This window comes from Chaetodon auriga, chromosome 1 (genome assembly GCF_051107435.1).
Source record: "Chaetodon auriga isolate fChaAug3 chromosome 1, fChaAug3.hap1, whole genome shotgun sequence".
In the NCBI taxonomy this organism is placed as follows: Eukaryota; Metazoa; Chordata; class Actinopteri; order Chaetodontiformes; family Chaetodontidae; genus Chaetodon; species Chaetodon auriga.
Genome location: NC_135074.1, coordinates 11,619,599 through 11,732,404, shown reverse-complemented (window position 1 = coordinate 11,732,404; position 112,806 = coordinate 11,619,599). Strand labels below are relative to the sequence as shown.

Below are 112,806 nucleotides of genomic sequence, written 5' to 3'. Positions count from 1 at the left end.
TGAAATTACAATTCACTGGAAGAACTGATGCTTTGAACCTCTTCTCTTCCACTGCTCCATCAAGGTAAGACCTGGCTTAAAAAAAAAAAAAAAAAAAAAACCATCTAAAGACTATATTTATTCTACTAAATAATAGGAGTGAAGACAATGTTGTCATGGCAGCATGTCCAACACAAGACAGAAAGAGAAGTGAGTCTTAAGGCTTTATTTTTCATGGGGGCTATATTGTACCTGCTGCTGGGACACGCCATCACAAGTGAACCGCCAACACCTGCCAATATCTCAGAGGGAGCAGAAATTAGAGAAAGAGCCGTTATTCTGAGTGTGTGTGTCCATTCTACCGCTCGAATCAATATGGCTGCTGTTGACTTGGCTTTGCCAGAGCTATCCCAGGGTGCCCACACTGCACTTCAGCCCATGCTCAAAGAGGCTTTGAACAGCTGTGTTATTCTTCTACAGACTTTCTTTGTGTTCTTTTAATTTTCAACCGTACCCACGATGGCACGTGTGGTGGATGCACATCTGTGAAAAAGCACTTCTGAGCAGGAACAGGAAATGGCTTTAACAACTGGAAAGATGCCTCCCTAATGAATCAAGCCTGGAGCTTTGAAGCTGGCACAAATCTGCCCAATTACTCCCACTGTGACCTGGGATTCAGGTAATGAGCAAGGTTTTGCACCATGTCATTATAGGCAATATGTTAAGCCAATAGACATCATCAAAGCCAGACCCTTTTGAAATGGTGTAAAAGCCTTCTCTAATCAAGCCTTCACAGACAAGCAGAACAATACCAACACTATTCTCTCAAGATGAAATCCTCCGACGTGCCAGAGGAGGAGGGCAGGATGGAGTCGGTATAATGTCCTCCATCCGCTTTTGTCTTTCTGAAACGAGGCAACCCACGTGTTATTAACATAAGGTCTGTTACCTGAGATTGCTTTCTGCCTGGCGTGACTGAGCGGAATATGAAATGAGGTTCTGACGGACACAAGGCCATTTTATACCCTTGTGGCCCATTCACTGCTTTCAAGCCATGCTTTTATTCTTCCCCTCTTCTTTTTCCAGCACTCTTTTTGTCCACAAAAGCTTCTTTGAAGCATTTCATCCCAGGTGCTTTAACCCTTGATGGAGCTTCTCTGGAGGAGAACAGAGCTGCAGCAGAGGGAGAGGCAAAGATCGTGCATAAACCACCGAGAGGAAACTTAAAAAAAAAAGCAACTTCACTCCTTTGTTTTGTTTGAAGTCGGGGATTTGATTGAGTCAAGTGAAATAAATAAAGAAATAAATTTCTAAATCTGAAGTGGCAGTTGAAATTGAAATTTTCAGAAGTCATTCAGTGCATAAGCATGTGTAGCCCAAGCTGTTATTGAACAGAATCAGAAATTCACATGGTCCCCTCCAAAGAAAAGTGTCCAAAAAAACAAACAAAATGGCACAATAATGTGCATCGCTTCATTCACGGTCATATCATGAAAATGTTCTCCATCACACACAGACAAATGCAGCACTAACAGCATCACTGTCAGAGCCACGCAGGCACCGTCTGCCTGTCACTCACTGTTCAAGCAAACTTGAGGTGTGTGCATCACAGATTCTGCCGACTATCAAAGGACTGGAGAGGCTGTGAATGTTCAGTGCTTCTTTTAATCAACCCCCTGCCCGTGCTCATCCTGAATGTCTGCCATTTTGTGGCCAAAATGTTGCTGTGTGGAAACTGTATTTGCTGTCACAATGCAACAGTTATAAAAGAGATTTTAGGGTAAGGGATTAGGGATTTCAACAGTACTGTGAACGCAGTTTCATTTACAAGTATGAGCAGTAAGAGCACATGGAGTGTGACAGCATGTAAGTATTGCAGTGATGTGACTGGTCGGAAAGAATCCACAATCACAGAATATAGTACAGTGCAAAGAGTTCATTTTGTGCAGCTTGTACAGATGCATATCACCTGAAAATGGCTAAAAAATACTGGAGAAACATAAAACATGAAAGATTCATCAATTAATTCAGAATAATTGTAGCATAACCTGGACAGTCTTTTTGTCGGTGCTCAGTGGGTCATCTGAACATGCAAAAATATAAAACTTACAGGCAAGAGTTCAATTCAACAAATATGGAGAAATCAGTTTTCAATTAAGTTAATATTCAGTTTGCTTTAAATTAGGCTTTTTCAAAAAGGAGTTTACATTTTTCCCATACTTGGTGTCCAAGTACAGGGCTCATCCATGCAACTTAGTCAAAAATTAGAGGGAAACATTTTACAGACCCATAAAAAAGCGTTACTACTGGAAATCAGCTGCTGCTCGTCTGCATCCCTTTACTTGGCTCAGACCCGTCCTGTAAATCTGTTGCTTGAGTCAAAGACTTCACTCAAATGCCAAGATTCATATATTTACACTTGATAAAATTTACAGCCTACATTCATGAAATCCAGCTTTAACAGTCGTTATTATCAAAAGGCCAGAGGTGTGATAACTGGAAGCAGGGACCCTAACTGTAGGAAACATGGCCGAGCGAGCTTCAGACAGATGCACACGAAGCAAACGCTGCTGGGATGAACAATAGAGTGAAAAAAAGAATAACAGGACTGTGCTTCAAAGTGGATCAATAGAGAACAAGTGCTGGAGTACTGGCTTGATAATAGCTCCAGCATTCTGTCCTTGACTCAGACAATGGCCGCTCTTCACTGTTTATCGAAGGGCTTCACCATGGTAACCAGCGGCGGTGAAGATACAGGAAGGAGCTTCTCTCTGGCTAAATAATTAGTTTTAGTGCGGCGTGTCTGTATAAAACAACAGAAAGAAACATTAAGGCACACCTTCACTCATAAACCCAATTTTATTTATTTTGAACCTTGATGCCTCTATGTCCCCATACAATACATTCAGTATATACATTTGGCCATGAAGGACTGTACAGAGATATGTTATAGTAGTGCATACATACGTGGCACAAAAATGTACACAAAGGGAACTCATACATGCCACTTTACCACAGTAAAGTGATACGCAAGATACACACGGGGCAAGTCAATGGCTGATGGTTGCTCACACCGGTACACACACACACACACACACACGCACGCGCGCACACACACACACAACACTGTTTCATGCATGCACACATGTGTGTACATACACGCGCACTTTAAGACACTTCTGAGGGAGGAGAAGGGCTCTTTCAGGTTCTCATAATAGAAATAAACCAATGTGGCCTGTGTTTGCTGATTGCAGCAAATCCCTCACCCCCGTCAGAACACCCTCCCCTCTGTCTCCCCCTTATTCTCCTTTTCCCTTTCTCCAAAACTAAGGCCTCTCTCAAGGCAGTGCGGCCATCACACGCAGGCTCTTTCCTGTAGTAGAGGAATACTCATCAGCAGCAGTAACTAAATAAAGAGCCTCCACTGTCAACAGGTGATCTCTTCAACAGGGAACATTCGGAACATAAAGGATACATCACACATATATAGTTTATTTCATTTGCATTTCTTCTAAGGATATCTTCTCTCAAGGAAAAACATAGGTCCACTTCGACAACATACTGTTCCTTAATGAAGCTGCAGAGGTTGCCTTATCACATCTACAAAGACCCTCATGTGACATACTTCTCTGACGACAGCGACATCTGTCTACTCACTTACTGCACCAACAACATACACATCTGTATACATCCCACTTTCTGCAAACTGTTCAATTTACTAATCAGGTCATTCTGCTGCTTCCATCTCTTCCTGGTGGACATTTGTACCATGACATTTGTCATAAACATTTGGTGGAGGCACACAATCATTTCCCCCTCAATGACTGCAGTTCATAGTTGCATAGCACACAGCAGAGATATAGTCAAAGGCAAAATAAGTGTTTGACTTTGTATATACGGTGGTCATGCTTGCTCATGTCAGTTCCTAATTCCTAGTGTCAGTCATTTTTCAGCTTGGACCAAAGCCCCCTCCCTCAAAATTTCCATTTGTAGTCAGATTTGCTCATTAAACCACTGAATCGTGCAACTCATAAGAGTGACAAAGTTTCCTCTGAGGAAAAGAGGCAGTTTGATCATACGAGCACTGGCAGTCTCATTAGTGCTCGTGTGTGGATACTGCAGGCAAATCATCTTCTTCTTGCCGTAATTGGTCAGCAATATTATGTGCTGTGGGCTGAAATATTATTGGGTCTATTACAATAGATTGCAGAGAGCATTTGGCCATGAGACTGACATGTCATTCCTATGAGTTGCTAAAATGTGGTTAGATGAGTGAATATAAGAAAATATTTTGAGTCACAGGGCTGAATTGTAGTTTTTGAATTCAGGGGAGAGAAAAATAAAGGTGCTGACAACCAAAGAGGTTCGATCAGGGGCTGTCAAGTTTGTACCAACAGAGTAAAAAAACTCAGAAAGTCTGTGCACACACTCTCATACACATACTGTTCACATGGGCGTGCTGGACACATGCGTACTCACTCACATTCACACATGTATGCACATCTGGAAGTAAAAGGTAGATGACAGAGAGACTGAATGCAGAGTGGAAGCATGACAGGTTGAAGGTAGGTGTTTGAACAGGCTGCGCCGTGATTGGTCCAGAGGGAATATGCGATCGTCTCTAACGCGAGGCTTGACAATCCCGTTGGTCAGGAGACGTCTAGAGTGTCCCAGAGTCAGGCCACCGAGGCAAACGTGCATTTAGCAGAACTTGAAACGACAAAAATGCAAAGCACCACAGTAAAAGAGGCTGGAGTAGTCCCAAAAACACGATCACATCGGCACGGAACAATGAGGGTGATGAGGGCCGAGGGGCCATCACAAAGGAGTAACACATCGGTAATAATTACCCCAGAATAAATTACAGTCACAGAACAATCGTTAAAAGCGGAATTGGAAATCAGCTGATCTAGCGGACTGATTTGACCCATGCATTATAAGGCATTAACCAAACATTTGTTACTGACATCACATAGTATCATATTAGTATACATACAATTGCTGATCTGGAAAAATCTGCTTGTGTTTTCATCAAAAAAAAAAAAAAAAATCTTGGATTAACTGTATTCAAAAAGCATATTCCTAAAAGCAATGATACAATTTTAAGGGAATTGGGAATGTCAAAGGGAGGACAGATCGATGTCTGCAATCCCATTGTACCTATTGATCTGCAGATGGGTGAATGAAATTGATTTTCTGAGGTAGACAATGCAGGCATATTTCATTCTCCTGATGCAAAGCCATTCTAAGCAGGGGTAGCGGAGCTAATTTGGTCCATTTGGACAGGCTCTGGTCTCCAGCCTCAGCCAATTGTACTGTGTTGGACGGGTTGACCCATCCATCATGCTTTCCTGCCTGTCTCACCACTATGGTACTTACACTGTCATTGGTGTGATACACCCACTCAGTGATGGATAGCAGACAGCATGCACTATGACAAGATAGAGAGATCAGTCTGCAGTGTTCACAGGCCTGTTATTTCTGTGCAGCTGGGGACCCACCATTCATACAAGGCCAGTTTATTCAATACCCTGGCCACTGTATGGGACCCATGTGGACAATATTCCTCAACATGCCTCATAAATGTCGCTTCCCTTACACGCCTCTCACAATCTTAAAGTCCCCTCACAAACAATTACGGCATCAACAGAGCCTAACCAAATCAGCAAAACTTGCTCTTACACAATTTTCATGATGTGCACTCTTAGGACAAGGTACAAGTTTTTATGAGAAAAGGTACACCCCAGCAACAAATGTTACACTGCTGTACCTTGTTTTTTCCTTGAGTGTTAAGTGCTAAGGGAAAATTAGCTCAAGAATCAATGAAATGATGTTTATCAGATAGTCAGTCTGCGGTGTAATGGACTGGTTGTCTGTCATAAATAAAATATAATAAAATAAAATAAGAAAGACTTCTGCAACATTGAGTCTGTATGTGTAAGATAGTATGCAGTAGGCCTTCCAAACAGGTCTGGTATCTGTCGGTCAGTGAGGTGAGTCAGGATCAGCAGTTTTGGGATGCCACTGTTCATCCTCCTGTGAGCCTACTGGGCTCTGGCCAGAGGGACAGAGAGCGTGGAGCCACAGGGAGTCCCAGTGAGTATTGAAGGGGCCGACGCCTGCAGGTGACCCACAGCACTATAGTGTCCTGATGGCTACAGGGTAGAGCAGGGACATGTGTTCAGCACCCTTGATGGGCAGCTTGCGGCTGGAGTAGAAATGGATGATCTCAGGCACGCTGTCAAAAGGGCAGCTGTTCTGGCCCAGGATGTACTTGTTCTCCTTTGTCCGCGACAGCTTCATGTGCATAAAGCCCTGGCTGCTCCTGGACACAGCAGAGGACAAAAGAGGGGGACAGAAAACATGTTGTTAGTTGCATTAAAACTGGAGTTTTGCAGAGTCTGCCTTATAAATCATATTTTCTGAAGTGACAATTTCCATCTTTTTCAGCACGAAAATAAACTGTTTGTGTTAAACCAGGTGAAACAAAGACCGAGAGGCTGCAGCCACACTAACGGCTCTGGGATAAATGTTGATGTCAGCATCATGGATGCATAAAGAGAGCCGGATACAGAGATGCCACTCAGCCTTGCAGCCACTTCGCTCCAGTATCCACTCCTGGAACCACGATGAAAAAATCCCCTGTGATTATATTCTTAAAGCTTTCTAAGAGCCTAGAAAAGCTACTTCTATGTCTGTGTGATGGCACACTGATGTAAAGTCTACGTGCAAAGCAGGAGCACATGGATCGGGACAGTGGAAGACACACTGATGGACATGTGCAGTGGACCATGCAACGCTGAAGCAAAGCTGGAAGGTGGAAAGCTCAGTGGCTTCTTTTCCCTGGGAATTTAAATTAAAATGAACGGGTGTCATTTTGGAGTATCCTGTTATAATACCTCCATTGTCTGCGTGCTAGCATGCTCACAATGACAATGCATACATGCTGATGTTTAGCATATATGTCACCATCTGACTTTGGTTTGCTGGCATGCTAATATTTGCTAATTAGTACTGAACACAAAGTGGAACGGAGGCGGACTGGAATGCTAAAAATTTTGCAGGTTTTCATCAATCAAAGCACTGGAAAAAAATGTCTTTCAATAATTGTTGCGATATCTCAGTCTAGACCAAAGTGGTAGACCAACCGGCTGTCACTGCTGTGCTGAGAGCCATGTCCTTAGCATGGCTGAAAACTAATTTAAAGACAAAAGTATGTCAGGAGCCTGAATATACGGGAAGCTGGACAGATCACCCCTCTGTGAAGGCCCCTTTCTCATTTACTGCCGCAGTAGTTGCTCCCTACAGTACGTGACAATGTTCTGAAAGCTGGATTACCTCTGATAACTTTGGAGCCGTCTGGGGAAGAGACTAAAAGGCAGGTTGCTTAAGGTGCTGGGTTTCACATGAAGAGCATAAGGATGAGGCTAATGAACCCCCAGGATGAATCACTTAAGCTACAGCAATAAATGCACAGCAAATTAAAAGCTCCCAGCGTGTTCTTGGGAGCCTTTGATCAATACATTTTACAGCCTGCCAGTAATCTTGTGCTTTAAAATAGAAAATGACTTATTTTGGAGTTAAGTGATGCAACAGTAAGCTTTAGAAAGGAGCTGATACAAAACTAATGGTCCTTATATCTTGCTGTAAATATACTGGTTTTATAATTTGTCTTTATGAAAATAAATTAGCATTGTAGCTTTTTATAATCAGCAGCTAATGCTTTGAGCAAGTTATGGTTGCTGTCGGCTCAAATAGTATGCACTCACTTCCTGCAAATGGGCTTTATGGCCTCTCATCAACATAATGTGCACCAGTTGTTTCCAGCTCACTAAACTCCCACCTATTCTACTCTGTATCATATGTTATTACAGTTCCATAACCTAAAATGTAACGCCTGCTGAAACGGACAAAAAAAGGTAAGAATGAGGATAATAGAATACGTTTTCCATTAAACTGGTAAAAAAAAAAAAAAAAGAGAGGAGAAGAAAACCTCAAGGATTAGCATTTCTCACAAACCCTTTCTGTGACAAGCAGCCAAACACATCAGGTACGTATGTGAGCTGCAGACCCACCGACTCACGGGGCTGGTTAGTGTTATCTGCACCACGCACTCTGTTTGTGTCCAGGATGCCGTGCAATAGGATTCTCGAGAGGACTGTGCACACGCAGGATAAGCATTTGCGAGGTGTTAAGTAGAAGAAATATTGTTTATTAATTAGCCAAACAGAGACACACATATAAGCACACATTTCTGTTTGGATAAGATGCAGTGAGAACAGGCTGGACAAGAGTGTTGATGAGGTTTACAACCTTTATCACACGCCAGGCTCCTCTTCTCCATGTATATTTGTGTCTGTTTCTGATTATTTTATGGATTCATGAATACTCAGGCACATAAATGAAGCAACTAAAATGAAAAAAAAAAATCTACATTCTAGAGGTCACTGAATGTATTTCCACTGTAAATTTATGCACATATTTGCGGATATGGCCATTATCTGTGATGAACAGGAGCAAGAACTGGGCTTTAGGCACCTTAAATGTAAGGCAAGTCCATTCTTCACTTATCTGGTAATTGCATGTGTAAAGCCTGTGGATGTGTTCTCTCCTTGATGCACAGAGTTTCTCCCGGCACAGAGATAACGCTGAAGTGGAAAAAAAAGCTAAGAATGTACAGGGTTCAATTCAGGGACATCCATCAGGGATAAGAATAGATTCATACGGATAAACAGTGATTTCCTCCTGTGAGATTAGACACTGTGCCAACAGATCAGACCAGTCCTTTTTTTTATTAGTGCGATTATTATTGCCACTTAAGTCAGATAAAGCAATCTAGTTCTGAAAACGTACAGTAAACGGCAGATGATGCTTAAATAACTTTGAAAGGTGAGAAGAGGTAAAAAGCTGCAGGCTTGCTGAGCTATAACACTGAAGTCAACACAACTATCACACTTTCCCATTACGACGCCTCTGGCCTTGATACCTCAGCATGTCATTAACAGGTTCATCATGATTTTAGGACAGATCTCCCTCGCCACAGGTCTCTGCACTTCTACCATTCTGCAAGTGGTGCCAGGAGAGTTCATTTAAAAAAAAAAAAAATCCTCCCTGCAAAGTGCATTTGATGAATCTTCATGCAGAGCGCTGGGAGACAGGTGTTTACACTTAAAAAGGCAAACACATCAATAGCATCATTTTTAGATTCCCAACTGATTTTCCAGTCAGTGTTCGGGGCTGCTTATCACGTTACAGTCCTGCAAAGACAGAAAACAGGACAACAGAGCAACACGACGGGGCTGTTGATAACAATGAATATGGGGATATTTTTGAGAAGACAGGCCTTTGTGGTGTTATCCTATCCCTGTGCTTGTGGGCTTCTATTGTCTAATCGGGATTAATCTCACTAGGGAGGTCTCCTGTCCTGTTTATTGAGGTTTATGACTTTGATTTGAACCCCGCAGTTCTCAGAGCAGGAACAGCCTGACAGCAATCACCGCTTATCTCTACCTTCAACATATTGGATTGCTCCATGAATGATGCTCTCAGTGTTATGAATCTATGGCACCAGAAAAGGCAAAGTCATCGGCCAAAAAGATAATGATCCCTGGCAGAAACGATGACCTTTTTAAGCATTAGTGGGCATCAGATATCCCGTTCATGCCCATTATTTCATATGAGCACTAACTGAATGAGTCCACCTGGGATGAGCCCCATCATTCTGTTCTGAACAATTGGTGAAAAATGGATGCAGTTAGTGGTGTGAAGCAGGCTAAGAAGTCTAAGAAACAAAATCTTTCATCTATATTCAATGTGGTTGATGGAACATAGAATATTGAAAAGATAAATAAGACAAAAAAAAAGTCTTATTCAACATTGCTTTTGTGTTCTAGACAGTCATTTGTCCCATCTGCGCCACTTTAAGGTAATCTGATCTTTCCTGTCTACTAAACACAATCAAAAAGACGCCATAAAAGCATGATGTGTCTTTGGAGTCTTTGACGTTTTCATTGTTCTGTGAATTGGCTATTTAGTTTCCCCTCGTTTACGTTCTGGCATCAAACCGATTGTGTTTGGACTGAGGTTCTTCTTTCACGAACACTTTGTCGACTCATCCAGAGGAGATGTGCTGTGCAAGGCTCTCTCGTGAGGTGAGAAGCAGGATGACACCGCGCTCTGAGAGGCTTGTGAAGGGTTTAATATTTTTCAAACACCCAAAAGGGTTTTGCTCCACAGAGAGGAAAAAAGAGAGAGAAAAGGAGTCGCAGGGGGTGAAGGGCAAGTTGACTGAAAAAAGGGGTTAGGAGGGCAAAACAGGCTGAAAACACTTGCTGTCAGGCCAGAGGACTCTTGAGGCTGGAGGTCTCGCAACGTCTGTCTTTATCAATAATGCAATACACATACGTGCCACCTCATGGCCTTATACATTTTTCAGCAACCTCAGACATGGAGGATCTTCACCTTGGGTTTCCACTCATTTTCAGTGGCAGCCGGCTGAACTCAGAGTTAACCCTGCCTGCTGTGTGGTGACACCCGTCACTTGGGCTGTTTTCTAGGCTTGATCTGATTGACGGCAGTTCTCTGAGCTGATTCACATGAGTATACATGCAGCTGTCTGCACACACAGAAGCAAGAAACATGATGCCAGCTATTCAGCTAGCAATTGTTCATATGATAAAGTACAGTGTACCACTACAAGAAAAACACAGGAAAAGAATTGAACCATCTTAAATTGGTGTCCATCAGCCTTGATGGTGACATTTAAGGAAGTAAGCTGGGCCTGAAACCTTCATTTGTATGACACGTGAGTCATTTTGAAATTAAAAATTACATTTAGCTCGCTGACTGTATTGAAATGCAGTTCCTACTGTGTCACAATCACCAGATGGGAATATCAGTCACAGGACATTCTCTGCACCAGGGCTGTCCGGTTGAGCGATGTGATGAGGACCGTGGTGACAACTAATAATCTCATACGATCAAGAGCGCTGAACCACCGGGACGTGCAGTACGGGAAAGTAATCTCCCACTCAAATGTGCGCTTAGTTATGGGACGCTTCTGGAGCCTTCCCATCCCCTGAGATCTGAAACGGGCTGTTTTTGAAAGAAAAGGGCCACAGCCTTGTTGAACTGAGCAACCTGAGTGACTGGCAGAGCTCCCCTTTTTAGTTAATCTCAACAGCCATCTGAACGCATTCTACGAAAAGCTTGCAAGGAAAAGACGGGCTTGCATTGCAAATGTATGTAGACATGAAATCATTTGTTGTGAAGCTTTGACGTATTGAGAGGCAAATCAGTGACGGCAGCTCTGCTGGAAATCGTCTGCAGTTTCCCAAACATTTCTGTGAAAATGGGGAAATATGTGACTGTGCTCATATGGCTGATCACGGAGTTTAACCACAGCAGAAGGACAAGAACCTGTAAAGGTGATAAAATTCTTTTAACTACATGCGTTCTTTCTCTGTGCTGCTCTTGCCCATGACATATTTGAACACCTTTGCCTTTGTTGGTCCTCTCTCTATTAACTTTACTTTTGCCCTCATCCATGCCAACCCTGTCACCTGTCAGGCTCGCCCAAGGCAGAAGCAAACTGAGCATCTGCTCAGAGCGACCGGGCCATCTCTGAATCCTGTGCTGCTTAGGGTCCCAACTAGCTTGAGGCCGGCCCTGGGGTCATCCAGGAGCGAGGAATACCTCTACTGATCCAGGCCACACTCATAGAGGTCAAACAACTTTGCCACACTGATAGTAACACAATCTTATCAGCAGTATTTCTCTCTGGGTGCCATCTGATGACTTACTTCTGGTTTTGAAAACAGTAGCCTTTACATCAGAGTTGCAGGCATGTATTAAATAATATGGGCAATAAACTCATTCACTCAAATCAGTAAAGCTACCTTCTATCTTACCCGCTGAGCTGCCCATTAGTAAAACATTTCACCATCTGCACTCCACTATCCTCAGCTCTTTGTGCAGCTCATTACTGAGGGTCAGCTGGACAGCTGTGAGATGTGAATCGGCGAAACTACATGAATGTTAGCGAGGCCACTACTGAAGCAGAAGGTTAAAACATTTTCCCACCACAGAAATCAAATCAAACTTTCACTGATGACAAAATATGCTGCTCTTATTATTGCTTGGTTGAGTTAAATCTGTTAAAAAAACAAAACAAAACATGAAATCATTGAGTTTTAGCATGTTCCAGTGACTCCTGGTCTTCCTCCTCAAAAACTTTATTCATTCAATTGATCTAGCAATCATTTTCTTCACCTGGGGAGGTAATCTCCTCTTCACCATAATAGAGAGATGGATGGATTAATCCTCTCTAGCTTCACAAAAAATATCATTGTAGGTTCTTGCTCCAAAATTGAAGTGGTGCTTATTAGAGGTGCATTCATCAAATTCCCTCCCTGCATTATCACTCCATATATCAACACACCCTGCAGTAAAAACCTTGTGTTGTGTCTGTATTGGAGATATGGGTCGCGTCCACCTAGGTCTTACAGCTATTGATCATCATTCCTCTTTTATGAGTACTAAATAATGTATTCCTTCCTTCTCAATGCTATTCAAAGTCATATTATTACATTTACATCTCTTTTAGCTCCCCGGGAAATTCCTTTGGCCTGAAAATCTTTCTCAGCGACTTTACATTCCGGATAATTAAAAGACAATGTCTTCAGCTAGTTTGAAAAACTCTAAATTACAGTGTTTAGTTCTCAACCAGTCATACAGGCGTTTAGTCCTTTTGGTTTGGAGTCGGTCAGAATGCCAGTGCAGCAGGTCGGCGACTCAGCAGTTACTAAGTCAGGCTTCTGTCAATCAGGAAGGCAGAAAAAGAGGCAGTCACAGAAGCATAAGCAGATGATCAGTCACTGAGACGGGAAGTTAGACAGGCAGTCAGCCACAGCAGCATGAAGAGAACCGGAGCTGTGGAAAGCATTACATTTCCCTGCCAAGATATATAAGCCTGCAGCAAGATGAGCTCGGCCATGATAACAGGAGGCTAATCAATGTCTCTTAGCAAAATATAGTTTCATCTCATGTGAAGGTTGTCATGGAGTTGTAGAGATTCCTAAATGTCACATGGTTGAGCCTGTCTTGAAACGTAAAAAGAGCTGCATATAAAGGAAATGTGAAAAGACCATTTGTCAACAAAGATAATAAGATTTTAAATCTGACGGCTCAGGATAATTTGACTGTGGCAAAGTGTCAGAGGCCTGAACATATCCAGTTATGACTGACACTGCTGCTATGGCACCTGGTCCTGAAAAAGAAATGTGACCAAAACCACCAAAGGTGCACGTTCCTGTCAAAGGAATGGGATGTGATTGTACTGTGGGCCTCGAGCCAAAGAAACCTCTGCACAAAATGTCAGACTGGACTAAACCAATCACAGTGGCTCCTTTGATCCCTCTGCAGGACACGGCAGGGATCAGGGGTCACTGATGAAGGGCACCCTTAACTGAGTTGTGGGCACATCAGCAAATCAAACGTGTCACAGGGGTTACCAGAGAGGGGTGGAGGACAAGGGAGGGGCAGGATGTAGGTGGGAGATAGAGGTCTGACAGGTGAGAAATATTACCATATTGAAAGGCAGAATCAGCAGACAATTGGGGCACAGGTGCACAAGGAACTTAATGAGCAATATATTAGATTCATTCATGATGTGTACTCCACCAGCAAGAATACATAGCTGCTGCACTTTGTCTTTACATGTCTGTGTGCACCGACAGCAGGGATGCCCGTCGCAAACAATCCACGACCCTTGTTCTGTGCACAAATCACAGAAAAATATACTTGCCAACTCATGATTTTCTTACGTCTCTGACACTTTAGCATGTTAAATCAGACGGAGCTCTTTCACTCAGCTGTCCCAGCATCTGTGTGCAGTATCTGAAAATACTGTTTGTGTGATTTAGGAAGAGAGAGTGTAGTCCTTACTTAAGGGAGAGGGAGTAGTCGTTCTTGCTGGTCTCGCTGTTTCTCACCAGATAGCTGGCCTCCTTGCACAGCCTGAGCAGAGACTCTGCGTCTGTCCGGCTGATCGCTCCATGGTACCAGCTGCAGCAGACAGACAAGGAACAAAGGAAAAGAGAAGAGAGGAAATGAAACAAGGGTCAAACCTGCTCATGAACACAAAATGAACAAAAGGGTGAAAGTGGTGCAGTGAAATAAAATGCTGTAACTATAAAGTAAAACTAAGATCCAACTCACAACTGGCTTTCCAGGGGCATGGTGGGGTCAATACGCTCCCCAAGAGAGGAGCTGCAGTGGTCCAGTGACGTCATTTTGGTGTTGACCAGACAGCCACTGGAGTGTCGCTGCAGCGGGCGGGTTTTCCCCTCCTTAGTAGGTGACATTCGAGACTTCTCCACACCATCAAACTGGACTGTAATAAAGGAAAATGCAAGAGCTGAAATATTTCATTCTACACTATGATGGATATTTTAAAAACAGTGAGACCAGTAACATCTGTGATGATATGACAACACAGGCCTCTATGGTGTTCATACTTCAGCGAGTAAAGCTACTGTGCTTTATGGGAGGCAGACATTTGAGAAAGTCATGGCGTAAATTGCGGCTAAATGTGTCTACTTAACTAGAATGGAGCAATGAGGTGAGTGTGAGAACAGAAATACAGGTTGTGCTTATACACACACACACTCACATACACAGCATCACTTTGTGTAACTCGTCCAACTGAAGGACATGTACACACAGCGAAGGAGGCATAAATCAGTCCATTCACACTGTGTACACACTACAGTGAGAAAATACACACACAAACTTAAACACGTGTAAAAGTCACAGCATGAAAATGCGCACACACACACACAAACACACAAAAGCAGTACACAAGCACACCATGTTGAACAGTTAAACATTAAACAGGCTCTCTCAAACTCTCACGGTCAACTGTGGACATGGTAAGCTGTCCTGGCAGCCTCACAGGGAAGTGTTTGATAGTGTGTGTGTCGGGGGAGGGGGGCTATAGGTGACCTCTGCTCACGACATGTCTGGCGGAGGTCACTGGGTGAATTCACAGCCAATCAGCACACAGAAAAACATTTACCATTGTTTACAAAAGCTAACATGAGAAGAGCAGATAATGTCTGCAAGGACAGATAAAAGTGAATTCTCACTTCTGTCAGAGGGTGAATGAAACGTTGGACACTGGAGCAGCAGTGAGGTCATCTGTGTGTGCACATGTGCGTTTTAGCCATTTCTCTATAACTGATGTCACAGCACACTTGGCTTTGGAAACAGAGCCACTGACATGTTTCTCAAGCAATAACAGCAACATCTATATGACAAGCTTTAGCTAAAGATTGTTGACTGCTTAAAGGTTTAAGATCAACACATCAAAGCTAAGCCTTTGATGGAAGGAGTTAATGTAGTATGACGCTCACATCCTCTGGATTTACTAATGGCCAGTCCTCATGTCTAGTGTTTAATTACCCGGGCTGAACATGACAGGCTCCGTACAGACAGACAGGCACTGTGATCTTCACAACATGTCAGTGGAGATGGCTCTACATCTGTCTAGACTCTGCATTTCCGTCAGAGGGTTGCATTACACTTTACAGTTTGTGAACTTGCAAAGTGTTCCTGCACCAGACTGAGTGGATGGGCTGACAGTATCAATCAATCAATTTAGGCAATACGAGACAGCACCATGTCAACAGATTTCACTGAGCTCGTGGACACCCTAAGTGGGGCTAAGTGGGAAATCAGAGGATCTTCTGTAGACACTGTAACATGGATTTTTTAACAGAATCGTCGACATTACCGCTCACAAACATTCTACATGGTAAAAATCAGAAGTAAGCACATAAAAAATGTAAGACATTAATATAAGTTTGTGTCATACAACTGTTTTTTCTTCTTTTCCACCCCATTAATCATCTGAGGGCCTCTCAGATTTATCTTGTGACAGGAGCTATGCTGGGAACCCTCAGGCTTAAACTGCTGAACTATACATGAAGTTGTTAAAACTATGTCCACGTCAATCAGCTACAACAGTAATGTGCTGCCTGCACATTGGTGGAAGAGCATTTATGATGTCATATATAACAATACATAAGCCAAATGGGCCACATTCTTTTTTTTTGCAAATCGCGTACTTTTGATATTTCAAGAACAGTTTGCTGATAATACAACTGTAAGTACATTTTGGATTCAAGCGGGGATGCTTGTAATGGAGTATTTTTAAACTGTTGCAGTAGTATGTTTGATAAAACTAAAGGATCTGAGCACCTCTTCCACCACTGCCTGAGACAGAGCATGTTCTGACGGCACATAAGGACAGAGACACTGATGCTATTTCAGGTCTGACCACCAGGGGCTCCCCTTCACCTCCACTCAAATCCAGGTTGAACTCGCTGGCCTTGAGCTTAGTGATGCATTTCCCTAAACATAAACTCATGGAAATGATTATTCCCAATGACAGCTACCGTTGTTATCTTGGCCTCTGCACTTTTGTTCGTTACGGGGCTGAGTCTTAAAATGACAGACAAATTGTACTGTTGCATGACAGCTGGGTAAATTGTGGCTCAAGCCTCAGACCCATGGAAGACTACGAGCTGTAGCTTCACTTCTTCAGGGTCTGATGCTTATGCTCGACTAAAGGCAGTCAAATGACGCCCCTGTGTTGCATGTCCACATGAAAGACATTATTAGAACACTACTTTTTCATACAGTCCATTTGAACCACATGCCCACTGCTGGGAATACAGTGCAAGTAGAATGAACGTACAGTATATGTGTAAGGGTGAGAAATAGCGTTTCCATGGAAATTGACCAAGGGGACAAGGGAGATGCATGTTTGCTCCGCTCATCCCTGTCAACGCTGACAGATCACAACATGAAGACGCAGCCAATTGCTCTCCCTCCCTCCTTCCCTTTCAATTTCTCTCTTCCTCTTTGCATACGTCTGGACCTTCCTCCTTTTCTCTCCCCCTGACCTTTTCTTTTCATCTTTCCGTCTTGCACACTCCAGTCCTGCTCCTCTAAGTCTCCATGTCTTTCTTTCGGCGTATCTGTTCGTCAAGGACAGAAAAAGATAGTGGAAAATGGACTGTGGAGGAATGTCTGCTGATCCAGTGGTAGAAATCAAAAGGAAAGACACAGCACCAACAGCTTTGATCTGTTATCTCCACTGTTTCTGATGGTCCTAATGCAGCTCTATCAGTCACTGATTATGTCTGATCCTGCAACAAAAAGCTTTACCCATACATATTATATGTCCACATACAAGTTGGGTTAAAAAATGCACTTGGAACATTATATGAGTTTACCATTTACCAGCGATCTAAACACGAGGCAGATAAAGGTATCTGCTCGAGTGCCATAAGGATGAATGCTGCTATCTTGGTTTTTCCACACAGTCCATCTCTCAGTGTATCTGCAGCCCACTCAGCCATCCGCCTGACCTCAGCTCTTAACATTTTCTCCATTCTCTCAGCGCCCACACTAATTCCTGCTCTTCCTCAGATTCAACACAATCAGTGCTTTATTTGACCTTGATTAAACCTTTTATTCCTCCACCTCCTAGAAATGGTTGAGCGGCTATTCTCAGTGGAGCTCACCCCATCAACCTTTCCTGTCAGCGCTGAGACTTTTCCGCAGGCGGAGTGCACAGTTCTACAAGAAGAGTATTGCCCTGAAGAGAGAGCCTCTAAACTAAACAAAAGCTATCATTTTATTTGCTCAACAGTGAATGGACCCATGTCTGCTTTGATTGCCTGCCATCTCGCACAACACTAGCTTCAAACTGTTGCAGAATTATGTTTTAAGGCTGAATATCAATGGGAGTGAGCCAAACTCATTCCCCTTTAATTCTCCGGAGCACGCAGTCTGAGACATGGCCGACAGCAGATTGACGGGAGGATTGGCCCGGTGGAGAACAAAAGCTGTGAGAGGCAGCTTAAGAGAGACGAGAGGGTGAGCACACACACACGCACGTCAACACATACACACAAGCGCATGAACCTAAATGTGCATGGGCATCTGTGTGCGTTATCAGTATTGTTGCTTGTAAGGCACAGCAAATGGAATCTGTGTATCAGATTGAACTGTCAGTCAGATGGTGACTGATGGCTGAAAGGCCTGCCCCCTTCAGACACACATACAGCTCCCTTTAGAGAGCACAGAGGAGGATGAAGGGGGAGAGTGTGCGAGAGAGGGAGCTGATTGGCTAGGACACATAAACACAGAGGCTAAGATGGCATTTCCATGATTATACTGGGAACGATCCACAACCTAAAGTGATGAGCTACACAAGGCTAAATGACGACATCAGAACGGGGGGAGAGAGACTTGAAGTGGCCAAAAAGAAGCATCCTAAATTAAGAAAATCAGATGGTACATTTTTCCACGGCGTCAGGGCCACAATATTAAAAACACACAGCAAAGAAAACATGAAAACTATAATTACAATAAAGTGTATCATTGAGGCTTCTGAACAACCTGACTTCTCCTCTTCCCCCACTGCACACACTCGTGAGCAAATTTCTCTAATTAAGCTGGTTAATTAATTCTCATTTACTAATGCTACTCCTATCAAAAAGGATGACTACTCTGAGGAGCGAAGTGTGCCATCGACCGCCGTACTGTGAGGTGAAAATTAAGTTTTCCAGCTAAGACGTGTGAAATGATTAACAGGTCTGCATCTCATTAGAATGCACTGCACACTGAAAATAGAGCTCAGCATGTTATGATACCCCGGGAACTGGCTGCTTTAAAAATCACTCACTTTTATGTTGATATTAATTATGTGCATCGAGAATTCAAATAATGATTTGTTAGACGGCTTTTAATAACACGTTTTTAGAGATTTCACCTTCTAGGAATATGCTTTCTTCCTTTAAATAAATCCCAAAATGAAACTCTAATTAGGTTTTCCAGACAAAGGAATGACCCTTCATGTGTCAGCTAGTGAATCTTTTTAAAATTAAATCTGGCTAATTTTTAATTAGTTTTTATTTTAGGTATACTTAGAGGAAGGAGAAGGTAGGAGCAATGCTTCACAGTGTGGATAATTAATTCATGTCGAAAAACAAAGGTAGAAGGCTCTTCATTATACTCAGACAAAAGTGCTCTCCATTTATATGTAGATGTAATATCTACCCTGTCAAGCTGCATTTAAATTTTGATAATGAGGTTTGACGAATAGGGCAGATTTCCCTGAATTGTAATGGATATTGTTTTTTTTCTTGCTCTATACCAGAGATAACCACATAAGCCTTTGCAAACAGGCACAGCAGAGACTGAGCTCTTTGCCCTGGCTGAGCCAATCTGGAGTATGTAAGCAATCCTGTGCATGTACGGATGACTAATGTCTTGGTGTGCAGCTGGGGGTCTGCCTGTACGCTGAGGTCAAGAGAGTGCATTGTAACTGTATTCACAGGGGTCGTGGAGGCCATCACCCCCCATGTCTGCCGCAGTGACCTTTGACCCTAAAGATGTAGAGTGGGACCATACTGGCTCAGACAGAGAGAGGATCATTTTACAGCTGGACGCCAATCTTAAACCCATTCACATCACAGAGGGAACCAGAACCTTTCCCATGGATTTATGGACATAAATCAACTCCTTGCCCTGTCCTCGCCAACAGCACGCAGCGGTGTCCTCTTACATGGTCTCACTTTAAGTCTTCCCACTCTGCCAGGGGAAATCCCATTCCTGGCATTAGTTCTGCTACACGTCCCTCTTTTCCCTGGGTAATTACAGCAGTCAGAGTGCGAGTCTGTGGAAGGGCTTCAAAAATCAACTAATGGCTCTATTGGTTGAAAACAGACGAATTCATGGTAAATATGGCTAAACTTGAGGTGAAGAGTCAGGAACTCAAGTTGAGAACTGAAATCGCCTCAAATTAGTTTGATTTTTCAATTCATGTAAGCCACTTGTAGAGAACAGCGGGCTAGAGGGACATCTGGGATGGTTATGAGTATGTTGACAAGAGGAAATGGGGGTCACAGCAAATGGCAATTACGCATGCAGAAGGCAGTTCAGCACAATTAAAACTAATGAGCCTTCAGCCCTAAAACCTGCACACGAATTAGTGATTTTCTGCCACATGTAATCCAGATGGAAAAGTGCAGTCATTACTGAGCTAATACCTAAAGTCATTTCATACAGTGCTTCTAAAAAAAGTCATCACTGACTAGTTAAGTGTAAGTAGAAACTTACATTTTAATCAGGAAGATTATTGGCTAAATTTGGGGCAAGCCAAATATAACGTATTTTGTAGCCATTTATGTATATTTAGTTAGAACTGCCACAAAAATGGGAATGTAGAAGCACAGATACGTATGAACACACATCAAACTTACAGGAAATGCTGATTTACTGAGCACATACACATTCTTTCCTCATGCTGTTCCTTAACAAAGTCAGACAGACAGACAGACATATAACCACACCGACAGAAGTGGACGACAAATGTATGGATGATGGACTAATGGACTGATGGATTGGGGCGGTGGGGGTGGGGGGTTGATGGGAATGATAATGGACAAAGTGAACACCAACACCCACCATGGTGGTGCTGGTCACAGCTTGTCTGTCCTGGCGAGGGCTGAGCTGTCTGGGAGGGAGACTCTAGCTCCTCCACCACGGGAGGGCTGGTGTTGAGCTGCCCAACAGGAGGGGGCCATGGTAGGTCCTTGATCACTTTAATCTCTACTGCAAGTGTCGCCCAAGTCACCAGAGGAGAGATAGAGGGAAGGAGAGGACAGCAACGAGAGGCATAAATGGACAACAACAAAGGGAGTGAGGAAGGGGAAGTAATGACAGTAAACAGAGAGGAAAAAAGAGAAAAGGAAGAAGGGATAAGTGGAAAATAGATAAGAGCAGAAGGTGCCAGCATTGTGGTAAAGAGCTGGTTTATTTTATGATCCAAGAATCAGCAGTGGCTGTGGATGAGAAAAGGAAAGGAATGCAACAGGACTGGAAAAGAAGAATAGTTAGTTTATCTGAAAGTAGGGTTGGGTTCTGATAGCAGATAGCAAACATGGATTTGGTTCCAGGTGGATTAAAATACCTGGATTTCTAAATGAAATAAGGTCTATGAGTCAGAGACTACTTACAAATTGAGTTCAACTTCAATAAAGGATTTGGAAGCATTCAGACTAAATAAGTACATCACATACTGGATTTGGATTCCAGAAAATGCTGCTGAACCCCAACCCTACCTGAGAAGTTGAGCCCTCTGGCCTCTAAATCCAGAATGAACCCAGGTTGACTAACTTAAGTCATGGTTCTAAATCCCTACTTTTATTAGAGATAATGCATGCTGTGCTGTACAACAGACTTTACTAAAGAGGCAGGCCCAAATAATACAATGCAAGTACAGACTATAAAATACAAAGCTGCCTTGAGCTTAGCTACATATAGTCATTGAACCAGTACAGCAGCACTCTCTCTGCTGTTATTCTTAGTGCTGAGTTTGAGAAAAGGACCTTAGGCCTCTATATTAAGATAAACAACAATGTAGACAGTATCCTTCACTGGATGAATGTACCTTAGAGCAATTTATCCTGCCAGTGGACACTCCCTGGGCTTTGCCCCTTAAATAATGTATGCCTCAAGTCCAGGCGGGGTATTACTATGGTAAGTTGAGCACCCACCCAAAGCATATCTGTCACTGAGCAAGGGCCACTTGTGACATAGCTAAGGCTACTTAATAAATGGGATGGTGAGGGGAAGGTTTTTCATCTAAGAGAAAGCTGGTGTTAGAAACAAAGACCAATAAAGAAACAAAGTCCAGGAATGGTATTTTTGGAAAGCCATTGTATGTTCCTCTGGAGGTTAAGGGTGTTAAATGATGTTTTTACAACTCTTCAAACACGGATCATCCAGAGCTATTAAGAACAGTTTGATGTCACTGTCCATGGTGCTGGAGATGTTACTATTGCAAATGAAAAAAATACAAAAACAAGAATAAAACAGGAAAAGATATTAAGTAATCAATAATAAAGATATTTCAAGATTTAACTTTAGAACAAGAAAAGTCCAAAAGGTCACCTTCTTTATTAAATGAAATTGAACGGTGATGAATAAGACTGAAATGAACTGACACTGGCAAAAAAGCCTTCAATGGTAACCTTCACTTCTATCTATCAAAGCGCTTTGAAATCATCAGCTATAATGCACATCATCAGTCACATCAGTTGCGTACGGGTGATGACAGCCTGATTTCACTCAGGAGTTCGTGGGCAAATAGGAGGAGAATAGTAACAGATTGGCAGATGTGAATCAGCCTGCAAATACCGAATCCTGGGTGACTTAGATATGTCAGCACGTTTCTGAAGACATCCTTTAAAAGACGTTCTTCTCTCCACAACCTGGTTTTATTTTTGCAGCTTTGGTCATTATTGCATTGGTTACAGTATCATTTACCGAACAATAATTACCTCCAGTAGAACATGTTTTTAACCTGTATTGAAGGGCCCAAGATTATTACCAAGTCCAAGTCAGACTTCTCTCTAAAGAGAGCTGACTAAATGCTACTTCAGCTGCCAGAGAGAAGAATGAGAAGAATGCAGCTGTTTTCATGAATCATTGGTGTGTCACTGTCTTGCACTGGCTGGTAAGCAGGCTGATTTTCAGTGGGAGGATGAGCACAATGTTGTCAACTTGACCAAGGAGTTGCAGCAGTGGTGGTGCAGGACATTGAGAAGCAATATCTGCAAGATGGATGAAGGGAGAAACTGGAGAATATTCAATCCGACAGGCAATTAAATGGCTGGGCCCATGGTGTCAGAGGGCTAATCTAGAGAAAGGTGGCTGGAAGGAGGAGTTGCTTGCTGTCTATCCAAATGGGAGAGGAGTGGGGAGCTGAACCGGTGGGGCTGGAGGGTGGAGAATGGAGACAGAAGGTCAGAAACTCTCGGAGATAACATAACTTCCACTACTTTGGGGTGAAGTAGGGGACTCTCTTCCTATGAGATTAAAAACCTAATACTCATTTCACATCGCAGATTAGCGTGTAATTGTTTGGGGAGCAGAAGGCTGCCTGCACTCTGCAGCCTCGCTGTGGGGACGAGGAGACGATTTGGGGCGAGTGTGGCTCAGATTTGCTTGGTTGCACAGCTGAATAATAGCATTTAGCAATGTGAAAATTGAGGTAAACTGATTCAATAGCCAGGTGTTTTGTTTTTTCTTTTTTTTTTTAAGTCTGGGTAAGTGAAATCTCTCTCACCTTCTCATGTATTCAAAATGCTGCCAGTCCCAATGCCCTATAATCAAATAGCCATTGATGCCATGTTGCTACAGGGAGGAGTGCATCTTTACACCTCGTAGTATTCTTTAATGACAAATTCAAACTCAGGACTAAGGTGAAAACAGCAGTTGCCTTCACACGCTAGAGTTGATTCCTACATTAAGCCTGAAGGCTCATCACATTGCCACAGACACTTCAGATATCTGGCCCAATCACGCTGCCCTCTGTAGACACACACACACACACACACACACACACACACACACACACACACACACACACACACACACACACAGAGCTGAACAAACCTGTTTACAACTACGCTGGTTGATGCAGATTTCGACTGATTACCAGCTCTGTGAATGGCACTGTGACTGAACAACAGGCTAAGAGTTTCAGAGACTGGAGATGAATATCATGTAGAAAATGTAAATTGCACTCACTATGATGTCTAAATAATGCCATTTTGTTGTTGCTAATTGGGTCCTGTTTCAGTTAGTAATTCTGCTCATTGTAAAGCACTTCAGGCAAAACAACAAAAAGCTGCAGGCCAAATAAATTTGGAAGTTTTGAATTTTGTAAGTCTTGGCAGGGAGGACACAGAAATCATGCAGAGCCAAATGAACGAAGGCTATTCCTGAAGGAATATGTACATATAACCAAAGATTACTGCATCTTTGGATCAATATGCCATCACTCATCTGCATAATCCTCAATCCAATCCATATACACTCACTGTTGACAAAGGAATTCAGGCTATTAATGATCTTACATCGACAAAGCACCTGCTACTCAAGTCAACTACACAAAAATGTAATTTGAAAACAGCATCATGTTTCCAATGCATGGCAGATGTCATGTGGTCTCAGGGTGGGCAGTCAGTAAGCTTGAGTGTTGTAAACACTGCAGCTGATTAATTATTTGTATCACGGCCATGTTGACAGTGCAGTGCATCACGAAAAAGAGAATCCCTGAACAATGGACGAGGGTTCCTTTTGTATCGGTGTTTACCTTTCCTTTGTTCTTCCAGGAGCAGATCTATTTTTAAAGCCAGGTATTTGTTTACCCAGGCTTTTCATTAGCCCAGGGCATTTCATCACTGTAAACAGTGCAGCACCATAAATCACCAGCTATGCTTGTTCCAACCAGCGCCATTTAATTCAGTTCTGCTTAATTTGGTTGACTAATTGCATGCATATTCAAAACAAGCTGGAAGATTGCAATGTTTATGCCACACATTATGAGCAGAAGAGCTTGAAACACAAAACCAGCGTCTTCTGAAGACCTGTTTGTTCCATCGGCACCCAAATCATTACAGATAACAACTGTGTAATGCTCTGGGGGAGCTGAAATGCCACCCCATAACTCTCTGCACACTGTATCCGGCACATTTTTCGGTCCGGCTGTCTTTCAAAGCACAGATCAGTTCATAAAAGACTGTGTGTTTGCATTAAAAGTGAAAGCGGCACAAAAAATAGGTGATGGAGATGAGAGGACAGCAAGGCCTTTTCCCTGCTCTTCTATCAGGAGAGAGGAGGAGGAGATGCGTTAGTGACGGCCGGCCAGCAGGAGTTTCCAGGGAGGCTTGCTGGAGGAGAACTGCCTCTATACTTTGTGAGGGAGGTTTACAGTGCTGTTGTGTGTGGCCAATGTGTGTGAGTGAAGATAAGACCTGTGGCAGCGCTCAGTGAAAGACGGCCCTCATGAAAGACGCCTGTCAGGAAGGTTATCAGCAGGGTGTTGCAGCAGAGACCAGGAGGACGAGACAGAGCTGAGAAATGACAGACAGCACTGGGGAAACCGGATCAGCCAAGCAGAGAGAGAGAGACAGGACCATGGCAGCCACAAAACAGCTGGCTTTAACCCCGGTGCAAATAACCAGCGCAGGACTGTAACTGAATCAATTATTTATTTTAGGACATTAGACTTGAGCCTCAGATTTCTGGGTCGTTAAGCCCATGAAGATTCATTAAAAAACCATAAAGCTCCTCAAGACCTGAGGGAGCAGGCGACAGCGTCTTCTATTATCTCCCGTGTTAAATGCATGGTACCCCGCTGGCCGGGAGCCAGGCGAAAAGAGTTTAGTAGCAGGTAACAGAGGGCAAGGAGATTAAGTAACAATGGCTCTCGATCCCATTCCCACCGCGATGAGGCTCAGATTTCCGATGGCGGCGTATACATGTCTGGGTGTGAGTGAGCGTGCCGTATGCAGAGTCAGAGCATACGGGCTTACACTGATGGACATGCGAGCACACTTTCTCTGGCCCTCATCGGCTTCTTCATATGGTCAAATTCTAATGTTTCTTCCTCACTCTCCACCTCCAGGCTCATCCATCACCTACTCAGCAGCCAGGAGGGAGGTAGGACAGAGGCTGTGGCGAGCGTAGAGGGTGTGAGTTGAGGTGGAGGGGGGACAGCGAGGATGAGTGATTAACCAAACCACAAGTACACAGCCTCCCAACACCCTAACAAGGCAGGGAATTTACATTCCATTGCATACCTGTCAGGAGATAGACCAACAGTGAATAATAACACCAGAGCAAGAAGAACAGGCGAGCATGCAGGCAGTGATAGGGACAGCTGAGGAAACAGGGCTGCAGCAGGGAGCATCAGTCTGCTCTCCTTCCCCTATCATTAATGAAGACAAATAGTGCTTTATGCAGACTGCATTGTCATGTTATACCGTGGTGGGATGGCGTAGGCTGCACTAGTACTTATTTAATCACCCCGCCTCTCCGTTTTTTCCACTCACTCCACAGTTTAGTGAGGTTGTACATCTTTTTTCTTTATCCGTTAATACTTTGTTTGTAGACACTTTAATTTCCCACATAATTGTTGCAATATAAACTGTGAAGGTTTTGAAGAGCACAGAAAAGTGCCTCCGAAATCCAAACAGTGAACAGTATCATTAGTCACTGTGATTTCACAGGCGGCCACGGCGCTTCAGCAGCTACATAAACGGAACTGAGGAAACCTAATACATGGAGCTCTAGTTAGGCCGACTTTAAAAGAGGCCGTCTGCCCACAGAGGTGCTTGAATCAGACCTGAAATAGTGACCTGAAAACATTTTTTACATACTAACTTAATTGCTGACATCTGGGGACAACATCACTATAATGGAGCCCAGTAGGGTAAACAACAAGAGTGCCAGCTGTTAAAGAATCTCTTGCTCAACCACGTTATCTACAATACGCAATTAACTGAAATTAAGGGTCCATAAAATGTTATAAAACAATACAATAATGTGTTATCAGCCACTGCAGTAGTCCAGTGTTAAGTCATGCAGTAGCTCTGTGAAACGTAATGGTAATTTACAGTGGGCAGTTGAGGGAATATGTGCCTTTGGGTTTACTTCCACATATTTGGTTTATGTATGTTTACATGTTCTTTGATCATCCGACTATGAAAATGAGACCCAGGATGAGAAAAACATGGAATTTTCCTTTAAATACATTTTTGTTCTTAATACATTTACATATTCAAACACTGTTTTGATATGTTTTCAATTTGCACCCTGGGTGCGTAGCCTCATTATAAATTCACATCAAGCATTTTTCCACTTATGAAAACAACTAAAAAGAGATCAGGAAATGTACCTCTGCTGATAATGTTGTTACCACCAAACCCACATGGCCCAGGTTTGAGAGGCCAAAAATATCCAGTTACAGATTCAACCAGAGAATGTAAAATATAAAATGAGTCTCTTAACCAGCCATGAAATCCAATCCCAACCCGGATTCCCAACTACTGGAGCAAACATGTCCAGACATGCTCTAATTTACAGTTAAGCCCATGACCTTATGACTCCAGTCTAAAATTTCATAAACCCCAAGTAACCCTGCTGTAGAATAGATGCAAGACAATTCCATACTGCCACTGTGAGAAATGTGATGCCGAAGATTTTCACGTTTTATGGCATTGGAAAGTTGATTGGATCAAACTTCATTGACAACGGCATTGAAACAGCTGTTCAGCTCGGTTCAAATAGATGTGGGGATCTCCAGGACGAGATCAGGGTAAACTGGCAACGTCCGACAACAGGCTCCAAGCTGGCTCTTCAAATAGTGCCAGGACGGATGAGAAGGGATAGCTGGTAAAGTGGGAATGCCGACAGTCCTAAAGAATTGGCTCACAAGTGGACTTAAATAGTTAAATGGTGTATAATTTCTTGGCATTGTAGGTAAGCTGGTTGCAAAGATCAGAGCTTTCAGGGCAGGCACGTAAGCTCAAGCCATGAAAGGTGGGAAACTTTCTCTAAGCCCCTTGATGTCTGGATCCAAGGCCGGTCTACACCGACACCTGCAAGAGAAACAAGCCTGTGTTGACAAGGCTTGTCCCAGAGACGTCTTTCTCATCACTCTTCCTTTTTCTGACTTCCAAACAGTGGGGAATTATTTCTGCCTGAATTAAACATAACACAGAACGAAGACGTGTAATAAATCAAAGCACTTTTTGGAGCTGCAGCTTTCTTCTTTGAAAGACAACTTAAAGACTTATCAATGCAAGACCCAGCCAACACTTTGACATCCAGTAGAAATTAAATTAATCATCATCAAAAGAGGGACGGTGTCTGTAAGGGGGTGGGGTGGGGTGGGGGGCATTGAAAGAGGGATGTGTTGGTAAATAGCATCCTAAACAAACTCTTCTGAGTGCTGCTTGACAGAAAAATAATGAGGGAGAGAAGGAAAGTGATTAAGAATGCAGCATCCCTTATTTAACTAATGACTGGCAGAGGCAGCACAGCGTGACTCCTGTGACGACCTCGGTGCCGAGAAGACACAGAAGTAAACAGGAAACAGAAATGAAGTGACAATAAATGCAGAAACACAAAAAGATGATTAATGACCAGACAGACGTATGATCTGTGCGTACACACCGTACATGGGCTTTGAGGCTGTTGTGCCACAATGTGAAATAAACCATCAAAGCATTTTAATTACTGAGTTTTAAAGTCTTCAAAACAATCCACTCGTCCATTTCAAGTAGTGATAGTATCTTTAAGTTTGGATGTACAGTAGCTGATACAGAGTGGTACACTCATTACCTGCAACTATGCACTAAATACTCCCTTGAGCCTCTTTTTCTTCTTCCACAAATGAGATTCATGAGCTTGCTACCATGTAATGCCTCATAAGAGACTTAACACGCACTTAAATGTTACATACTAGAGCAGGGGTGGGCAGCCTCCGGCCTCCATATACGACCCACGAGACCACTTGATCCGGCCTGCGAGGCAATTCATAAATACAAAAAAAACAAAAAAACAACAACAACTCAGAAATGAAAAAAAAAATATAAAAAAAAAAATATATATATATATATATATATATATATATATGCAGCAAATCTGAAAAATAGTAGTACTAAAATAGTAAGCTATTACGTCCTACTGAGTGGTACCTGAACGCAACATGCACATAGCAGTTGATATCATGTCAATGCATCATGGCACTGCTAGGAAAACAAAGTCGATTTCAAGGGAAATGGATGAAGGATTACTTTTTGTGTTGAAGTGAAAGGCCAGCCGGTGTGTCTTAGCTTGTGGAGACGCGCTCACGGTGATGATTTGACTGTGCAGCTCATCCAGTTTAGCTGGATAAAACTGATGCTCTTCAGCAAAGTTTGGATGCCCAACAAGCTGTTTTCAGAAGACCACATTCAGACAGAGACAGTGTTCTGTGACAGTATGTTTGGGAAATGTACTTCTTCGTCAGAAATACAAAACAAAAACTGCAAAAACAATCCAACAAAAGCTCATATGTTTGGATATTTATACATTCTTTGTAGGTGACAATATGAAAACATCTGATGGTTCTAAAATATACAAACAACACATCTAATACACGGCTCCATGTAAATGAAACTGGGTGGCTAAATCAAGCTATTGGAATGACCTTACCTAAAAATATGTGGACTGCTCTGAAAAGACAAGTCCATGCAAGAAAACCAGCAAATTTGGATGAACTCTTTTCAAAAAGACAGTCTCCATCCTGAAATCTGCCTCGTTGATTGCTTCCAAACTCAGCTGACTGAGGTGAAAGGGATGAGCGACCAAACACTCTGCTGTATTTCTATTTTTAACCCAGCAAATGTCACATTTTCAGGAGAGCATAATAAAAATTGTTTTTGACAAAGACGTAAATTCCCAATAATCTGCCACAGAAATAACAATTGTAGAAATCAGTAAAATTACCAAATGTCTTCTTTTTTTGTACTTCTGTATACTACTGTGTGTGAATTGTGCTTCAGAATGTTCTTTCCTTTTACCAGGCAAAATCCTGGGATCTGCATCCACATCTCTAACAAAGTCCTGAGTGAGTCCATCTTTAGCAGACCACCATCAGGGATGATCTCTCTCTCATCCTCTCGATTTCTTATCAGTTTTGCTTTATTGAAATGTTATGGAGATGCAATGCAGTGTTTCTAAAGAAAACTGGAGGGAAATTAAAAGATAAATGCAACAGAGGAATATATGGAAATAAAAATTCAATTATACGTAAAAAAAACAGAATATGATCAAATCATAATGAAGAAAATGTCCATTATTCTCATATTGCTCTACGTTCATCTTCTCTGGAAGATTACATTTACACTTGAATGAAGTTCAATTACTCTGACTGCAAAAACAAACAAACAAACTTGGTAACTTCTTTTCCCAGCTGTGTACCACAACAAGCCTTCAGGCCATGCATATCTGTAATGGCTTCTTTCATTCAGCTGTAATTACAAGAGGAAAGGCTCATTCACTGAAGATTTACTCATTTTACTCATCGTGATGTTATCATGTGGACTACACCTTCACACTCAAGGTTTCTGAATCAAACCAAACAAAGCTCTGCTAAAACTATTTACAGTTCAGATATTAAAGGTGACTTAATACTTAGAACTTAAAATACTTTCATACAACCCAGATTCCAAAAACTTTGGTACGCTGTGTAAAAACATGAATAACATGGGATGTGAGGATCAGCTCATCCTTCTCTTTCTTTATGTTCTACACAGTGTCCCAACTTTTAAGGTACCTGTGTTGAAGGAAAAGCACACCTAAGCTAAAATGTAATGAAATGTGGTTATTCAAACGTCTGTGAAAGCACCTCAGTAAGAGCCGGGCTCTGTGCCTTCACTGGTTGGTTGGTCTGTTTCTTTGTGTGTTTTTAAGGATAGGGGGAACTCAGTCTGAGCTTCTGCAGCTCTGAGTCAGCTCTAGGTTTGTGTGCAGAACATCCTCAGAGAAGGAAATACAGCGTGACTCCAGTGTTAATTATTCTCTGTCCCCAGCACCCTTACACGTAAAGGAATCAGCATAGACTCAATCACTCCAACCCGAACACCTATCAGCCTTATCTTCGGAGCACCAAGAAGTGTCCCTGCTCTTATTGCACTTACAGTCCACTTCAAGCACTGGGCAATCAGACTAGCATCATCCTAATAATGTCATTTGACTCAAGAAACATTTCAAAGCCAGGTGATTAGCATTTTACTGTAGGTGGGTGACCTTTGTTCAACATACTGGTAAATTTGATTTTGAGAATCTAGGGCTCACATGTTTCACAGTGTTAAGCAATTCTTGTAAACACTAATAACTGGCAGAACATGCTTCTAATGTCAGTTTTTAATAACATCTTTAACTTGTGTGCTGAGGATTTAAGCAAGAAATAAATCCCAAACCAAAAGACTCAGTGCAACCCATTCGGTTCAGGCATCAAAGTCTAAGTCTAAGATGAATATACAGAAAGACAAGAGACACTCCCCAGCCCCGGCTCCAATGGTACCTGTGAGAGATTTAGAGGTGCAGTCCTTTCCTCCGTGGGGACCTGATCCAGTGTCACTTACAGAGCCCTCGTAGCTAATGCAGTCATAACAAAGCAGAGCTGTTCAAGGATAAAAAAAAGAAAGAATATAAAGACAAAAGGGGCGATGAAAAATAGAGTCGAGGGTTGCTGATTTTCTTTTCGTATGTCAGTTAAAAGACTTTTTTCTTTCTTTGAATTTGGGTTGCCTTTTTATATTCCAAAGCCGTTTTCTTTCCAGGAACAGCCCTGTTTGATGTTATGGCTGTGTTAGCCATGCTGAAGCTCTTAAACCACAGTGACTACCTGCACCTACATGCAACTGCACAACCAATCATGCCCCCCTGAGCAGCATAGGTATCATCTTAGTTTAAACAGACAGCAGATGGATCAAAACAGCAAACAGCAGACTGGACACCTGCAAGTGAACTTAGTAGGTGCTTTGAGGGTGGAGAAAGAAAGAGGTGTTAACAGAGTTTAAAGAAGCAGCAGCAGCAGCAGCAGCAGCAGCAGAATCCTCACAACCTGACAGAAGCCAAAGTCTAATTTGTTAGAGCTGGAGAGACAGACACCTGGGTTAGTTAAGCAAAAGAGACAGTTGCAGATTTTATTGAGTTAAAAGCTTGAAATTTAAATAAGGCAACCCTTACAGACATACAGTTGTGCCTAAACTGGATTAGTTTCCATGGTTAGATTCGCTGTCTGAGCTTTTGACATCAGCACTAATCAGACTAAAAAGTCTTTTGATTTAGATTAGAAAGCTGTTTTTCTGTGTGTACTTCTACAATGCGGAGAGGTTGTGTATTTTTTCATTAAAAAACTGATATGCTTTAGCTACCTCTCACTGTGTCATATATTAAGTTGATGGCATAATAAAGTTCAGTCACATGTGTCTGTACACTGGGTGTTATACCTGCAAAGGCTTTGGAAATCCTCTCTTTCTTCCACTCCCAGGGCTGGTCATACTCCTCAGGGGGTCGCTCATCATCCTGGGGGAGTCGGCTCTCTCTGGGGCAGCGCAGGCGCTCGGGGTCCGAGTCCCCGCCGTTCTCAGCTGGCTCATAAGGCGTGTCATAGAGGGGCAGCTGCCTCGCCGTTCCTTCCTTAGGTCCTCGTCCACCAGATCGTATTTCTACAAACAGGGAGGAAGGCTGGCCGTTAATGCCGGGATTCTGATATAAAACTTTATAGATGAAAATGGCTCCGTGGGGCAGAACACTGTCAGCGTATGAGAATGAGGATTTATGTCTGTAGACGCACTTAGAAAACACTAAAGCAACAAATTCTGTAAAGCCTGAGTTGCACATTTCTCATACAGCATATGATGAATGTGTGGTGATATTTCAACTGATTTGACTGGGAGACAAAATAGCCTCATTCACAGTTTCAGCTACTTGCATTCTTGTTATTATGTGGCTGAAATCACAGCCAATGACATCAGTTTGCAGGCTTAAGGGCACTAATAACATTGCCTATCAGGCCAAAGAGTTGAATTGACTTTGAACTAGTTTAAAATGAGAAAGCAGCCATACGTGCAGCAGCAATGTCAATTTTTATGGCTGCTAATGAACAATTTCTGGTCATTTTAGAATAACTGTGTGATAGGGGCAAAGAGAAGACACATGGTCAAAAAAAACAGTGTTGTGCTGTCTTAAATGAAAAAGTGCAAAAGGCATAGCCAGACTTAATGATGACATTAGATAGCAACAGATGCAATAGATACTGCGCCCACAGGTTCACTCTCAGCAACATAAATGCATGCTGGTCACTCTATCTCTTACCCTCACTTTATATCTCAAGTGTAATTCCCTCACCGGTGATAGTCAGCGAGAAAGATTCAACATGCTGATAGGAGGTGTGAGTGGTATACAAGGGGCCTCTTACATGTAGTGAATGATGGTGACAGTTGTCGCTGAACTGATGACAGAAGTGGGATGCAGAAGAGAGAGTTGAAATGAGGGGAGAATGTGGGTGGGAAGGGAGGATGAGCACCCGCAAAAACACACAGTGTAACCTCCCCGAGTACAGCAAAATCACACAACAGTTCTGAACAGCTTCGCCCGGGGCTGCACGTGCCTGCTCTGTCAGAACGTAGGAGAAGAGAAAGCACCCACTTCCTTTCTCTCCTTGTTCCCTCCATGTTTGCCCTACAAAACTAGGAACGCTGTACTCAACATTTTATGTCTCTTTCAAACTAATAGCGGGTAAATGAATAAAACTCAAACTTAAAAAAATTATACAATATTCATGACAACCACAGACAAACACACACACACAAACACACACACACACACACACACAATCACACACACGTATATATCTTCCCAAAAACTTGAAGTACAACAGCTTGAAGCAGGTACTTTGTAGTATGTGCCAATCATCCAACGATAGAGAGAGGACTTACGGTGGCAGAAAAGGAGTTGTTGGCTCAAAAACCTACTTGTCTCTCAGTGTGGTGGGGATTTTATCACAGCGATTGGGCAAGAAATGAGGGCATAACGGCAGTCCACCTTGTGCAATCTTCACACAATGCAGATAGGGACCCACATGATTTGAACTTTGGTATGGCTCCTCAGTTCACGCACCAGTAAATATATCTAGGAACATTTCCAGATCTCTGGTGTTGAGTTACAAAGTCTTTGTGCTTTCTACTGTATATATTTAATCATGAATAACAACATGGCCGCTGTATGAGATATTTAATCTCATACGGTGGCTTGGTTTACCTCAAACATTAAAAATCACATTTCTGAGAAATATAGAGCAAAACATTACAGTTTTTTAACCCATTGTAACATTTCAAAGTGCCGCCTGAATAGAACTTTCTCCATATAAATATTGTACATCAGGTTCAGAATCGTGAATCCAGTGCATATATTCATGTTTTTGTTTTCTATTCATGTTGTAACTCTGTCTAACATCACCTGACCTAGACAAAGACGCATGCATACCCTTTTATTCTGCATGTAAGGAGTCAAAACAGACCTGACTCCTAATGAAGCATCATGCCCTTGAGAGCTCTCTTCTCCCTCTTCCTTAGCCTCCTCCTCTCCTCTCCAATCCCCCTCTACTCATATGAAGTTGTTAGCAGCCTGCACCCTTCCTCCTGGGCCACATGAAGCTGTTAGTGGCCAGCACCACCTTAGAGTAATGCAATGTGAAGAGAATGAAATATTATGCCACACTACTGCATAATTGCCTCTTAGCCCAAGGGAGCTCTTGCGGAAAAATGAGCAATGCGTTGAGCCTAATGGAGCTACCCTGCCGGTGGTGGTGGAAGCGGAGGGGTGGAGTGAGGTGAGGCTGCCAGGTCCCGTATCTCAGCGTAATCCCGCATTAGGCAAACTAGCACTCTTTGATCTCGCAGTTAAAAGACTTGGTATTACGAGATCCCGGCATGATTAGGTCCTACCTCCCCTGCAGAAGAACAAACGGCTCTAGAAGATGGTGAAAGAGGCAAATAGAGGCTTCCAGAGGGGGTTAAATGAGAGTGGGAGGGTAGGAAGGTATTACTGATGGGGTGGTGAGTAAATCTTATGGGAAGAACCTTTTAATTGAAGGCACGCTGCCTTCCATAAACCGCTGCAGTGGATTGAGACTCCATGCTAGCTCCCAAGAATGAGGCCTTGTGTGTGGAGGTAGGAGACCTGTTGACCTTCCTACCTTCCTCTCACTGTCACCTTTAATTCCTTCCAGCCACCCTTCCTTCCTTGTTTCCTTCCATCCTTCCCTTTTTTCATTCTCTCTGTCAGCTCCTGTTAAGGCATGCTTGGTAAAGTGGGTGGGGACATGGCTGTCTAGGCAAATTACAGTGCTTGGCATGACAGTAGGGTTGCATGTTGCAACACAGCTGCTGTCTATCTTCTGTCTTTGACCTCTACCCTCCCTTTAGGGTCTGAGGTCAGGCCCCACACCCTTCCTTGATGTATGCACCTCGTACCTCCCCCTTCCCGGATGTCAGAGTTCCTGTCCAGATGCTGCACTTCCACTCTTTTACTTTTTGGCCCTCATGACATTCATACCCTGAAAAGCTTGCAAGATTTGATTTATCTTCCCTTTCTTACTGATGGTGGTAAGGAAAAGGAGAAATTTCAAGACTTACAAAGAATGTGCTGTTGCTGCATAGTTTTGAGTCTTCAAGTGCTACAATTATTTTAAGAAACAATTAAACTTGTAGAAAGTGTGCCGCACTCAACAGGGTTTCAGCAGTCATGTAGCGGCGGCAGCAGCAGTGACCACAACCATCTGTTTAGTGCCTCTAAAAAAGATGTGTGGGGGGGCAGCAGGGTATACTGCTGAGAACCAAACAGCTGCATTCAGCTACCAAAAAAAAAAAAGTTCCTTAATGAGAAAAGGCATGGATACTGCTATAAGAGCTCAACTGAAAAGCACCACTCAGTTGCATGTAGGGCTCCACATAATCTTGTTATTTTACCAGAATTTTAAACTTCAGTACAATACTAGTATAAAAAACATTGGTTGATACCAGAGCCCAAAAAAAAAAAAATCTCCTGTCCACAGTCCTGATATAGAAACAGGGACTGATCACATACCAACACATGCAAAATAATGTGAATAGTAATGGTTGAGAACCAGCTGATTTTCTTCCACGCTGTTCCATTTGTGCAGCCGTGGGTTGAAAATCTGATCGTAGATCAGCTTCAGTACTTTCAATATATAGTATATATGTATATATAGTATCAATGCTTCTGGCGACCTCAGTTCCACATGCAAGTAAAACATCCAAAGCTGGAGGAGAAGCGCTGAGTTCTGAAACAAGTGACAGATCTAGGCTTTGTTTTCCTCTTCCTCTCTGGTTCATGAACTTGAGAGATTAATCCTATGGGAAAGAGAGGAATATATTCCTTGCAATAAAGGCAGGGAGGCTCCTGTTCCACTTACTACATGAGGAGCCCTCTGGGTATATTATCATGGCGGTGCATGGGATGACGGAGAGCTCTGGATTAAATCAAAAAACATTAAGTGTAACCAACTCGGCAGCCGCATCCTGCTGTACATAAAGGACTGACCAAGCCATCTAGCCCTCATCATCCAGACCACCCCTGACTGATCTGCCCTCCTTCTCCATTATTGCCAACCAGTAAAAGTGATTGCATTTGCAAGAAACCAGCAAACAACTGCATAAGCGTGCTTTCATTGCAAGGCTAAAGCTTCAAATATGTAAAGGAAAAACACATTTATCTGCCTCTCTGTTTGACTGTCACCCACCCACTCCTATTGAGCCAGAGAGAATTCGCTGCTGCAGAGCGCTTGCAGGAGCACAGTGAATATCTGGATTTGATTGAGGGGATCTCTTGAGCACTGGTGAAGGATTAAATACGATTGACTTTACACCCCAGGAAAACAATGGCCAGAAAAGACTCTGGCTTCAAGGATTTGCTCTGCCTACTCTACCAGCTAAATCACTCTTGAAGAAATCCTGAACCCACATATCTGTTATCATTTCAGAGAGCTGGGTTATTAACAAGGTGGATCCTGCAGGAATACATCTGAAGAGTACCACAAAATATCAATGGGATATGAAATGGGTGACATTTGAGCACAACACTCAGCATCATTCAATGTTTTACAAAGAGACTAATGAGGTAGCAGATGCTTTCTGATTCACAGGCATCAATTACTAAACTCATGCCTTAGTGCTAATACTACATTTATATCTATATTTCAGTAAAGTTAGACCTCTGTGACACCGGTCCAGCCAAGCTTGTTCCATGACCGGATATAAGAGGGCTCGCGGGTTGGTTAACAAAGCGGCTGCAGCAGGGCTCATACATAGCAGTTTTCTGTACCTTTGATTTCATTCCTTTTGATTGCTCGGCTCTGTGAGGGGGAAACAGGGTCGATCTTGCGGCGGCAGTCAGGGATTTGAGCTATATCGGTCGCCACCCACAGGTATTGTGTGTCAGTCAGAGAGCTGGCTGCCAATTGAAGGTGTTTGCTCCTTGACCCGTGGCGGCCTGCTGTTGAGTGTCATTCTGCTTAGTGAGTGGAGCTGAGAGGAGGCTCTCGCCGCCAACTGTTCCCCACAGACTTCTGGGAGAATGGTTATGATAAGCAAAGACAAAACAACCGTCACCTTTGCGTACCTGTCAACATTAGGATTTGATCCTATAATCACCACTAGGCAACCGCTTGCTTTAAAATATCAGAGCAACAAGGTTTCCTACATGTCAGGTGTTCAGAATCAGATACCTGGTTGAAAGTGAAAAGCTGCGAACGTCCCCGCATTATGTAAATGAAAACACAAAAGGGCTTAGAAATTCAGCACTTAGCTCATGTTTTACTTGAAGAATATGGACACATCACTCACAGATTATGCTTCACTTTTGCAAGAGAGATACAGTAAGCTCCATTGTGCTTACATACAGCCTTAAAGTAGGTTGTTTAGAGTGGCTTTCCTACTGCTGTGAAGACAGGAAGGCAGAGACATGAGCATCAGTGATTACATCAAGAGCCATTTTACATCCTTCTGATGTAATGCAACTTCACTGCACACAGAAGCAGCGGTCTGTTTATACTGAACATCATACGTCACCTAACAGTTATTTTCATCAGTAGTGAGCTTTCAAGTGATTTGTGTTCATTAGCTGCTGGATATGGAGAGCCCTTCACTGATGTGCATGTTTATTATTCTTTCCACTCGCTCCTCATGTCTGTGTCTTCCACTCTGTCTTTCTATCACTCTCCTCGACTTCCTGTCGCAGTCTCTTTGTTTATTTCTCCCTCTGTGACAAACTTGCATCACCTGCCTGTCTCTAATTTTCCATTTTCTCCTCCCTCTCTATTCACTTGCTGTCGCTCTTTGTCTCTTTCTTTTTTCATACATCCCCACTGTCTCCCTCTGACACTCCCCTCTCTTCCTCTCTCCCTCTGTTACTTTGTCTGCCTTACTTCCATCGTCACCCGCCTCCTCCTTGTTTTCTGCTTTGTGTATGTTGTCTCTTTAGGCATACTCTTCTGCTCCAGTAAGGGAATGAATCCATATACATGTCAGCATGTTGTGGAAGACACTCTTCAGCTTCTATTCCCTCAGGCCATCTGGGGGAACAGCAAATTTACACATACACGAGTGCAAACACCCACACAGGCATGCTTTCACTGGGATGTTACATGTGACTGGCTGCACAATTCTAAACTCTTTTCTAATGTCCTTGAGTTTCTGTTTTGATCCTGTGCATGTACAAATGAATGCACTTGTCTGGCTTGTCTGAAATACCGTTTAGATTTCCTAACATTAGTTTACAAAGGCGACCCAGCTCTGTGGGTCTCCCTACAAGCGCCTTTCGCTATGTGTCATGTGTCTATCAAAGAGTATGGCTCCCAGCTGAGAGAGAAAGAAACACAAACCAAAAATAGTGCAGCAAAACCCAAAGTACCCTCCTCTCATGGTCAAGCATGAATAGACTGTCTTAGCCTTGGCCTCAAGGCTTACGTATATATATATATATACACACACACACACACATCTGAGAGGCAGGCAGAGGTCTCAGAGTGTACCTACAACAAGCCTGGCACAGTGTGAGCCAGGAAGAAGACAGAGAGAACAAACGGCATGGCTACTTCTGTTCTGTCTGCAGGAGGCTGATGGAGATACAGCAGCACAGACACACGACCTCCTTGTCATGTTCACAGAAAGGCAGGAGCATGACTGTAAAAATCAAGGCTTATTGATTGCAGACGCTTTACAATTTTTTTCTAAATATCAAATCAAGTAAGGAAGCATGCTAATTTATTCCTTTTGTCTTTTTGCCACTTTTGTTCTTTTTAAACTCTATGAGACATGAAAATGAAATCAAAATTGGGGCAAGATGTGAGCACAAAGCCAGACATATCCACCCTCCCATTTTACCCTTCTCTCCCGTTGTGCTCCCATTTAATTATTTTTCCCTAAATCTACCACATTTTTAACCTTTCTAATAAAAATATAGAAAAGTTGGTTCTAATGTTGACAGGAAGCATAACCGCCTATTTAATGTGTCTGTTACAGTCCCCTCTGATAATGCAGGTGGCAATAGGAGGAGGCGTAGAAACATGCTCCACTAATGACTACATTTAAGGTAAATGCTCAAATCAGCATGAGAAAAATAACACTGGCATGTTGATGCTTAGCAGGTAGAATGTTTACCATCTTAGTTTAGTATCATATGATGCTAACTATTTAGGAATAAAACCAAAATAGTGGAGAAACAGAAAAAGTGATGTGAAGACGGTGTGAGATGAAAGGTCAGAGGACATGAATGTCTACAGGATGAACTGGTACCAATCAAACAGAAGTAGGGATATTTCACAGGAGAAGTGAAGACTTTTACCTGCTGGTGGCGCTGGATGACAATCCTATTGAGTACCTGAATGTCCCCTAGCCACGACAATCCATCTCATGGTTGTCAAGATATTTTATAAATGTCAAGACTCACAGTGGAACTAATGGAGAAGTCAGGGTGCATATGAAGACTGTCCTGCAGACGATCCATTCAATAAAAAAAGAGAATACTGCAATGCTGTGTTATATCAGATTCACTGATATTTGTTAAATTTTTTAATATTTTCATCATCATCTTTTTTTATATTATCTGATTTTTTATCACATTTTTCCTGTCAGATGATTAGAGTTCTGATGACAGAGTGTGCTTGAATTGTAAAACACAGAATTCAGAAAAAGTGAAAAAGATGAAAGCCTCGTTGATAAACAAAGTCTGGCATCCAGTATGAGTATGAGTGATTAACTGGGTCTGCTGTTGAACACAGGATGACTGTTTCTTCTTCGTACCTACGTAAACGCCTTTTCATTCTCCTTTTCTGTCGGGCCACTGCATAGATGATGCCATTGCATCTATGCGGGGCTCAATTGCAATTACAGCTCATTAGGACTGAGGTGAAAGCTCATTAATAGAAGATGAATGGGAACAGCGGCTTGGAAAGGTGCCCGTCTACCTACATGAATCACCGAGTAGCCCTCCCGGCTAACTCACGCAGCTCCGCAGTGAACAAACAAAAAGACGAGCAGTAGTTCAGCACACTGACAGGTGACACCAAGTACAGACGCAATTAGTCATTTCCAGTGCCGTCGATTACACGGCAGTAATAGAAATTCCATTTGGACGACAGTCAAACACACAGAAGCTGGAATCTTTTCTCGACATGCAGTGAGGAGGATTTAATGTGAGGCAGTGACAGGCTGCTTGGCTGACGCTGTTGGATGCAGAGGGTCCCACAGTCTGGTGGGAGCGGAGCTATTTTTCTGCAGGCTGTGGTTCTGAGCTGTGCTGCTCTGTGGCTATTGTTCCTGAGCTGAGATAAGACTGCCAGTGGATTAGAAGAGAGTGCACCCAGAGTTCAGGTTGTGTATGGCTGCTGGAAGGAGAAGGCAGCATGGGAATGGGATTGGTTCTGGGAAGGGAACTGGGAAGAAGAGAGGAGATAAACAGGAGAGGAGAGAGGAAAGGAGAGAGGAGTCAGCCGTGCCACTGAGTGCCTCTTGTCATGATGCCTGATCTGCCTGTGTGGTCGCAGAGGAGAAAGGCGAATCTCATGACACGTGGACATGCTATGATGAATAGTCACTTCATGCCCCCACCCCATAGGGGGTAATAGCCCATTAATGGTGATAGGCCTCCAGCAAAGAACCACTCGCACCCCCACCACCTCACTCCTTCAACCTTCAACCGGCTCACATTCCCCCAGGGGATGTCAGGGCTGCTCATCTACTCTTCTCTGTTGGAAAGAGAACAGAATTGAGAAAGAGATGACATGGGAGAGAAAAATCCTATTTGTGGCGCAAGGGGAGCACTGTCGCAAAAGCCATGATAATAATACAGACATGGGTCAGACAGAGGTCATGTTAGAACAAACTCACAGGACCAGGACGTTTACATTTTAGCTTTTAGAATACTGGTGCAAGAAAGATGTGGGACGAGTGTGCCCAAGGATGCCTTTTAACTTGATTGGGCAATGCAGGGGGGGCTGGAGGGAATCTCCGATCCTTCAGCATAAGCATAACGTTGTTCTGGTGCTTGGATCTTCAACTACTCTTCTCAAGAGCCATCTGTGCAGCTCAGACTCGAACAAAGCCAACTCACAGCTGCACACTTAAATAGACGCCTTACTGCGAGAAGGAAGAATCTCCTATTTTCAAATCTATCCACTTTTTTTTTTTCCCAACATTTTTCCTTATTGTGTGATAATCCGATAATCTCTCCCTGCAGCACAACAATGCAGACAGAAGCCGCAGCCGAGAAATCTGTGGGAAATTAAGTTCTATCACCTCCACGCTGAGTGGAGCTGACAGTCACTGTACTCTCCTTGGGCTGTCTCTCATTAGCGGAGATGGATGCATGCTGAAACGCTGACATATTTTACTCACAAACTGGGTTACAAACAGAGAACAGCAGCAAATCGTTTCTTGTGGCAACATTACAAAACCTGAACTGTGTGTGACCTCAGTTTTACAATTCGCAATACGCCAGTAAGTCTAAACTGTAGAGGCCCTTATGAATACAACCCATGAGCACTTAAAAAAATAAAGCATAATGCCATACTTTTCCTGAACTTCAAAGTCAATGCTCATTATGAGGAATATCAAGCATATAATGAAGATGAAACTGCAGCAAATTAGAAAAAAAATTGCGTAACTAGTTCAACAGAGGAGCATGAATATTTATCATGTCAAAAAAAAAAAGAAAAGAAAAGGCAGTTGCATCTTCGGGCAAAAAGAGAAGCAGATAGGGAGACGCTGGACCGCTTGGTATTGATTTGTTCCCTTTATCCGAGATGGCTACTTCTGCTGGAGCAGCACTGTGACCTGTTTACCAATCCTTCCAGTCCAAAGGACGTGCATGTCCTCTGGGAGACGTGCATTAGCTCTCTGGCAATGCAAATAGTTACACAGCAGTGACCTCGTCTCTCTCTACCTGTGTGCTGTTGTGACCTTCAGTTGAGTGCTGCCTCTTGGTCGGTGCTCCCCACATGACTATATGTGGAGAGGGTAAATACAGGAAGGGTGGATTACCACGGTAAGCTGCTAACAATGTTTACATGATCGTGTGCGATGTGATCCCCGTCACCCGGTGTCTGAGCGAATGAAACACAACATGACCGCAAACAGATTAAACAATGAGAAACACCAACGGTCTTTCATAGGACGGCAGAGGTTAAGCCTCGACAGGATGTTTTACAGCAGGGTTGAACACTGAGAGATTTCTATGACTCAAACACATCTGAGTTAAAACACAAGGCCAGCCAATCATCATTTCATGAAAGCCTACTTTTACAAAATATGGTATTCAACCTTTAAAATGGTACAATGGCTCACAAAATGATTCAATTTCTACAACGCGCACTCTGTTGGGAATCTAAATGTAGCGAATGAAGTGTATTTTGCCAAAATGAATGTAAAGCGTTTTGAAAATGAATTTATCATTTGAGGGCAGCACCAATTTATAGCTTAATCAGTCAGGCGTTTCTCTGGTGCTTAATGAATTTGTTTTTGCCGGCCATAACACCGCTTAATGCAAAATTTTATTCAGCTTGCACCTCCATAAAAAGTAGAGAACATGCAGCCAGACAAGTGGCTCCAACTCATTGTGTGACTGGATAATGTTCATTTGTTTTTCACGGTTTATGTTCCTCACAGAATGCACACATGCACGCAAGACAATACTACATGGCTCATGGCCTGACATGCACTGCATTCAGTCCAACTATCAGATAGGAGACACTGCAATTAGCTAGAGTCTAATTAAAACCCACTATACAAGTGTCCAGCTACACCTTCAGGCTGTACGGTTGTTTACTGCAGCTCAGCTTCCTGTTCACATAGAGAAAAACAAAAACAACATGAAAGCCTTACTTATGCATAATGATGAATATGATACCCTTCACCCCTACTGCTATGTCTAAACAAAGCCTGCCCACTCTGGTCCTTGTCTCTGTGCATCTCTGCACAGGGCGAAAAGTCTGCAGTGATGTTTTATGTGTGCCAGTGTTTCTGCTGCCTGTCCTCTTCAGCATTCCATTAGTTCAGACACCAGAGAGCCTGCAGAGAAGCTTCTGGAGTCCCATCAGCTCCGTCCAACATGATTCACTCTGACAGGGCAGACGGACCAGTGCAGGGAAGGCACATGAAACACGATTAAGATGTAATGCCACAACCTCATAAACAAACAAAAAGTAAGCAGACATATTGTGAAAGTCATTGCACACCAGTAGGTGCAAGAAAACATATATATATATATATGCCTCGAGTTATCGATCAAAGATTTTCAGTACCGGTAATGTTACCGATACCTCCACGTCATTGCTGATTCTTGAATCATGCTTTTTTTTTTTACACCAATTTTATAAACTCCATTTTAACATTACACATTACGGTACAATTACCCACTTCAGTGGAGGAAGCTATTCAAAGACCTGGCAGCTGCTGGAGACACATGAATAACAAACAGCAGAGGACAGCAATACTACATTGTATCATCTAGTCTGCCTAATCTAATGTGACATTTGTGGTATTGGGAAATACGGGCAGGGTGAGACTTCTTACTTTCTCTGTGCTAAAGAGCAGCTAGCCTGACAATCATCCACTGTGTCAACTTCAGGACATTTCCCTCCTTTTACCTGTTAGTCTGTAAGCAACACCATGTTGGCTGTCAGAAACGCTCTCGGCCTTGGCGCCAGGTTATCAGTCTCTACGGTGGGGAGCAGAGGATGCGTCTGTGGACGATGCTGCGCTGGCTAACCAAAAAGCAGCCCAAAGTTTACTTTGTTATCTATGCACATAATCAGCTTTTGGTGAAAAAAAAACAAAAAAAAAACAGTGAGATCCACCCCTGGGTGTAAAGTAGTTCGCATGCCTCAATGATAACAGCATTATCAGATCTTGGTGGAAACTTGATGCTCTTTGGCTCACTGACACCAGATGACAAGGTATTTTTTGACTCTGGATCTTCGTAGTTTGGTACCCAGCCCTACGTATCTCCTTTCGTCTTTGCAATCAAGACACATCCATCTTAACAAAAAACTAATTTTCATTTGTTTCACCCACATGCCAACCGGTTGGCATAAATATGCTAACCAAGCTCCACGCAGGTGCTGTTGAGTGCAGACCTGTCCACATGCAGTACACACTGGAAGAAGGAACACAGAGTAGCAGATGGTCATTTGCATTATTTTCTTCTGCACCGTCGTGGCTCTGCAAACATGGGAGATATGCAGAGTAGGGCTTTCTGGCACAACTTTACCCACACACAAGATGCAAAAAGAGAGGAAATAGTCTGAAGAGGTCTGATGACCCACGAGCCAAAACGCATTGGTCCCACAATAAATCAAGGCAGTTATGAGGAACCTTCATGTTCTGGAAAAGCAGGAATTTTGAATCTGTCAGAGGCTTGTTTTATATTACTTTCTGTTGAACAAAATAAAAAATAAAGAAAGAAAGAAATAAATGCGTAGTTTCGGCATATTGTTTTCATCTTTAGGAAATCCTGTCCATGCTAATTATTATCTCTCATTTGTTCACTAGCTATAAACCTGTCATAACAATTGTAGTATCCTGTGAAAGGCATGTATTAAATTTTCCTTTTATTAAACCCTTTCTGTTGTCATTCACGTTATTTTACTACACTGTCTTACCCCTGACACTTCATGGCTCTCATAAGCTATTTGATTGATTTGCTATACAGTATCAAAACTGCAGGTCCCTTGTTGGCATTTAAGCCAATATTTGACGGCACTGCATGGGATGATGCATAATTTTTACATCAGCATTTCACGTGGCTCACTGTTAATCAAATGGTTTTAAAATTCAGTGGGAGAGCTTACACATCAATACCGCTGAGCACCTGTCCCCAAGGAGTCAACAAGACAAAACACAACAGCAAGCAAGAAGAAGGGATGTCATTTCGATTGAACAGACAGGAACACATTTATACGCTGTTGTGAATTTATGTTGTTTGGCTAGCTGAGGCTGGAACTACTCAACAGTGATGTGTACTTATGGTGACATAAAACAAAGACAGTAAAATACAACACAAAACACGCCAGCAAGTGCTCCGTGTGCATCATGACAGCATGTAACAAAACTCTGACATCAGCTCAGTCTCACTCCAAATGAACTTCTTTGTTCAAATGGCGAGCTCATTTTCCTTAATGAGTCAAACACACAACAAAAACTCCAGAAGACTGAACAATGAATGCAAATTGACCCCGAGGGTGCGCTGTAGAAAATGAGCTCTTGTAAACAAAACTGATTACCCACAAAAAAACAAGCTGCAATGTAAACCTTGACTAAGCTAGTTCTGTTACTGGCTAATGAGCAAATCCTTTAAACACCTGCTGCTGTACTGCCATTCGTATACATTTCATACAGTAGTTTATAGGCTGCAGGATTTAGACTGGTTTCGAGGCATTTGATTGATGGTGTGTGGGAATTAGTGTTAAAGATTTTTGGCTCATTCCTCACTGACCTCAGGTGAAAGTACTGCTATGCCAATATAAGCTCGTAATGGAAAAGTCATTTGCATTAGCATATTTAATTTTGAAGGCCGGATTTCTGCGATTGCTTCTGGGAATATGATATATCTGCAGCACGAGTCTGATATCTGTCTCCTCTTTCCTCCAGTACTGCTAATTCACACTACTGTTGCCTTTAGATAAGATTACATTGTAATGTAATATAGACTTTTTTTTTGTCACCTGTGTTTATCAGATGCGAAAATGTTAACACCAGCAATACTCATTTAGGTCTTTCTGATTGTGTTAGGCAAAGAGGGCTAATACTTATACTACTACTATTACTACTATTACCACAGTGATAATAAGCATCACATAAACTCATCAAATAATAACAGTCTGAATTGCACATAATCTTACAGAAATGTTGAACGCGCTCTGAAAAAAATTCCCAAAAAAGGACTTTAATCAGATGAGATCATATACAGACAAACACAGCTGCCTTCATTAGCACTCATAGCTGAGCAAGGATTGCACAGTAATAATACTATGTCAGTATCTGCTGTGCAAGGCTGCATACCTGAGTTTATGACGCCCTTCTGTTGGCCGGGCCTCAGACATGTGGCTGCAGCATGCCACGTGGGCTTCTCCACCAACCTCGCCAGCAGCAGCAGAAGCACCACTAGTCGCTCAGGAACCTCTGCCAAACATCAGTCAGCATGCCAGTGACTTTTATAGCCCAAGTCCCAAAAAAACACCACTAATGAAACTACGGCTTGGAGAGGGATCTCTGCCAGAGCAGTGTTTTGGAAAAGGCAGTGTCACTATTGCAGAATAGTTATTAACATCTGACTGGAATCAGGCTTGGGAGTCGCATGGCAATGTCCCATAGAGTATCTTTGTACCCTGCAGTTAAAAGTCAATGGCTATCCCGTAAAAACACTCACGCCAATAAAAATGGATGATGCTGAATGACTAATCTTTGCCTCATCTCCCTTCCAGGATCCAATAATGCGCTACCGCTATTGTGGAAAAAACTACAGCAGAAGGTTGATAAGAGTGCCAAGCTATGGATCTCACCACATACACAGCGGCAGGAGTTGATGTGACAAGTTAAGAAAATGGCTGGTTGCAAAGCTAGGAAAACACGGAAATCTGTGTTTTGATTACTTTAAAGACAAATCTAGAAAAACTGAGTAAGGTAATCGAAACACAGGCAATTCTAACAAACACACAATGAATCTTCTTTTATTTTAGTTGAAAGTAGGTGAGGCTGGTCGCACAGGCGGTAAACATGCAGTACTGATGTGCCCAACTAGGTTTCATTCTCCCACTGCATCCGCTGTTTCCCTCAGGAGTGTAATCATCCTCCATGCGGTTTGGCCGCCTCTTCCAACCCCAGCAGGAATGCCTTTCTTCATTGCCAAAATCCCTTTCACAAAATGTGGATGCAAGCAAAACACAGAGAGTCCAACCGTTGTGCAGGGTGAAGCTCATTCTGTCACTAGGGCAGGGAGTGTGTTATCACAGGGTTATGAGCAGCTGCCGAGCATGTTTCGTAAAGGAATGCCAATGTTGATTTAAGCCATCTCCCTCTATACGTCATGCTATTCAGAAGGAATACCACACTGCCCATTTTCTACCATAATTATTCGCACACTCAAACATACGCACACACACATGCTAAAAACTCCACCTTGTATGGTCAAACCATCCATTACTGTGGTCTAAAATACCACGCCAGGGCCTCAAAAGGCTGCATATCTGCTGTTAACCTCGCATTCAGCCGGTGAGAGAACCAGCAAATGGAAGACTTCTGGATTTCTCTCCTCCTGCAGCTGTGTGGGCGACTACACTCATACAAACTATGCTGAAGAAAGGTCAGTTGGCTCACGCACAAATACGAGGCCTGTAGTTACATGAACGCATTTGGGGGCACAGATGACTGGCACAAATGCACGTACAATACACAAGGCGCATACCAGGGGCTGACAGCCATGCACACACCCACAGACATACGTCACGGCGTCACAATAATACACCCTCACCCTCCTCCCTACAGTGAGCCAAGGGTGGGCTGACATGACCCATCCCGCTCAGAGCTGCTAACACATTCTTGCACCTGCTGCCTCCCACCCGACTGCTGCTCATCCGCTCTCTTCAGGGAGCACACACACTGGATTCCACACTGGTGAGGTGGCTGAATGTCGAACAGTCATAATCTCTCTGCTCCGCGCAGTTGTGCTGTTAACCTCTGACAAGTGTAATTCTAACTTCTCTGTTTTCTCCAATGAATAAAACATATTTCTGCTGAGAAGGACTCTCTAAGGAAATGACATGAAATTAGGCAAAAGAAGAAATGTTAGCGGGGGGTGGGGGTGGGGAGGCAATCTCTGCCAACTCCAGTAGAGTGTAAGAGACTTTTGATTTATGCCGAGTGGGAGTTTGGAGTCTACACTGTGTCTGTTCAGCTATACATGTCTGTGTGTGTGTGTTTGTGTGTGAAATGTGAGACTGACACAGGCAGAGAGACAAACTGACAAACATGAAGGCAGTGCATTCCAGCAGTGTACAAGACGGCCTACTAAACATATGGAGGAGACAGAGGCTGCAGTCCTGTGGGCGTGGAGATGAAAGGCTGAGAAGTCTGACTTCTTGCACTTCCTGCTGAGACATAGGAAGCAACCAGGATCCTGTCAGGAACAGGAGGGGCCAATTTCTTCTAGCTCAGATCTCCAGAACTTGTCAGTCTTTCCTTCACTCCCTATAGCCAAAGAAAGTGTGAGGTGGCATTATTGCCTGTTCCTGTGGGTACACAGTGTGATCATTCCAGGAGAAAACAGCACAATTCATCACTTGCTACGCTAGTTTGCTGAGAGGTTGTTCTCTGCTAATTCCTCTAAATCACAGCGCGGTAGACAAGAATAATGTCGGAGGCGCCTTATCGCCATGCTCTCTATGTACTGACATTTTCTGCTGCTGTTCTGTAAATTCTTGTGGACATGCTGTGGAGGATGTGGCACCAGCAAACTCATTCTCCGCTGGCTAAATGATGGCTGACCTTTCCACTGGCAGTCTGTGAAACAGGGATCCCAGCACACGAGCGAGTCCTGAAAGGACACAAGGAGTGGAGTGGCAGATGCGGCTGAAAAATATTGACGACTCCAAGAACTCATGAATAAAAACATGAATGGATGACATAGATGATGCAGTTGTTGTGGATGGGGGGATTATTCCATCATAAGGGGTTTGTTCCTTTGATACTGTTACATTTGAATGGTTGTCTGCTTGCATTAGCGGCCTTCATTAATAACATTCATTAGCCATTCGGGGTCTATTTGAACAGAACAGCGAGAAGCCTCCCCAGCTCCACTCCTGATACACTTACAGGGACCGTGTAATGCCCACAGGACAATTCAATTAGGAAAGAGGCATTTGATCACTATTAAGACTTTAGACTCCCGTCTTAAAAGCATAATTTATCACCATCAGGGTCTATTGTATGACAACGGTAGATTAGGTGTCCTGAACATTTTCTGGAAGGTGACACATGGCTTCCAAGAACTGTTACAAGTAAACAAGATTAGCCTTGTATGTGTCTCCCCTAAAAATGGAGCATAGCAGAACTAATCACACTGACAAGCTTGTTGCTATTGTTTTTCCAACATAGATTCTGGTTGAACATGGGCCATTTGTTGGCCTTCTCGTCATAATTGCGCCGCTTCCTGAAGGGAGATGAAATCAATCAAAATAAGCCCATCTGCACTTTAAATCATCCTGGAATCAAGGCCAGGAATAATCTCCACCTAAAACAAAGAAGAATTGTGTTGAAACAAAAGTCCTCCAAGATCTGTTTGCGGTGATTGAGACTTTGCCAAGTGGGAGAAGAATGAGTAAGAGCTGACAGTGAAAAATGGGATAGAACGGAAACGGTGGGACGATGAAGACGCCAGGAAATGAGACAGGGCTAGTGTGTGTGCAGCACTTGGTGCCAGCTGACCCACTGTTGGCAGGTCTGGTTGCTGGGCCCTCTGCTGCTCTCCACGGTGCCCAGGCACAGAGGGGGAATCCTAGGTAATTTGTCCGCTTGTTTGGATAATCCACCATCTGCCACACTGCGAAAGGCCCCAGGCCCATCCACAAGCCTTCATGTTGGACCCAAATGCTAAACATATGGGGGCAAGCAAAAATGGAGTCCAAGTTCCTCTGAGGGCACAACAATTGCAAAACAAGGCTCAATCAGGAAGCTATAGTTAGAAGGATTATGAATCTCCAGAAATAACTTTACTGTACAAACAGAAGAGGCACCAGGGTGTGTGGTTTGGGTTATTTCTGCCACATTTTAGGTGTTATAGATGGTGATCTTTGGTTTAAAATTAAGGGTAGACAATATAGGGGGCCTTTTAGCCCTATCAGTATATTTTCTAAAGACTGAAAGGAGCAGTTTTTCTCATTGTTATACTTAAACAAAACCTGTTTTTGCATAAGGAAGCAGTGTGATCGTCAGCGTTTTACAGGGATGCTGTGAAGGATCCACCTGCTAAACTGAGACAAATGTTAGTGTTTTGACTTACAAATGTAATAAAGAAGTGCAGTGAACTGCAATAAGCCGAGCACTAAGCACACTTTATAAGACATCTCCATCTGTACCAAACATCACAGCTGAAGTTTAATAGGTAAACTCCACTGGTGGAAAACGGATAACTGTGACTGTGAAAAAATATCAACACGGTGCATCGTGGAAGGAAAAATTAACTGTGAGATCCGCTGGTGGTGTCTTGTGCACAATTTCAACCTGAACTGCAGTTTTTCCAACAGTGGACAATCAACAGACAGGCTGCCTCTTCCCTGCACAGATCAAAGACTATCCCCATTCACTGATGTTGTAAAACAGCCCCATGCTTTGCTTTCTCTGATGAGAAATAGAGCACACTCGACAGTGAATGAATCATATTCAAATACAGATTGTAAAACTGCACCACCAACATGAGCACAACAGAAATTATATTTGCGGGGTGAAAGAAGCGTAGAAGGACAGCAGACGATACTCAAATGTCACAGAAAACCCATCTCAGGCAGGTTTGCCAACCTGTCAAGAATTATTACTATCAATTTCCTGGTTGTTTATAAGGACAGGAAACACAGACACATGTGAAACTTTATCTTTTACATCACTGGGTTCTCAAATGAACTTTGACGAATGGGAAAATTACTTCCCTGATCATTTCAGGGTGAGAGCAGGATCAGGGTGAATACTGCATAGTCTGGATGATGATATTCCAAGCAATTGTTGGATGCCAGAGCTGGCAACACATATATGACAAGAAAGAAAAACATAAAGAAATTAAAATAAAAATAAATATGCCCATCTTCCTTTGTGGCTGAGTCTGTACGTGCTATGAGTGAATGCCTTGGGTGGTCTTTTCATTTGACCCAAGAAATGTCATTAAAATATGATCTGGCAAAAACAGAAATTTAAGAAAGAAATTGAACATCACCTGTTGAAAAGGACTTATAATTTCACTGTTTTACTACCTTCATCCTGATACATTTCAGTTTTTGTACCTCAGAGCAGCAAATGAAAATGAACGGGTGGAATGACAGGAGAAGAATGGAGCAATGAGTGAGACCTGGCAGAGAGAAATTCAGAGAATAACTGGCTTTGTTGTAGGCCTGCGATTGCACTTTATGCTATTCTCCTGTTGTATTCCCTTTGACAACAGTGTGCTGTTTGAAGTGCCGTGAAATGACACCAAGAGTACTTTCATAAGAGGATGTATTGAGTCACCGGCCAATGGTGTCACTGGGCCTGGAGATGACTACTGAGGCTGTGACTGGCTGCATGGCTGGGCACTACAAAGGTCTGCCAAAATTCGAATCTAAGCGACTGTGATTTATGGTCAAACGAATGACTATGATGACAATAAAAGATGGGGTTTTCCCTTGAGTCATCAACACCTGTTGATCTTAAACTAACTTTACTAACTTTACTGCACTAATTATTCCCCAGAGGACGCATCACTGTGTCTCTGTTTAACCATTTGCTAATTTACAATGGTTCCCTCCCACTAACCACTAGTTTAAAAAAAAAACAAACAAGTACACTGCAAATTACTGCACATTGTGCTCAGGAAATAGCCATCAGGTCAAATGTTTTTGTTAGACGAACAGAGGCGTGTTGTGTGCTCTGCAACAACTCCATGATATTTTTCTGAAAAGAAAGTCAAATGCTCTACTGGCCACTTTTCCACAGAAATATTATATTTTCACAGAATCTGAAAATAGTAAAAGGTATCAGGCCTCCATGCAAGATGCTGGTCGAACAGTTCAAGCACCAGTGTAGTTGAGGGAATTCACAGGTCATTTTGGTTATGAATGAGACCGGATTGAGAGAAACACTATGAGCAACACATACAGTGTGTATGTACAGACCAAGCAAGTGGACCCCTGAGTCTTGGATTATGCTCTGCAGGTACCTTTTCTGGACACTGTTTTGTTGTTGTTATAACTGATCTCACTTCAATGTTAATGGGCCAGAAATGGCTACTTTGTTAGGGATTTTGTCATATCTGTGAAGGCAAGTAAGTGCAATTTTTTTTTGTCTGGCATCCCAGACTACAGGGACCTTAAATACACAGGGCCGGCTTTACTGAGAAAATGATGTCACAAAAATGTGCAGTTTTCACTGAGTTTGCTACCACAATCGGTGTATTTTCAGCATCTGATTTCCTAAGACAGCAGCTCATTATGCAGTCAGTTCCTGGACTGTGCCTGATAATGCCCTCTGCCAGTAAAGACTCACTCAGAAAAGCAATCATTTCATAGAGATTTTGATTACAAAATATTGGGGCGCAGACGGAAGTGGAAGTGGAGTTGATGTGGATGCAATTGCTGAGGTAAACGCAGCTAAACCAACACTAAATAATCTTAAGACAACAAAGAAAAGTTTTGTTGGAAGACAGGTGCAAAAGTCTATCTGAAGCATTCCTTTAATGTTATGGGCTGGCATGTTGTTTTGATGGGTAAGGGGACAGGGAAGCAATCTTGCCTGAAGGCAGGCTCTCCATAGACAGTGCTCACAGAGATGCCCTGCTTATCAGGAACACTTTTGAACCCCATGTACTTCAAAGGCGTGGCTGTGAGAATATGAGATTTCAAATGCTGAGAAATGCTATTTTTCCCTGCGGCCGTTCGCACATGTTCTGTCTCTGTATCCCTCTTGTGACATACAGTAGTTAGCATCATCAATGTTTGTTTCAGTGCTTTTGTCTCAGCTGCGCCTTGACGTGTGTGTATGTCTGAGTGTGTGTCTGAGCTTCTGATCCGCACTGGTTTCCTAAATATGTAATTTGACAAACACATTTCATGCATTTCTCAGTGTCATCTGAATGACTGTTCTTTCTTGAGGAGTGGGACTAGTTCATTTTGTCAATGCTTACTGGTGCAACTTGAGCATCTGCACGCTCTCCCAGAATGCTGAATGAGTGCAAATTGCCGTAATGAAGCTATTTCATTATGGGGATGAGCAGTGCTGAATAAACAGGAACAACAAGGCAGAGTGCTTCATTGAGCCATCTGTGGAAGCACTTTGGCGAGGAGTGCTGCTATGTTTACAACTCTGATGGCTGGCAGGAGGACAGAGATGACTTCTAGCTAAGTGGAACAACAGTCATCTCCAACTTCCAGTGATCTACAAACAAAACTAATGAACAGCAGGGGAGTCTGATGAAAGCTGGAAAGAGGGACTCGAAACCATTTAGATCCATTTAGATTCAGCTAAAGAGGTCTTGGTCTCATCTTGACTGCAAGTTCCCCATTGATTCTGGTGTCAAAATGAATATGTACTTAATCTATTTAATAAGGAGATCAACTTAAAGATTTACAAAATTAGCTTCCCATCATTGCTAATTCCACCAATGACTCAACTGATGGAATTGTGAATTATTGCAAACACACAGAGAGTGAGTGCAGACGTTCAATAGATAAAGAAAAGAACAGAGGCAGAAACTACTTTCCAGCTGATGTCCTTTGATAATAAAACCTTAAGAAAATATATTTTCTTCAGTCCTCGCATACTGAGAAGTTTGGGATGACAAGATACGAGGTAAAGCTAAAGAACACAGTGAAAAAGCCCACTTCTGCTGACTTCAGGGAGTATACAGGAAGCAAAAAATAGGCCAGGGGCAATTTCAGCATGTTTTACAGACAGCCAGGAGAAGTAGACTGAATGAAAGAATGAGCGAAGGAGGTAGAGAGGGAGGGAGAGAGGGAGGTAAAGACAGGAAGTATTAGAACAGTTCTGATCCATTGGTTGTGAATGCAGTGTCCCAAATATGCTTTGCATTTGTATTAAAAGTTGCAGCAATGTGAGAGGCCGTTCTTTGCATTCAAAAGACTTGATGTGCTCTTGGACATCTGAAGAAAAATGGTGAAGAAATTCTGTTCTCAGATTGAGCGCATGGAGGAGAAAGACACAGAGCCTTCAAACTAGAAATTCACAGTGCAGGTATTGGAGAACTACTCACATGAAACAGAGAAAAACTCCAAAAGTAAAATCAATATTGTTTTTTGAAATGAAAAATACAGCATCTGCAGTTTGACTGTGCAGGATCTGCTTTATGCTGAGTGCACTGCATGCTACACATGAACACTGAGCTCATTCAATTTGTTTACATACATATGAAAATGCTGACGCAATTATATAAAGACATTTTCTGAAGCTTTTACTGTTGCCACACAGCAAAAGCGTTCATGTTTGCAGAGGTCAGACCTGTGACCTTCTCCTTAAAACGTGGCCTCTCTAAATTAACCGTCTTACTCTGCCCTAACAAAGCTGTAACCATACAAATCAGCTCATTTCCATTCACAAGTCATGCTCCACAGATGGCTACATGCTAAAGACGACTTTATCCCCATCACATAAATTCTCACTAATGCGTCAGTGTGGATCAGCTCATTTTCATGCCAGAGTCACATTCTCCAGACATGTCATAATTACTTGTCTCCTGACATTCATTAAGTAACATGCTGATTTCCCTCCCTCCCTCAATTGGGCTTAATTGACCACTTTTAAAAGCCTTGCCAGTTCTTCCATTAGAACAAAGGCAAGACAGCTAAATGCGTGTGTGTGCGTGCGTGCGTGCGTGCGTGCGTGCGTGCGTGCGTGCGTGCGTGCGTGCGTGCGTGCGCATTTGCAGCACTCTTGATTGCAGTAATGGGCTGGGGCAGCTGGTCTCAGTTTTGCTGTCATCCTTGTCACTGTGATGTAGGCTTGATAGTCAGCCAAACAGCAGCGTGTTGCTCGCCACTCAGCCCTGCATCTTATCCTCCTGTTGCACTGTTAATGAACATGATCGCTAAATGAGCTGTGCATCACTGCAGTTCACAGACAATCCAGAATTAATCGGGAATAGGAGGCTGCATTAAAATCTTTAAACCATTCAACGAAGCTGCACACGACACTCCAGCAATTAGTAAACGATATGAGAATGACTCTCATCACATTGACGTAGCCACTGCATTAGCATTTGAATGCATGCAGCAACGCATCTGAACTAATGGTTGCAAATATCCTCGGGGTGCAGAGGAAAGCAGAGCACCTGCAGGGTATGCTGTTTCTACCAGTTTGTTACTCTACTTTGCAACTGTAATGAGCTGTTTCTCAAGCCATGACAAGCGCAACAAAACAAACATTAAATATTCCTCTTAATAGCCGTCTTAATGGAAGGAACCAGATGGGTATAATCCACATCGCATCCATCTCAGGTCTGAACGGGTATCAGATTAACACAGTCAGCAGTAACCAAGCTTGTCCGTTCTCTCGTTTTCCTGTCATTTAAGCGCACCTCACTGTTAGATAGCGGACTGTGCGCCATGTCTCAGTGATACCTGTTCTCACCCAGATGATGTTAATGCTCTTAATTCTTCATAATGCCATTCGATGTCACGGCCCATCATCACATCACACATGAATTCAAGTTCAAGAAAGCAGAACAATCTCATTACAGCTTCTTCCATTTGTTTCACATTCTGTTGTCCGTACTGCCAGCACATTTAAATATCTTTGCACAGGTGTAAAATTGTGGACATTTTAATTAAATGCGTCTTGACTGAAAAGGTGTGTGCTGTTAGTATCTGGAGTGACATACAGGGCTTCAGGGTCTGTCAGTTGGCATAATTGCAGTACAACTGTACCGTAGATTGTGCCAGCAGGAGGTGGACAAAGGAGGTGGAGAGAACGGCCGGTAATTGAAAGGTGGCTGGTTGGATTCTGAGCAGCAATAGGAGGGTGTGTTCCAACTGTGAGCTGGTAAGTGAGACTGCCACTACACCTCAAACTGCACCTGGGTGCAGCAATGGATGTGGGTCTGAAGATATGCATGTAGGAAAAGAAGTGAGCGCAATTAGGAGAGATACTGCATGTGGGAGAACCAACTGACAGCTTGATAAAGCCCTTCCCTGAACAGCGATCATCACAATCACAGCTAGGCAACGACAACTAGGCACTGCAGGCTCTTCAAACTTTGGATTTGTTATAATAATGTCGCACTGCTCCTCATTGGATTGGGGGATGCTGACACTCCTGTAACTATAGCGAAACTCATTACCCAACATAATATTACAAAAGTGAAAATACACAGAATGAACAGTCCAACTTCTGTCGTCTGTCCAAGTTATGTTTTTCTTCTGTATGGATCATCATTTGGTGAGGACTCCTTGTACATTAGTGTTAGTAGATGGCAAACTACAGCTACAGCTTTCATACCAGACAACAAAATCAACAGTGATTGGTTAAAAACTAGAAACTTGCTTTTCTCAACCTCTGAAATCAAGAACTTTGTTAAACAATAGCTGCAAATTCTGATTCTGATTGGCCACTGACGTTGATGTGAACTGTATTAGGCGCTGTGCAAGAACATAAAGGTCGGCATAGGCAGAGCAGTAATACCAGTAATGAGGATCTTACATTTGAACAAAAAGTGGGATCCCGGTGGGATCCTTTTAATCATGTTTTCTTGTTTCTTTCTTTTTAATTACGTTGGTCTTGGTTTTTAATTATGTTGTCTGACACTCAGAATAACAATTTGAGCCTAGCAGCGGCAAAAACAAACACCTTTTTTGGATGTGCACTGACAGTGTGAAATGAACTAAAACTAACATCTCTAGTCAGCGCAGGTGTGCAGGCTGATGTTCACCCCAACTTGAGTTCAGGACTGGTTCCTTATCACATCAGCCAGGCAGGCAGAATGATTATGGATAAAGTCTGTTTATTTTACAAGCACTTGAGCAATGCAGAAGTATTACAGACAGACTTGTTGGGCATGTTAGGAACTGAGGCGTTCTCATTCCTGTATTTCCACAGAAGACTGATAAAGATGTCTCCTGTGGTGTCAGCTGAGACAGAGGAACAGTCTTTTCACAGGTTCTCAAATCCAGAACTTCTGCCAGCGCAGTCAGATGTCAAATCCTACAAGATTTCTCATGACTCCTAAATGTCAAGTCTGACTCATAAGATCTTTCACTCAGGAAATCACAGGTTTCACTCAGTCATTAGTGATATAAAAGTGGCTATGCACCAGCAGGGTTGCCTAGTTTGCCCTGACCGAGATGTCATAGACCTCATCCTTACAACTGATGTATTTCCATTAACACGTCTTGTCTGTGTCCTACAGCAAAACACTCAACTGCAGCTGATAACAGTGTTAGGAGCAAAAGTAAACACTGCAATTACATTATCTCAGTCCGCCCTCACTGGGGTGGTTGCACTACATTGTTTCATTGAAATGAATAAGAAAATTACATTCTTGCAAGTTTAGGGGGATAATTACTTTGAGGAAACACACCGCTGTGCTGTATGTAGAACATCTGGAGTACTTCTTCCTTATTGATATGATTGTTACATCAGTGTCCATGTGGGAGCACTGCCCTAACCGCGTTTATCAAGCACACTGATCAGCAGGCTGCTTCCCTACAACAGAGACAATCTGATGTTGAAATGTAAGGTCAGGTCAGTGCCGTGCAGGACAAACTCTATGAATATAAATCAGCTATGAAGGAGAGCTGCCAATCCAGAGGCTGAGCTTTGGCTGCTACACACTAAGCCAGATGGGAGACGGATACACCAACTCAACGTGTCAGAAGAGTCTAATAATAGCATAACAGCACCACTCCCTGCACTTTTGACCTCTGCTTTAAGGTCATCAGGGAAGGTCTGAAATCAAAACTGAAGAGCCATTTTCACAATACTTCAAACTGTCCCCCATTTTAGAAATCAGATATGGCACATTTCACTGAAAAATAACTAATCTCTGTTGGATTGGATCCTCTACAATGTGTTGTATTCTGGCCAGTGGTATCCACAATATGTTTTCACCATTTGCTTGCCCGTGTCCCTGTTGTTGACAATATTGCTCATTAAAACTGCTCATTAAAATTGTCCCTATATCATCCACTCCAGTTACATTTACCAAATTGGATAACAAGAGCAAAACACAAGGCAATACCACCAATGTGCTGGAACAATGCTTGGCAGTAAATTACAGGAACTCTGTATTTTTGTCAGTTTATAGAAGAGTGCTACATCACCTCAGCCTCATCCCAGTACCTCCATTATCTCAGGCACAAATTTAAGCCTCAACTGCAAGCCATTGTTCTGCCTCTGGACATAAAAATACACATTGAAAAGTCTGTGATGTCTGCCATGATATGACACGATGCTTCAAGAGGACACAGTCATCATTATAAATTAAAGTAGCATTTTTACATATTAAAACATGGATATTTGTATGTGAATTAGCTTGAAACAATCCACTTAAATTTTGTAAGCATTTGAAAAATGTGTATTTCTCCATGCTGCCCCACAGTTTGCAACAAATCCACTAATATTTACAGAAAATTCATTTTCTCTGGGTGACAGGACCACAACAGAAAAGTGCTGTTGTTGATATAATTACTCAAAGAATGACATACAGCATACATACATACATACAGGACCTGAACTGATTTCAATGGTAAAGTACATGTACATGTACATCCACAGGGTGACTGATATCTTGCTATATATCATCCTCTTTGTGTTTTGCTTCAACTAAATGAAAAGCAGATTGAGTGGCCGAAGAACAGCAGGTTTGTTGTTGTGTCCCACATCATTGTGGCTGTGTCTGCCAATTAAAAAACATCCAACTGTCGACTATGTATGGTATCATCATATGAAGCTTGTGTACCTACATCACAAAGACAACATTGGCTTTATTTAGAAAACCATGAGCCGTTTTATTTGCTGTCTTATGCCAGTTGCATTGCTTGAGCAATAAACAGTTTTTAATTGTCATTCAGTTAGAGCTCCAGTTTGCAATTCTGGCTGCAGACCTGCAATAACAGCTAAAACAACAGCTCAACAAGATAATATAGTTTTATATATGAAAACAACAGGTCTCTTGCAGCCAAGTAGATGTGTATGATGCGGAGTCAGGTGCAGGTGAGTTCACCTTTTTCTTTAAAACAAACATGAATCTTCAAGTTCACAGCATACTTTGCACACGAGGCAAAATTACATTCATACGAATCATGCAAACTTTGGCTGAGATACAGGCCACCATTTCTGCCATGTGATCCATTGAACAGTATGGTTTTTAATCAATGGTTTTAAATGCAGAAACCTTCTATAGTGACAGAGCTCTTCTCATGTTACCACCTCTATGAATGCTGTACTGTAATCCAATTTGACTCCAAAAAGAAGTGTGAAGGAAACGATTTAAGGAACTCTTCAATTCCCAGTTGCCTATTAACACATTTTATCTGGCCTATCACAGCAGAGGTGGGAGGCATATTTGCACAGCTCTCATTCAAAGTGACTTTTGCCAAATGGACTCTTTGCCCCACATCCGAAGGGCCATTGTGAACTTTATTACATGCCTGAAGCCTGTTCTGAAGTGAGGATAAATTAGTCTTAAGACCAACATATTCAGGAAGTGAACACATAACAGTAACACCAGCAGCTCCAGATTTGTGGCTTAAAGACAGATCATCTATTGTTTGTGAAATAGGAAGTACAATTCTTAGATAAAAACACAGATCATTTTAGAGAATAAAAGCCTCCAGATATCTGCCTGTTTCACACCATACATTCCTGCTCTTTGCAGCCCCATGGCTATGACTCTATGAACACTTTCTAAGGTCCACCTTAGCTCACTTTGGCTATTTTAATTATGCATCAACTACTGATCAGAGGCAATTAATAGGCACAGCAGCCTTTTGACTCCGTGGCTCTTAACCTTGTAAGGCCTTCAGTTCTGTTTAATAAATTATCAGCTAAAGGGATTTTGTGTTTGCACAGCGTCATTTGTAGATTGAAAGGTCTGCTGTGTGGACAGCAGTGCACATTTATTGTTTCAGACTCACTCAGGTCTCCTGGGTACATCTCCAAGATTTAGTACGTCTGCAGTTTTTGCAATACCTCACTTCATAGAAAACACTGATAAGCATCAGCTGATCAGGTTCCACCTTTGTCAGTGGATAACCAATCCCATCAGCAAACATCATTATTATGCTGACAGAGGTATGAGGATCAGGGCATCGGGGATAAACAATAGGGAGAAAAATTTAGGCACAAGAAGGACAGACAAACAGGTTGGTGTTCTCAGAGGGCAGACAGCTGGAGAAAAAGACGCTTTGTTTATATGTGTAAGAAAGCATACATGCCCTTTGTCAGCATGACCTTGCTTCACATTCACATGCACATCTGTCCCTCCTGGTACAGCCAGTATTTAACTGCTGAATAAAGAACAGCTCCCCTGAGGCAAGTCCACTGTTGGCTACTCAACAGTAGTTGCAATGTCACTCAGGTATTAAAATCAAATAAAACTATTAAAAAGGGAGTTTCACGAAAGCTTATAAGGTAACAATTAGTGTAGTTTAAAACATACAACAGTAACATCTGTCATCTCCAATTCTAAATTGTGTGGGGACAAACAGCCACAATATAAAACTCACATTCACCAGCAGATACCCATCTATCACTGTAAAACATAAACGGCGTACACAAACACAAAAATCACAGCCTACGTCCCAGAAGGATTCCTTCAATATTATTTTATTAGAAAAAAATAATGATTCAGTACCTCTTTTATATTATTCTGTACACAAGAGAGCAGCTGTTTTGTTATACTTTATTGCAGCTGCTGCCCTCGTTTTCTCTGGACAGAAAAGTATGCTGAACGTGATCACTTTGTTAGACTCAACTAGGAAGAAAAAAATAACCCAGGATCATTATAGGCAGTGCAGAGACAGGCGGGATGTCATACTTCCTCTCTTTCATTTTGTTTTAAGAACATGACCTATTTCTTTCACTGACTCCCCTGTACATTTCGTCTTCTTTCCCCTGCTACATTTCCGTGCTTTCACAGAACAGAGGCCTGAAAAGGAACGGGAGATTTCATTCCGGATCTCCTTTTCAATTAAAATCCTTCACTTGCCAGGAGGAAAAGCAGTCCAGCTCTTATGCAATCCTCCTCCAAACACTGAGGCTAAGTGGCAGAGGGAAGAGAGAGTCAGAGAGTGAAAAGGAGTGCAGGAGGGGCGATCCTCACAAGAGTCTGGCACCATCTGACCCAGTGAGTGGCTTTCCTTTGTCAGGATATGGAGAGTGTGGGCGGGAGGGAAGCAGGGTGCTTCCGTCTCCATTCACACGCTTACTTCAGAGACATGGCCACTCTGTCGCCACACGCCTCCACACAGCTCTCCTAATCATGCCAGGCAGCAGGTATACACACAATCATCCCACCTGATGTCACGGGGCCCTGCCTCTCACCAGGTCCCCAACAGATCCATTACAGAAGTTGACGATTCCAGCAAAGGGGCTGCAGAGCAGGAGGAGATGGGAAAGAAAGAGACGGCCTGGCTGGAACTGCAGAGAAACTTTGATAAATATAGCGGGTGATAATAAAACTCCCCAGGGAGCAGGAGAGAGGGTAGAGTGAGAAATGCAGAACAAAGGCAAGCCGCAAGGTTTCCGAAAAGTAAAACTGCTGTGGTGGCTGTGAATAAACCCCCTCCTCTCCTTCCAAACCCCCAAGCAGCCCCTGTCTGCTACCTCAGAGTGCACAGCCACTGCTGGAAATACTAGTCCAGACTCGTCTGTCGAAGGCTGTGGGATGCTCATGCTGGGATTTTCTGCATGGCACTTCACTGCTCCAAGGAAGAGTCCAATTACTCAAGATGAAACTGCAAATGAAATATCAGATTTATAGGAAAAAGGGTGCGTTCTGAAGTGGCATCCCAGATTAAATTTGTGTGATAAAATAAAAGTTCCAGCATTCCTGTGATGTTTTATCTATGCAAAAGCGGACATCACAGGACTTTTGTCTGATGTAACACAACAGGACCAACCATTTTTTTTGAATCAGTCTATTACAGATGTAGATATGCCACTGTTCATATGGAACTCTGGCAGTCTAACCACTCTGTTCACACATTTACAAAATAGCATACGGGCAATGATTATGCAAGCCACTGTTTGCCTGCAGTAGCTTGCATAATCACTACCTGCATTCATAAATACAATATTCACAGCAAACAATCCCCATGGACCTCCAGTTAGAGATGAGGAGAGACCTAAAGGAGGAGAAGTCTCTATACGTGCAATGCATCTTTCAAGTAATGATGAAAAAGCCTCCCACATTTTGCCTTGGGATGTATGTGAATGGGGCAAGGCAGCTCTGCTGCAAGGAAATGAGGAACCAAAGTCACAACATACGCCTTCTACTTTCAGGCATACACAACTGCAGCATGAGAAACTTTGGAGCATTGGAGCAACTTAAATAAAAGAGGGACGGTATTTAAAATGTCTGGCATGCATCCATTTATCCTTCCATCAGTCCATTTCCTGCCACTCACCCAGGTCTAGGATTAGGTAGTAGCAGGCTAAGCAAAGTAACTGCAGGCACTGCTCTCCCAGCTCCTGCTGTGGGGTCTGCCCTGTGGTAACTTTCCACTTTCATGGAGTACCTTGCAGCATTCAGGGGGGCTTCCCAATCAGATGCCCAAACCACAGGATTCTTTCAAATGTGCTGCCTCCTTCCAGGAAGGGTGGCTTGTATCTGTTACTTCATTTATTTACAACAAAAGTCAGGTACAAGGGCTGCTTTACTGCTTAGGCTGCACCAAGTTGCTTGTCAATCTCACAGTCCAGGTTATCACATATGAAACAAGACCCAGATATGCCTGGAATCCTCTTGGGGCTGTAACTTCTTGCCTGCCCCATAGAGTTCTACATGTGAATACCTTGGCCTAATACTTGGAGAATGCTTATTCTCATCCTGACCACTTAACTCTGATGGCTGCAAAATGCCCCAGAGTGTGTCAAAGACCAGCGCTTGATGCCGCCATTTTTGAGAGTAATTTAGAAGCAGCTTAGTTTTTGAGTCTTTGGCTCCTACAGTCCATCCTCTCCACTTAGCCTCCACATTATCATCTCACCATTTTCTTAAGAGCAGTCAAAATCACAGAGATCAAATCTCTGTTGGTGTTACTCCCCTTAACACCACTGACCAGCACCATCACATTTACTTGATGCTCTACAGAATGGCTTTGGTATTGTAACCACTTGAAGTATGCCCTGGGATACATACAATAGAGGATGAGAGGAGGCCATTGTTATTGTGATGGTCCTGCAGACTCCACACTGCACTCTCTGGTCAGGAAATGACCCACCTGGTGCAATCCAAGTATAGAGGCTTTACTGCTGAAGTGTTTTGTTGTGCTGAATACTGCCTCTTGACACATAAGGAGCACTGGCTGCTAAGCAGAGGCTGAAGAGGGTAAGGGTCCATTCAGATAACCCCTGAGGAGCCATGGTATGTTTCCTCTCAGAGGAATTCATCAGAGCATTATACATCAATGCACTGGCGCAGCTGTGAGAGCAGATGAGGGTACTCAGGTACAGTGGAAGCCCAGCAGAGAATGAAAAAGAAAAGAAAATGAGAGCAACACACACAAGCAAATACACCACACACATTATATGCATGCGGATTCCAAAACACTTGCATGAGAACAAACACAACCTGAGGGAAAGCAGTATTGGCCCGAAGTCAGACTTCCTTGGCCAAATGCTTTAATTGTATTTCCAAGAACCACATGAGAAGGAGTTTGCTGTCAGTCTCTCTTCTCATTTGATCAGTGTAATCACATTAGCCCACTTCATTCCTTCACACTTTGAGAGGAGAATCCGAGCTAACACACTGCCTGACTAATTAACAACAACACATTAAAGAAGCATTGTCCACAACTTCATCCTCTCATTCAGCGATTTTCAGAAGCTCTCTGATCAGTCTCTAGACCATGTTCAAAATCTCACATAGAAAATGTTAGCTGGTACTTGCACTTTAATTTAAATTACTATACACCACACAGTTTTTTGTGTTGGAAACTGCGGAGAATCATTTTGACTGAAGTCGGCTTTATCTGTCTCGTTTATTCTATTTACTAAATCCAAACAGAAAAGCCAGCCAGGGGACACAAAGGCAGCAAAAAAGAGGGGAGAGAGAAGAGGAAGACACCAAGCCAAGTCTCCTCTGTGTGTTTGTGGGTGCTAGTGAGCTAGGCTGGGAGGATATGGAGAGGGTTTCCTGCGGGGCAGCAGTCTGCTCTGAATGGGCCAGCTGTTCTCTGCTCATTCTGGTGTCCCAGAGCCTGCTGAGCAGCCAGGCTCTGCCAAAGAGAAGGACAGACACAGCCTCACTATACTGCACACGGTGACAAAGCCTGCTTTTACGAGGGGTTCCATTCAGAGGTGACCAACAGGCTGCAGGATAACTGGGGAGACCATATGCTGTAATCAGGGCAGAGCTTCTGCTCCTTCGTCAATCTTCATCCTCGGGACATAGTCCACCTCAATTCAACCCCATGGCTGGCCCGGCCTGACCCGGCACGGCTAGCTTGCGGGTGGCCTCGGGGCCCCCAGGGAGGTGTTGATGGGCTTGGTGTCCCAGCGTCGATGCCCTGCAAGCGGCCTGCTGACAGTGACATGTGGGCTTGCTGACGGAGCACAGAGGGGGAGCTGAGAGGAGCATGGTGGAGCAATGTAGCCAGACATCTATGGACTTGCGTGGGGCAGCAGAGGGTCAAGCCCAAGGCGGAGCAGTGGAGAGTAATGGATGCCTCTACTTTGTTTGTCAGTGAGTGCAAAGACAGGTGCATACGGACAGAGCATAAGGACATAATGGAGCAATTGAGTGCAGTCAGTTAATCATTCACTTCGGCAACTGACTCTTCAATTTCTGAGAGTGGCGGACCTTGAATGTTTTCACTCTGCTGGGAATGAATTCACTCTGGCAGAATACAAAAAGCCAGGAGTTTCAAATTGAAGCATCACCTTTAGAGGCTCAGAAGGAAAGCTTAATGGCTTTCAAATTAACCTTGGTTGCTTATCTCACTGAAATTACAGTGTGATAAAAAACATATATGCTTTGATCACTGAGAAACTCTGGTATCATCGTGATAATAACATGGTCCCAATCACCCCACACAATTAGTTCAAGAAGCAAAACGGGCATTAAAATTGTCCTGAGTAAATAAAGTGATTGATTAGATTCACAAGGCAATAATCATTGGATGTCATGATGTAATTACTCTCTAATCTCACTTCCAAATGAACTCATGGCAGAATCCATTTTTCATCAGAAACAAATTAGACGCTGCTTATGCTAACTTGAGCAGTTTCACTAAACATTTTCATATGCACAGAAATACTGTGTCCAGACTACATATGAGACAGAGTACTACATATATTATCACAGTCATGTCATTTTGGCATTGATGGCACACTAATACCAGATATGCTCAAGCACCCTTATTGAACTGAAACTATAAATATTTTGTCTTATGTTACGATTAACTGTCCATTAAGCTCCTGCTCAAATTCAGTTTCTCCTGTTGAATCGCTTAAATAAAAACCAAACACTATCATGTGCAAATGAACTGTGTTTATGTTCCAAACAGGTGTTTTTGGAGCATTCCACAACTTTCCCAGTCTTTTGTTGCTCCTGTCCCAACTTGTTTTGAAACACGTTGCTGCATCAAATTCAGAATAAGTGCATATTTACAAAAATCAATGAAGCTGATGAGGTCAAACATGAAATGGATCGGCTTTGTACAGTTTTCAATTGAGAGTATGTCAAAAAGGATTAGCAAGTTATCGCAGTCTGTTCTATTTATGTTTTGCACAGCATCCCAGCTTTTTTTTGGAGTCAGACCTGTAAAAGGGAAGAATTGAATCTCTGAGTTCAATACCTGAAACAAGTGTTTGAAAGAGCTGCCCTGAGTGTGTTAAAAACAGACACTGAAAACATCAGAAAGCAGTTACTACAAAGGACATTCAAACCTTAGTTTTCAAAACCTATTTTCAACTTTCTGACCCTTGCTTTAACTTTAAAAACTTACTTTAACCTTTTACATCAAATTTGAATTGTGGCCTTTGAGGTGTGAATGAGCACAAGTGTAATCAACACTTGCTGCAGCAAGATACTGGTTTGTGTGTGGGTTAGCTGTGTGCACACATATAGGCAAAAAAACATACAAACAGACAATACACACACACACACTCACAAAGACGGAGGGCAGAAACAGGGCATTGATACTACACTGACCGCCACAGACAAACATCACCACCACAGACACAATACACAGCAATGCCTCTGAAGACTTTAGAGAAAGGCAAGGAGGACCTCACCACAGTCCGGCAAACCGGTAAAAAATACAAAGCAACACTATCATCACCAACACTACAACCCAAAGCCCTGCCTCTGTAATTCACCTGCTGCCTTGTGTAAGCCACACATCTCTTTGTCTGCCACATCTGCTTGGGCTTAATGAGCTCTGAGGCCTGATAATGATATTACAGACTGCAGAGCACAGCACTGAGCAGAGGTTTACTTCCACTGTGCGCATAGGGGACAAACCAAAAGCAGACGTTCGTATGCTGTCAGTAGTCATTACCGCCACTGCAATGCTGATGCGGCCGCATATGTGAAAAGAAGACAATATGTATATGGACATGTAGACATGTTGTCAGCCATCTTGTCTGCAGTCATTACCCAAAATACTTTGACATGTGTACAATGCAAATTGATGCTCTTGTACTGGGTGGTGTTTTTACCGCACATGTTGATGCACTTGATGCATCTCATGTTCTAACTGACCAGTTAGGTCTACAACAGAGACCAGTCCACAGTAAGCCGCTCTTAACAGGATGGAGGAGTTCCTGTGACCGTTAGCGAGGCCTGAAAAGCAGAAATGTCACCAGATGAAATTTTACGATAAATACTGCCAATCTCCTCACTTGTACTCCTTCACCCCAAAGCTTTACATGCTTGTCAGGACCGGTGTCTGAACCACGCACTAGTCCAAATATAATGCAGGCTGACAGCGCTCAATACAAGTATGCTTTCACGTTAATGCAGCACACGATGTAGCGTTCCATGCTTGATATTTTATGTCTGTGGGCGTGTTATATTATTAATTTTCTTTTGGCAAACCAGAAAGGTTCATTTCAAATAATTTAGACATTTAGTAGTCAGTGCTGCATAACTACATCTACATTAGCGTGCAAATTAGAGGGAATTCAGATAATAAACTTCTCTCCAGCTTTCCATTTTGTGGCTGTTTACAAAGCAGAAAGCCCACAATAATATCTGTGTGGGTGGACAGCACATTAACGTTCAAAGAACTGCCATCACCAAAAGCTATTTTCAGGCAATAAGATGCTACAGGGTCAGTTAAGGCCAAAACACTGAGCTCACATGCTTTCAGGTAGACGTTACAGATCTCAACCCCTCAGACTGATTTACCCGAGCCCAGTTTTGTACAGTGACAGTCAATCTTCACAATCTCCAGAAGTCATCCAGTGTGTGTGTGTGTGTGTGTGTGTGTGTGTGTGTGTGTGTGTGTGTGTGATTACTCAGCAGGTAGTGTCAGTAATTCACAGCTATTGGCGGCAAGAAGGTTAAAGAAATGTTAGGAATTATTTGAGCCTGTGCAAACGTACGTGTGTGTGTGTGTGTGTGTGTGTGTGTGTGTGTGTGTGTGTGTGTGTGTTCAGCCTTGCTTGCTCAGCAGCTAACATACAGTTAAGTGACAGGGTGCCATGTTTTCTCAGAAGATGAGTCAGACCACAGATGACATGTCTGGCTGGTTAAACAAGGACACATACTTGTCGAATGTCACTGATGTCATTTACTTACATCCAAACCACCAATTACACAAACTCACAGTGGAAGGCAGTTTGGCTGTTGAATCTTGAGCGTGTTTCAGACCCAAGCATGTGATACATGTGGCACTAATTCAAATACCAGGACCGGAATTAATAATCTGGGCAAGGAAAATAAATGAGCCAAGACTCACTCTAAAAGTTTTGGCTGAAGTATGCAGGGTTTCTAAGTCTAAATGGCCTGGTGGAGCTTGGTACTGAGGACTGTGTGGTTGTAGTGAACTAATTCCCAGAGCTTTGTGACGTGGACTGAAATATATGTATAAATGTCAAGTAAGGTTTCTTGTCTTCTTTTATATTTGTCACTACTAAGTGTCACAGATTGCTCAGACTGACAAACATGAGCACATTTTGTGAAGTTTGCTGAAGCCTTGGATCAGAGCTTCTGGATGCAGACGAAAAGTGACATTTCCAACAGTTTCTCTGCCAGTTAGAGTCACTGAAGTTGCCAAGTGCAGTTTCAGTTCTTATTCGAAGTCGTGTTTTTCTTCTGGAAGGTTCAGGGTCTTCATGTGGCAGCTGAGCTTTTCAAAATCATGTGCAGTATCGGTTTCACTGCATCACAGTCAATTAAAAGCTTAAACTCAACCTTGAGTTGAAACTGTTTAATCAAACTACTACGTCCAAGGTCAAGAAGGAACTCTGATGTTTATCTCTTAAGCCAACACAGGTGAGAAGTCTGAAAAGTACTACGAATGAAATCATTAAAGCTGCTGAGCTCACAGGTCAACAAATCCATCTCCCACTGAGGAAACTCCATTTGTCAATGGAGACAGTGCACTGTGAGTAAAAGCTCTAGAAAAACCTAGTAAGTGGACTGTGACATAGAATTGTCTACTAAGGTCAAGAGTGAACTTTGATAGTATACACACTTGGCGCTGCAGGCAGTAGGCAGCTTTTCAAGGAAAAGCCAACATTTCCATACTTCAAATAGTTTAAAAATACTTCTGCAGGCCTTGTATATATTTCTTATCTTACAGTGGCACAAATCATGTTGAAAATATGTAAATCACAAAAATGTAAGCAGTCACATGTAGTCAACATTACTCTGAAAATCTCTCTCTTTTAATCTTTTTTTTAATTTTTTTAAATTTTTTTTGTACGAAATGTTCAAAGTGATTTGCCAACCACTGATGTCTCAGTGTGTCATGTCACAAACAGTATTTGGGAAACTCCTGGTTGGTGTACACCAACCTGCACACCGCTGTCCTTCTAGCTTGTCTGTTCGATGTAAAAATCAATACCGGTTCTGTATTCAGAGGGGATGAACTAGTGCAATCATGCAGCCTAACTGTCCACCACAGAGGATCCAGGCCCGGGTCAAGCAGTCTGTGCTTCATCCCCTGTGGTGATCGCCTGAAGTCCCACATGAACAGAGGTCAGCTTCATGGTGGATGTCTCTTAGGTAACTTCATACTCTCTTTCCCTTACTTTCCCTCACTGACTTTCTTTTCCGGATTTTATTTTGTCCTATTTTTCTGTCTCTCACCATCTCCCTCTGTGCTTTCAGTTCAGACCATCCACCATGTCATTCCAGTCATGCCTCATCTCTGATACACAAGGTCTGACAGTAGGGAGATGGATAGAGAAAGAGAGATACAGAGAGAGAGCGTATGTCTCCATTTAAATGAAGTTTCAGGCAACAAAGGTCAACAAAACAAAACATGAATCATTGCATTTCCATACAGCAGGTGCTATATAAAGAGGTGTCGTGGTGGTCTATTGCTGTTTCACACCTAAGCTGGTACTTGTTCACACAACATAATTTACTTTTAAAAAAGCTGTTTCCATCTGTGTTTTTTTCACATCTTCTCTTTATTAGTACACCACCATTTGAGCAAGTGAGCCAAGTGTGCTACATGCAAATCCAAACTGTGAACCAAACATGAAGGACGAGCATGCTCTTAGACATGAAGTGTTAATGTGAAATACAATGTTAGCAGTTTGCTGTTCATTGCTTGTTGGATATCCACTGGGAATAGGAATAAAACTTTAAATTGGCCAATAAAAAGGGGGTCTTGTGACTTGGCAGACGGAAATTAATCCAGCTGCAAAAAAGTTTGTGGGCAGCAATTTACCAGCCTACCCAAACTGAAGAGATATGTTTTCTGTTGAACTCAGCAAGTTGTTTTTGAAGCCTGAGTTCCCTGTAAAAGCCACATAGTGACAGGAAGTGTGAGAAAGACAGAGAAAGACAGCAAAAGGAAGCAACAGAGAAGCAGAAGAAACACCAGTCCAGGCAGCCCTTCAGCAGCTCTCAGCATCCACTGTTCCACATCAATACGGTGATCAGTGTTTTCTAGATCACTAAGCTGGGGGTTAACCACTGCTCTGTGTTCACGACAAAGGTTACCCAGGATAGGCTTGATGTGAGGTCCAGCGACCCACCCCAAGGAGCCAGATTCTGGGCTCCAGTCTGGCCCGGGCTCCCTTAATCACCACGACCAGAAAGTCGATAGTGTGCGCGAGTCAATTACCCAGTGAGGAGAACTCATGGCGCCATGTGATCCAGGGGTTTCCCTTATCCAGCCCACCAATCTCTCTGACAGCCAAATCATAGGCAACTTATTGGGTTTGGCAGAGAAGGAGATCTTTACATTAATAATTCACTCTGTCCACGCCTGCATCTCATCTCCCTCAGTGCTACCAAGAGTGAGACCACACTGATGCACACAGCAGGTGTGAAAATGCAACGCTCGCATGGAAATGAACCTCTCTCCCTGATCTCATTCTCTTCTCTTCTTATTTGTTTCTTCATTTTTTTCCCTCTCTTCCCTCTCTCTTCTTATCCACTGTATTAGACTGGCGATAGCATTTCTGTGCTTTCTTTCACTGTTTCACTGTCACAAATTCTCCATCTCCACACACTCACTTGCTTTCTTGTAACGGCCTTGACTGTACTTTATGGTTTTCATATCTTGAAAAAAGCAATCTAAATGGTATGTAAACTATCATATATACGTGTGTGTGTGTGTGTGTGTGTGTGTGTGTGTGTGTGTGAAATGCTTAAAGTCTACATTATCTCCTCCACATATTTCGACTGTTCCTGGGGCTCTCTCCCTCTCTGTCCTCATTCCCTTCTCCACTGACCCATGCTGACAGAACGGTTGTCTTTTCTCCTTCACTTTCATCCTTTCTCTGAATTATCTCCTCCCTTCCTCCATCACTTTCCTCTCTCCTTGCTTCCATCCCATTTTGCTCTTGCCAGTGGTATCCCGGTGGTGATGGAAAGCCTAGTCTCCCTCTGTGAGCTGCTGTCCCTAATGAGGCTCCTCAGCCACACACCGTATCAAATTAACAGGCTGCACCAACCTATTACAACCCAAACCCACCAGCCCGGGCCCCAGGCAGACCCAGCTCCTCACCTCATCGCATCGGCGATCGCAGTTTGTGATTGATAAGATGTGATGCAAACAAAGACAGTGGGGCTGGCGACCAAGGGGGAGAGAGAGAAAAGGAGGGACAGAGGGAGTTAAATTAAAGGCATACACATCTGTATTTTTCCTGCAAGGAAAAATATCAGCCTTTCCAATGAGTAATTATCCTCTTGATGGAATGAGTAATGAGGGGGAAAGGTCACAGATTGCCTGAGTGAAGAATATCCATTTTAAATTCGTCGAAGAGACAGTGACTTTTGCCAAAGACTCTCAAGGCCTCTCTCAAGACTAAAAATACACGCAGGTCATATGGTCATATGCAAATGTTTCTATTCTCTTTAAATGCCTGCTGCAAAGTTTTGGAGGTGGAAACATCCAAAAAATGTCTGTATAGGTTCACCATCAGGCTTAAAATATGACACTTGCAAGGGAATATATCCACAGGAGAGTGTGTTATGCTGTAAGCATCCATCTGGCTAATTGGATCTCGAATCTCGGAACACACACTTGACATGCTCTGATAAGGTTATAATCTCCCTTGTGTCTTTATGGTGGTAAATCACTATTTTAATTAATTAGTCACCTAAAGTTTAAGCATGCCCTTATAGCTGTGAAGAAGGAGGGATTTCGGACAGTGTGTGCTTGTGAGCAAGCAGGTGACTGGAGTGGAAATTACAGTTTAGCGTTACAGCTTTAAGTGATATAACGGTACACATGTTCATTGTAGCACAGAGATGTATACAGACATGAGAGAAAAAAATGAAAGGGTAAATGTTTAAATCAAGCTACAATAATGGTTGGATTACCCTGTAAGGAGAGATAACGCTGTGTGTCTCTGGAAGACAAACCCAGAGAAGGTCATTCTTGAATAAATGTCACCCATAAATTGGATCCCAGAGAGAAAAAAGACCCCTGGGTTATTTTAAAAGACAACAAGGCTCCCATAAAAGAGCTTAGTCCATAGTCTATCACAGTGAAAACAGGAATCTCCCAGACTTCTGCCTCCTGGCTAGAGTGATAGACCAGAAACCCAGTGAGACAAAGACAGATGCAGGCAAAAAGAGAAAAGGAGATTCCCTATATATGAAATAAACAGAGACAAGAAGAAGTGGAAAGATAGAGGGAGACAAAAAGAAAATGACGATATGATAAAGACAAAGAAAAGGAACAGGGGAGACAAAAAAAACAGACTGCGGCAGACCAGAGAAAATGTTAAGAGGCGACATACAAGAGAGGGAGGGAGAAAAATACAGACGAGCTCTGTGGAGAGATGCAGTGCTGGTTTAAGATGACGGCTTCATCGCTGTGAGCTGGCTCTTCAAACCCTCCTCATCCAACCCCGTTGTCAACAGACTTGCCCAGCTGCATTACTCACACTGCAACGGCAGATAGAGGTGGCTCTGCTCAGACCGCTCTGTGCTCCAGTTCACACAGACAAACGCACACAGACACAGACATCACCTGTTTCCACTCACCGAGCAGCTAAAGTTTCAGCTACATATTGATTCTGAATCAGATCTTGTAGAGATGTGATCATTTCTTTTCAATTAGTTGATCGTTTAGCATCCTTAACAAACTAAGTCAATACTGAGCATCATTTGTTGAAATGTGTTGCATCATTTCCAAATTTCTAATCTGAGATACCATGACAGCAACAAAAATATGCACCTTAAGTCCTTCTCACGAGCACACACACATGCCATATAATGTGTGTTATTGGAGTATACAATACACTGTGATGTGGGGTGCTAACATGAACAAACTCTCATAAATCAACCTGTCATTCTCTGATTCGTTCTTTTCTTTGCTCCTCTCTCTGCCAGTCTTTCTGTTTCACAGTCGCTGTTTACATGCACTTAAGTAATCGAGTTACAGTTAGCTTTATCCATGACGCTGATTTCTTAAATACCATGTAAACAAGAAGCCTGGTGTCTGTCATCAAACCTGATTTCCTCAGCTAGATGTGTCCTGGAAAACACTGAATTCTTGGTCGTGTATGCAGGTAAGCAGGTGCAGGACAAAGACTTAATAGTGTTGCATTTTCTTACACTAAATAAATCCATCCAAAGTCCAACTGATGCTAACTATTACACATGGAAATACAATCCTGTTCTACCAAGAGAAGAAGCAACATCTTCTATCACTGCAAGTTAAATAAATAAGCCATACCTCCGAAATAAGGTTCGGGTCAGGGAGAAATCTGGTTACCGAGCTGCTGCTGTATGTATACATGGATTCAGTCACCAGGATACTGCAGTGACTGTAAACACGTGTTGATTTCCTGAGCAACCTGGTGTCACTGAGTAACCTGGATTCTTGTATGTACACTGACTATCACCCCATCCCCTTTCCTTCCTTCAATCTCTGTTTCACACACACACACACACACACACACACACACACACACACACACACACACACACACACACAAAGAGAGTCCAGAACAAGCCTCTCCAAGTGAGAGATGATATCAGTCCTGGCTTATGATTGAAAAGCCTCGTCAAACAACACAAGGACGAGGTGAATCCAGAGGTACTGATCCCGACGCAGTTAGTCTGCAGATGAGCATGACCTAAAACGTAAGGTTTCAGAGGAGGTCTGCTCTAACACTGGAGCCTGGACTTCTATCCTATTATGGTCTGTACATGTGCATTTACACAGAAGGGTACAATAGATAGATATTTTGAGGAAAGTACAGTTTATTGGTAGGTTTTGCATTGATTTTCAGGCCTCAAAAATCCTGCCACTGAATCTGCATATAACACTGCCAACTTCGTGTGTTTTTTTTACTCTCACACACTACCACACAGTCCAGTACTCTCTGACATGCTTTGTATTGGTTTCAGTGGATTGTGCATTTGTGTCCCTGTGAATGTTTATCTGGTGTTCCCGTGTCTGTCTTTTTTTTTTTTTTTTTAGGTGCCCATCTGTTCCTGCCGTGTCCTTCAACAGCTGCAGAGTGCTAGCCGCCCACTCGCACACACACTCACACCTAAAAGCTCTCTGTCTCACCAGAGTGTCAACAGGCCAGAATTCCTCTCCAACTTCACTGTAGCCACCGCTAAAAACACAGGCCTGCAATCAGACTGGTGCCAGCCACGTCTATTACTAATTCACTGAGTCTGTCATCCTCTCTTTCGCTCTGCCTCTCTCTCACTCTCTCACCAGCCAGTAAAAATCGGACCAATAACCTCCATCAAGTAACTGCCTGCAACAAAGATACAAGCTACCGCCTCAAGTTCCATCACCACTTGAGGCCAAATGGATACTTGACATATCAAATGATCCAGAGGAAAGTGTGTCTGTGTGCACAACAGCTGTGTACGCCTGCATCTGTGTATGTGTGTGCATATTAACAGATTTCATGCGTGTGTGCTGCAGGCGCTGGGTAGCCAGCAGCGGGTATGAATTCTGCCCTGTCCTCCTCTGCAGTGGCCCAGACATGGATTAATGGTGTCATTAATCTTACCTTTTAAAATGAATGACTTCAGCAGCTCCAACCTGCGCCAGAGTGGCTGCCCAGTGCCTAGTCACCCCCCCCACCCCCACCCACTCAGCTGTAACGGATGGATAGTGGGTCTGCCATCCTATCCATCCTTGGCTTGGCACAGCGTGGCACATAGGATATCAGAGGCCAGCAGGAATGCTCTTGCCAGTACACACCACTTCCTCTCACCACATCTCCTCTTGCTGCTCGGCCTGTGTCTCTGTGGCCATGTGAGCATCTATGTGCACTCAGACAGTATTTGAGGAAAATTCAAAATGCAATTTTATCTTGCAAAGGTGGCCCAACTCGTGCCAAGTACGTTATTATGAGCAAAGGCAAGTGAGCTCATTGACTCGAGGTCTCTTCTTAATAACGTTCTGTTAGTTAGAAGGAAATGAAGAAGAAACAAATCATTCATTGCAGATCAAATGCTGGTAAAACAGGGAGGAAAACAAAAATGAAAGACAGCTTTCTACCAGGCAGCACTCATTTTGCCTGTGGAAGCACCAGATTTGAGTCATCTGCGAGCCTTAGATAAGGAATATGTAGAAGGTCTGATAGGAGGGTCTATACAGTGTTTTTCCACACAAGACCTGCACTGTTTCAATGACACCAACTTGCTTGGCTCTGAGAAGCAGCTGTGTTGGATGAATTAGAGCTTGATCATGTTTTGATGAAAAAAGAAACAGCCTGCTATCATCCTCTGCAAACACCCAGCGGAGGTAGCTTTAAACAAAAATACAGAGCAAATGACAAAGATTACAGCAAGTATAACAACAGCAGCTTTGTGTGCTTGCGCACCTTTAAGATGCATAAAATTTCAAAGAAATCATAAACAGTTTATAACAATGACAGGTGGTGTAGCACGCATGTAATGCTGCACTCTCACCCGCACTGCATGGGTCAATATCTTGTGGAAATTTCAGATACATTGACAACAGAGTAACGTGAGGCTACAGTGGAGGGCAGCATTCATCACTAAGTGAGGAGGAGGGAGGTCATCGGGCTGGAGCTACAGATTTCTCATTTCATCAATAAGTCGTCAGTCTTCCTGCTCTTCCCCTCTCCTCCCGCCCTTTACTCCTTCCACTCTTCAGCTTCACCAAATGACCTCCATGCCACGGAGGCTGCTGGCCATTATCCAGTCGGTCCCACACACACAAACACACACACACACACACACAGTCAAAACTATTTGGAAACCATCAGTTTAGCCAGGAAAGGTTTTGCTGAGCATATGTTCTATTTTTCAGTGAGATAGATGAGTTAGACAGCACGCTTCAGCCTCATTCTTCTTGCCCTGGCCACTGAGCGTCACATACACATTACAGATCTTTTATTTGAAGTGAATAATGGCTAAAAGTCGACATACGGTTCTTTGAAATGTCTTGACCGGTGTTTAGTTCCTCCCACATAAACAGTCAGTGAGGTGAGCTTTACTGCTGAGTCACTGGTTACAACTACGGGAAAGTGAGGGACTTTTTCTTAGCGAATTATTTAGCACAGATATTGCTTCATGATTTTTATGTTCATTTCCTTCTGGGTAACATTTGCCAGAGCTTTTGTGTTATTTTTCCTCATGCTTGTTCCAGGCTCAGCAGAAGAATCACACTGGACGAACTATGAAAGTTTGACTGGCATAAGGAACTAAGGGGACTCTACAGTCTAAGTGGGTTGGAGGAGAACATTTTCATTGTATCATGAAACTTTGGTTTATTACTTAGCAAGCTTAGCTCACATCTGTTCCATATTTTGAACAAAAACCAACAGCAAAACTGACATTAGGCTACACCTACACCCAATATCTTGATAAAAATGTTATCATTTGCTCAAATTAGTATTCCAACAACCTAGATGGATTAAACGGCAGTCCCAGTCTAAAAGTTGTGGTTAATACCGGAGAGATCTCATTACAGTTGGGTTGTTTATTTTTGATTTGTGCTTTAGAAATGAAACCTCAGCTCTGCTCTCATTACACTGTCCATTTCTAAAAGTTACAATAATATGGCTCCAACAATAGCACCGAGCCAAAAAAAAAAATAAAAAAAAACGACCACCTGACACCAGCTCTGGCACTGTGGAGCTTTGGTTTTGCATCACTCAGTACCACCCTGTCAGATCAGTGTGTAATAGCTGTCAGTCATTTCTCATGGGATCATGTAGATGTGGCAAGTGGGTAGCTCGCTTCTGACAAAATCTGGCAACCACCGAATGAGGCGTAGATTCAGGGAACGGGGTGGAAGAGTGACTGTTTCACTGTTTTCTGTTCAATAAGTAAACACTAAAACATTAAAAATAAGAGTAACTTGCCATGTTTTGCACCTGAAGGAGGCTGAAATTCATATCAGACCATAAACCTCCAAAAGTCAACATCATCATTAATAACCTGCTATGTTGCAGGATTATGTGGCCATAACTTACTTATCCCCGCAGCAGTGCCAAAATGTATTTACACCACTTTTTGGGCCCCGTCATGGTTCATCACTCACCTGAGAAAACTAAAGTCATCATCACTCGCAGAGCCTCTATCGACAAATCTTGAATATAGCCCAAACACAGAGTGCAGTAAATATAGATCCTGCTGTGAGGCTATAACTTACATACCTGCCTCAATCATTTTGCACCTCAACTGTTTGTCCTCAAGCTAATAAATCACATTTTTTGTTTTATGGTTTTATTTACTTTAGATGTGATTTCAAGTTTCACAGTGGATGCCGGGTCAAGTTTGTTAGTTTGGAGGATGCTGTGAGCTCAGCCATTCAAACGCTCTGTGTGTCAGTGCCCTTGATGACCTTAAAAACACTTCCTGTTAGACACAGTGACTCATGCATGGAAACTGCTCCCACGTGTTACAGTCATTCATGTTTGTCATGACTTGTTGGTGCCTTCGCTTCATTATAAAACGTAACAGCTTTTTGTCATAGCATAACAAATACTTTAGGTTCCATTGTTTCATTGGAATTTCTATAAAAACACACAGATGTCATGAGGTTCCTATTAAATGAGGTCCTAGTTAATGGACAATAAAGCAAAAACATATTGTAAAAGGTGGGGTCATTCTTCCAGTTTTTAATCATTCAAGCTGGTAAAAAGAGCAGCGGCCAGTTGATTGCAAGGACACAAATAGCCTTAAACAGTAGTTTTTTTGTGAGGGGTGAGAGGAAGGAGGAGGAGGGTGTTAATTATTCACTTCCCCCTCCAGTTTTCAGCCACTGACTTTGCAGTCCATGCTTATTTATAGCTGCCTATAATCAGCTGGGGTAATGCATAAATGTGTTGCTGAGGTAATTCTTAAACAGCCCTTCGAATGCACCAAGCCCAACGTAAACCTAAGCTCACACAGTAATGACACAGACGTCCAGAATTGCCACTGTCAGTGTATACTCCGGATATTCCTCAAGTTACAGCTTGGGGCAATAAAAGCAGGGTTACAGGCCAAGAAATGTGCCGCCACATGTACCTGCCATCGCCTGGGGTGAGTTTTCACTCCTGTGAGTGAGTGAGGGGGAGATGGAAACCATTCAGCACACCATACCTCCACCCTTTTCTCCTAGCGTCCCCATAAAGTAGCCCGTGGTGTCTTTAATATGAATTTGTTCCCACTGCCTCTGCGTCTAGGTCTCTCTCCAGTCACTCTGTTTCCTTTTCTGTTTTTGTCTCAGCCAGTCTCTGTCATGTTTCTACTTTCAACTTTTTTGTCTGATGTTATTACTTTCCCTTTCTCTTTCTCTGCTTTCCTTCCCCCTTCGTCATCCCCCTTTCAGTGACCCCACCTCTGAACAAGTTTTCTCACCCACTCAGGCCACTGCCAAACTGGTAACGTTCCTGGCATTTATACTCTGGAGTCAACAGGGGGCTTAGCACCACACTATGATGAGTAATTGAAATAATCAACTCCATAGCTAATGACTCATCTCCTTGGCACTGAATGCTACTCTCCACATCATTGGGAGTGCAGTGCAGGAGGTGCCAGTGCCGGGAGACATTTCCCAGCACATTTCTCACACAGAGAGAGGGAGAGAGAGAGAAAAAGCGAACACCCATCTAACGTGAGTCAACCATTATGGAAAACATCAAGGTTTTTTCCCCTCCGGGCAACCTGGCCCTGTTTCACAACTCTCCTGCCGCTAAATGACTGAGCATGACCTGAAAGATGGGATCAGGACAAATTGAGGTTACAGCTTTGACACGGCATATAGTAAATTCACCACTGGTGTAAAATATTTCACACCGGAGGGGTTATTTCTGTCTGATACCCTGCCACACACTCACAGACACCTTAGGCGCAGTGGTGTGGCTGTGGCTTGAGGACTGACAAGTGGACTGGACTCGAGTGTGTTTGTTCGGGAGAGCTCAATCATGCAAGATGTTTGCACAACAGGCCTCCTCTGCACTGTGGGAAATCTCTCACATGGTCGTCTGCCTGCCTGGTTGACGGGGGAGTATGAGGATGAGTGTGTGTTCATTGAGAAATGGCTTGACGCAGGCTGCCCTGCAGTACTAGCCCAGCCCCTTGTACCTGTCAGTGTAACAAGTCTCAACAGCTACAACAATGTATGTGGTAACAAAGTCACATGGATAAAGTAACAGCACAAAAATTGATTCTAGCCGCTCTTCCAACGGCTCCTCTTGTGATTAGGTGCTGCTGCTTGTGTTGAGGTATGCAGTGAATGGCCATGCTGACAGCTGAGGAGGTGTGTGTGTGTGTGTGTGTGTGTGTGTGTGTGTGCAAGGGTTGCTGTGAACATATCTGAGTGTATTTATATGTGTGAAAGAGATGACAAGATACAGAAAGAAGGTTATGCGCAAGTGTGATCTGTTCTGAGCCTGCACACATTCAAAATACTTACTCCCACATAGAAGATACACACCTTCAAAACAGTAACTCAACATGCCAGAACACCAGCTGAATATGAGGGGAAAAACCGTCCTCTCTCAGTCGGTACACACGGATACAAAGATAGCACATGCAATAGCCGACGCGTGTGGACATGACAAACATTCGAGGCACTCTGGAGGCACACACGCAGGAAACGTTAAGACAGAGTGGCTGCACACGTCTTCACATAACTGCAGGTGGTGCAGTAAGCCCCGGCCAGAAGCCAGTGTGGAGCGGCTTCTGAGGGGGTGGGGCTGGCTTTTCAGGTTAAGGAAGTCGTGACATGCCCCTCCAGCAGGCCCATAAATCAGCCAGCTCAAGCTCACTAAGGATGGCTCCTGGGAGAGAAAGGCATGGAACACACAGTGCACACACTCACACAGGCACGGACTCCAGCCAGTTCAGCTCACACACACACACACACACACACACACACACACACACGCACACACACACACACACAGAGACACATACACACAAAGTCACGTACAAACGACAGCGTGCACAGTCTCTTATGTAAACGGCTGTGGCACTTCTCTCCTCAGGTCCTTACATGCCACACCTCCCAGTATGTGGTCGAGTGTATGTGTTTGTGTGTTTAAGGTGTGAATGTTGTGTAATCAAGGGATTATAATTGTATTTTCAAAACAGCATATCCGGTTTCCACAGAATTTAAATTTACACTATAAAAACTCACTCTTTGAAGACAAGTGATCTTTTGTGATTTAATGTTAAAGCAATGCTGTTAATTGGCCATTTGCTCCAGCTCAAAGTGTGTGGGACCTTAGGCTTGCTGCAACTATGCAGCAAATTCATTTTGGTCTGTCGGTGTTCAAACTCAAGTTGTAGGAATGAAAAACAATGGTGGAACACAAAGCAGGTGCACTTCAAAAAAGCAATGTGCCCTGAAATTCATTTCCTCTCTTGTGCATTTTAAAGTTATAGAGGATTAGACTGTAAGGATTAAACATGTCTAAGTAAAACATCTAGAATGATGCAATAAAAAATATAGGACATGGAGACATCTGATTTTTTTCTTAGCTCATCTCTGACTAAATGGCCTTCCTGTAACTTGTAGATGACGTTGCTTGCACTGAATAGATAGGAAAGCATAACAATCAATCAGGTTGTTTAACTCTTGCGGTTGCAATGGCTCATAAAATGCAAAATGGAAGACAGAGGGGAGGAGTGTGAAAAGCCTTTGCTAATCAGTGAGTACATACTGACCTCACACGCTCTTCACAATGATGTAAGCGTCATTGTGCAAATTGAGCTAACTGACACTTTGGTCTTTGCGTGAAAAAGAGTTCAAGTAACCCACAGCAGCAGTATCATGTAAATGCTATGATGACATGTTTCACTTTATTTCCTAACGACAATAATTTCACCTGTCTGGTGTTTTCTTACTGGAATAATCTTCTGGAACACAGTGACAGTGATTTGTCCAAAGATGTCAGGAAAAACAGAATTTGCTGGAAAGCACTGACCCTGGAGCTAAGAAACTTCACTTTATAGAGGCTTTAAACTATATACACACTCCATCCATCCACGCTTCCTAAATCATTTTTCCCTTTTTACAAGCTATATTCACACAACTGTCTCTCGATATTTGCCATAAGTACCTCATGTAAATGAGACTGTTAAGATTTTTATGGAGACTTTTCAATCCATGGAATCTTTAGTGGAACAGCTTAGTCACACTATTGCTTTACAGAGCACCTACTGTCTGATCGCCCCCTAATCTCTGCTAAGTGCAGTGCAAAACCACAAGTGATTACTCAACACAAAAGACACTAATCTGAGGTGGCCAGTTCCAAGAGGTTATGACATGCAAGTGTTTCTGCAAATATGAGCCACAAACAGGAAATGTAGGAAATTATAGGTATCAGCACCAGCAGATATTGAGTATTAAATTACTGTGATTGATCTGGAAATTAAAAATTGCCACGGCAACATCTGTGTGTGTGTGTGTGTGTGTGTGTGTGTGTGTGTGTGTGTGTGAGTGAGTGTTCAGAGAGACTGAAGCCGACAGAAGCTCAAAGTAAATCTTGTGTTGAAACCAAAAACCTAAGGATCGTCTGTGAAGACAAAATAAAAACGTCAGACAGCCTGATTCATTCTCAGTCTACTTCTTAGAATTAATTGGAAGCACTTTTTATAAGAAACTATCTGTTACACACCTTAGAAGTTTACAAGGTGAGACAGTTAAAAGTCTGTTTTATAGATGAGAGTGGTAAATCACAAAGTTGCTCTGACAGCCATGAAAAGAAAAGTTTCTGCTGTGTTGTCATGTTTGGAGCTTTGTGACCATCTGCACCCATCTGTGACAGCAAGAGCAGAGCAGGAGGTTGTGGATGGTCCTTCAGCCAACACTCGGAGAGCTGAAGAAAACTCAAGTACTGCTAACGGTGCAGGTTGAGTGAAAAAAGATAACAGCGCCTCTCTGAGAGAGTGAAAGAGAAAAGAGATGAGAGAGAGCAATGGTGACAGAATGAGACAGAGGGAGATGCAAGCCTCTAGCCTCACATGAGCAGCTTGGTCCTTCCTTCAGTCAACGGTTCCTCCCTCAACATTTTAGCCAACTAAATTCTGAGTGTGCAGTTCAGCCTGACCAATATGCTGTCAGAATGAGAGATGCAGCAATTACTCTCTATCCATAGCCAGTATGCTGATGTATTGGTGCACGCATCCAGCCTTGCACAGTGAGAGAGGCTGAAAGAGGAGCTCCTGACCCTCGTTATATCATTGAGGTACCCTTGGGCAAGGCACTTAACCCCTATCTGCACCAGTGAGGCTGAACTGGGCAGCGTCCAGCTGTGCAAATCTGGATCAAGGTGTTGGGCAGAAAGAGCACTCATGCTGTGTTTCAACGCTGGATACATGGAGGTTGAAAGAAAAACAGCAACGCCACATATGCTACCAATAATGAACCAGAGAAACGTAAAATTTTGTTTTTTGGTACAGTTACCCATGATTATACCCTTAGAATTTCCACAGTCATTATTATGTATTATGGGGGCTACAGGCAATATTATGTCCTACCCCACAGCCACCAACATGACCAGAATGAGTCCCCTCCTTTCAGATATTTGATGGACTGAAGTTTCACATAATCGCACTGTTTGCAGGTGAGGACATCAAATATCGTTAAATCATCCCTTCTCAAATAACGGCAATCCTACATAAACGTATGCCTGCATGTTTGAATGATGTGCATTATTTAATGCCTGTGAAATCACCCGCCCATGGAATAAATCCATGGATCATTGTGAATATTAAAAGGATGACAGTTGAGCCAAAGAAATCCACTAACAGCTCTATTTAAAACAACGCCCTGCCAGCTCAGTCAAAACAGCAGAGACAAAAACAAGAATTGGCAATCAATAGATATGATGGATAAAAGCAGGGAGCCTGAAAACAACACCACTCCGGGTTTCAAAGACAAGAGCAACCAGAAACAAGAATAAAAGACAAACTGAAGATTTCATTAGATCAAACAACAACTGCTGCCAGCATAATGTAGTTTGTCAGTACAGCCGCAGCAGAACTGTGTCAAGCTAAATTTCAAGAGAACAGAAAAACTCTAAGATTCAAGTGATACCACAAAAGGTGTGCTCGAGTTTTTGTTTTTTTTTCTGTCCCTCTAGCTTCCTCCACCTGAGAGAGGCGATAAATCTTGAGTTTCTCTACTCGGCTGAGGCAATGACTGGGCCAGAGGTCAAACCAGTAAGACAGATGAAAACAAGAGATTGTCTGGGGGACCATTAAAAGAAAATTGCTGAGGAGGGACAGAGATATTCATGTCCTGCCTTTGTGGGAGCAATGAGAGTGTATGTGTGTGTTTATAAGAGTACAGTGTGCGGGAGGGTGAGTGGTACCAGTATATCATAGATGATCTGACAGTGACAGTATATCAAGGCTGAAATACTGATATACTGTAGTCATCCAAGTTCCACCAACATCCGTTTGAGGTCTGACAGTCGTACAAACATTTTCTGTGACATTCCTTTCTTAGATGCTAAGGTCTGTTTCGGAGAGGAAAACAGCTGCCACATGTTTTGTTTTCTCCACATTTTTCATCATTTCTCCTCTCTCTCTGCACATTCTTTGTTCTTTGTCATTGCTGCGCTCTCTTAGCCACAGAATGAATGTGCGCTGTGACAAAGCTGTGTGGAGAATGTGGTTCAGCTGAATTCTTATGTTAGCACACAGCTATTGTTGTCTCCCAAAAAAAAAAAAAAAAAAAGCCTTCCTGGAAATCCCAGCAAGTGGCTGTCTCCACATGCACATAGTTACACAAAAAAAAAAAAAAAACCAGCTCTCTTTATTGATCCTGTATTTCTGAGGTGTGCTTTTAAAGCACTTATGGGCCTGTATGATTTCTGGGTGAAAAGTCACTGCTTTTGAAAATGTTTTGACATCTCTCATGACACACAGGTCATGTTTCTGCTCTACTGCACCTGTCGTGTAAAGCAGCATTAGGCCATCTGAGCCTCTTTCATTAATTCCCAGCTTGGAAGCATACAGCTGAATCACACTGCATACTAATTAATAGTCCACTAGGACACAGTCATAGCACAGACACAAATCAATTATTTGTCACTTAACCTGCAATTGCTCAGGGTGTGAAGGTGGACAGAGGTAGCTGAGTGAGAAAATCAAGATATTAGGCAATTGAAAACCGATTGAAAGTGTGGATCTTCGGGTACCTGCCATCATCTTCTGGGCCTCATACGGCTCCATGTAGCCATCATTCTCCGTTGTCACTTTTTCCGTGCTGGTCTGAGTGCCACCAGCCTGCTCAGCATCAAAAGGGTCCGCATAGTCTTCAAGGATAATGAGCTGCGGAGGATAAAAAAAAAAAGCACAGAAAGGTGAGATGGAGGACGGAAAAAGTGAAATAGCAAGAGGGCGGATTCATTTCGCTGCTCTCTTTAACACTACAACATGGGTTAGGTGTCTGGAGAGTTGTATGACAGGTACCGCTGCGGCCCAGGACAGGACCAAGTGATATCCACCGAGGCAGGTCGGGAGATAAAGGGAGACACACATAAATAACACCCCACCTCCGTGTGCCTCAGCACACCACCACAATGCCTCAGCTTTTGGCCTAACAGCACGCTCTGTGCTACTGCTGGTCTGCCTAATTATATGATAGCCCAGTGACAGGCCTGCATTTCAAAAGTAGAGGAAAGAAGACCACAACTGCTCAACTTTCTTAAGAGAAACAATTTGGCAGATTTATGCCGAGCTGGCAGTGAGCCACGGCTAATTGCAGTCTTGCTCTTTTGCTGAGCATTTTGTGCAGTAGATGGCAATTAGGTGGATGTCCTGAGACCCAGAAATACAGCTCAAACCTTTAGAGAGCAGAGCAACAGTCCATATTTATAGTGCCTTGCAAGGGGGAATATTTGTTTGCTTGAGATGTTTGCTTCATCTACCAGAACACCGCTTAAAAGTATAGATGTTCCCTTTGAAAGTAAATAAACTGCCATATGAGCCATCTGGACATTGGATCTAATGAGGGGGTGTAACTGCAGGGCTTTGGGCCAGCTGTTAGAAAGTTGACTTTTTCTCTGGTGAAGCTCCTGAACGTCTAGTCCTGCCAATCAGTGGGCAGAGGAGAAGGGCACCACATGTTCTGCAACTTGGAATCATTTTAGGAAAGGGTTTCAAACAAATAACGAAATGCTTAAGCAAACACCTAAGGGAGCATGTAAACACGTACATGACTGGCACTACACCCTGTGAGTCATGGGTAACAGGAAGGGATTTGGTCTCATTATAAACAAGCTCATCACTCATCTGGTGGATGGGGCCGGGCGGGGCAGGCTGGAGGTGGACCGAGCCTCATGCCCGCCGTGCTGTGCCTCCACCTAGCCAGCTTTCCTGAGAACAACCACTGTCCATCTCTGCCACAGAGAGAGAGCACGCTTCCCAGAAGTGAACTCTATAAGCAGGCCACCCGTGAGAGTGCCACAGAGACACACACACACACGCATACACACACACACACACACACACACACACACACACACACACACACACACCTGCCAGGCCTCAGGGAAGCATGAAAAATGCACAGATATACTGTTCAAACTGTGGTATTTCTCTTCGGCTGGGAAAGCACCGAAATTTTTACAGTAGCGATCAAGGTCAAGTATCATTAACAGTGCCAGAAATAAAAAAACAAAACACGAGAAAAGTGAAAAGTTTGTGTGTTAAATGCTAGAAAGTTCACTTGGGATCATTTGTAAGCTGCTTACTGGCAGGGAAATGCTGCAGGTATATTCCTGCATAGATCATCTCCACTACACATGGATTAGGCAATAATGGCAAAGGAAGCAAGCACCACGGATGTGTTTCATAGCAGCTACTGTGTGTTAAATCCGCCTTCTTCAATATTCCATCTCCATCTGTTTTGGGAAAAATAACTAGGACTTTTTTTCTGCCACAGAATAATTATGGGTTCCTCGAATGTTTTGCTTCTGTGAATTCAAGCAGGGGGAAAAATCCAATACAAACATTGTCCTGGGTTGTTTTTGTGCCACACAAATTTCACTCACAGGTTTATAATAACAATTCAGCATTTCAGACGAGAAACATCTCTGCAGCTCCAGAAAGCCCCAAACTCTGCAAATTATGCATTACAGCCACAGTGCCATTAGCATCTCGCACCTTGTTGCATAGAAACTCAGCCATCAGTAATCATAGCCTGTGCCAAACTCACCTCAGATACAGTCACTGTAAACACAGCCCAAACCTAAGAATAAATAACCCTCACTAAGAAAACAAATGAATCACCTAAATGGGAGGGATGAAGGCCAGTGCCCATTTGACTGCGGTCCACATACTGTAGCAGAGTGGCTCGAGGTTTGAGACCATATGCCACAAATGTGATAAAACACATTCTCTTCAACAGCTTTCGATGACAGAAGTAGCTTAAAAACTTGCCCACAGTGAGGTTTTAGCACACCTTAAATATATCACAGTTTACCATTTTGTGCATCTCCGCGAGCCGAGGGATGTTTAGGCATGTTTCAGGAAATAATGGCAATCACTTATTGAGTTATGTGTGGAGCCACTCCAAATACATGACATCATCGTTTGCCTTTCCTGTTGACATAATTTAGGGCAAATAAAGGGTGGGGTATGCGATGAAAACTTCTGATAGCATCAGGCAGAGTGATGCCATGGGATTAAATGCAATCACCGATTAAAAAAACAGGACAAAGAAGTGCTTGGACCTGAGACTCGGACACGCTGCTTGGTCTTACTTGGGGTCTGATATGCAACAGCCTTGCTGTGCAGTTGCGGTTAATATTAATGGCTTGGAGATTTTTGGTATGGTAATGTCTTAAGTAATATGGTACGAGAACTCTAAAGTATGTGCCTTTTTGCTTTCCCAAACAATCAAGATCAGACTTAATCAAAGTGTTATGGGCCTGCTGGTACCCTGACAGCAAAACAGGAATCAGCAATCAGCCGTGGCTCTTGGTTGTTCTGCTCTTTAACACTGTGCAGAGGCTGAGCCAGTTCAAAATTTAAACTTCTAAATATTCTGTTTTGAAACACATGTCAAGACAAGATGCAATTATGGCACATTAGAGAGTATCTACAATCAAGATTACTCACTTCAGATTCTGCTGGTCTGTTTTAAGGAATGCCTCGACAGCTGTTAACACTGTGAACATCTTAATTATGGCCCCCGTGCCTAGATATCCTTAAATAAGGTTGCAAAGGCTTGTCATCAAACGGCTAACACTATAAAAAAATGACATTTTACAGGCATGTGTATATTTAGCTCCGAATCGGGCAGTAAAAGCTCTTTTCAACACCTGGCTTATGTTCTTATTCCAGTCAGCAGGGACAGTCAAGTTCCCATCAAAAGCTAATGTAAGCTGACGACAAACCAAACCAGTCCCCACCCTGACTACAGTTGAATAAAAATGAAACAAAAAGAAGTTGGTCATGGCAGAATAATGTGGCAAATGTGTTACGACATAATGTAGATGACTAACAGGAGTTGTTTGTTTAGGAAGTATCTTTTTATCAAGAGGGAATTTCTGAGCCACATTGGTCAACATCAGCTCCACCCTGTGTTTCACATTCATACCTTTACAAACCAGTAATGTGTACATCTACAGTATTCTACTGTCACCCATTAGAGGACAACAATGTTATTAATTTTAGCCTACACATCTGGGGATTTGAACCATCGACTGCTTAGATCAACAGAATGCCTCCATAAGGTGCCATCACCCGGATGATGCAGCCAAGTTCGTGTTTGGATGGAGGAGGTGGTTAATATTTCCAAATTGTTCCAATGTGTCCTCGCTGTCCCACTGCACTAATGACTCCTCGACAGCAGGAGGACCATGGGGTTGTGAGGAAAGGGGTGCTAGAGAGCGGCAGCATCGCCTGGGGACACACCATCTGCCTTGTGGCATGCCAGGGTGTGTCAGGACTGCAGCCAAGCCACACTTGTCATGAAAGGAAAATTCCCTTTCAGCACAAGCCTGCAGTGCCTCAATATATCAGGTCTTTGCTAAGCTGCACTGTAAGCCTTTATGAACTTCACATCAGGCTTAGGCCATGTCCCCGTGGTAGCTGGGTCCTTTACTGGTTTGCAGCATAGAGAGAGAACTCACTCAATTACTTTCATTCCACAGCTCAAATCCCAGGTTGGCCATGTCTTACACCTGCCAGAGGTCTGGCAGCTCGCAACAGACTTCTTGAAATGCACTGCGGCTCTCAGGCGATGAAGCTGACTTCAAATCAGTGGGAACAGAAGGGGAACATTAGCGAAGGAGGGAGACTTTAACAGGCACCTGCCACTTTGGCTCAATGCTCGACGATGCTAGAGGTTGTAGGATTACATTTCGACTGGGCTCCGGGCTTCCATTAGACGTGAGAAAATATGGGCTTCAATTCTCCTCCTGCAGTCTTAATGGAAAGAGAATGTGTATGTGGACCATCAGATAAACAGGAGCAAAGAATAAAAGAGACCGCATCAGTTGAAATTCAAGCACGGTTTTTAAATCTGATTCTAAAAATTAGGAAATAGGCCTTTGCATTTCTCTTTTTAGACTTCAGAACAAGCTGCATGTCCAGTGTTGGCATTTTAGAGCTTTAAACAACCAGAAGCAAATGTAATAGAACAGTAGACTAAAGACTGAACCGGGAGATAACCACATAAACACCTTTAGATATACAGTACACAGATGAAAATGCAAAAAAATCTGAAGCTGAATGAGTGCAGACAGGAATATGATATTAATGTCATGCCTGGTCCAGGAAGGATTGAATGCATCAAGGCTGAAGCCCCTCTGAGACCGCCAGAAAAGTCAGCAGGCTGTAGAATGAGGGAGGAGGGGGGAGGAAAGAAAGAGGACTGACGTGTGTGATTTATGTCTCACGCCACAAGGGATTTCAGCCACTGATAACCTAATACAACTCAGTGCTTAGCAGCTCAATTGCATTAAGGCATTTCAAAAAGCTTTTTGCTGCTATTGCTCCTTTGTTCTCCCGTATAACAAAAAAGAAAACATGCCACTATTGGGGACACCATCTTTCAAGAGAAGACAGCTCCCGTGCATAAAGTATGGTTACTCGTGATGGATGGAAAAATGTTCAAATGCTCATGTAAAAGCCAAACTCAGCAAACCGAGCATCACTGAAGTGCCTCTGCCGATAGCTCCTGCACCTAATCTTTGTCTACAAACTCAGGATGAATGCTGTGTGTGCCGTGCACAGTAATTTGGCCAAAGTTTTCTAGAAAGAACATACTGGCAAGAAACACTCCCTCAAGGCAATTAATTTAAGTAAAAATGATGACAGCTTGCCTGTTGACATAATCCAGTTACTATCAATAAGATACTTTCATGTTTCTAAGAAGCGAGCGCAAATCTGGTTACAATTCATTGAAGGCCCCTGGCGAAGACCGAGCACTGCTGGGTTCTACAGCATATCTCCCAAACATATTAGACAGAAGGAAAACTGCCTTCGCCTCTAAAGGAGCATCAGCGCGGGAGTGCATTTCCCACCGTACTGACCTGAAATTAATGAAACGTCATTGAAATGTTTCCCAAGAAACATGGTTGCCGCTTCAGTTTCTGCCTCTCTGTGAGCTTGGAAGAGTAATGTGCCAGCACTAAAGGCCTACTTAAAAGTCTGCAAAGGTAGCTAATCAAATTATTACGTTTACTCTAAAGACGCCTTTTCACAATCAGTCACGAGCCACTGCAGTCCATGCCCAATGAAGAGCACTTCACCTGAGATCACTTAAATTTCTATTTATATTTCCAGATATATTCATTTTTTGTCTTTCCTTTTTTTTTTTTTGCTTTTAATCTAATTGAAGAATCGTTCAAGAGCAGTGATGCGGTGCTAGTAAGCACGCTCATATTCGAGAATTAACAAAAACAAAGAGGCACTTCAAACACAAGATAAAAGCGTGCCCACACATCTTCAGAACATGAATGTCCTTAGTTAAAAAACAGACAAAGGCTAATGAAAAAACACCCCTTGGACTGAATGTTCCTCCCCAACCACTCAGCCTCAAAAGCGCCTTTTCTTGATCATAACCATCAGCAAGCTCAGGTTTTAAGGAGTCTATGTGTGACAGATACTTGAATGTTTGGAGGATTAGATTTAGCCCTTGCACATCAATGTGCTCAGCCATCAGTTTCACATGTGTCTCCTTCAGCGACATCTGCGCTGTTCAAAAAAAAAGCTCAGTTCTGGCTGCCAACTTATTTATTACACACACCCCCCCTTTAGCATTCAGACCACATTAAATGTTGGTTCTTCAGATCTCTGCACTCTTACCCATGTGGGGCGACTTTCGCACGGCAGCCAAAGCCGGTTCCTTAGATTTAGCCTGTTGTTGATCATGGTTTGTGTGGGAATGCTTCCAGATGCAGCAACAGACACACTGATACCATGCAACACACTATCAGTGGGATAAACATCAGCAATGTATAAAATAGTGCAGTCGGATTAGCATTGAATGGAAAGGGGCATATTGCATACCTGGATAGCCTCCACATCACCACTGTGAGTATGAGTTACTGTGCATTATGAGGCTTTTATGGCACCTACAGTCCAGTACACTGTGGGTAACAGCTATCCAGTTCACTTATGAGTCATAATCTATTGTAAACACACATACACACACAGAAAGTGCACATATGCACATGTTGCTGGCATCAAATTCAGACTAAGCATATGTTTTATATCATCAAATCAATGGATTTGATGGCATAAAATTTTAAATACAGTGTTATTGTACTGTTTTCACTTGAGTATAGGTCAAAAAAGGATTAGCAGATTATCACATTCTCCTTTATTTATGTTTTACACAGCATGCCAAATTTTTTGGAATCTGGATTGTACGTGAGTTGCAAAGACATGGGAAAAAGAAGGAATTAGGCCTCAATCAATGCTGAAGTAGGATGTCTAGTGTTCATCATCAGTGCTCATTCAAATCAGACTTTCCAAAGACATTTGGTCCGTACAAATGAATACTCGTGAGGTCCCAGACAATCACCAAGAACTCCGAGAAGTTTCCCTTCCAGTTTCAAAATCCTTAGACTTGCATTAAGTTGAAAATAGGAATGTCTTTTGTCATTTAACTTGCGGCATTAAATTTATGGGTCTTAGAAAAACCAGGGAGGTCTTCATATCAGTGCAAATAAACACCTACAGCTGACTTAACATCTGTCATATAGCCGTGACAGCATCGCATTAACAGAGGAGACCTGTGGCTGTAAATAGAATTTATATTATATTTTGTATGACTATCTCTTTTGCTACTAAAGCTCCATAGGAATTAGTTTTTTTCCCCTCCAGGAAAACTCCCTGTGTTTACCACAGTATTCTCAACATTGCTAAGCAGTATTCTGTCCAGAGACGGCTGGACTCACCAACGTCAGATCGTTTGCCTCTCGCATCTCTTTGGTAAACACCAACATGCAGAGTCCTATTACATCGTTTCTGGAGTTATTTATTACTGCATTCGTAGTGCAGAGGCCTTGTACAGAGTACATTATAGCATCCCAGGACGCATATATTAATAATGTTAACAATACACTGTACGTTTAGTTTTAACACACAACAACCCAAACCACAGTTTACTGAGAAAACAATAGAATCACCACGTGAACGACCATGTGAGCTGCTAAATGATCTACACATGCCACCTCTGTAAAGTAAATAGATATGTGTATTTGGGATCCCTCAAACAAACAGGTTAAACTGCACTTGGAGAAATCCAGATTCCCACTCATCCATTCCGTTCTCCACAATCTTAAGTAGCTAAATGTAAAACCTCACTGTTCAATAAATTCTACTCTGGCTGCCCTTGTTTCCTGATGAATGACTGCATCCTCCTTTAGCACCCAAGGCGGTGAAGTATAAAAAGCACCCCAACTTGTCCCTAAGGACCTCCTTCATTGAAACACACTCCACACAGCCACTTAAGGCCTCCGGTGGAGAAAGGAGAGGAGGCCGTGGGTTTCACCCTATGAAGGTGCTCTTAATACGCGACAGATATTCAAGATTAAGTACTTGACGACACGCATGGCAAAATCCAATTTCCTTCCTCTGCCCCCATCCCGCTGTGATAGATTTATTGGCAGTGTTTCTGCTACATACAGTTAGTGGTGCAGCACAAGAGTTGATAATATGTCAGGTGCTACAATGGAATGTTGGAATTTTATAAAATATGGTAATCCCAAGCCCATGTGAATGAGCGATTTGTCCTCGACATGGCCTACACCAATTTTCATCACTACAGTTACAATTACTATGGAAACACCGATTTGTGCTTGAGGTGAGTGAATGAGGTAGTAGGTTGAGACTACTTTAAAAAACGCTGACACACACTGTATGCAATTCACTCCCATGTGACGCTGCTGCCACAACACAGAGGCAAAAACACGATTGCTTAACATGGCTCCTATAAGATAATAACTGCTACAATTAGGAAAGTAGGGCTTCATGAAACAACATGAGGAAAGCCACTGGGACGGACGCTTTCATTTCGGGAAGAGTGATTTACAGAGCGGGGAGAAAAACAAGCCACACTCCGGCTGTAAACAAAGCTACAGATTTTGATGTGAGGATGTCACATCAAATTGAGGCTGGAAGCTCTGTGGCCTCAGATAGCCTCTGTGTGGTCAGGATGCACTGAGGTCCCTGCACATCGCCTACGCTGACAATAGAACGAGCACAGAGGGTGGAGTCCCATACCGCTGCCATTGCTACGTGGCTTCCCACCTCTTTGAGTAGGAAAGCAAAAGGCTAGAGAGGCTATATTAGGAGGGGTGAGGGACAATCCCCAGCCTGCTGCAACAAAGAGCCCTCAGTGGAGCACACAACAGCTATGCGCCGTCACCATTTGTCACTATTTCCGACATCTAGATTGCGCTTGTTGAAACAGCCGAGAACATTAACCCTGGTTACATTTTAGCAAGAAAGCAGCAGCCAGAATGCCCAGCCTACACAGAGGGGCGAGTGCAGACTTGTCAAGTTAAAAAGGGAATGTCACCAAGTTGTAAACACTTCCTGTCAGGAAGGGAGTGCTTCCTTAATCCTGGAGCAACCAAGCCATTCCTTATTTTCCACCAAACAACTGCAGATAGTGGCTGTCCTTCTCTACCCACGTCCCTATCACAATAACAGCTAATTTTAACTGTGAAAAATACAAACAAAAAAAATGTGACCTCTTGTGAGTAAATCACAGATCAGAGCCGTGTTACAACAGACTGAAATGTATTTGGTAGACTTCTTTCTTCTCATTCACAGAACGAAATGAAAGGCTGGAATCCCACTAAGAAGAAATGGAAGTGTTGAACTTCCCGGTGGGCACTCAGATCACAGGGCAGCTCTGTTCGCAAGACGGAAGTCTGGCTGCCTCCTGCAGTGTGACACAAAAACAACAGCCAGCATTCATGTGCAGGACATGAAAAGGCAAATCAGATCTCTATGATCTCTGCCTATACTGTATTTTGATTATATTTTGTTTTTACTACTGCTAAAATTTGCATAGTTTTTACTAGGAGAGGGCAGAGGTACCGATTTTGCAAAAGCAGTCTATTTTTTGTCATGCAGATTCTCCCTTTGTGCCTTAGATAGCATGCAGGCTTAGTGCTCAATTTGTTTGCTTTTAATCGTTGTGTGACGATCTGCCTGCCCACCAGGATGTCCTCTTCTACACTCCCTCTCTCTCTCTCTCTCTCTCTCTCTCTCTCACACACACACACACACACACACACACACACTGTCATTAAACAAAACAGAGCCATGTGTCTTACAACTCCCCAGCGGCCAGGGCTGCGGCACTAGTCTGCAGGCTAATTGTGACCTGGTGGAATCATGCGACTGATGTTCCGGTGCAAAGCTAGAAAAAGCAAAGCGAGTAACAAACACAACAGACCCCATCGGGACTCTTTAGACTGGAAAGAAGGCTCCCAGATGGAGGGATAGAAAAAAAATAAGCAAACAATGGCTAAAGGCCATCATTTCCAAGACCTATAACTTTCAAGCACATGCGGCGGAAGGTTGTATATAAAACCTAACCATGACTAGCTATTACACTCAATGCTGCTGGATTACAGTGCAGTCATGTAAATGTAATAGGATTTGTGGATTCACCAAAATGATATCTTGATGAAAAGCCGAACCTTTCGGTGCTCAATTGAATGAGCATGACATTATGGCTTCCAGCATATCCTCCACGACAGGATGACTTCATCCTGCCCAGAGAGGCGGGGCTTCGCTGTGAATGCTGTAAGGCTCTGTGCTCCTTCCTTCCTTTCAAAGGGCCCTTCCAGGATTCTTATTCAGGTCACGGGAATCCATTGTGGTGCTCTTTTTTCATGGACAGTAAAACATTAAAAAAACAAACAGTGGTCATAAATTATGGCACGAAAAGAGCAATTTGTTGTATTCTGAGCAGTGGGTGATGATAATAATCTTGTAGGCTTGAACTAGTCGTAGTGACTTTTAGAAGATGCTTCAGATGCTTAAAATAGTTCAGGAAATGCATAGCATTCTTTGACACCTCAGCGGAGAGTGGGTCAAACTGGAAACAAAAATGTCACAATCGTGCCAGGCGCTTCATGCCAACAATATCACAGTCTAGACTTTACTGTCGTGAGTCAAAGTAGCCATAGCAACACGCTGTCTTGGTTATTTTACAAAATTTATCATAATGATCAAAATAATTATCTGCTTACTTAAAGATGTGAGTCACAATCTGCCCACCACTGACGGTAACACATTTGTCACTCCTGAGCATGATTAAGAAAAACAACAGCTGCAAAACCCAGAACAGCCACAACACAGCTTTCACACTAATCTGTTGCAACCTGGGTATCACACTGTCACAGCAGTGGAAAATTACCTAAAATCAATGCCGCTGAGGCTGTATATTATTCCCATTATGTATTCATTCTGCTTATTGGTCCAGAGGTGTAAAATAGTCTGATTCTTAAATCATCTGGGTAAGAAAATATCACATTTTGTCCAACACTTAGATGTTTACGGAGCCAGGAAGCACACATAAACAGGTTTCTGTAGCTGCAGAGCAACAAGGGCACATCCTGCACCGCTCCAACATCCAGTCAGGCCTGCCATCAACCTCACCAGCCTCCGTCTGATTCAGAAAGGTAGAGAACTGCACTTAAAAGGGGGGCTATAACAAAACATGATGGGCTCTGATGTTTTCATCCATTTTCTGGCTCCCTGAAGAAAACCACTCTCACAGACCCAGGTGATATTGACGTTTGTGCTTGACATTTCTCCTATCACTGGCAGACATGAGAGCATGAAAGGCCGGTGGGATGCATTTATAAAACTCCACTGAAGTCTGGAGTGCCAGGGCGAAAGGCCAAACGAAGATATTCAGGTTGCGGGGAAATGAAGCTGAGTCGAGTTCAGCCATGCTCTTCTGGCACTGTAATCCGCAGGCCAGTCAAACAAGCCTGATCTACCCACGCTGTGGCAGACTGTAGCTTGGAAGGTGTGTCTAGTGAGGAGGACGCAATTCAGCTCTTTCACCTACTGCAGTGCACCATCTCAAGTTCAATTTGATCGTTACACATCCAAACGGACTCAAAAGAACGCAAAGGACAAAAGGGAAAGCCCACATCGATTCTATGACAGGCTGTATGGAAGCATCGCCGTCCTTGTCTAGACTGCTATTCACTGAATTTGACATATTTCTTGCTTCTGAATGTAATGTATGATCTTTACCACAAAGTCAGGCAGCTACGCGTGGCTAATATTTTGAGTTTTCTAAAGCTCAAATAACAGTAACCGTAAAGACAGCACAGTTGCTGTGGCTCCGCACACTCGGCTACTGAGAAATGTTGATCAGATTAAATGGGTCACACCTGTCCTGCCTTCTTTAAGTCAGCAGTATTCTATTCACATTAGGGCTGCATGTTATCAGAATAAGATTGCAATATGTCTTCCCTGAGATTCATACTGCAATATGAAAAAATATACAGCAAATACAGCAATTTTCCCCAGATGACTTGAACAGCCCTATTTGAAAAGAATGAATCAGTCCAGAACCTTCTTTAGTGGGTCTGACACTTTCAAATCAGGAGGGTTGTGAGTCACAGTCACATCTGACTAACAGTAATTATAGAGTGGAAATAAAATTGTTCCATCAGTCCATACAAAATTATCAAGCAAATAGGAAGGATCAATAAATATGTAAGTTACCAACATCCAGCACTGCAAAATCAAATAGACGACAACTCAATTCAGTTTTCAACAGGTGCATTAAGTCAAGTAAGCAAAGCAATATCGCTGTGGGTGTGAGTGTGCACTTATGTTTTTACCACAAATTGGCTATAGTGACGCAGTCTTTACAACGCGATCTGACTCAGAGGGTAAAGCTGGCATATCTCTCCTCCACTCCAAACAATGTCGACTCTGAGACACATCCAGAGCCTGCAACCAACGCTGTGCATCCAAGAATCCTTAAATCAGAGAATTCAATTATGCAATATCAGACAGACTTCTCTTGTACATTAGTCACGGAAAATGACAATTGTGCAACTTTTCCTTCTGCATCAAGTAGAAAAAAAATAGTTGTTGCATTACACGTAAGAGTTCATTTGCCTTACTGGAAAACAAACGTCCTGCGACATGACCACCGCACATGTGCACATCACAATGTCGGCGCTTGAAGCGATGTATTGTGAACTTCTTCCTTGACCTGCAGTTTAACTTTGCACAGAATTTCACGAAAATCTGTGACGAATTTTTGAGAAATCCTGCTAACTAACAAACACAGACCATAAAGACAATCTAGCCTTTTTTCTAAAGATAACAATGTTTTCCACCTCCAGCGTACTCAGTTGAAATGTTGAGCAAGATTTAGAAGAAGTACATGACGGAGATGCAGAAAAATAAGCACAGAGGATCCAGATGCCTCTGTTGGCTGCACAACAACTGTCTGGGCTTCTGATCCCACCGCAGGTTTCTATAGATAGATAAGCTGGCTCATAGGATCACTGAATCAAAGGGACCCCGAGCCACGAAGGGAGCCAAAGTTAGATTGGAACAGCACTTTCCCGGGTGCTCAGACAGATACTGATGGTGATGGGGTACACTTCACAAGGATTGCCGCAGCCTGTCAGCTCCGCACTATTGCTTTTGTTTACACATCTCCGAGTGGAGCCCGTCATCACTTACGCGTGTCCTTGAGAGAAGTTAGGTTAGTGCTGAGTAGAGCAATGAGCTGGGAGATGAGGCCTTTAATTAGCTCCAAGGCAGGATGATAATTGATCATCTCCCCTCAACTCGCTCTACCATGAAGGGCTTGGCATCCTTAAACACAAAATGCATCACAATGCCCAGAAAACTCCAAAGTACAAGGAACAGTCTGCATCAAAACAAAGCTCCATGTGAAGAGTGCAACTCCAAATTAGAGGACGAGTAGCCCAAAAAAACAACACCAAATCGGCACACTGCGAGATGAAAGTGGGACACCTACAAAAATGTAGCAGATACATCATATTTCATATGATACGCAGTGCATCACTGCATGTTGAAACTTTTTAATCTGGTCTGTTTCCCCACAGGAGCATGGCGAATAGAAATGGACTGGGGAAAATTGACTTGATGCTGCTATCGGCATTTCAGGCTTTAGGTAAGCAGTGATATAATTAGCATTCATGAGTCAAGTAATTAAAACATCAATGTAACCAAGCAGTGCTGTTAAGACACTCGTGTGCTCTTTGCTCAGTCTCCAGCAGTCAGCATTTGGTCCATGCAGTTAGAAAGACTCCATTTACTATCGCACTGATGTCTATGTATGCGTGACTGTGTGTCTGTGTGCGAGCTACAAGCCACAAATACACTTTTTTAAGCACTGTCCAGATGCCTCTCTTAGTTTGGGGGGAAATGCTTGAGAAAAGTAGCTCTAAAACTGTTACAACATGAGGCTTCACCAAACAAGAACACATTGTGAACTCCGTACACTCTCAACCTTTCAACGCCAGCCTGAGGGGAGAGTGTCTGAAACAAACTGCTAACAGTGCGTCCTCCCACAGAGACTCACCAAACAAGAGTCTATATAATGGAACAATCCTCCACTAACAGCACTTTTAAAATCACCTGGAGAGTCCCTCTAAAAGGGATTTACAACAATTATCATGCCCAGTCACAGTTGGAAAGAAAATCTTCAGCTTCCAGACAAACTTTAATCCTCACAAAAGTTTGAACGTAAAGCCTCAGAGCGCACGAAACAGCAGTGCAGTCACTGAGGGGCACGGTGACTTATTTGAAGGGTTTTCTGCTAATTATTCATCCACTATTTAAAAAAAATCTACATACACAATGAGACATGAACTTGTTTACAAGCATTCATTTTTTGACTGTTGAGAAAAACTTCATAACACAATAAATGTACGACACGTTTTTTTGGTACGGCTGCTGCTGACTTCAGCAGGTGTCTGACAGTAAGCCACGCAGTGAAAGCACTCAACTCAGCACAATGTAATGAGTCCAACACCGGCAAACTTTTACAAAGGAAAATGAAGGCTTACTGATTACAATGATGGATTATTAAGTGCAGGCAACTTCCAGGTATGTGAAAGCCTTTTTTAATGCTCTGCAAAACAGATGGCAACCAACTCTAAAGGTGGCATATCCCACAGTTTGCTGACGGTGTACAGACACCACCACCAACACAGTGCAGAGGAAGGACAACCTGGACGACAAGAACAAATATCAAACACACCAGTATAATGTTCTCCATCACACCTTCCTCTCCACACCATTTTCATTTAACCTACAGCTGACAGGAAACCCTTAAACCCTTCTCTTGACATATTGCTTAAGGCCACCAGCTGTCAGTACTGATTTAGCTCATCCATAACATCATTCATACCGGTAGGTGTGAGGTATTTAAACCATACCATACACTCATCTGTCTGTCTGTTAAAGCTGTGTGTGCACATGAGGGCAGGAAGAGGAGGGGCGGAGAGCCAAATGTATTCCTGACTGAGAGAGATCCAAATAGGCTTCAATTAACATGAGACAACAATAATCTGTTTAATCAGCTTGAACAGCTGCAGCGGCTAGGTGAGAATTGTAAATTCTGGCTTCCTGCTTGTTTTACTGATAACACATAGCTGTATGATCATTAAACTTGAATACCAAGTTCACGGGGGCTGCTGAAAACAGTAGCTGACAGTTTGGGAAAACAAACAATGGCACAGAAGATAGTTTTATGAGCGTCGTGTGGTTCTCAGTCTTTGTGTTGCGGGCATATGGGAAGCACAGATGACAGTCGCAGTCGAGTTTAGTGTGATCAAAACTGCTGAAAGGTTGCACACACTATGGAATATAAATAAAAATGGTGAACCAAAACCAACTGCGAACTGGCCCCACGTCACAAAGACAGGTGCGAAAGCAAACACCAGAGGAGGAGGAAGTAACGTGAGGGTGACATCGAGAAGACCACCAGAAATTTCAGAGCACAGTTGCGATCGAGACGTGACCTGTGGAGGAAACAGTGGTGCACAGTGTGCGTCTTCACAGGGCCGTGCTTTCTCCTCCGTACATGCAGACACTGTAACATTCCTCAGCGGGATCACACTCATCACACGGTGTGCCCTTAACCTCACTGACACTGAAAATCTCAAGTTTCTCCAAATGAACCCAGTGTGTGTGTGTGTGTGTGTGTGTGTGTGTGTGTGTGTGTGTCCGTGTGTGTGAATTCCTGGGAAGCCTGACATGACAGTGTGCTCCAAGGCGCAGCCTGCATGCATTCTGCCTGATTGTCTGTCTCCACATTGACTTTGTGCTGATGAGTGTGCAACCAACTCCATGCATTAGCCACAACCTCAAAGGTATAAAAAAAAAAAAAAAACACGAACACACGAGGCTTGTGGAATAGAGAACTGTGCCAAGAGAAGCTCAAATTAGAGTCGTATATCCATAAACCCATCACAAGTAATTTCCTCCCAAGGCAGCAGGCATCACTGCAAAAGGAACATTCGCCAAATTGATGTGTCTTGTTAAAAAAGGACTAGATTAAAGTTCAATTAGAGGTGCTGTGTGATAAGTCTACATCACATTGCTGCTTGGGAATAAACTGCAGATAGAGCTGGGCACAGGACGCACATTTCACCCAGCACAGCGCAGTCTGTCTGCACTTTAGAACAAGTCAGCTGTCACTAAGTCAGCAAGAGATCACAGTTTTGAGAGTGAAGGCAGATCTGCACAGACTGCTCCCTGCACAGCACTCCCTGTAGTGCAGGTTAGTTATTAGACGGTGGATGTCGCAACTCATGTGGACGGCCGTTGTGCGGTTGTGATAACAAGTTCAGCCGGTTGTAACGAATCATTCCTTACAGGAGGAGGTCAAGTGGCTCACAGGGAGACCATGTTTGAGTTTAGATAAAAAAAAAAAGAAAAAAAAAAAGACCAGTTTTCTGAGAAAGAACTGTGATTTTATTTCGTGGGAAAACTTGGCTCAAAGATAATTGTTTGATAAGGAGAGTAACTGCTTTTTATTTCGTAGGGGCAGTCAAATAATTTAAAAAAAAAAAAAAAAATCAGTTTATAGGCAAGTTAAGACTGTTGCCCTTTACTCGAGCACACAGAAATGTTGGAGGTAAACTTCACCCACCTTCTCCTTGTTGTCGTGGTCCGACGGAGGTGAGGTCGGGGATTTAACACTCCCCACAGCAACAGCCTGCGTGACTGTGACACCGCCGCCGGGAGCTGGGCTGCTCTTTTCGATTGTTTCCACCTTGATAAGTCGGTGTTTTGGTGACACATACTTGATATCCGGCGACCCCACAGTGTTCAAGCTCGAGCCGAATGAAATATTTCCACCCGGAGTGTACGGGTCCTCGAAGTCCAGCTCCTTTTGTAGTTTGTAAGCAGCGAGGATGTCCGGCTGAGCGGGGCTCGGGAAGGTGGCCCCGGCGCTTGTTTGCTGGAAGCCAGGCGCACCGGGCACACCGGTGTGACAGTGTCTGTAGTCCGGTTTCGGAGGCGCCGGAGGGGGTGCTTTGGTAGTTTTGAATCCTAGGTGCTCCTTGAACCACTTGGCCATGCTGCCAGTGCATCGCTCTCAAGTCAATGAATGTAGTTTAGTTCCACCTTTCCTGCCAGCGGAGCCCGAGTCTGTTCGTCAAAGTGGGATCCTCGGGTCACCCGCGGCCAGCCAACCGGTACCGGAGCGTGTCGCCAGTCTCGTGCGACTCTGCCGGTCCGGAGAAAAGCGCGCGAGCAGGGGGGCAGCGCGGCCACAGGCACTTTCTGATCTGCCCTGCCGCAACTCTGTCACTCACTGCTCGGCTGCTCTCCACGTCAGGTTTCCAGACTACGCAACATGGGAGCGCTTGTGCAAGAGGAACACACGCCCCCCCCACAACCTGCCCTCCCTACCTGAGAACATTCACTGCCACCTACCGGACTCCTGAAACTCCGCTGACTCCTGACGTCTGAACACCAGACACGGCTGCTGGAGCGCGTCCCCACTTTTAATAAAGCCACAGGCACCGAGCCCCGGTCTGATCAGGACCTTTGCTGTTCCATGCTGCTACATGTGAGGTGACGCTAGCGGTGGAAGAATACAATTATTACAAGATTTGTTATGGCATCCTGTCATTTTTCAAGTTTCTTAAACCAATTGTTGGTCCCTAACTCCAGCTGCCTTGTATGGTTAAATAGCAGTAAAAGGATTCCTTGAAAGAAAAAAAAAAAAAAAAAGTCAAGAGAGTCATTCTCCCCTCAGGTCAACATTCTCTCCACCAATAGGACTCAAGGGCAAAGTGTCCTTTGCTTGTTCTCCGTGCTCTCATGTCCAGATGGCCACTGCAGACTGTTTAAATTGCAAATTGCATTGCAAATGACCAGAGAGAGGGACGCTGGAGTCTATATTAACACTGGCCACTGTTCTAGCTAAGATCATTACACCAGTTCATCAGCAGAGGAGGTGAAATGTTCAGAGCGCCAGTACCAGTAAACATTTCTCTCTGAGGTGTCTTTCAATCTCTTTGACATAGAGGGTCACGGGTTCACATGCTAAACACTAATTACCCTTGCAATCAGAGGACAGATGAAAAAAAATCCCATTTCCCCTCACAGAGACATACTCCAGCAACAGTCTGCATTAACAGGAGTCATTGCTGCAGAGCTGTGGGGTTTTATGAAGCAATATTTCTTTTTAATAACACCACACACACAGCCTTGAGCAAGTCACAGTGTACAGATCAGAGTTTAACCCTGGCAGGCCCCCGGGAGAGACAACTCCATGCTCTGGAGATCAAAACAAAATCTATTATTTCTCTCCTGAAATCCTGCCATCGCTGCACTTTGGGCGTGCAGTGAGAAATTTGACCAGTGCAATCTCTTTCCGCTTTATAGGAATAATTTCATCCCACAGCCAGGACATTAATCTGTTTAACTAGTGCATTATACATAAAAGCTTTAAAAGACAAAAAAAAAACTGGCAAAATGGGTTCAGATGGTCCTTAGTTTATTGCAGCGCTTTTGTTGCCAGTTCTGGGAAAAACAATCTCTCTGCATAAACAGAAAAAGGCCCGTTCCAGCACACGCATTGCATGGTATGTTTTAGGGGTGTAATATACATACTGTGGGTGCACGCTCAGTGCTGCATTTACACAAGCACAGGATGGGTTATATAAATATTGCAGGTGCTGCAGGGTAATAGCTTGTCTTATGGTGTAGGTATTAGAGGATCTGTGGTGGGCAGGAGTAGGTGTGTCATTTAGGTTACTGAGCTTGACTCACATCACAGATCTTTTATTGCATTGCCGCAATTGCATTCACCAGTTTCCTCCAGCTGCCATCACTGACACCCTTTAAAATGCAAATCCTGTAATCCAGCACCTCATAGGATACAAATAGTCTCTTAAGTAGCCTGTGCTGGCAGATTGCTTGCCAGGAGGAATTTATGTGGAAATGTAAAGGATTCTGCTAAAGTTACCATGCTTAAAATTACATGAGAGGTGCTGCTAGTGTATATGAGCACAAATTGTCAGTCCTCTCCTAAAGATAAGATTAACCGAAAAACATTTAGCAGTGACAGGTGCAATGACCGGCTTGATCGGGATTGTCAGATATATCTGCGGTGTTTCATGGTTTCCCACAGATATAGATGTATACTTTTCCACGCTGGTATTTAATGTAGGAATTCATCAGTTACTGCAGCAGTTGCTATATGGCCTTCACTGTCTAATCTGAAAGAATTTGCCACATGCAAACTGTTACCTACTCGCCCTCCAAGCTGCGTATCTTGATAAACCATTACCACCCAGTAGGCTGCAGATTGTGAACCTTCTCACCGTGTGTGTGTCAGTCATAGGAATGTTGCCATGTGTATTGTAGGAATTCCTTTTAAAAAAGCGTGAAAGTTACAGACAAGATGACAGCTTAGGTTTGCTATAGGCGAATGTTAATGCCTTCAGCAGTCGCTGCACAGCTCAAATGTTTGACATGTTGTGCAAGACATGTCACAAGTTTATTTTCCTCTTTAAGTCTGTTGGCTCTCGGGCTGCTGGAAAAGATTCAACAGCAGGACCCCGTAATGCCATGGTAAGGGCTAAGAAATCAGAAAAACAATTTATCAGGATATGTCAGCCCAAATTTTAGGTCAACATGATGTAAATGTCTTCTAACCAGAATTTGGGCTGTATTCCTCTCTGCAGTCCTCCGAAATACCCTTTTTTATTTCAACTACCTATTTTGTGGTGCATGTTGTATTACCACTGCACTGGTAAGTCTTGCCACACCACAATGTGGACAGCTATTGTATGCTATAAGCTGCCAGAATTTTCATTATTATAATGCCTTGTTCTTTTGCCTCAGCAGTTCGGCTCTAACTGCACGCCACTTTGTGCAGAATGCTCCTGAATGTCAAAATACTTCAGCAAAACAGTATTCATGTGCTGTATAACTGCCTACTGTGCCAGGCTGGGCTAGAAGTGCCAACTGGAATTTTAACAGCTTTCCTTGTAACAGTTTTTCTTTTTGTGCATAAAAACAAACTGACGGACTCTCACACTTTTGATTTGTTTGGCTATAACTGTCGGAGGAGGCAGCTGAAAAGAAATTACTGTATGGGAAATGATGATGTGCAAACAGCTGAAGCACTTTCTATGAACTTGTATGTTTATGTTTGTCTAATACATGTCCTAGAGGAGCCCAACAAAGCTCTGGATTACAAAACAATGATTAAGTGCAAAGAATACCGTTTGAAATGGGAATTTGAAATAAGTTTGCCTGCACATGGTTTCAAATGACACCTGTTTTTATGTAAACACACTGAATCCCTCTCTCTCTCTGCTTTACCTGAATTTCTCTCTCTCTGTTTGTCTATCTCTTATGTTTCTCCTTTCTGTCATGCCCACATCACTCCCACGGGCCCACACACACACACGTACGTGCACACATAAACACACACACACAAACATCCTCACCATCATGAGTTATTAAATGTTTTATATTTTTAGTGCAGTTCTGATTCAAGTGTTGTAAGTCATCCAGATGTGGTTTTAAACTGTGTTCTTTCTTACACATCAATTATTTATCCAAACACTTAAACCTTGCCTGGTAAACATATAGTATATCCACACTCCACTGGTCTCCATGGAAACATGCTTAAGTGATTAAAGCAGCTGTTGGACAGTCAAAGCTATGAAAGATGTCTGTTTTCCACCAGATGTGTCAGGTGGTTTTTGATTTGGTTCTCCATGAACTGAGTGGGTGGAACATCTGCGAAGGTGTAACCATCTCCTGTCTGTCAACAGCTGTATCACCAAATCAATATCTAATTGCTCAAGTAGACAGCAGAAGACTCTGGTTGCACTGGGAGGCTCCCACTGTAAATGCACTGTAGTATGGACATACGGTGAGGCAGCGCTGATAAACAGGAAGTACACTTAACAAAGCTTCCTGCACTAATGAAGGCTGAATGAAGATTCATTTTCCATCTACTGGTTCCATGTTGTTTAAAATTAGTAGTGAGTCAGCTAGTGTTGGAAAGAAGGAACATGTCCAGGTCCGTGTCGGCAGATATCTATCTGTTATAGCATTTATTGATTATTACCAATATGTCTGTTAGTACCATGTTAGTTACGCTCCAGGTAAAAGTCTAAGATGTCTAAGATATGGGTTGCCCCATGTTTGAAAAACACAGCAACAGTGCCCTCTTGGATGCCCCAATAGTAGATAAAACTTGTTGAAATGCCCTCGACAGTGACCCAGTGTGGAAGAACATGGGATACAATGTCCTCTATGGTGGCCTTTTTCATTTTTTTTCCAGCTCTGGCCCTCATATAGCCGAAGTCTGCCACTGGTGTAAGCTGTCTGATGATTGAAAAAAAAAAAAAACATTGACACATCTCCTGTATAAAATTGTTGTACATGGTATCAACATAAAACATGCACAGTGGAGGTTAGAGGACTGTTCCCTAACAGTCAATTCATCAGAATAAAACATTGGCACTGCAGGTTTCCACAAGCCATGAACATGTTGAATTTGTACGTTTCATATGTATCATATCAATGTTTCTTCAATAGAAAAGTGATCAGATTACAGTACATGTATATGAGCTGAATTTCTTATGGGGGGGGGGGGGTGCCATGATAATTAGATGAGGTGACCGCCAAGCTACCTCTGTTTGAGTCATGTTTGTGGCAGCAAAACCAGGTATTTTATACCAAAATGCGACCCTTTCCGAATACTCATCAAGTGGTTTTCACACCTAAACCTAACCAGATCTTAACCACAGTGTTTGAACACAAAGAAACGTTTTTCAACATATTCACAGTTTGCAAAAATGCACAATGCAAATATTTATTGTGACAATTGGGTTGTTCCTGAAAAGTGATGTTACCCTGTGTGGTTGCATCCCTTGAGTGTGAGCCTGTGTGTGGATCAATCCCCCCCATTTCTTCAGTCTGACTGCATGGCTTTGTTTGCTTTCCCATGCCTGTCAATCAACGCGCAGGCTGGGATCTTAAAAGCTAGCTCCGTTAACTTCTCATCCAGCAACTGTGTGGCTGTCACCTTTGGTTGTTCCAGAAAAACTCGCCACTGCAGAGATGAAATGAAGTATTAATGGGCGCCTCTGCTGTGAAGGAGGACAAGGACAGATTACTAATCTGATTTATGTGTGTGGTCTGCCCGGATGCAGGTGTGCATAGATATGAGCTAAACGTACATTCAACCTTTTATGGCGGACTCTGATGGTGACAGTGGAGGCAGGTGCAGTATATTGCAGTGTAGTGAGGCCTGACCTCTGTCTACCTGAGCTCTATATGTGTCTTTTACCTGGAATGGAAGTTCTATTTGGCCAATGAATTTATTAAAACAGCAGTACTTGTACCTTGCTGACAGGCAGTAGCAGTATTTAGATACACACCTTAAGTAAAAATACTCGTAGCATAATGTAAAGATTGTCATGTAAATGTTTGTATTTAACTTTCTAAAAGTAATAGCATGAAAGTATTAGTTGTAAAATACACTCAAGAATGAAATTATGCCCTTTTTCAGACTGCTATTATTGGAAGAAGTGTGTTCGTGTGTCCAGAATGTGATCCACCATGAAATTGATCCTTTAAAATAAAAAATCAAATCTATTGACACGAGTCGGAACAAGGCTTGTATCAATAGTAGTAATACCTGAAGCATTGACCCACCCACCCCTACGGTGGAGATGCCCTGCTCGCTGTGGTAGATTCCAGCAGAGGAGAAAACATTTTCTGCTTTCACGGGTTAGATGTCACATTAAATTGTTGGCTTTCATACTTAGCCGCGTGTGTGGAGAGAGTAATTTCATTAAGCATTCCGAAGATCATACCAAGATCTCCCAGACATACTCTGCCCTCTTTGTCCGATCAAGCATTACTGTGTGTAGCTTGGTTGATAAAGTTTATACTGAAACTCTGCAGAGGTTGTGGTAATTAATCATATTCCAGTGCTTGTCTGAGCTTTCGTGTACAGCCTGATAATGTCCTCTGTGTATGAAATCAGAGACTGCGTTAGATTTTTCTCCTCCTGGTTTGCACACGCATTACGACTGAAGCTGCTGCTATCTGAAATCACTGGGATATTTACTTTTTGATTCAAATGTCAGACCTATAGCACAGGTCCAGGCTGAGATGGCCTACTTTCTTATGGAATTATTCAAGGCATTTCTCTGGTACTCCAAAAAGAACATTCTTCACACTCTTCTAGAAATCATGAAATGCTGTTATTTCAGAGTAAACAGAGTATCTGCAGACTGGCTCCGTGAGGCAGTAGATCCAATCTCAGGTGTTTGATGTTGGCCAAATGTGACCCTTCCTCAGTGACAGCTTCTCTCCCTTCTGGGAGTCCCAGCTCTGAGCTGTCCTCTGATCCAATGCCGTCTCACTGGACTCTCTCTCTTGTATGCTTTTTACAGATCTAACAGCATGTAATAGTGAAACTTACAGCCTTGTCAATTATTCAGGGGATCTCTGAAAGCTAAATATTTTCTGCTGGTTTTAGTTTAATGATTCTTCTGTCACTCTCCGGTGAAGAAATCTGCTTGCGGGAGGAGCTCTCCAGTGTTACCCTCCGAACCTTGTTAAGTATGTCAGCAAGTTTGATAGAATCCACACTATCAAACCGTGCAGAATAAAGATTTACTGCCTATTAACTGGGATCCAAGTGTGTCGTTGGCATGCTTAAGATGAGGCAAACCCTTGCTGAAGCACAACATTTGGCACACATCCTCAGTGATTTATGGCCCTGATGAGGAACATGAAAGGACAAGCACAAATAAAATGCTGATGTGGAATTTCTAGAGAAGGACTACATCAATAAGTAGTGCGCTAAATAAAAAATATCAGAAAGAATTCTGCCGTCGAAGTGGAGGACAAGATGTCTTTTGTTACGAGAAGTTGTCTTCTTGAGTACGGCTCTTTGTGGGGGCACAAACGGCAGTTGTTTAGTACCATAGTTAGGGATGTGAGTGCATTGCGTGTGGCTGTGATGGATCAGAGCAGCATGGTTCACAAGCCTACCTCTTCACTCAGTGTGACATAGTCAATGGCCTCCGACGAATGAAAATTTACTGCTAGCGCTCATCTCTCCTCGGTGTCCCTTTATAATGCAGCGCTGGTATGCAACGCCACATTTAGACAGCAAATGGAGAATGGGTCGAGAAATCTTCAGAAGCCTGATCATAGAGTGTTTTCGGTGGATTTGGATGATGCTATTGTGAGGTGAAAGGCTTGCCAGTCCAATTTTGTTTTATTCTTCAAATGTTAATTGTCATTGGCATTTCAGGTCATTATGTCCTTTCAAAATACGTGATGTAATCTCCACACTCCATGGTTGCACGCCATGCACTGAGGTTGTTTTGAAATTTTTGAAAGTGAAGTGTAACATCTCTAAAGCGCAGGAATTAGCAGTGATAACCATCTACATATCTGTTTTTTTTCCCTCACTCTCCCTCTGGTTTTTGCATCAACACAATGATTATAATGTCGGTCATGCTTCTCCTTGAATACGATTTCATTATTCCAAAGAACAATTACCAAAGTGAGAATTGCCAACAGTTAAACTCATATTGATTGCCTTGGGAGGGTACAATGATTGGATAATCCCCCACCCCACCCCTCGACCCCTGTTGCAGCCATCCTCATTTTCTTTTTCATTTTAATTTTAATTTCAAATGTATTCCTCAGTCACAGAAGGTCTCCTACTGTGCAGGTAAACTGTGGCTGGTGTACGATAAGGTGAATTTGGCAATCTTAAAAGCTGGTCTCATAGCAACCTATTAGCGCCAGTCTTGTGGTTGATGGTGAAAGAGGCTCCCGGGCCCTGGGCATATGTACTATAGCAGGGGAATTTTGCTTAATGGTGGAGCTGCAGAGAGCTGTAAAGAGCCTCAGAGAGTCTCTGGGGGTGTTTCTCACTGAAACACTCTGTGCTGCAATTTTGGGGGGCTGTAAAAGATGAGAAATGTCACCCGGAGGCTTCTTGCATTACTGCCATTGTCATGCTAATGCATCAGAAATGACTGGCTGTGCATGTGTCACAACCTATAACAGGCTGATTGGGGTTTCCATGCCATGTCAGATGCGAAATGGATGATGAGTGTGCCCTCAACTCCTTCTTGATTGACATCTTTTCACCCTAATGGCTGCCTATTTCAGTGCTCTACAGATGTGGCGAAGTGCTCTGAACAGAGTACTGAGTGAAGGCAACATGTGCCCCTCCCCTGTTCTCCATTTACATGGATGCAGGCCACCAGGAAGCAACTGGAGACAAAGAACACTGACAGGCCTGCTTTGTAATTAATTGCCAAACTGATAGTCAGTTTGCTATGCTGTGTTTTCGGGTGTGCGGTTGAGAGCTAAACCAGGAAACATTTTCATAATGAAAACAAGCTTAAGATGGCACCAAGGTTGTAGCTGAGCATAATCCTCCACAGCTCCATTTTATGCAGTCTTAAATAGCTTTCAGATATAATAGTTTTCCCCAAAACATAAAGGTATTTTATGGAAATGTACAAAAGATGACACTGAACACGATTCTTGCATTATAAAGTTTGGAAAATTGGGAAAGTCCAATGAAAACGATACATATTACTTACTGCTTTGATATAAGTTAACTTATTTAATTGTCTGAAATATAAAAATCTGTGTGGCCACTATGAGTGTATTAATTATTTATTGATCTCTGGCTTGTGTTTTAATGTTGTGGTTGGCTTGGCCTGAATCTTTAGTATATCAATAACTTGTTTGTCTTGTAATTGCATATTGATTCAGCAAATTCAGTGTGGCTGTTAGTGCTACTTTTTTCTTTTTTTGGTAAATTCTCTTCAATACAGACCAAATCCCCGCAGTCTGATGCAATCTTCATTTTCCTTTTTAGAGGTGTACAGAAACATTTATTCGCCATCCAGGTGCATAATAACTATCATTAGCATACCGCTGGAATTTGTCGAGCACTGGGAGACACAGACAGATTACCGTTTACATACAAAACAACGCCAGAGTTGTGGAGAAATGCAGCTTCTGAAAGAATCTGCTGTGAGATTTCACAAGCCACTAAACATGAACATCCAGCATTCTTGAGTACCTCCCTAACACCTTCCCAGACAAATTAGACACAGCTCAGTAGCACTCAATGGGATTTACCCATGGGAAATTATCACAAGACAATGGGCTTCTCATCTTCGTTTTATGTTCTGAGGGGGAAAATGGATAGAGAGAGAAAAAAGAGTTTTGAGACCTCCCTTTAAAAAACAGGAGAGACTGGCAGTATTCGACAATCACACATCTGTGAATGATAAGTAATTTCCTCGCGGGTTTGTCAATGCACAGGAGCGGATCCCTGAGACTCCATAGAAGTGGTGTTTTCAGAGGGATGATTACATCCTGAAGATGATGGATGTGTGCTGGTTAATGTGGGAGACAGGAGGAAGTCCAGGCTGCTCACCGGCTGATGGCTTGCCACCAGCAGCCATAACCACAGCCTCATTTCACACATAGCACGAGCTAAACTCTTTGTCCCGTGGCATGAACAGTAGACAGGTGATCTCAATAATCTCGCTCAATTAAGCAGCAGGATCCACACCCATGTCTGAGGAGGTGGGAGTCTGTTAAAGACATCCAAACTATGAATGAGGATATTATGAAAAGAAGTGCCTAGAATCCATTGCGAAGGCTGCAGCTAACCCCATGCCCCGAGGTGCACAGGCAGAAAAGATGAAATCCCACTTGGGGAATGTCAAAATGGTGTAATGATATTCAACACATTTAAAAGTGAGACTCATCTTACTTCAGAGGATCTTTTCCTGCAGCTCATTCCTTACTGTGAGCTTGCAAAGGTCTTATTTGCATATGATTTTGGACCGGAGCAGGCAGGCAGCGTCGAACCCTGTTATCCAGATGCGCTGACCCGTTTCAAACTGTTGACCCAAACAATCCAGAGCACATTTCCTCGGATGCTACGGTTCAGTGACAGGATGAAGAACACAGCTCGACTGCTGAATCAGAGAAAGCCTGTGAAAGCAAAAATATCAGACTATGTCAAATGTTACTGTTGAGCAGAGAGGGAAAGAACATAGATATATTGGTGTGGTTGACAAGTGCTGATTCAACCTGGTATCATATCAAAGCATCCAACAGGCCCGCCGGTCCATTAGAGGATAGAGGGTCAGTGTCGCCTTTTGTCTCGTAATACTTTCAAAATAAAGCATCCTGAGGAACATCTCAGGTGATGGCTGCAGTTGGTTTAGGTTTAGAAAAATATCCTTCTTTGGGTTAAAATATCCATTTCGTTAACACAATCACATTGACCATTGGTGTCACACTGGAAACGAACCCGGCTCTCATGTGTGGAAGTCCTGTGCTTGATCTTTATACCACTTCCTCCTTTACTTCTATCATTATCGCCCCCTGCTGGTACTCCACCTTCATACATGCGTGCAGTTTTCACACCTAGCGTGAGGCAAAAAGTGACGCTGGCATGCTATCCTCTCGAGGAGGGCTGGCTGATTAGTTGATTAATAAATTAGAATAAAACAATTTTTCTAATCAACAGCAATAACCACAAAAGATTCTCAAATGTAACGATTTGCAACAATTCTGTTTTACATCTTCGTAGATTGAATACCTGGACAATCAGAGGAAATAACATACAGCTTTTGGAAACTTTGCAAAAGTATATTCTGACATGTTATAGACCAAACAAAAAATCCTAGATTGTTATGTCGGGCATGTCGACCTCTCTGTGTACTTATAAAGTTAAACTCATCCTCACTTAACACTGCCATTTGCTGTGGTCAATGGGTTGAGAATTGTGCCGACACTGGCAGGCTGCTGAGCTTGTTTCTCTCTCAGGGGTCTTATTCGCAGACTTGCAGATACCGTTATCTGTCTGGAAAAATGCATATGTGTGACATCCAGTAAGTACACACACGTCCCCAGTGACCACCTCTCCACTGATTAAATCAGTGAGTCTGTTAACCCAATGGCAAAACACACACCAGACAAACATATATTTCTCATTTAAAGACCCAGACTTGTTTTCTCTGGGAGACAGCCACCTTGGCAATAACAAGCAGTTTATTGGATGTATCTTTATGTGCTGCGAAAGCTGGGAGAGCTCCAGGTCGTTGTCATACCCTTCCCTTTCTCTCTGACTATTGTCTCGGAGCAGCTGTAATTCTTGGCCTGTTAGGCTGATAGCAGCCGTCTGAGAACCTCACATTTTCCACAGATGTCTGTGATATGTGGAAGGAGAGTACAATTTCCTCAGTGTAATTTCTGACAGGAGTAGTCATCATCAGTAGAACGTCATCAGCGATGATGCTGCTGTACATTATGGCACATTACAGTCTGGGAGCTCATACATCCTGATGTGCAGTATATTCTAACGTTCTTTTAAACCCTTAACATCCCCACATTGTTTGTTTCCTGCACTTTACAGCATTATCACATGTATATCTACTTTGTTTCATACACACTATGTGAAAAATTCAAACCCATGATGCCATTTTTAGGTCCATTACAAGGAGTCCTTTCAGACACATTTCTGTGAAATTCAGCATGACGTATGTGCTATCTTTGGAAACCTTGCAACCTTGACTAGAATTTGAAATGAGTTCCTGCAGATTTGAACAAAGCTTGGCCACGCAACACGGCTTTGAATGATGGGCTGGAAAGGTTGAGCAGTACACAGCTAAAGCGGTCATAATGAGGTTGATGCATCCAGCCCTCCTGTACTCTTGCTTCTGTTTGGTAAAACTGACACTTTTTAAGCATTTTATAGACAAATACTTTGTCATATTAAAA

General features: G+C 43.0%; 1 protein-coding gene across 6 annotated transcripts; it reads right to left on the bottom strand.

Moving 5' to 3' along the window:
• Nucleotides 1–2,819: 2,819 nt before the first annotated feature.
• On the bottom strand, nt 2,820–101,399 carry shf (Src homology 2 domain containing F). 6 transcript variants are annotated; one of them, XM_076756479.1, is made up of 8 exons: nt 100,625–101,399; nt 84,174–84,306; nt 31,911–32,129; nt 30,980–31,078; nt 20,521–20,667; nt 14,197–14,371; nt 13,924–14,043; nt 2,820–6,304 (listed from the first exon to the last, which is right to left on the bottom strand). In XM_076756479.1, the coding sequence occupies exons 1-8, from the start codon at nt 101,054–101,056 to the stop codon at nt 6,118–6,120; spliced, it is 1,512 nt and encodes a 503-aa protein (XP_076612594.1). In that variant the 5' UTR covers nt 101,057–101,399; the 3' UTR covers nt 2,820–6,117. The 6 variants fall into 6 exon arrangements, with proteins under 6 accessions (XP_076612594.1, XP_076612841.1, XP_076612674.1 ...); XM_076756726.1 differs by lacking the exon at nt 20,521–20,667; XM_076756559.1 differs by lacking the exon at nt 30,980–31,078.
• Between the last annotated feature and the right edge of the window lie 11,407 nt (nt 101,400–112,806).

Excerpts from the sequence above, each read along its gene's own strand:
- shf (XM_076756479.1), bottom strand. The coding sequence starts at position 101,056 with ATGGCCAAGTGGTTCAAGGAGCACCTAGGATTCAAAACTACCAAAGCA. Across the intron at positions 20,668-30,979 it reads CACCTCTAAATCTCTCACAG|TAGAGATTAAAGTGATCAAG; the intron begins GTACCATTGGAG and ends CGACACTTGCAG. Across the intron at positions 6,305-13,923 it reads GACTACTCCCTCTCCCTTAA|GAGCAGCCAGGGCTTTATGC; the intron begins GTAAGGACTACA and ends TGCTGTGTCCAG.